The following is a 142,270-nucleotide window of genomic DNA, read 5'->3' as shown; positions in this document are numbered from 1 at the left end:
TTCCTGGAAAATAACAAAGTGGGTGCAGTTACCACCTGGCCCGCAGAGAAGCTGTTTAACAGTAATATCTATGTGTTTTCACAGTGCAACGCATTCTCTAAGGAGAAGAGAAGCGAAGCAGGGAGACGGGCCACCAGGACCCCGAGTGCATGTTGCTCTGAATCACCCAGATAACCAGTTGGTAGTGGCCACGGCCACGGCCAAGGCAGATCAGGACGACAGCTGTCGACTCCCCCACACACGGAGTCAGCTAGGCCGGGGCTCACTTGCAGAATGGAAGGAAGGGTGCCACGCTTTAGGGCTCGTTTACAGACAGCGTTGGAGAGGGGTGCCTGCTCTGGGGAATGTAAATATGTACTAAAGAGTTAGGACTCCGAGCACCGCGAACTGACATGACTAACCAGTTACTTGTCCAAGGAAATCGAGTAACGTGGAGTGTGGCCATATAGTCAGACACGATGTGTAAGGTAGTAAGCAGAAGATTCTTGCCAATGGCCTTTGCAGAGAGAGACAGAAAATGTTATATTCTGTGTCTCTGAAGTAGGGCATCTTCACCGTTTGTATCATCTCTTGATAAACTGAACTTTTTGCACACTATCGTGTTTGAGCATACATGTTACTCAGAGTCGTTCTCTGGCCCGCGGCTCTCCCCACCTAAGTCGTCGGTATGCTTTTAGAACCCACTGTCCTTGCCCCGGGGAGCTCTTACCACAGCTTCTAATCGAACATTTATGTGTGTGGTTCTCTATTAAATTTGGTTTCCTCCCACAGACTGAGTTACCTACTTTTTTTCTTCATTCACCACCAAAGAGCAAATACCTGGCTCAATGCTCGGAGTAGTTGGCACCCAACATACTTTTTTTTTTTAACTTTAGAGAGAGGAAGGGGGAGAGAGAGAGAGACATTGATGTGAGAGAGAAACACTGGTTGGTTGCCTCTCACTCACACCCAGACTGGGGATAGAACCCACAACCTTGTTTGGCGTATGGGACAATGCTCCACCCAACTGAGCCACACTGGCCAGGGCTACATATTTTTTAATAGTAATACTTCCTTTTTTCTGCATCCTGTCATTTTGTCATTTAGTTGCAGGTTGGGTACAGAAGGTAATGCACAAAATGAAAATTAGCGCTCTTTCTAATCTACTAAAAATGATCTGACAGCTGCAATGATATCTTAGCCTCACAAGAACCTCTACAGAAGAGAGTGAGGCCCTTACTAGATACACAGCTCTGTCTGTACTTATGTCTCCACAGCACCGTGTGACCTCACAGGTGGCATGTGTGTTGTCTTGGTCCCAGAAGAATGAGTGATCTGATTTTGGTGATCACTACATTCCCTCTAGAGGATTCTAATCACTGGGGTCACCCAAGTAGATAAGAATCCCAAGGGTCTTAATAATTTTTCAAATTATTAAGGTTAAAAACCCTTCACCCTAAACATAATAATTGCCTCATTTTTTATTTTTTTTTTAGAGTCTATCTAGTCTGAGTAGAAAGGTCATGTTTTAATGGGATGTCCATGACCACAGTTGTGGTTGGGCATCAATGTCGATGACACGTGGACAGCAGTATTTCTATTCCTATTGTTTTCTTTTAAATTTAATAAATTATCTTTTTCCCTCAGTTTTCCCCTCAGGCATCTGCAGTAAAACACAAATTTGCTGCTGAGTCGGTTCCCAGAGCAACGTTCTAATACGATTTTCTATTAGCTGTATAAACACTGAAAATCCTAAAGGCTCCAACTTTTTCTATCACTGGAATTCATTCAAGCCAACATAAAACAAAGTTAATTTTCAACTTCAGCTAAATACAAGGGGAAAGTAGTTCACAATATCCAGGGAAAGTATCAGATTCTAGTCTCCATTGATTTGTCATTATTTTAAACCATATCTAGTCTGGGAGCCTGAATCCCTAGCTGAGTGCCCAATACGCTTCCATCGTCCACTTCAGTAATAAGCGAGAATGGCAAATATCTAAGTTACTAATTTCATAAAGCAATTAGAAAAGACAGCCGTGTGTGAGGAAGAGTTAGAGAGTGGAGAAGCTTTGACTTGTCTTTAAAGAGAATTGTTAACCATAAACAGGATTACAAAAATGTTAGGAGTCCGATTTCCTGGGGCTAGGCTTGGAGGTGGCCTGGGGGCGTCAGGGTGAAAGTTAAGAGGAACCATGCATTTCAACCTACTCATAACTGAGATCTCAATCCGTCCAGACTCATCCCCAACCTCATTGGAGGCTCTGATCACATACACCCCGGCGTCACCCTGAGTGACCCGGTACAGGGTGAATGTTCCATTCTTTGAACATATAGTAACTCCATTGGCCAGACCGACTCTTTTCAGGACAATCACTGCAGGCGGATGACTAAAGGTTTTACATGTGATCGTGACATTGTCCCCTTCATTAACATGCCTAGATGGATGTATTGATACTGTTGTGTTGCGAGGAGGTACTGCAAAGACAGAAAACATAAGGTAAAGGCCAGCAGTCTTGAAAATTTGGGCCAGGTGAGTGAAAGTTGGCCTGTTTGCTAACCTAGGTTCACATTCCCTTTAATTGGCAAGCAGTTGCTAACTCTGACAGCCAAGGGCCCGGGGCTCTTAAGAGGGTTTGCATTTGTTCGAAGCCCCTTCCCTCCAAGCTTGGCTTCCAGTCCACAGCTGGAGCTCGTTAGCACACAAAGGCCCGGAGGACTGATGGGGAAAGGCTGGCAAATTCTTTCACCAGTAAGACCAACAGGTCTTACTGTTGGGTGTTCACAGAGGGGTTAGAAGATTAAGGGGCCCCTGAAGTTTCTCTGCTGAGACCAGTGCCCTCTTGCCCCCTCTCTCCTTCAGAATAGGGCAGAATGGGCAAGGGGCTGGGATGTCTAAGGAGGCAGTTCTATAGCTAGAGGTTCATATACATTGTTCTGCATCCGGATGGCCACTCCCTATTATTATCCTGAAAAGAGTTGATCCAGAAAATGCGCAGTTACTCAATGTTCAGAGAATCGACTTCTCTTCCTTTAGGAAGGAAATGGATCTTTTCCCATCTATCAATCTTCTTTCGCTTTCTCGTAGTCCCCAGGGAAAGGTTTCAAAAATATGTTGAAACACTCAGGAGCTACAAGACCTCAGAGACCAATGATGAATTGTTAACTTTGAGAAAAGCAGATGGGAGCTCTGCGCTCACCAAGGATTCCTGTCAGCCCCTGGCCCCACTCCATAGGCTGGAGCAGCTGTGCATTACTATTTTAGGAAATATTAAGAAATAAGCACAATCAGCACGGAACTCAGCTCTGTTTTTTGCCAACTCATTCATCTCACCCTAGAAATCCTTTACAGTCCACCAAAATTCTCCTGACCTATCATTAAAAAGTTTGAAAACCAGAAACAAAAACAAAAGTCTAACCTTTTACATCAAGTGTGATGCTTCGGGACTGCAAGCCAAGCTCGTGTTTAGATTCACATTCGTACACGCCTGCGTCCTCTAACTGGGCCCTCTGGATGGTGTATTCGCCTTCTATGGACTTGAGCACGGTGTCTCCCGTCTCGGCTTTTTTCTTCAGGATGATCCAGGTTTGGGGAACGTTTTCGCATGTACAGGAGATAGTCACAGTGTCTCCTTCCTTGACACTCTCCGAAGGAGAAGCTGTAAGTTGTATGTCTTTTGGAGCCACTGGAAAGAGAATTTGAGAGGCACCTCTGATTGGGTGAAATATAAACCAGTTCCTCATTAACATAACAGCAACAGGAGCTATCAAGGAGCCATTTGTGGTTACTGTTTACACTGAATGTTTAGAGGGGCGAGTAAAGATATCAAGCATTGACTGGCTGGTTGTAAATGATCACGTTTTTAATAAGAGAAGACATTTCTCATGCTTCTCGCATGTCCCTTAATATAATCCTTTACCCAGCCTAGCCAAAAGATGGGTGCTTAATAAACAGCTTTAGAATTCCAATGTGAAAAAGAGCCTTCAACACCAAAAACGAAAGTATGGAGGGAAAACTCCAAAATGCCAACCTGTCAACTAGGAATTGTTTTGTTCTCAGTTTTGGCTCTCCATCCTGGAGAGAGGCTCTGGATCTGATAGCTTAATCCGCTCTAGTGTCTTTATGCCACCAAACCAAACCAGAGGACACAGTCACTGCGACTGTTAGCCTCAGCATTTACAAAAGGTTTAAGTGCCCCTTAGGCTTCTAAGCAAATACTAGCAGGCACCTTGCAAGATTACCACTGAGCGTCCAATTCAGCCAGAGAGGGTGGCTTTAAGCCTAAGTATTTTTTAAATACACATATACGTCTTCTTATTCTTGTTTCAAAACCATAATCATTGCCTCATAAGTGTAACTGGTATTCCTGGCGTGATCCTGGAGCTAGCTGTCCACTTGAGGTTTAAAGAGTTTTAGGATAAGAGACTTGGCATGGTTCATGAGAAAGTACTATTCCAGGCACTTTCCTTGCATAGGAAACATCCCAAGCTTGCTCTTCAAAACCCTCAGTGCATTTGTTTAGTAAAAATTTTGTTTTCAAAGAGGACTTTGGTTCATCTTGTTTGGGACTCTCTGCACTTCCTGGACTTCCATGTCTATTTCCTTTTCAAATAGATTTTCAATTTCTTGCTCTTTCTCTTCTCCTTTCACCCCTATGATGCAAACATTGGTACACTTGAACTTGTCCCAGAAGCTCCTTATGCTCATATTTTTGGATTCTTACCAGTTACTTACCTATCAGGGAGCTCCCATAAGGCTGTCAGCTGATTTTCAACAGAAACTTTTTAGGCCAGGAGGGATTGGCACAAAATATTCAAAGCGATGGGAAAAGCAAGGACCTACAACCAATACTACTCTACCCAGCAAAGCTACCATTTAGAATCGAAGAACAGAAAAAGAGCTTCCCAGATAAGAAAAAGCTTATCACCACAGAATGAAACCTCACCATCTGCAACAACATGCATGGACCTACAGGGTACTGTGCTGAGTGAAATAAATCAGACAGAGAAAGACAAATACCAGATTATTTCACTTATATGTGGAGTCTAAAAAATAAAAATAAATAAATAAATGAACAAGCAGAACAGAAACAGACTCATAGATACAGAGAATATTTTGACAGTTGCCAGATGGGAGAGGGGTGGGGGATAGGTGAAAAAGGTGAAGGGATTTAGAAGTACAAATTTGTAGTTACAGAATAGTCATGGGGCTGTAAAGTACAGCAGGGGGATATAGTCAATAATATTATAACTATATATGTCAGATGGGTACTAAATTTATCAGGCTGATCACTTTATAAGTTATATAAATGTCTATTCATGGGGTTATACACCTGAAACTGATATTGTGCATCAACTCTAATTTAAAAATAAAAAAATTTCTTTGAAGAGGACTTTGTTCAAAACCAGTGACACAACCAAAATAATACTAGCAATAACTCATTAATCACGCACTGCTCACCTTGGATAATTAATTCAACTTCTGTTTTGCTTATCGCAGTCTGGCTGCTCCCTTCACATACATAAATACCAGAATCTTCCCTTCTTGTAGAAGTTAAGGTGATAGTTGTATTCTCAGAAAAAAACTGTAGATGCCCATTCTCAAGTTGCCTGCTCCACCGGAACTTCGGAGCTGGGAGGCTGTCGCTAGAGCACGTCATAGTCACAGAACGACCTTCCTCCAGGATGGAGGAGGGGCTGACCAGGATGGTTATATTCATGGGGGCAGCTGAAAAGGTAGGAACAGTTGTTAGCTTGACCCCTTATGCCCTGAGTTCCAAGGAGTTTTAAAAATGTTGCCAAACTGGGCTGTGCAATCAATGGATTAGAACAGTTTATAAACCTTGATAACTTTACCAAAGAGGGTTTCAGTCCCCCTTTACTTTAGCAGATACAGAATTGTAGACAGAAAAAATGGACACATAATGGGTATTTTCTAATGGAAATAAGTTCTGTAGGAACTCCTGCTACCAAACAGTGGATGATCAACGATAACATATATCGACATTTATGGTACATTAAACATGACCACAAATTATGTTTGTGGAATTTCAAACATAATTTCATAGACTACCTTTTCACAGGAATTTCCTGTGAAAAGGTAGAGTCTATCCTTCCACCCCTTGAATCCAGGCTTCCCTGTAACTTACTTTGACCAAAGTAACATGGAAGAAGTAAGATTGTAGGACTTCCAAGCCCAAGGATTATCACTCTGTTGAAACACTGCACTCTGGTGACTAAACCTAGGCTGCCTTTCTTGAGAGTGAGACAGCGCATGGAGCAAGGGAGGCCCGGACATCCCAGGGAAGGCCCCAGACATGTAAGTGAGGCCATCTGGGGCCAACCCCCCCCCACACACTGACCTGCCAACTGACGGCATGAGTGAGTTCATCTCCTACCATACTGAGCAGGCAACTGCTCATACGGCCCTTCCAAAACTGCCAACTCATAGTTATAGGCTAATAAAGAGTTATTAAGTGTTAGGGTTGGGTTGTTATAATAATCATTATTTTCCATTTCTTTTAGTTTTGTTTTGTTTTTTTCACAGAAGTTTTAACTCTTAACCTCGTGCTAACTATTGCCTGGCAAACATGATTAAAGAAATCCCTATTAAACTGTGGATACGTCGCACTTACTGTTAACATAGAGCTCCTGTGTACTCTGCCGTTCTTTGGGTCCAAATTCCTGTTCATCAATATATAACTTAGCCTGACAAACAAGAGCTTTGCCAGTATCTTCAGTGGTGGGGATGAAGGTCACTTCCAAACTCCCGGTCTCTAGGGATTTCTTAGACTCCAAAAAGCTTTTACTCTTCATGATATGCTCCCCCTTCAGGAGTTGGATCTCCAGCTGGTCGAGAGGGTACACGTCAGGAACTGTGCAGCTTGCTGTGACCGGGCTCCCACTCACCAGTACACCACTCATCTCAATCTCTGGGTCCCTGGGGAACGCTGCAGACATCAAGCAAAAATGATGCTCATAGGTGACGTTCAATGGAAAAACAGAACTAATCTCTATTAAAATCAAAGATCTCCAAAGAGTTTCAAATCCCTTGGGATAGAGTGACCACCAATATATAAATAATGACATTAAGTGTAAATATTTGTGATATTAAATATATATAATGCTGGAATGAACAACAGTAAATGAGGCAGTTGAGTAATAAATATACTTATTTTTTTCTTATTAGTGATGCAGTCCTGCTGAGAGCCATAGGTTGACTCTTCCGAGGACCCGTGAGCTTCCACCATCTTATTTGGTAACTCTATGTTTTAAATGTTTCAAATATTTACCATGATATATTGAATATTTACTACATGCTAGTCCCTTACTGTATCTCAGTCTTTAAAACAGCCTGATGAAATGGGTGTTATTTAACTTTCTTACAGCTAGGAAAACCCATAGAGCACTTACTTTATAGCTAGGAAAATGTACAAGTCTTAGAGAGGCTAAGAGACTTTCACTAGGCACCAGCCGTGTCCAGGAAGTCGCTGAGTTGAGGCCAGATGTGTATTTCTCTGACCTCAGAGCTCAAACTTGGCCTCACAGAGCCGCGCAGGCTCTCGGTATCGGTGAAGACCCACAGGGCAGCTCTCAACTTAGACCCTTCAGTGTCCAGTGGCCAAGTTTAGGCAGCAAGGTTTAAATCTTTCTCAGACAATAGTTGCAGTTAAGAAAAAAAGCTAAGAGATTTCAGTTCTAAATAGTATTTATACTACATCTATGCAACTCAATAAACACTAGACTAAAATAGTTACCCAGAGTAAGAGCAATGCTACAATGTTTCCCTGTAAGTAAATGTTGAAGTGATACATCCTCAACTGTTTCCACATGGCAGTGAGGCGCTGCTGGCTCTCATTGCCGTTGGAAATGCGCCCACATCCGCAGACCCTGGACTCTGGGTAATTTGATAACACAATAAAACTCACCCTTCTTTTGAGAGATTCAGATCCCTTTACAGACAGACTCTAACTCCTTTCTAACAAATCCCGAGGGGGACACAAGTTTGGGTGGGTTGTCTGGTGGAAAACCTCTACAGTATGTTCCCTTGAACTCAGCTGAATTAGACAAGGCAGAGCAACCCTCCCAACGAACTCACGCTGTGGTTACTTTGCATACTGTATCCCTCATTCGTTAAACTCGGGAGCTCCAGCAGTGTCAAATTCATGAGATCGGAGGTTGTGAAGGGCTCTCAGGCGACAAGCACAGCAGGAAAAAGCGCAGGGTGTGTGCGTAGTTCAGCCACTGTCCCCATCTGGTGCCACCCCTGCTTCTGCCTGTCCCTGCCCGCGCCCTTGGCTGTGCCCTCTGCCCTCTCGACCCCCCTGCCTGCATTCCCGGCTTCCTCCTGCTCCCTGCTGCCTCACTTTCCCCATCCCGCCCATCAGCTTTCCAAATACGCCTTCCAAACGGGAGGCTCGGGGCTCCCCCCAGTTCTCACGTTGGGCAGCCCTCATCCCCCCGCAGGGACCTGAATGGCACTGACCCCCACTCCTTGCTCACGCTCACCTCAGACACACCGGACACAGAGAGGATGGGAAGCGGCGAGCACATGGCGCGTTCCCGTGCCTGAGGCAGACGAGACAGAAGGACTGCCCATGCTGTGCACGTACGTAACGTGTACTTAAGATTTAGGCCGATGAGGCTGCAGCGGAAGTTCTGGGTCGGAGAGTCGGGAACCATTCCCGGTGCTAACTTCCCTTTCTAAACCCACGGATCTCATTGTCCACCACGGACTCGTGTTACATTTCTCCCAAGGGACTGAAAACAACAGCAAACGGTTCTGCCGCCACTTACAGTAGAGCTCCACCTTTATTCTCTTCTCCAGCTTCTTACGTCCACAGGTCACAGTGCACAGGTAAGAATGTTCGTTCTCGAAACCCACAGGGCTCAGCGTCAGTGTGGACGTGGCCCCCTCGCTGCTCACCGTCCCGCTCAGAGGGCTGTCGATCTGGGTTCGCCACGAGAAAGACGGGGCCTCGCAGCCGGCGGCAGCGCACCTCAGCACCACCGAGTCCCCGACCCGCGCAGCCACCTGGGGCCCCGGCGAGATCTCAACACTGAACGGCTTTTCTGGGGAGGAAAAAACAAGACAAAAGGAAGGTAGGATTGTTCTCCTCTCACCACATTCCGATGTATGGTCTTTGTGGTTTTGTTTTTTTCTGGTTTCCTTTAAGCGAACATCTGTGCCAAGAAAAAGTCAGTCCTTTGCACATTGGGGCCATCAGGAATGAGACCATGTCCCGTGAGAATGAGCCCACGGCGCTCCATTGGTTCCTTCCCTGAGCACAATGAATGTGGGTAAAAATGTGTCAAGACCCCCAGAGGGGCCTGTTTCTCGAGGGGCCTGTTTCATAGCAATAGTTCAGTTTCTGTGCAAACCCCTGCGACGCTGGACAACAGCTCACACTGTGTGAGAGGTGCCAGCGTCTTCAGTGCCGTGTAAGCCATTACATGGATTGTCTCATGTAGTCCTTGCAGCAACCTCAGAAACCCTCGCTGTTGATCCCACCACAAACACCACCACCTTCTCAGAGAAATTGAGGCTCGGAAATGCTGAAGGACTTTATCCAACTTACAAGTGGCAAAATTAAGGCTTGAAACCAGGCCAGCTTCAAGATCCCAGCTTTCAGCTGCTTGGACAACTCAATCCAGTCACCCTTGTGTGGAGATAACACAAGGCCTAAGAGAGGCACTGAAAAAAGCTACAAAGCTACAAAAATATGCTTTCTAATTGGATACAGTGCCCATAATGGGCCACCGCTCAGAGCTTCTGTCCCAACAGTATAAAGCTATACCACTGAAAGTCACACGGAAAGCAGAGTCAAAGGCTAAGCATTTAAGTGGCATATGAGCCACCTCTAAACTTAGTTTGATGCAAAATAAAAATAGAGTTAATTCAGGGGCTGGAAACTGGGATGGGAGGGCAAACTCCCAAGACTCCAATATCCAGGAAAGCTCTTGGCTGCCAGTGTTATCATTCCCACTGGGCACCCATGCTGCCGTCTGGGGAGAAAGGGAATTTGAAATCTCCATCCTGTTTCCCCGAAGAAACTGGAAGTGTTGGGCAACTCCCAAAGTGACAGATGATACTCCACAGAAAACCACTAGAACAGTCCTTGTGAAGAGCAGGCTGGGGGTGGAAGAGAGAAACCTCAACACATAAATAATCCAGATCCACCACACTATGCAGGGTTCTCGTCTGTGCCAGAAGTTCTTTTTCTTAGTGTTGTTGGTCTAGTTGTGACACTAGTACCTTCCAAAGAAGGTTCTCCTCGGATTACCTCAACAGACCCACAGGCTCTGAGATCCTGAAAGGGACAGGCCCTTCAGAACAAGCCCAGAGTTTCTGAATTCCTCACGCTGCTGTGAGGAGGGGGGCTTTACCACTGAGCCGCTTCCTGCCTGTGAGCACGTCTCAGGTCTGGTACCCCGTGAATCTGTGTCTCCTGCGGGAGAACCTATCAGGTCACTGCAAGGTCCATGGAGAGTTCAGTTCTCCCTTCAGGGCTCGGGCTGCTAGAATCCCGCGATGCACAGAACCGCCCTTCCTCACCCAGCTGGTCTCCCTCTCCCTGAAACGGAAAGCCGCTTCTTACGGGGTGGTTTTCTGGGACGAGCTGTGTGTGCTCTTGTCTGTGTCATCTCTTTCCTCGTCTCCAGATAATGCTAACTGAACACCCAGCTGAGTTCACCTCCTGATGAGGAGATTGACTTTTGTTTTTCTAACCATCCAAGTTTAAACCTCACGTGTGAAAAACGTGAGCCGCCCACATTTACAATGTTCTCATCCTGCGTTTCCTGAGCACCTACTGTGTGGCAGGCACTCAGCTATTACAAGTGTGAGTAAGACGAGTCCGTAACTGAGCTGAAGTATGTGGCGACGAGATGGGTCATCAGTAGGACCCAAGGACGTAATTCAGGCATCGAAGCCACTTCGCAGTGCTCAGGTCCCAACGACAGCATCTCCCCCTCACTTTGTCACATTCTACTTACCTTGGACAATTAATTCCACCTCCTTTTTGTCTTCCCCAGCCCGATTCACTCCTGAACACACATAGGTTCCAGAATCTTCCATCCTCATGGCAACCAGCGTGAGCGTTGAGTTTCCAGAAAGGTGCTGCAGCTCCCCACTATCTAATTTCTTGCTCCAGAAAATTTGTGGGGCCGGCAGGCCTTCACTGGTACACGTCATTGTCACGGAGCCGCCCTCTCGCAGCCTCGTGGAGGGACTCACAGAGGTGGCGATGTTCCTGGGGGGGACTGGAAGGACAGGGCACAGTGTCAGCAAGTGCTAACCCTCTTCTGACCCAGCAGGGGTCACGTGTTTCTCTCACAGGCTGTATGTCTCTGCGCCCATAAACTTGACACACTTACTGTGTCAGGCTAATATAAGGAATCATGGAGCCCCAGAAATTAGTCAGTCTGGCTTCTGACTCATTTGTTTGGGTTAATTTTTTTGTTGTTGTTGGTTGGAGTTTTCAGATAGCCATAGATACGCAGAAATTAAGAAAGACCCTTAATACGATTCAGTTTCCCAGGTAGGGTCGGAGTCCCATCTCAGCACCCTGGCCAGGTGGTCATCTAAGTCGCCTTTAACACTCCTCGCATGAGGCATTCCACCACCTTACAAAACAGCCCATTTGATTTTGGGAACAGCTCTAAGTATTAGAACATTTCCCCCTCATTGAGCTGAAACCTTCCCCTTCGTAACTATTACACGTTGGTCGTAGCTCAGTCCTCTGCTGTTACAGAATCAGTCAGACCCTTTTCCTACATCACCGTCTTTCAGGTACTTAATGACAGCTCCCTTTTCTAAGTTCCGTATTCTCTAGGAAAATATCCCATCCCGACTGCTCAAGATATTGATAAAAGCCTTTCCACCTCTTCTCTTTCAAACATGCTGTAGTTGGCAACACTTCTTTTCAGTGTGGTGCCCAGAGCAGAATGCAGTACTTTATTTAGTCCAGCACAGCAAGGCGACTCCTACACCATCCGGGGACTATGAGACTGCCTCAAACCCCCGGCGTCTCCGGGAGTGTGGGGCACCCAAAGCTCATCTGACTCCCCCACCCAGTGCTCACACGTACACACACAGAAACAGCACTCACCTCGTAAGGGCTCTATACCGTGATATTTCGGGGCATGGTATAGGAGTTTACAAACACAATTAAAAATTGTACCATTTGAACCCATTTCCTACGACCCATCGGGTGGTATTTTTACTTCCCCTTGGTCGACTGGGAAATAGAGAAGTTAAGCAACCCAGGTTCACACGGTTAATGGAGCCAGAACCCACACTCAAGTCTTGTTAACCCACACCCAGTGCTCTTTTCTTCAAAGCACGTTGTCGATAAATATGTTCTCAGTGAATAAAAATGGAGTAAAACAAGGTTCTTCTTGACTTGAGCTGCTGAGGGTACTGCCTTACACCCACAACTAAACTCCCACAGAGACCAGGCCACGTCACAGCGCACTTACTGTCCACTTGCAGCTCCTTTGTGGTATCCCTTTCTCGGAGCTCTGCATCGATTTCATCAATGTGTAACGCCGCTCGGCAAACAAGAGCTTTCCCAATATCCTCCCGGGTCGGAGTGAAGGTCGCTTCCAAACGCATGGTTTCCGGGGACTTGTTCTCCGGAAGCTCCCGAAACTCCTGATTTCTCAAGAGATGTTTGTCTTTCAGCAAATCAATCACCAGCCTGTCGAATGGGTAAACATCAGGGACCAGACAGGTGGCTGTGACCGGCCGTCCAACCTGCAGAGGGCCACTGAGATGAATCTCCGGGTCCTTGGGGAAAGCTGCAAAGGTCAATGAACACACATGAGTGGGCTCCTCGCTCGTGTTGTGTCAGGTCCCCTAGGGATTTAATGCCATGCCAACGAATCTAAAGTTTCCATTAGTGTGGCCTCATTTAAATTGCCTTTCATGATCAGATAGGTTCACAAATGAGAATCAGTCACCTGTTGGCCAGCTCTTCAGTTCTGATGCTGCAGGTACTAAGGCTTGCATGGTATTGGAGTAAAAGAAGGGAGAAGAAATTAATGTTTACTAAATATTTATATGTGCCTATCACTGTGCCATTCATTTAACATAAATAATTTTTTTTTAATGTTTTTATTGACTTAGAGAGAAAGGGAGAGGGAGAGAGAGGGGGAAACATCCATACGAGAGAAACATCAGTTGGCTGCCTCCTGCAATTCCCCCTACCCGGCAACCTGGGCATGTGCCCTGACTGGGAATCCAACTGGCAACCTCCTAGTGCACTGGTCGATGCCCAACCAACTGAGCCACACCGGCCAGGGCAACATAAATGATTTTATTTTACCCTCACAATAACCCTAAGAGATAGAGACCACACTTCACAGATACAAAAACACAGACTTGGTGCATTTGCATAACTAACCCGAAGTCACACCACTAGTAAATGTGGAGTCTGGGACTTAAACTCAGGATTTCTGTTATTCTGCATAGTCGCTGCAGAGTTATATTATGTCATATCACATTCTCTCATTTTAGTCAGGGCAGACATGTTCCCATTCTACAGATAAGGAACTGGAAGCTCAGCATGCCATTGCAAAGAACAGCGACTGGGGGAGATGTGCCAAGAAACGAAGAGAGCTGCATTAAATGATTGGCTTCTGGAAAGGGCGCCTCTCACAGGGACTAAGCCACCCGAAATGGATGCCTGTACAATCTTTAAAGTCTGGAAGGCAGATCTGCCCCCCAAAACGCCTAACTCAGGGTCCTAACCAGTACTGCATGTGAACCCCTCAGGGCCAAGGGCAGGCACCGTCTCAGTCAGCTTCGGCCTTGTTGCAAAGGGCTTCCTTTCCACTATAGACCTTCACGATGCTGACCCCTCAGCCGTTTCGAGAACCTGTCACAAGAATACAAAGGTCTCGACTCTAAAGACTCTTAAAACCAAGTGTGGAATGAAGGCAGGACTGTTTGACATAATGAGAGACAGACACACTTAAAGAAAAACTCCAGGCAAGATAATGAAAGCCAGAAGGCCTTCCTTTCCCTTCTTTAAATCCTCAGCAATTCAGGACCAGTGAACAAAGGCAAAAGGACTAGAAATCTTTGAAAGAAACACAGACTTTTTCATCAACAATCTCTGTCCCTCTGATTCTGTAAGAACTGTGCCTGTGACCCACAGAGTGTGTTGTCAGGTAACAGAAGAACTGGCTACTTTTCCCTGTATTTACATAAGGGGGCCTTTCAGGAGGCTCAGGAGGCTGCGCACACAGAAACAGTGCCTGCACGGCCCCCCGGTAAATGGAAAGCAGCAGCCGCCAGGCACCGTGTCCTGGGAAGAATCAGCCACACATGGGACTTGGTGAAGAGCCAGTTCGAGTTTCCGCACAGAGCTGAGCTCCACCAGGGCAGAAGGGAAGCAGTGTAATTATAGAGCAATCAAATGAGGCCTTCGTGAAGAGGCAGCGAAGCACTGCAGTGTGTGGGGGTGTGTGTGTGTGTGTGTGTGTGTGTGTGTGTGTGTGTGTGTGTGTGTCTTTTAAAGGGCTCCTCAGTAAGCAAGGCCAGTGATTTATTCTGGATTAGTTTTTCACGTCTCCTGCTAACTCTGCCGGATTGAGAATAGACTGGGCTGTATCTTGGTGGAATGCTAAACGAGGGGCTTTCATTCACACTCACAAGGCAAATCCAATTCATTATGCAAATGCCCTGGAGGCTGAGCAGCTGAGCATTAAGGATTAATGACACCAAAAAACAACAACACGAACTCAAACTGATCTATACCAGCATCCAATGAGCAGCGGACATACCAGTGTTTTTCTGTGTCCAAGGGGAAACTCTTATGCAGAAGCCTGTGACTAAATTATGGATCTCTGCCTAAACCAATTCTGAGCACCCCATTGCATAAGACTGAAGAAACGGAAACTCCCCGAAGGACGGGATTCAGAAATCATGTAGACGCCTGGCCCAGTGAACATGTAAGGATCTAATCCAATAGGAAGTTTTAGAAAATAAAGCAAAAAGAACCTTAGAGATGTTCATTTCATGGCTCCAAAAGCAAAGCAGGAGCCAGTGAGTCTCACCCACCCACGGTCCCCACGTCTGTGGCTGAGTTGGGAATGGAAGTCAGGGTTTGGGTCCCGGCTGGTGCTGGACTCAGCTGTCTAACTCTCTGGGGGCAGTAAGCCCTCTAGCCAAGAACCTAGACGTGGACAGTGTTTTTTTTCTTTTTAAAATGCCCCTTTTAGAAGCTTATTGGAAAGCAGACCCTTGGAGATCCTGCCAAGTACTCACAGTAGACGTGCACCTCGATGCTCCTCTCCACCTTCCTGGTCTCGCACACGGCCGTGCACAGGTAGGAGTGCTCGTTCCTGAAGCTGACAGGGTCCATGGTCAGCGTGGACGTGGGGCCCTCGGTCCTCACCTTCCCGTTCAGAGGACTGTCCATCTGGGTTCTCCAGGAGAAGGAGGGCGATGCGCAGCCTGTCGTGCTGCAGGTCAGCGAGACCGAGGCACCGATGGGAGCCATCACCGGGGACTTGGGCGAGATCTCGACTTTAAAAGCTTGAGCTGTGAAGGCAGAGAGAGAAAAGCAAACTGACACGGGTTTGTGCAGCGCTCTTCCCTCCTCACTTCCACCTTTGTCTGCAGTGTGACCTGGCCCATCTCTCTCCTAAACTGCTCCCACTCACTACAAGGCAGCCAAAGAGCATGGGAGTCGCTGCCAGAGAAGGTGTCAAAATGACCTTCACGCAGCGACTCTGGGGCCCAGCCCCAAAGGCCATCCATCTATCAGACTCGGTTTGTTGTTTGCTGAGTTTGATCTCATATCAGGCACAGGAAACAAAAGAGATAGACCTCACCAGAGACAGAATCCAAATGCTCATTTGACATTGGGGAAAAAGTATCCAAAGAACATGAGGCTGCCGTTCCAGCTGTGATAATGTCATGATGCATAGCAACACCAAGAGCACATAGGAAGTCGCGTTAAATTAAGTCCCTTCCCTGTGCAGGAATCCTAGCACCTCCCTTCTCTAACCACCTCTGCAACACTGACCGGACCACAGCGGGGCTAAGACGGACCACAAGCGTTTGCAATGGGTCAGGAGTTAAACTTACAAGCCACAAGCACCATCCATAGTAGACTCGAGGCCCCGAAGATCCCCACCATCTTCCTAGGCACGTGAAGCTGCTGTCGGGATGAGAAAGTGGCTCCCAGCCCTGCCTCCCGTCCCAGCCAAAAGTCCTGGGAAGAACCTTCGGCTCCTGCAGCAGCGAGGCTCAGTGGGGAGGGAAACAGAAAGTCTGCTCTTTATAAAGGGTCCTGCAGCAGAGGCGGAGGGAAATCCCTTCAAGGGGAAACCCGGAGCCCAGCCAGAAAAAAAAGTGTCACTGACAGCCAAGTCCAGGGTTAACCCCTTCAGCTGATAGCGGCTGAAAACACTCTCTCTGCCCTAGAAAAGGGATGCTGCCAAGGCTGCACAATCCAGGCTTGCCCTGATTCTCGCTCCAAAAGGCTGTCTTTGCAAGAAAGACAGAAGGTCGTGCTCACTGCAGAATGAGACTTTCTGAATCCAGGGGGAAGGGGTGGGGGGAGAGAGAATAGTAAATTGTACTCCAGTTTTTGAAGCAAATAATCACCACGTCGTGTGAACGAATTCTTCCCCGTGGAGAAGCCGTATCTGCGGTTCTAAAACAGACTAAAGCCCCTCTTACAAGACAAAGGAAAAAGGTCTGTCTTTTTGATGAGTTCATTTTTTAAAAGGAAGGTAGCATACCTTCTTGGTTTTATATTTTTTATTCATAGAAATTGGTGTGTTTTTCTTACCACAGACATCAGCTTTCTGAAATGCTGTTCTTGAGTGGAAAGTAAAGGAATGCCGTCAAAACAACAGAAAACTTTTTTTTCTCTTTTATTTCAGAAAGTCATGGACTCTTTGGTTCCGTTGCTGGGTAACTGGACATCTTTTCAGACCCAAATGCGAATGTATGGAATTCGCCTGAAGTGGTGGATTCCCAGGACTGTGAGATTGTGGCACAAACACAGCTAAACCATGAAAAATAACTTGTTTTTGTCACACAGGATGATGATTTTTGCGGTCTCCCTCCTCCCCCACCCCGGCCAGCGCAGTGACGTTCGTAAGGCCGTGTGAAAGGCTCTCAGCCCTGCGCCCACATAGCTCCTCTGCAAAACACTTGCCCATCAGAAAGAAATAGGAACAGCCACATCCTTGGGCTGCACACGTGCAGGCCTGCCTTCCCCTTGGGGCCGTCGTCGGTTCCGTTTGCAGCTGGGACCAGTTCTCCTTCATTATTGCCTCCACCTCGGCCTTGCCGGCAGCAAATGCGTGACTTTGCACTTAGCAGATACAAAAAAAAAAAAAGTGCATAATTTTTACAACTGTTTGCAATCGAGTGATCAGGTGAAATCTCTTTAGATACGTCCGTAAAGTCCTGTATAACTGGCACGGAACAGCATTAAGGTGCAGCCATATCAGGTTCACCTTAAACGAGCACTTTCCGGTTGTATTTTTTCAGCAATGGAACCAGTCGTCCAGTGACTTCATCAACTCCCAGTCACTGGAAGTGGTCGCGCAGCGTCGGGTGACAGCTCCTGACAGTGTGATCGAGGTCAAGCTTTGTCCTAAGCATCTTCTGGTGCTTCTCTGGCTGGACCCAGATGCTTCAGGGACACTCTCTCAGCCCGTTCAATAACCACTGAGCCTGTGGCAGCCCCCGCTCTCCCACAGCTTCCTCGCACCCAGTCAGTTCTTCACGGGCCCTCCTCAAGCAGAGTTTCCTAACGCTTTGCCTTGAGAGACCCAACACATCTGAGGGAAGCCACATTCCCAGTAGTAACAGTGGCTCATTAGGATGGTGATTCTCACCCAGGTGAGGGGAGGAACCATTCTTTTTTGGAGGGGATATCAGATGGGGTAGGGAAAGTGACAGGCCTGGAGTGGATTCTACCGTGTCAGTTCTTCCCTCTCCCTTCCACTGGCTCCACATAACCGAAGTCTTGTGCTGGGCATAACTAACGCGGGTGCCCGGGTATGCAGGTCAGGGCTGGGTCAGCTACCGAGATGGATTTAGCCCCTGGTTCTGTCACCCTGAGCCTGTGCCTAACCCTCAAGATCCTAAAATGGCTGCTCCATCTCCAGCAGTTGCGTCTGTGTTCCAGGCAGGAAAACGAAGGGACCGTGAAGGGCAAGAGACAAAGCCGGTGGAGTTTATCCCCTTTTAAAGAGCTTTCCAAGAAGTTCCAGGATGTGACTTCCACTTGTATCCCACTGAAAAGGTAGGAGATTGAATATTCTGTTCAGTATGCAACTGAATACGTCGTCGCCCAAGTGAATCGGGGTTCTGTGCATGAGAATGCAGTGGTGACAGAGCAAACAGCACCCCTGCTTTCACGGGCTTTGCCTCCTAGTAAAATGTAACTAAATAAACAAACAAACAGGAAGAGCAAACAGACCCGCCGAGGAAGGTGGCGCGGAGGGGGCGGGAAGCAGAGCAGACGCGGGCGGAGGCACAGCGGCGGGAACGGAGCGCGGCGAGTTTTTATCAGAACTGCACCTCTCCCCCTTTCTCAGTCTGTCTTTTTTAAAAAACGTTAAGGGCCTGAGAGTATGGCGTGTAACACACACCTTAGCAAGTCGCACGCCCGAAAACCTCGCCGGCCCTGCTCCAACCAGGCTTAGCCCCGGCAGGCAGCCCCGTGCGCTGTTGGACTCACCGAAGCTGTGAGTTTGCCGGTGAGGACGATGGCGGAAAAGGGCACAGGAGGCGGGGGGAGCCTGGCACGTGGTGGGCAGGGCCAGTAAGAGTCCAGGCCTGTTAAGTGTGGCTTGCAGGGGGGCGAGTGAACTGGCAAAAAAAATTAAGGAGAGGTCGGTCTGAAAGTAGGAATCTTGATATCAAGATTCCGGTTAGAGTATGACAGGTGATGACAAGGCTCAGAGACTGACTAGGAGAGGGGATGATGGCGGCTGGGTAGAGACCCTGATTGCTACAAACGAGGAGGTGCAGGAAATCCGAGGCTAGGCCCACGAGGGAGTCCAAGGAACAAAGAGTAAGGACAGGAGCGGTGAGGGGAAGGGACCGAGGCAGGCGTCAAAATCATGAATGGAGGAGGTGGGGTCACCAGGAGGTAAGGAGGTTGAAGAAGGTGGCTCGGGCGGCAGTAGAGAGGAGAAGTGTTTCGGAATTGGCCACAAGAAGAAGGGGGCTCGGCGGCATGTGGGGGTCACCATTGGACAGGGCTCCAGCTTTCAAAGCAGGCCAGGCTCCCACGGGAACAGCAAGGGGAAGGGAAGGCTTGGTGAAGGTGGAGCCCATCGGAGATTTTGTAGATGACCCATCTTAAATTCCATTATTTGGACACTCATAATAAGGGATTTACAGAGAGGTGTTGCCAGTGAGTCCAGAAGTGTGGACTCATCAGGGGCAGAAGGAAAGATGGACTTCACCCCAAGGTCTCTCAGAGGAGGGTCTGGGGTTAGAACTAATTAGCACCACCCTCTGAGTCCACCTCACATGCCACCTGTAGTGGTGAGTCGATGACGGGCAGGAGCTCACTGAACTTGGGGAGAGCAGAATGGAGGGAGGTGGCCTTAACAGAAATAATAGGAGCTCAGTAGCTTCCCCAAAATCCCACGGGGAAATCATTACTCTCTGTTGACCTTGCTCCAAAGAGATACTCGGGTAGACTTCTGAGGATACAAACAAGTACCGGTGATACGAGCAACGTGCCCTAGAAGCCAGAATGCCCCGTTGATCTCGCCGCCCCACCCAGGGCACACGTCACGTGCCCAGAGGTTAAGTGGATTTTTGAGAGGTGCCAGAAGGATGTCTCACATTTGTAAAGTGCTTTATAATTTTTCTTTTAATTCTTAAAATATTTTGTCTCACGTGAGTCTCCTAACAGTCGCAAGGACTCTACAGGGCGAGTATTTTTGCCTCCGTGAGATGGAGGAAGCCGAGGGTCCAGGAGGTTCACTGCCCGCGAGGTAACGGCGAGGCGATAGGAGAACTGGGGCCAGAAGTGAAACTTCCTAATTCCGTGTTCAGTGTTCTCTCCGTCCTCGCACTGCCTGCCCAGGCCCTGCTGCTTTTCCTGTACCTGGGCTGTCCGGGAAAGCCTTCGAGATAATGTGGGCATCACCCTTTCCATGGCGGTGATATCAGGGACGGGCTGTTATATCTCCCCATGTCACAAACACCAGCTGTCTGTTTCCAAACCACACTCACCGCCCACTGCCTTGCTCAGCAACTCTGTCTGCACTAAGCAATGTTGCGAAGTAAACCTACTGATTTCCAAAACCCCCCACTCTCCATCTCCGTGTGTTTGTGTTGGCTCAGAACACAAGCCCTGGAAATTCCAAGACTTCCATAGAAAAAAAAAGGCAGAAAAGCTCGCTTGTGCATTTGCCATATCACAGCTAAAATAAGACTTCAGGAGCATATCCTGTTTTGGAAGACCTTGCGCCAGGATAAATAAGGTGAATACTGAGGGATGGAAGTGTTCAAACGGGAAATTATAACTCAGAGATTGCACTGTCCATGTGGAGATGAAAAATGTTTTATAAAAAAGTTCTAGGCAGGCTCTTAAGGTACCCGAGTCCCTCTGAGCGCGTCCAACCCTGTCAGATATACACACAACAGGCGGTGACAGCGGGACCACCGCGAGCAGCGGCAGGACTGACAAATGAGCCACCTTTCCTCTCCTCGCTGATGACACAGGCACATCTGCCTGGGGTGACACACATTCAAAATACAGTTATTTTCGAGTAGTTCCACCGAATGTCAGCAGAGGAGAGGAATATGTGACATTTTGAGGGAAAGGACATGAAAATAATTCTCAAAGACAAGGCATGCAGAGAGGGAGGCAGGCAATGGTAAGTTTACGGCATGTGGCACTTGATTTAGTGCAGAAAAGGAGAGGGGCCTCCAATGTGTTTCAAACAGGAGCCCTGGCCAAGTAGCTGGGTGGGTTAGAGGGTCACCCCAATACGCCAAGGTTGAGGGTTCGATCCCTGGTCAGGGCGCATGCAAGAAGCAAACAATGATGCATCAGTAAGTGGAGCAACAAACCCGTGCACCTCTCTCCCTCCCCCGAATCAACACCTCGCAGTCACAACGCGTCCTTTCTCTGTGGCACTATGCCTGCCGCCTTACTCGTCCCACGTCGGCCCTGGGGACAGGCCCGTTCACCAGCGTAAACAGTGAGGACGGTGGGCTTGGTGCTCCTGCGGTGTGTGGTTGGAGGCAGAGCTCTTCTTTTTTTAACGTCTTCAGGCAAGAGGCTTTGCCTCTCTCCATCTTGGTTTCCTCATCTATAAAATGGGGGTAAAAAGAATAAATACCCTTCTACTAGGATTGTTTCAGGGTTACTGGAGATCATGCGCGTTAATAACGCATTTCATGGTAAACAGAAAACATTCGGTTAAATACCAGCCAGTCCAGAGGGAGAGGAAGGGGAAGGGAGACTACATCTGAACTCTGGTTTGTGATCTTTCCCTATTGGATTCTGCTGAAAACTGATGGTCTACCGCCCAAAAGGCACCAGTTCTTTCAGGCCAAGTATGAGAAATAGACTTTCTTCAGGTTGAGCCGAGAAGAGAGAAAGAAAAGGGAAACTGAGTGGCTGTGTGTATTTACCCCATTCTCTAGGTTCTATGTTCCTGGTGCATGTGCATGCCTGTGTGTGAGCGTGTGCGCACGTGTGCATGTGTGCGTGTGTGTGCGTCTGGTGATTGTCAGTGGAGAGCAGAATCTTCTGGACTCTGAAACAGAAGGTCATGGGATCCACGGAGAGACTGACCACTGTTCTAGACAGTGGTTCTCCAAGCGCACTCCCTAGACCAGCAGCTCCCACATCGCTTAGGAACTTGTTACAAATACAGATTGTCCAGACCACACCCCAGATCTACTGAATGGGCAACTCTGGGGGTGGAGCCACGCAGTCTGTGTGATTCTGATGCTGCTACGGGGCGGAACCACTCTTCCCTTCCCAGGGAAGTCCCTTTCCTTCCTCACCATCCGACAGAGGGACCAAGGGCACAGTCTCCCGGCCTAGCCTGCTCCTGAGCACACAGCTCCATATGTGTCCACAGCTTTGTTCTTGAGAAGATTAAATCATGGAAAAAAGTTTCAAGATGAAAGAAAACAGTATTTTATGTTCCGATTCAAGAAAAAATTAGAGAAAGGATCATCAGAGGCATCATTTGAAATTCCCGCTGTAGTTTGCTATTTCCTCTACGTTTAATGGCTCAGTAACTGACGAAGTAGACAAGGCTTGGCACTGCCTAGTCCAGCTGAAGCCTAGAGGAGCCATCGTGCTCCCAAGGACACGGCTGCTTTCAGGGAGCAGTCATAGCCTAGGCCTGGGGCCTGAAGTGAGCTCACCGCTTTTCCAGGGGACTCGTGCGCTACGCTGCTTTTATTATTGACTTTTTTTAGGGGGGGGAGAGGGGGAGAAAGAGAGAAACGTCAGTTTGCTGTTTTGCTTGTTTATGCGTTCATTGTTTGATTCTTGTATGTGCCCTGACCAGGGACTGAACCCACAAAGTTGGTGTATCAGGAGGTTGCTCTAACTAACTGAGCTACCTGGCCAGGGCCCTCAGTTACATTTTAAAAATTAAAATGTCATGCAATTGAGAGAACCTAAGAGAATTTTTCTTCTGAAATTCTAATCTGGCCCGTTACTCAACCCAGGTTCCTAGTGCTTCTTTACGGGCCCTGTAAGATGTTTGCTCAAGTGACTGTGACCTGTCATTGTTTATAGGAGCTGGTTGTCCAAAAGTCATGGAGGAAACTGTCCTAAAAGTCATAGGGTTTGGTGGTAGGTGGCTGGGTTAAACACCAGTGGGGGAGGAGAGCAGAATCTCTTAGGTAAAGACTCATAGTATTTAAAATGCCCCACCAAACACACACCTGCATCCCAGGAGCCTCTAAGAGAAGTCACCTCCGCCCTCTCCCCAAGTTCAGAGTCAGCCATTGGTCCTGATGGGGGAAGTTTCCACTGTGAATTACAGAACACGGTCTTCCCTGTAAAAGAATTCTTTGATCTAGCGTCAAAGTTCAAGGCCCTGTAAAAGAGAAGTGTCGTGTAAGAATGTCTGGAATGGCCGTATCGGGCTTCCCTGGGGACTGAGAACCTCCAGCTGATAAGAGAGGCATGGCAGGGTGGCCACTGGGGCAGCCGTGGGACAGCGTCCAGGAATACAGGGGTCCCGTGCGGAACGACATGAAAACAAGCAAAGCCACGCGTGCATAGTGACCAAGCAAATCGCAAAATACCGTTTGTCTACCACCAGGTTTTTATCAAGTGAATGGATCGCAGGGAAAATGCTGACTCTGTGCGGTGGCTGGAAGCAAGGGGTTACACGTGTACATGGCAACGTGTGGATCTTGAGTCCATGGTCTCGGGTAAAAGAAAACTGTAAAACAGATAGTAACACAAAACAGGATGCTGTTTGTGTAAATTCCAAGTCCACAAACTCTGCAATCTGAAAGACCGCGTGCACGCAGAAAGACACGCTGGAAACGCAGGAATGGCTCCCCCGGGGAGGCTGTCGGCGTGGGGGTGGGAAACTAAAAACAAAAGTGGGGTCTTGCTTTGAGCAGCGACGATAACAGGCCACAAACCGAGGGCGTCCTTGACTCAGTCGTCTGCATCTGACGTCCAGAAAGAGGACAAAAATTACAGATGTGACCTTTGTTTAGAAGATCACTGTCACCTCCCATGCAAACCCCCCTCTTCCCTTCGGCTCCCCACTAAGGATGCCCCTTCCTCTGGGCCTCCCCTCACCCACTGTGGCGGTTCTTCCATTGGACGCCATGGGAAAACACATCTCTCTAGCGTGTGCCTATCCCAGGTCTCACTCACTCTAACGCTACTTGTCATTTCTAGGCAGAAAGAAATGCTTAAAAGGAAGGCTCTCTCCCCTGTATGGGGGAATTTAAGGCTGAAACAAATGGAGGAACCATTTGGGAGCATCCAGATCATAAATACTCAAGATCCTCAGAGATCTGTGCCCACAGATTGAAAATTTCAATGAGATCTCACGTAATTAAAGAGAGAATGTCACAGGCGGCCGATCACCCTCTCCTCTCTTCAGAAGCTGGCTCGATGTAGAAGTTTTTGGGTCAAGATGGTCTCCCTGCCATTCTCACGCAAACTTACTCACGGATCTCTCAGGGAACGTGTGTGTTCATCTAGTAAGGACTTTGCAATTTTGTGAGTGGGGAGAGAAAGGAGAAAGGAGGTAGAGCTGAAAGGCCTGAATAAGTAAGATTGGGGGTAACACATAAAAGACCCACTAAGGTAGCACACAGCTCGCTGCGCGTGTCGGCCAGAGTCGCCCGGTAAACTCCCTCCCGCCAGGCACCCTCCCGCGGCTGGTCCTCTGGTTGCCCCACCACCCGAGCAAGTGGAGAAGGAACAGTGAGCGGCTCCCTTTTGTGCGTTAACAAAGGGCAGGTGTTTGCAGGTGTGCTGCGGAGGAGGCCGCCGACGCTCCTTCTGCTGGGGACTGTGTTTAACTTGTCACCTTGTCATCTTTCCTTTGTGTCTCTCATGTTCCCCCCCGTAACATCTTCACCTTGATTCACGGGCTCCTTTGTTCCGTGAGATGTTAGGGGTCACCAGGCTTTCATAGCCGTTGTCAAGACACTGTCGTTTCGTCAGGAAGATCAGTCGCTGCACCTGTCCCCTTCCACCTGGCAACTTCTCAGTGCAGCTTGCGGAGCATTCAACACACTCTTCTTGGTCTTTGCTCAACTTTTGTCCCTCAGCCTCCCAGATAGTGTAAGGCAATGAAGGAGCAGAGTGTTCTGCCTGCCCTCAAGAGGTTTATCTTAGAAGGTACCTTCCAAAACTAGTTTACAATAAGAGCAGTAACAAATAAGAGTATTAACAAGTATTAACACCTGTTCTCTCCCCCTCCCTCTCTCTCCCTCTCTCTCCCTCTCTTTCCCCTTGATTTAGGATCCTCTGTAAGATCCAGATAGTGAATTGTCAGTTGCTCAGAAAATCATTTCAAGGCTGCGTTATTTCTGTGTTAAGTGGTTGAATTTAATTTTAGTCATTTGTGGGAGTTTAACTTCCATTATTATGTCCAAATAAAAGTAACAGCCAGCCTGTGTTGTTCGTCTGGGTTTCTTCCACGTGGCTGCGTGTTACCGGGCACTGGAAGATTCATCTCAGAGACACAGGGAACTGTGCTGGCCTGGCTGGGAGCTGCCAGGTGCTCTAACCGATGACGAGCCAGGATTAGGAACTGAAGGCACAGGAAGGAATTTTTCCTTTTAATTTCTAAGGAAGTGCTGCTGCAATTTATTGACCCAAAGGAAGAATTGGGTGGATGAGTGATATTCCAGAGTAATGAGAGCAAGTGTCGGCCATGGGATAGCCTTTTCTTGTTGTCTTCTGGGACAGCTGAGAAAAGCAGCTTTCCTTGGATACAGTTCCACTCTGGTGCCCGGGCCAGAAACATGCAGCTCTTTACAGACTCTGTGATTCAGGCATAATCTCAATCGTCCCTTTCCCTTCAGCGAGACTCGTCAGAAAGGAAGAAATCTATTCCAAAGTAATCTGGAAAGCCTAGGCCATATATAACAAACTCACTCATTTCTTTATCATTAATCATTTTCTTTATGTTACTTTAGTAATTTCTTACAAGAAAATCCAAAATCTATATATTGAATGTGCTAACAGCTGACGTGATAGCAAATGCGTGGGTCACTAGCTTCCCCCCCCCCGCCCAGCCTGATGTCACCCCCCCCCCCACGTGACGGGGAAGCAGATGGGGCCCAGATGCTGATCTGAGAACTGGGAGAAGGCCCCGTAGAAGACAGTGATGTTTCAGTTTGTGGAGACAACGAGGGTGGAGCATCAATCGAGAGAGTGGATGTGAAACAGCACAGAGGTGGTTTTAACACCCAGAAACTCGGAACAGGGTAACCAGGAACTTTTGAAGCTCGTGAGCATTGTCATTGAGTTAGATAATTAACTTAGAAATCAATGAAAGCAAGATCTCTGGAAAACTCCCCAAGTGATTGGAAACTAAAGAACACACTTCTGTGTAGCCTAATGGGTCAAAGAAGGAATTCATGAGGAAATCAGAATGAGTTCCTCACTTCTTTGGTAAGCCCAAAGATGAAAATGCGTGGGCCATTTGGTGAAACAGGATTTCCTATGAATGTTGTTACTGTTGGCCTGCTTATCATTGTAACAGCAACGTGCTCACTCTTTGGCTGTGCTGCTTTAAGAACTAGACCATGTTGGTTTAATAATACTATCACGTGTGTTCACCAAATACGTTTTCTCCGCCTGAGGAGTTAGGTATCCAGGTCCCCACTACAAAGACCATGGCGCCGTGAGTCAGAGGTCATGGCCCTTGACCTGGGTCATCCCATTAGAAAATTACAGAGACTCTGTGGAACTCATATCTTCCCAACCGCAGCGTTAAAATACCACACAGTATTCACCAGGGACAATAAACATAACAGACGCTCTAACCAAATGGGGAACAGACACTCTGAAGTGAGTTAGAACTAGAAGAGGAAATGGCCCCTTAGTCCTTAAAGAGGTGTGGAGGGCCTGAGGAAGTCATCGGGGAGGCAGTCAGCTTTCCTTACACCTCAGCAGGAGAGAAACTGAAGACAACTGCAGCGAGGCAGCTGGTCCCCGAGTCCTCGGCCCGTGGGAACCAAGCAGGGCACGGTGCACCCTGACGCTGTCACCAGTCCCCGTGAAACTGTCTTTCAGAGCAAACATGTCGGGGTCTTTTCCTCTCCTCCACGTGGAGTTCACTCAGAAAGCCCAAAATGAAACCAGATGCTGAGCCAGAGCAATGGCCTTTCTTAGCGGGGGAAGCCGGCGGACCCCCCACCCAGACTTTGTTCTCTGGTTTATCAAGAGTCCCCAGAAACCTGCGGCTTTTCTAGACGTGGAAGAGCAAGCTGTGTGCCGTGGAGAAAAGGCTCGGGGGTGGACTGTTTGGAGGATGCCCAGAGCATCTGCCAGCCGCCACCTCTTAGTGCTGGCGAAAGGCAAGACTCAGAAGGGTGAGGGGGCCGTTGACGGCCTCCCTCCCCCACCCCATGCTCAGAACCCGCTGGCTGGAAAAGCCCCACTTCCCCTTCTCATCACTGGCCAGCTCTGTCCTGCTTCCTCCTTGCTCCAGCTGCAAGGCCGTTTCCAGTCATTTACACCTCAGAGCAGAAACCAGAAGCTGTGGTTCTGGGGCACTTTGTTCAGAGGAGAAACTCCGGCACCTCGTGCAGGCAGCTCCGGGAGAGAAACTGGGGACCCCCCCAACCCGTGGCGTCCAAGCTGAGGCCCAGGGCTGCAGGGGACAGGAGTGGGCAGTGCCCTCCTCACCTGCCCGCCGTCCGCTCCTGGTCGCACCATGTACCAGCGGAGGATTTTGAGGAAGGAAATGTGGCCAGCTCACCAGTGAGGAAAAATAACCAGATCCCATTAGGGGCAGGTGGGCTGGCTCAGCAGCCACAAAGAGGAAGCCTAATCTTTTCCCACCAAAGCCTGCAGCTCTGCCGTGTGAGGCCAGGAGTAATTAAACCAGAGTGAGGGAAGCGCCAACAGGAATCATGAGATTTTATGATTAAATAGCACAGTTCAGTCTTAGGCCTTTCAGCAGAAGGTAAGACTTGAGAATTACAATGCTCTTAGCTTTTTCCCCTTTAGCCATAAAAGGAAGTTATTCACATTATGGATTTCTCCAGAGGGAAGGGCAATAGGGTGGGGTGGGGTGAGGGCTGCTCACTTTGTTTCACCACGAGTGCGCCGTGGCCTGGAACTGTACCCTGTCCACCTCCGTGAACTCAGTGTTTGGCACATCAAGGACCACAGGTAACACAAAGGCTTTAGCTTGCTGGTCAGCTACAGTCTACCGGTGGTCGTCACGGAGCTCTGTACTCAGGATTGCAAGGCTCAGAGTCAGAGTTCTGTGATCCATCAAGGCTGCCTTCCCGGGGTGTGCTGTGATTCATTAGCGCTGTCTCCCAGGGGTATGAATGGGGGAGGGAGAGGGTACAGACACCCACGTGTCTTTCCCATGCCCTTGGTTATAGTGTTTAGTAAATGATGACGATGAACTTGCCCATATTAGATGAGGTGAAGGAGATGTTGCCAGTGGAAGAATCTATTCTGTGAGGTCCAGAGGACTTCCTCGTGGAAATAAAGCACCATTTGGGGGAGTCTGTGCACATGTAGGTGTTGGGGAATATAGGAAATCTCTGTACCTTCCCCTCAATTATATTGTAAACCTCAAGCTTCTCTTTTAAAAAATAGTTTTTTTAAAAAAATCTTTTGGCCATGTTATCTCAGTGTCTGTCCACTTCCACCAAAACAACAAACAAGCAAAGAAAACCTCAGAGAGGAAAGCAAGCCTCTTTTCAGGAGTGGGTCAGGGGACCCCGCCTGTGCGTGAGCTGCCTGGTTGTTTGTTCAGTCACCAGGGGGTGTGGCTGAGCAGCCAGAGCGGGCGCTGGACCCCAAAATGACAACCACCTGCGGAGACTTTATCCATAGCTGTCTTCTTGGGTCATAAATCCTCAATAGAACCATCGTTTCATAATGCATGTTTAGTGGCGTGAAACTTGGGCATCTCGAAATTGCATCACTGGTTGCCTTCTGCTTCAGTCAGTCACACGAGTTGGCGGACCCAGGCCTGATGCCTGAGACTGCTGAGGCACTTCACATGGGCCGACCAAAAAAATGTCTAAAAATAACTAGTCTGGCCACAGACCTCAGACCAACCACGTTCAGGTTAGCTGGGCCCTTGGGTCACATCTTGAATGGCAGAGAGGTTTCCTGAACAAGAGTGATTTTCCTCTACCTTCACTCCAATTACAAGGTGAACTCGCAGGGCTCCATTTAATTTATGTGCCCTAACAAAAGGAAGATTGATTGTACCCCGGTGAAGAGGGGGTTCAGGAAGAGGGAAAGATAAACGGGCATTCATTCGTCGGCCCAGAGGAGACCTCCAAACGTTTGTGTCTAGCTCACGGGACAGGCCTGTCCCCATCCTCCGCCAGCCGCGCTCCAGGGCTCCCGGAGGCGACAGTGACCAACAGTGTCTGCGTGCACAGGGCATGGAGCACCGTGCAGCAGCCGTCAGACGGCCTCATTAACCAGACACACAGCTCCCTTTAAAACACCAACGTTTTGGGAACTACTCACACTGCCATGGGGCCCTGACTGAATGCTGGAAAAGTCTGAGCTTGGAGAGGGAGAGAAGATAGGCAGGAAGGACAGATAACGGGGGTGAGGGGCTTGTCGGGAAAGACTTCATAGAAAGGAGAACCCTCGAGCTGAAACCTGCAAGATGGGGAGCTATTCTTCGGGGATTCTGGAAGGAGGAACAGCCTGCGCGAGGATCATGGGGGAGGAACAATGGGCATACGAGGCGCACGTCCCCCCAGCATCATTCTCCTGCTCATGACCTGGGCCAGCGACACCGTGGCCTGCTCCGTCTCAGCTCTTTCCTGCCCTGCTCTCTCGGAATTTAACGTCATAGCCCTGAAATAGCAAGAAGACGGGACTCTCCTGAACTCAGGACCAGGCTGAGACACATTGGGAACCCAAGGAGGCCAATTATTTGCGTCCCCTACAATCATGTTTTCTACCTATTTGCTCGCGATTTGTTTAGCGAAGGGGCTGGGTGCTCATCGCCACTCAGCACAGAGCCCTGCGCCCCGAGAGCCCACCTGCTCCCTAAGGCGGCCTCGTGACCACCTGCTGTTGCTGGAGTCCTGGGAGGTCTCAGCCCTGCTCCCACCGATGCGTCTCCTCCTGAGAGGACATTGGTCTCAAGGGGATCCCCAACGGGCTTTCAGCGAGCACCCTGTAGGCCAGCTCCCGGGCGCCCAGCTGGCTTGCCTGCACCTCCCCTGGGCTACCTCTGCTTAAACCAGTCGTGGCAGAGTGGGTGGGAGAGCAGCGTCCACATGACCTGGTGACCAGAAAGCGGGGCGAGGCCTGGAGGAAAGAAGTGGACGCAGCACTGGGTCCCTGCGATGCCCCTTCCCCCAGGGGTTCCCCCACCCCTTTAATTCGGGCACATGCGGCACCTTCTAGCCTGAGGAGGCTGAATCATGTGCTGCAATTAAACACCTTTCACAGGACCAGAGGTGAACCTCCTGCCAGGGAACGTGCCGCACAAACAGCTTCTCCACGAGTTTAACCTTCCTCACAAATACTTCTGTCGCAAAGAGTACAGAGGAAGTGACAGGATGTCCAAGTGAAATATGCAGCAGTGGCAAGAAATGCGCTCGTGAGGCCGCCCCCAGGTCCTGACACCACAGTCTGTGTTCTCCCCTCACCCCCCTGCCCTCCACTCATCCCGGCCCGGCCGTTTTGATTTTCTTACCCTGCCTGTCCTTTGTCGCATCCCTAAGGACAGTTAATGGGCAGAAGGGAATGTGAGCCGCGCGGTCATCTGGTAAGAACAGTGTGCCTGGCACAAAGTTGGCAGCTAAGAACTTTTTTTTACGGAGCCAAGATCGAAGACGACGAGGCAGCCACCGAGCAGCGACGGCAGGTTCAGCCAGCACAGTCCTGCATTCCTCCCCGGGTGTGGTCGCCGTTGCTTCTCGCATTGCTTTTCTGTATGGGAAGGAGTTTATATCCCCGCAGTGACTGAGGGTCCGAGAGTGTTAGGACCACGTTTTAGGACTTCTTGGACCGTGGGCAGGGTTGTGCCCTTCGCCAGGCTGACACGCAGTTGATAACTGTTGGAGAAAAGAATGGGTGATCCGCTTCACCTTAACCCAGTCTCCCCCAGGCCCTACTCCCCTAACTAGCCCGCAGGACTCGAGGGCTTGAATGACGCCCTCTCTGTCGGCATAGCTACTGGAGGACCAACAGCACGCGTGCGCGGAGCGGCAAACGCAAGAAGGAAGCCCCTGAGCGCAGGAGAGGTGGTGTACAAACGGCGCCCACTTGCACTGACGTCGAAGACAGACGTCAGGCAAGCTGCACTCCGTTGTTGTTCCTTAAAGAATGTGTAAGGGCAGGAAGGTGGCAAGATGGAAGTGAGGCCAAGAGGCAGGGGGACAGCCCAGGACGCCCAGGGGCCCAGCTCCAAGCCGAGGAACTCCTGCGGTGCTCTCATTACGCAACCGCTCATTAGTGGCACAGTCTCTGTTGGATTTTTGGATAAATAAATATTTACATGACGGGAACTGTATCCGACTATTATTTATAAGAGATAATAATAAGCTGACTAATACCATCTTTATCGAGGACATTGAAAACTTCCTCAGCCAGGAAGATGATGCTTCACAGGCTAAGTTTAACCAACGGTGTGCCAGTTTTTGTTTTTTGAAAGAATTAAATAATAATAATAATAATAACAAGCTTCAAAATAACTTGCCCCAAAATTAAAGATTCAAGGATCAAGACTTTTAAGACTTAAATCTAAGAAAACTTGAACACAAGTATAGGAAAGCCCTCGCTAACACCCAGGGCAGACTTAGTGGTAACCAGATTGCCATCTCTTCTCTTGGGAACAAACAGAAATCCTATGGTTGTTTTCTTTCCTGTCGGCTTTTAACATTTTTTCTGGCTGTTCAAATAACACACATTTATTTGTAAAATATATGCAAGCATAAAGGAGCAGAAATAAAATTATTCATTAACATCGTGGTGTATCTTATAATTTTTTTTCCGAATTCCTTACATAACTGTGGTTATGTAGTTAGAGTACGTAAATTTAGAGTCTTGATGTTTTCCTACTTACTGTCTTTGTGAATAAATTTTCAGCCTAGTTCTGATTGTTCTCTTGTAACACATTCATGGAAAAATAAAAGGGTGTGAACATATAAATAATTTATATATATTCAGCCAAATTGCTTTCTAGAAATTTATACCAATTTACCCATCAACATTGATGACAGTGCCCATTCTATTTCATTCTAATTAGCACTGGATTTTTTAAAAATTATTTCCTGCTAATCTGAAAAAAATGTAGTTTCCTTTTTGTTTTAATTTGCATTTATTTGAGTAGTAGTGAGATTGCTAATTGCTAATATTTGCAACTAGTTACATTTTTCTTATGTGAATGAAAAGTTCATGTCCTTTGCCCGTTTACCGTTCAAGGTCTTACTGGTTTTATTATCATTTTGTGTGAGTTCTTAATATGTTAAGATTATAAACGTACCTATCACATTTTTTACAAACACCACAGTTTCTTGATTCTAAGTTGCCTCTGATGGAAAGACACATCAGCACTTTAATAGCAGCTTTTAAGGAGAGAAAAATAGTAGTCATAAGATGTTGATTATAAGACATCTTGATTTCAGAGATGTTAAAATATTAAAATTTGGAGAATGTTAAAATGTAGTGTTGGCTCTGAATTAATACAGCATGAATGTATTGAGGGTTCTTAGAAAATGACCCTATCACCTGATGAGTATTGCTACTGGAAGGAGTGACCCGACCCACTATCTGAAAGAGTAGCCAGTTTGCCCTGGCCAGTGTGGCTCAACTGGTCGGGCATCGTCCCAGGAACCAGAAGGTTGTTGGTCCAACTCCAGGTCAGGGCACATGCCCGGGTTGCAGGCTCAGTCCCTGGTAGGGGACGTGCAGGAGGCAGCCGACTGATGATTCTCATCAGTGTTGCTCTCTCTCTCTCCCTCTCTCTTTGTCTCTCTCTAAAAATCAATAAAAATATTTTTAAAAATAGAAGTGTAGCCAGTTTGATGAAATACATGGATTTTAATATAGGGCATTAAAATGTTGAATTGGTGGCAGTTACCTGGACGTGGGTCATGAATTACTCCAAGCCATTTAGTTAGTAAGCAATGCCCGATGCTGTAGGAACTGACGGCCAGGACGCTGCAGCGAACGCTGACGTCAGGGAACCTGCATCTCCCTAGAGCTACCCCTGTATATCTATATGTGCGTGTCTGTCTGCTGGCTCTCCAGCTGGAGTGTGTGTGCGTGTGGGCGTCTGTGCTGATCACGATCCATTGGTGTGGAGTGTTGCACTGTGACAAAAGCTGCCACCACGGGGCCGCGTTTCCAGAACCCTCTCATCTTCGCTATCCAACAAGCTTCACGGAAAGCCCTAGAAAATATGGTGGCTTTGAAATAGGAGGCCTGTTGATGTGGAGTTATGTATGTGGAACTGCTATGATGGCACCCCCTAGATTGGGCTTCTCTTGTCAGGTGGAAGAAGGTGGTCCTGTCATTACCCTTCCTTAAGATTCAGGACCTGGGGCCATTCGCCAACCCCCACATGAAAGTAACTATAGCTGTCGTTGGTTGAATGTGTATTAGTGTGGAAAACCTCTGCGAACAAAAAGTAGTCCAGGCAGAACCGAGAGATTGGCTCCACTGCACTCCCTCAGTCGTTCTCACGCCTGAGAACGACTAACTTATCTGAGCCCCAATCCCCGCCTTCATAAGGCAGCATATCATAGTGCCCGTCTCATAGTGTTGTGTGGGGGTAAATGGGACAAGACTTGGCAGAGAGTCAGCACATCATGATTATTAGTGTTATTATTCTGATTTTCTTTGGGGTAGAAGCCCCTTCTGACCTCTCACCTCTGGTTTGAGATGTCAATCTGACTTGGAAGGATACTTGCCAACCAGTAGTACCTGGTTTCTCTCGGTAGGATCATCGATGTTAGAATTTGAACTGAAATGAAACAAGCTATATAGTAAAGAAACCCAGTGGCAGCCTGTTGCCGGGAAAGACAGTGGCATCCACAGGGGTCCCGGTGCAGTCAGGGTCCACGGAGCCCCTGGGACGGCCACACCACAGAAGCTCAGGGGCCAACACTGGCTCCGGGGAGCCCGGGGTCCCACCCAGATGGGAGCTGTCAGCAGGGGAGCTATAAATAAGGGTGGAATCTCCTCTCCCATTGGGTTAGATTCAAGATATGCAAGGGCAGCTAGAATTAAGGCATCTTTGCCAAAAAGAAATCAAGAGAAACAATGGACATTGAAATTTTCTCTTGAAGTATGTTTCCTTTGGGGACTTTTTTATCTTTGGCTTATTACCTGTAAATGTCTCAATTCACAGAAAGGACTAGTAACAGAAAAAAAGATATAACAATATTTCCCAGTGTCCCCACAGCTATTTACAGAAGAGACGGTGAGATCAGATAAGAGAATTAACTTTTTAAATTCAATTTACTTAAAATATTTCCTTCCTGGATCATGGACTCATAAAGCTTGTAGCCAAGGGGGTCCTTGAAAGCAAGCAGATACCAACTTCTATTTTATATTTTTTATTCTATTTTATTTACAAATGAAGAAACCTAAGCCCAGAAAGGAAGTAGAAGCTAGGTCCCCTGACTCTAGATCTAGCGACTAGGCTTTCTTAAGAGTTTTATAATCACCCCAAAGCCCTTCAATGACCTTCATGCTGCCCAAAGTCTTCATTGCAGGACACTGATTATCACTGCCTTTATAATTATTCAAAGTGTGTGTGTATCCCTATATTTCAAAGGGATAAAACAACAGATTTTAGCTGCTTAGGGCTGGGACCCCACACATCCACCTGTTCTTGTTGGAGCCCTGGCATTTCTCAAGCAGGATTTGTGTTTTGGTGAAACAGAGAGACGTAGCGGCCCTGGAGGGGCTAATGCCCAGGGAGATTGCCTTTGAAGGCACCTAGGAGGCCCTACGTGGCAAAGCCAGAGAAGTCGTGCTGTTACATTTCTTCACTCAATAATTCAACAAGTACAGGTGCCATGTGCTGTGTAGGAACCAGAAACAAGGCTCTGCCCCAAAGGCAGGTGACAGGTGAGAGCCGGTGACGCGTCTGAGAAGCACAGTCCCTCGCTTGGCTTTGAGGAATCGGGGGGCGGGGGGCCACGGTGATGGGGCTGAGGGCCTGAGCTTCGCAGGATGAGTAATAGGTGCCCAAGTTAGGAAGGGCGTTCCTGCGAGGAACCCGTAAATCCTGAGTGTTGTTCGTCAGAAATGGTGACTCTTGGCTAAATTCTGGAGCCTGAGTAAGAATCGGTGGATAAGATAAGAAAGAGCAGCCCTGGGAGAGGAAGCAGACAAACCCTCAGGGCAGGTTTGATAAGCCGCCGAGGCGTGAACGGAGGCGGGCGGGGCGCCCCGTCCTGAGTCCAGCCGGCAGCACTGCGTCACCGGCTGGAGCTGCCGTGACGGCAGAACCTCGGGAAAGGCCTCCCCGAGGAGCTGGGTGCTCAGACCTAAAGAGTGAGCAGGAGACTGTTCCAATCTTGTTTGTTTATTTTGATCTTTAGATGCCTTATATATGGGACATCATATGGTATCTGTCTTTTTCTGACTTATTTCACTTAGCGTAAAACCCTCTAGGTCCATCCGTGACGTCACAGCTGGTAGGCTTTCATTCCTTTTTATGTCTGCGTAGTATTCCATGGTGTAAATGTCCCACAGCTTTTTTATCCACTCTTCTACTGGTGGGCACGTGGGCTGCTTCCAGACCTTGGCTTTTGTAAACAAATAATACTGCAGTAAACATAGGGGTGCCCCTACAACCCCCTGTCCTACAGAAGTCTCTGTCTGCATCTTGACTACATATAAAATGAGGGCTTGCTATTTGCCACACAATGTAAAAAAAAAAGGTTGAAATGCATGATGTCATTTGAGCCTAACAACTATCGTGTAAGGCGGTTACTGTCTCTAAGGAAGAAACCTGGGCTCGGGGCAGTTCTGTGAGATCCCAGGGTTAGAGGCTGCTTGTACACCCAATTCGTGTCACAGGGCCTGATGCTTAGTGGGTGTTCAACACAGGCAGATACTGAACACGTTAATTCTAAACACTGACGTAAGTGCTTGCCAAGTTCTACATGGTAACATTCACGGCTTTGGGGCCCGGCGCCATATTAATATTCACAAGTTCTCTAGAAGCTTAGAAATAAAGCTGACTGAGAAATGTACCCATGAATCTCATAAATAGCTGGTGGGAGACTCCATTTTCAGGAAGCAGCAATGAAGAGGGCTCCCTAAATTGTCGACAGCCACACCCCAACCCCACACTCCTCCTGGGTTTCCATCCTGCCCCAGGGGCTGGGACTTCTCCCCTGAAGCATTGGCTCCCTGAGTTTCTGGTAGACCCTCCAGCTTTCCACCAGTGTTTTGTTTTCAGTTGCAGTTTCTCCATGGCTACCTTCTATCAGGGTTTCAGAACAGCAGCCAAGAACCGGTTTCCCGGACTCATTTGTGCTCAGCCCCTGTGAGGTTCACCCATGTCCTCGCCTAGGACAGTAGCTTGCTTTCTGTCACTGTTTTGTAAAACTCCACTGCCGACAGACATTTGGGTTCTTAGGTGATTAGGAGTAAATCTACTGTGAACATTCTGGTACACCTGAGGTGGACATGTTTCCCATGGGTACAGACCTACAAGTGGGATTGTTGGAGTACGGAGGTGGCTTTGGAATCTTGAGATGGTTGAAGAAAGTGGTGGGAAGGGAGAGAAAAGTGGCCTTTGATTGACATCACTTGTGTTACTGGACCTTCTGAGAGAGTATTTACAGCTGCAGTTGGCCAACTCGAATAGGTCAAGTCTCCAGGAGCTGGTGGGTCAAGTCAGAGCGACCTTGAACTACATCACTAATATAGTGCACATGGGCCAATGAGAATTACTTATGTGATTTATTGGAGCCTCTCAGAAGTGCCGAAGTTCCAGATATTGTGGTCACTAGAAGTTCTTGGAAAGCTCCAGGCCCAGAAAAGCAGCAAAACCAGCCACAGCTGACCTCAGGACCAGCTGCATTGAATGATGGCCCTGGAACCGACCGATCAGTGGAGGCCACAGCCCTGAAAGGACACACCTGGAAACTGCCGAGTATTATAATGAGATCTTCCCCTGGGGCCTCCCCCGAGAGAAAACCAGTAGGACGGAGGACCCAGCGCCCTCCCTCCCCAGAGCAGCCTGAGCCTTTGTCTTTCCCCCGCCCCCAGGCCTTGACCATTGGCTTCCTCAGTCCCAAGCTCATAGGGCCCTTCCTTTGCCTCTACAACTTGTTTCCTAAGCCCATTTCTTCTAGGAATTACTTTTTCTATCTCTGTGATTTACCAAATAAATGTTCTCTTATAAAAAAATAAAAAATTCTTGGAAACACAAGAATGCTCTAATCAGACTCAAATAGAAGACCGTTGATACAACACAGAGCCACCTAAGGACCCAGGTAATCACTGCGGCCCACCTTCTCCAGGTAGCATAGGGCGCTCTCCTCCAGCTCTGTCTTTCCCAGCGGCCACCGTGGGCTTTGGGACTTCCACTTGGAAGTCATCAGTGAGAATGAAAATATTTTTACTTATGACTTCAGCCACAGCACCCACCTCCAAATAAAATGTCCCTTCTCTCTCCTAGGGTTTTTCCTAGGTTTGAGTTAAAGCCTTTGTGCTGGGAATAAATCCGGTGCCAAGTCCACGGTAATAATTAAATTATGCTTGTCCTCTGGGGAAGCTGAAGTCCGATCAACTTCCTCCACATGGTAGATCTGTTTTTTCTTTCCCGTGAATGCTTCCCTGCCCTCCCCTGCTCTCCCCCAAATCACCATGCACAAATGATTTGTGTTCCCCTCTCTGTCCTGGTCTCCTCGTGCAAGTGACTTTATTTTCTGCGAGACCCTTTGATACCCCAGATCTCCAACTGTCTTCTCACATCCCATTGGCATTGGATCAGTTGCACAAAGGTTATCTTGGGGTTTTGTCTAGACTTCAAAAAAAGCATCCTGGGAATAGTTCCAGGCTTTTTGATTAACTGGGCAGGTCTGGAAATTAAGCCTGCTTTGGCCGCCCCTCGCCTGAATTACGGCATTCCTCGCTGGCTGTGTGCATCAGGGCGTGCTGCTGAGCGTTTCTGCTAATACCGGATGTCGGAGCCTGGATTCTCATAAAAGTGTTCATTTCTCTTTCATATGTAAGCCTTTATTTAGATTTTTTCAATAAATGAGGGAGTCAATGTTAGACCTCAGCTGAAAACAGTTCTCCCAAGTCCTTACTCTAGAGTGTGGCCCACAAACGTCTTCCTTCTGGTGGCCTTCACCCCATTGGTCTAACTGAACTTGGTTTCAAAGGAACTTGAATCAGAGCAGGCTCTTTATCTCTGTTGTTGAAAGTATTACAGATGTCCCCTTTTGCCCCCATGGGCCTCCTCCACCCACCCCACCCCCAGACCTAGGCAGGCTTTGTTCATACGCTGGAATCTACATGCACAGTTCAGAGAGCTATGACGACTGTCATTTTTATCCAGATTGCTCAGTCGTGTGTGGCTACATGAGAGACGCCAACAAATTGAGAGTAGCCAACATGTTGATGACCGAGCCAGGTCAGCTCTGCTTCCAGGAGGCGGGGCCGGGAGTGGCTGCTTGCTAAGTGGTCTTTTGCACACCTTGCCACGGAAAGCAAGGAAAGGGAGGAACCAACATTCATTGAGCGCCACGTGCCACACACTCTGCAAACTTTTTACATGGCGAACTGAAAACTTGCGATTGCAGGAGGGACGTGAAGCACCCCTTGACATCAAGAGTAGGGAATTCCTCAGCCTGAGGATGTCATGGGTTTTACAGGCCCTTGTCCGGTCGGAGGGAGATTTCTTTCGGGATGACTGGGTTTAAAAGACTTTTCTGTCTTGAGTAATTATTGGTTCAACCCATGAATGTATTTTCTCCCTCGGTGCTGCTTGCACTTTAGCTTTGCCCCCCCCCGTCTCATTAAGTATTTAAAGCAGCGTATTAATAATTTACTGATCTGCTTCTGTGCTGCTCTCTAGCCACTACCCTTGGGGGTGGGATTGCTCTTGGGTAGCTGCTCCGTCCTCACGTTGGCTCTTGCCCTGCTTGGGCCCTCTGCTTTTCCCACCTTTCCAGCAGTGCCTTGGCAGTACTCTTGTTGGGCTCCCGATTTTATGCCTACTAATGCTTGCTGATCCCTCCCACATATCACTTCAGCTCCTAGTCAGTTCTGGACGTGTTCCACTCCAGCTGGTACACCCCTTCTGGTTTTCCTGTCTTGCGTAACCCACCCTGGAGCAGCTGCCGTGGACATAATAGACCGAGGCACATAGGATTGCCCACGCCTACTACACCTCTGTGAACCAAACGGGTCACACTGACCAAACGTCATGACCAGGATGACCTCCCACATCATTAGTTCTTTCCCGCCTTCTACACCGTGCATGCCACACCTCCATCGGAGGGTGCAGTCCGTCCCTCTGCCACCCGGAGTCCGGGCTGACCCCTGACTGCTTCAACCATAAACCGTGGTGGAGAGGGCATGGCGTCAGGGTTAGGCTTGGCCTCAGTGAGCACTGGAGTTTCCACTTCCTGCCGCCTGGTGCCCTGAGCTGCCGTGTCAGAAGTCGGAGCTACTTTGCTAGAAAGGAAGACTGCTCGAAGGGGCACAGATGTGACTAAGAAGGCGCCTTGGACACTCAGCCCAGTTGAGCCTTCATGTGGCTCCCACCTCAGCAGCTCTGTGACTGACACAGCAGGAGGGACCCCAAGCAAAGTCTGCCCAGACGAGCTAACTCAACCCAGCAAATTAGAAGAGAGAACAATAAATTATTGGCTTAAGCCACTAAGTACTGGTGTGATTGGTTACACAGAGATAGATACTGGGACAGGCGAGTCCCCAGGGTTCCTGATAAAGCAAGAATCCAAACCAAGTATTCCCGGGGAGAACACGGCAGCTCCAGGTTTCCCTTTCCACACACAGCTCAGCCATTCTCTAGTTGTTTGATCCGTAATTTTAGTAACAGATGCAAATTATCGCTGTTAAACCTGAGTCTTATGTGTGTATGTCTCTATAAACCTTCAGGTGTGTTTGTGAGTTTACTATAGAAACACACACAACTCACAAAGGCTATTGGCACAGCACCGAGTCAGGCTTGCAGATTGATGGTGGGGAATCCCGGTGGAGATCACCAAATTTCACATACCAGTGATTCACTGGGCAGCAAGGGTCCATCGTCTGGTGCATGTTCCTACTCTTCTTCCACAAGAGGACCCTAACGGAAGCCATCCTACAGCCACTAAAAATGCAACAGGATCGTTTGCTCTCCGGCTTCCTAGAGAAAACATTGTGTGTGAGCACTTGCTGTCAGGCTTCCAGGAGAAATTCGTCTTCTGCCAGAACTAAGGGGCCATTCCAGCCCCTACAGAGTAGAAATGCTATCAAGCTTCCTAGGCTCACAGCGTGGCTTCTGAACGGCAACCCCGCGTCCCCTTTAAAGTCTCTGACGCAGCAAACTCTCTGATTTCAGTCGCCGGGCCTTTGATTTGCTCTCTGTGTCCGAAAATAGGGAAGAGATGTAAGAAAAAGAGCAGCCAAAACTATACGAGGCATCGACACACCCTGGGCACTTCTCCGCGTGCCTGCGGCTCGCCTCCCGGCCCAGCGGTGTGGGTGCTGCTCCGCCCCGGCTCTCAGCGGGTGCCACCACGTCCACCCGGCTGCCTACTCCCTAATCCAGGCGGCATCCCGACGCCTCTCTGCCCTTCACGCTCCGAGCCCGCTCCGTTACCGAGCCCCGTCCTGTCCGCCTCTAAACCCCCCGGATCGCACTCTCCCACGGGCACAGTTAGACACCATTTTATTGTACGTGAATTATATCTCAATAAAGCCATTATCTAAAAAATTAAAAATATGTCTGGAATCTAGACTCGCCTCCTCCCCGGAGCTCTGTGGGCCCAGATGTCCTGCCCGCTTTGAGGGGATACCGGCCGCCTCACAGTGGCAGAGGAAACGTTCTCTCCTGCGCCCTGGAAAAAGGCCAGGCGCGCCCTCCACCCGCTGAAAGGACACGGGGACCGTTTTATGAGCTCCAGGGCACAAAGCCATTTCCTAAAAGGAGCGGTCTAAAGCCTAGCCCTGTCCTCCAGGAGCCGTTGCCTGCGTGTGACCATGTGGCAGACCCCGTGCGGGACACTGAGTATATAGAAACAGATACGACATCGTCACTCGCAAGGTTCCTTCAGCTCCTCTTGACTGGTTCTACATGCATGGTCTTAAAAATAACAAATCTGCTTTTTCAGTAGCACATGGTTCTTCTTTAACTTCCAGAAATGACCCTGTTTCTTCTCGTCTGCCTGGGAAGATCCACCTTGGGATCGCCCCTTCCCAGGGACAGCTTCTCGCAGGGCAGAGCCTCTTCCCGCCCTTCTCGGCGGCCCGCCCGCTCACCGCACTTAGACGGCCCCCGACGGCCCCTCCGCCGCTCAGCCTCTCGGTGTCAGGAGCAAGGATCTCAAAAGAGCAGCTCCGTTCTGCGCTGAGGCTGTTTCCGTCCCACCCGGGTGCCCTCCTCTCCTGAGCCCGCTGCCCGGCTCTGCGCCTACATGGCCCGGCCGCCCGCGCTCACCGCCTGCTCTCCCTGCCTCTCCTCTCCCCCGGCGCTGCTCCCACAGGCAGGCGGGAGCCCCCGTCAGCCACTCTTCCCCTTTGATGTCTCACCCGCGCCCATGGCTTCAACCCCTCCCCCTAGGGGGACCCCAGGTCTCCATCTCCAACCACAGCCGCAGTCCTGACTCTCAGCTGTGCAATCACTTGTCTCTTGCCCACACCCGGCCCCCGGCTGACTGAGGGTGTGCCGACCGGGGAGATGGGTGGGCAGCGAGTGGTGGTCAGTAAAGCTGGCCCGCCTGCGTTAAGGTGGCGGCATCGGGCGAGTGCAGTGTTCCAGGGGACAGGTGAAGGGGCTCAGGACTCGGGAGTGGGCGAATTTGCTTTGAGCTGGTGGGATCTTACTCGTCGGCACTGGCGTCCGGTGGTTTCTTGTTAGTCATGTGGCTTCTCATATGATCCGCTGGCTTTGGCCGGCAGGCAGCCGGTTTAGCTCAGTCAGCAGCCAGCACCTTCCTATTTTCAGATTGATTCTCTGCGAGAACCGTGGGGCAGAACCTTCGGGCTGGTACTTCTGAGGCCACCGGGGCTGGGAGAACTCAGTCCAGGGGTCAGCTGGACCTTCACATTTCCAGAGAAGGCAGGAGGAGGCACCTCCCGTAGCCTAGGGCAGTTTTAGGAAGAACTTTCCCTCCCTCGTCTGACACATGCTCCTAGAGTGATTCAAATGATAAATCCCTTTCTCTGGGTTCATCAATACCAAACTCAGGAACTGGTTGAATCGCTTCATCACGCCCCTGGTGTGGCAGAAAGGACCGTGTGGAGCGTGGGAGGCGGGCGGGAGGGCCAGAAATGGACTCAGCCCCAGGTGCCTCCTCACCGAGGCTGGGCATGGAGCCCACGCTCTCTCCAAGGTCCCTTCCTGTCTGAAACTCCGCGTCCAGGACACCACGCACGTTAAAAAAGATGGGCCTCCGCCGGAGAGCGGGGAGCCTGCTGTCACCGGACGTTTCTCCAAGTGGCAGTGGGGCTGAGGATCCCCACCCCACTCCCAGAGTTCTCCTAAGCAAGCCGGGCAGGCGGCTTCTGTGAAACACCAGCCCGTGGCTACCCCGGGGCGCCTGACGATAGGCGCCCACTCGCGCCTGGATCCAAGTGCCCCGAACTCGAATAGCGTCTCCAGGCAGCGAAGGCGGCTGCTGGCTGCCCAGGGCGAGGCCATTCTGTACAGGTGACCTGAGGACGCCCAGGGTGCTGAGTCTGAGGAGGGGTTTCACCTCCGGCTCTGCACAGCCCACACCTGAGCTGGCCCCGCCGCGCCCCGGGCCTCGGCCCTCACACCTGTGGAACGGCTGCTCCGAGGCTGCTCTGCGGCTGTGAAGTCCCCGGACACTGCCCCGGGCTTACTGCGTGGGTTGTCTTCCTCCCAGGACTCCTCCTCAGCCCACCTCAGTTTCCATCTCGAGTTTATTTTATTAACTTTCCTTGGCTTTTATTTAAACGCTGCTTTCACCCCCCCGTCTGATATGTTTCACAATAAGCTGCGAAACGTCACACACACAAAACGCAGGCACATCCAGGTGAAAAAAAACTGTCAGGTCGTCCTGGGGAGAAACGTCCTCTACTCTGAGGTTCGTGGACAAGATCTGAGATCTCTCACCGTCCCTCAGAAACTTCCCCTGGCCCATAACAACCGCAGTTTTAAATTTCCCTAAGTGCTGACAGTTATTCCCTGGCTCATTCTGGAAAAGCGCCCCAAGGCTCCCAGCCTGGAAGCTGGCTGTCCTGTCTTGCCCCAGCTCCCTCAAGTTCCTGCACCCACCCAGCGCTGACCTCGAGCCTGCCCCAAACAACTGCTCTTCCCTCTGCCGACCTCCTAACTGCCAGGGGGACCGTCACCATCTCACCATCGTGACGAAATGACAAGAGCCTCGGGTCCTTCCTTCCCTCCCCCGTCAGCATTTTTGCACCTAATAGAGCCACGTGCTGTGCAGCTCACCGACCCCGGTTTACAGAGGAGGAACCAAAGGACAGGAAGACGGATGATTTGCTCGGTGCCAAGAGGGCAGCGGCCAAGGTCAGTGTGAGAGCTGAGCCCTCCGCCTTCTCGGGGTGCGTGGGTGTGCGCCCACGCAGATGGCCGCAGCGCCCCAGGATTAAATCACAGTCGCATTCAAGGCGTGAGGTTGAGGGAGACAGTCGGGGCCGGGTGCGAGGAGGCGGGGCCCACATGTACAAGCACAGGGCCTGAGGGAGCCTGCCGTCAATCCCACGATGCCCTGACAGTGTCCCCGAGCTCTGCTTCTCTCCCCTGTGACGGAAGGCAGTGCCCGGCCCGGCTCCGGGCAGGAGTGTGTCTGGCGCTGCCGAGAGCAGAGCTGTGCCGTAGCCGTTGTCTCCTCCGTTTACAGTGGTCACGCTGCGTGGGCGGGTCGTTTATGCGTTCCCACTGAAACCTGTCCGACTGGCACACCGGAGCTCGGCTCGCTGCATTTCCCAGAACCCGGGCTGCGTTCTGTAAACACTGGAAGCTTGAGAAACGCCTCCTGCTAAACAAAAGATAAACAGTAAGGAAAGGCCGGCTGCCAGGCCGTAGCTCCCAGAATTCTCAAGGGAGCGGCAGTGTTTATCCCACGGGGGTTTTGTTGTTTTTAGCCAGCATTCCTTCAGCTGCAACTTTAAGAGCCCAATCCCGAAGATCCTCATTAAATAGGATGTTGGGGATCCAAAAGGCCGCTGCCCCTCGGGTTTAAGTGAGCTGACCTGGTGGGTTGAGGAGCCAAAATCAGGAGCCTCGAGTCCATGAAGGGTCAGCTGGCTTCAAACAGAGTGAGAAGACCCCCCGTCTGGTCCCACATGTGACCCACGTGTGAACTCTGGCCAGGCCAAGAGAAGCAGGGTCACATACAGCGTGTGACCCATGTGATAGACAAGGCACTGTCCTGGGTGTCGCTGACATGAGTCTAAACAAGGGGTTCCTGCCCCCCACCCACCGTGGCCCCAAAGCACAGTTGTTGCTCAATAAATACTTGTTGAGACACTGAGTGGACACAGTCCCACATATTTAAACAAAGCTCTTGTCATAAATTATGTCACAGTTCTGTTTTTATGGTAGGACTCTCCCCCAGGCTGCAGAGATTTCTGCATCCTATGAGCTCCTTATAAATTCCCCCTCTGAGATCCCACAGGAGCCCCCACCGTTGCTGTGAAGACAGGAAGTGCTCCAGCTGCTGAAGGGGCCCTGGGGTCCCCCTCCCGGGAGGCTCTGTTGCAACAGTCCTCTCCGAGGGTGCAGTTGTTGGACTGAGGGTCCCCACAGGTGGCAAAAGGAACCATGGCCACCCCGAGATGATGCTCGTCTACAGAGAATACACATTTATAAGCAGCAGGACCCCACTCTGGCCTCACAATGCCAAATACCAGTGCCCATAGCCACCAAGAGGAGAGTCCCAGGAGCAGGGACCAGCAACACCATGTCCCGGTGCAAAGGACACGCCTGCTCCCTTCCTCTGAAACCTGCAGACTCATGTTCACCAGTGTCACATCTGTTCATAAACACACCTGAACTAGTCCCCTCTCCTCGGGGACACAGTCTCAGGCCTCAGGAAGGCTAGTCTTTCTCCTTCCCGACCCTAGTAACACAGATTGGGCTTTCGAGGGCCCTGAGCCAGGAGCAACCCGTTTTGCTCCCGGGACACTGTCCTCTCTGAGTGGCAGCCGAGTCTTGGCTATTTCCTGGGTGACAAGACAGAGACATCCACCCAGGAATCTGCTGTGTAAGCTGAATGCAGCTTGTGAGACATGGAAACTGTCAGCGGTGTCAGACACTGCAGAGAGGCAAAGTCATGTGGGGCCCGAAAACCACTCCCAGCAGATCTGACAAATCGGTGGTCGTGGGTGACCTTAGTGGGAATAGTTTCAGGGAACAAGAAAAGCAAAGAAAAAAATAAGACGGGTCGTAGTGAAACAGACAGTGAATGGTAGGGAGAGAGAAGGGCAAGAAGCCCTCAGGGAGACGTACCATTGAAGGGTGGTTTATAGTTGAAGATGGTTAGGGCAAGGGGTCTGGGGTCATTGCCTGTTTCCATGAATCTGCATATTAGCTCTGCCAGCTGTGTGACGTTGCTCACGTAACTGAACCTCTCTGATCCTCAGTGTTCTCTAAAGAGGATAAGCCGGAATGAGCCAGGCAATGGGTTGAGGGAATAAAGTTCTTGGCTGGAGTAACGGCAAGGATGTGAGTGGTCGGCCCCCACTGGTCTTGTGCAGGGAACAGAGGGGGCAGGAGGACTGGAGAGATGGGGTGGGGTAAGGAGCCTGAGATTGAGCCAGGGAGGGAGAGGAGACAGAGCCTGAGCTTTCTGGGCCTGATATTGAAAAATTGTAAACAAAGAGAGAACTTATTTGGCCCATTTTCTAAAAGACCACTGTTTTCAGTCGGACACCTACCCAGCAATTCTGCTCCTAGGTATGTGCCCAAAAGAAATGAAAACGTGTGTTCACAAAAGACTCACCGAGGACTGTGTGCAGCAGTTTTGTTTATTGTAGCCCCGAACGTGAAACAGTTGCACCGGCAGAGATACTGTGAACACGAGGAGTTACTGACCGGGACAGCGCGGTGCGCCCGTGGCCCGCAGTCTAGAGCCCGCACGGCTGGTCTGGGGAAGCCGAGCCCAGCGGTTTCCTCTGAGCTGGTGGGCAGCCCGGAGACTCGGCAAAAGTAAACGCAGGACTTAAATTTTAGGTGAAAACAAAACAAACTAGGCCAGCGTTGACTTGCAGCTGGTTGCAGCTGGGCGTTAACCGGGCAGGACACCGACACCCGCGGCTTCCTTGAGATGCACCCAGGTTAGGATGGGCCGACCGTGTATCTGACACGCGGGCTCCCCGGCGGCTTGCGAGGCGATGTCTCGGGTGGGAAATGCTGGCGGAGTTCGGGCGCCTCCGTCAGGTCCTGCATCGCACCAGGATCCTCCGTGTAGGCGGGGGCGCGGGGCGATGGAAGCCTGTCGCTTGTCCTGATGCCGCGGAGTGGGGGTGTCACTGGCAGCGTCCCCGCAGCCGCGCCCGCGTCCCCCGCGTCCCCTGCGTCCCCTGCTGCCGGCCCGTCGCCCCGACTGTCCCGAGGCGCTCGCGTTGCCCCCCATCTGCGCGCCCCTCCCGCGCCTCCGTGGAAACTGCACCCGAGTTTGTTCCACGTCCCTGGGAAGGGGTGGTGAGCACGCGCCGAGCTCGGGCTCTGTCCACGGGGGCCGCTGGCGCGCGGCAGGGAGCGCGGGGGGCCCCGCACAGCGCCCCGCGTCCCGCCCCCTCGCCACGGCCCCCGGAGGGGGGGCTGTTAATACCCGCGGCTCCCCGGGGGCCTCTGCGGCAGCCGAGGGCCCGTAACCAGCCCGAGTAGGAAGGAGGAGGTTTGGGCCCAGACCCTCCTCCCCAGGCCCCAGACCCTCCTCCCCAGACCCCAGACCCTCCTCCCCGGGCCCCAGACCCTCCTCCCCAGACCCCAGACCCTCCCCAGGCCCCAGACCCTCCTCCCCGGGCCCCAGACCCTCCTCCCCAGACCCCAGACCCTCCCCAGGCCCCAGACCCTCCTCCCCGGGCCCCAGACCCTCCTCCCCAGGCCCCAGACCCTCCCCAGGCCCCAGACCCTCCACAGGCCCCAGACCCTCCTCCCCGGGCCCCAGACCCTCCTCCCCAGACCCCAGACCCTCCCCAGGCCCCAGACCCTCCTCCCCGGGCCCCAGACCCTCCTCCCCAGGCCCCGGTCCCTCCCCAGACCCCAGACCCTCCCCAGGCCCCAGACCCTCCTCCCCAGGCCCCAGACCCTCCCCAGGCCCCAGACCCTCCACAGGCCCCAGACCCTCCTCCCCAGGCCCCAGACCCTCCTCCCCAGGCCCCGGTCCCTCCCCAGGCCCCAGACCCTCCCCAGGCCCCAGACCCTCCTCCCCGGGCCCCAGACCCTCCTCCCCAGGCCCCGGTCCCTCCCCAGACCCCAGACCCTCCCCAGGCCCCAGACCCTCCTCCCCAGGCCCCAGACCCTCCCCAGGCCCCAGACCCTCCACAGGCCCCAGACCCTCCTCCCCGGGCCCCAGACCCTCCTCCCCAGGCCCCAGACCCTCCCCAGGCCCCAGACCCTCCACAGGCCCCAGACCCTCCTCCCCGGGCCCCAGACCCTCCTCCCCAGGCCCCGGTCCCTCCTAACTTAGATTTTAAAAACACTTTGTTCTCTTGAATACCTGTCTTCACTCACAGGTCTCTAATAACCAGTTGGGCTTCTTCTTGGGGGATTGTCTGGACTTTGGGTGGCATCTGGGGTAAAGGTGTGGCTCCGTTTCCTTGATTCCTGTCTAAGGCCCAGCCTCTAAACTGGATTGCCTGTTACATTTTAAATGTATAATTTATAGTGTTTATCCAGCCTTCACGGGTGATACCGAATCCCAGCCGGCCTTTATAAAGAAGGGAACCAAGAGACTTGCAGTGATAGTGACTCAGGTTGGCAGAAAGCGAAGATGATTGACAGACGGACAACTATTGTCTTACAGGCATCCACCTGGGGGAGGTGGGAGGAATTCTGGTTGATGAAGAAAAAAATCATCATTTATTCTCTTTTTTAGCCCGGGCGGGGGAGTACACATTGATGTGAGAGAGAACACTGATCTGGGAATTGAACCGCCAACCTTTCGGTGCCCCGGGTGCTCCAACCACCTGAGCCACACCAGCCAGGGCTCACTTATTCTTAACGTTGCACAAGTACTTTCTGACCACCCAAGGACAAGTCAGTGCACTTTCAAAATTCTGTTCTTACTCCCCCAAGCCCATTCCAGCTCTGTTACTGCTTGAGTATCCTGATGGGGGGCAGGCCAGGCGACTTTTCCCCATGGGTGCAGCACGGACGTCCTGGGGCTCCGCCACTTCACCAAAACAAAGGACTGGCCCCCCTCTTATCAGACTCGGGCATGTTACTCTTCTCCTGAGTTGGCAAGTCTTTAGAGTAAACCTCTCTCGGCCAAACTTTCCATGCTTATAAAGCCTTTCTCTTTGAAAGAAAAATCCACCACCCAAAAAAAGTATCTGGCTTTAGCTTCCCATAAAAATCAGCTTGAAAAAATGCAGGAAAGGTGTGCCCAGCCGGCAACTAGCCCATCACTGGTCGTTTCACTGGTTCAGCTATCTCCCTTCCCCCCAAGCCTGTTTATGTGTAGATAGGGCCTAAGCCTAGGTCCTTTCAGACTTACAGTAAAGCTTGTGTCCCTAAGTATTCCCAATAGCAGAACAGTTAGGACATGGTCAGCTGGCCTGAATTTGATCCTTGGAATCCCCCTGAAGTGCTTGCTTTCCCTGGGGCAGAATTTCCCTGAAAGAAAAAACAGCCCAAGAGATGAAGTCAAACTTTATTTTTGGAATATCTGTATTGGTAAGGGCAGAGAGCCATTAATCACAGAAAACATGTCTCAGGGTTGGATTTTCCTAAGCACAACTGCATGGGACTTGTAAACGTAGAACACAGAAACCCAGCCCGCCATGGGCCGTCGGATGAGGGGTTCTACGGCTTCGAGGCTTCGAGTGAGACGCTTTATGTGGTTGTGAAGTGACCGACTCTAAAAAGCATATTCTGTCCACCCAGTGATTTCCCCCTGTCCTGGGCAGGCGACCCTGGATGTGTCCCAGGCAGACAGGACGTGGGGGCCCGCACCACCTGAACTACGTCAGTGGCTGCTCACCGCCCCTCCCGGCAGGCGGGGACGCCCCAGACAGCGGTCCGCATCTGTACACACCGCGTGGAGCTAGGACCACAACCGGCTTCCCTTGCAGACGGTGTGCCGGGGAAGGTCTCGCTTTCTGGTAAAATATAGGTCTATAGTATAAATGTCTATTTGCAAAAAAACAAACACACAAAAAACCCAGAAAGATATATATTCAAAAGCTAACAGTGGTCAGCACTAACCAGTGGCTCACACCACAAGGCTGCTGTGCTGATGGTGAGAGTGTGGATGATTCTCCTTCCTCTTGCACTTTATTATCTGCTTTCTGAATTTTCCTAATAGGGCCTTTTAAAAGCTCTTTTAGGGAAGATATACGTGAACACACTCTTCCTCTTTCGTGCCGGCATTTCCGTGCTTTTTCTGTCACGTCTCCCTCAACTCCCTGCAAGTCCAACACTCACCGTCGTTCCTGCGGCTTCTGTCAGCGGCGAGTGGGAGGACTCAGACTCAGAAAACGCACTGACAACGCGGTATCCGAGGGTAACCGGGATCAGCTGGAGGCCACAGGGAGAACACAAAACTCTCATTTGCTTTTTCTCCTAGAAGAGTTTTGAAAGGCCCGTCACGGTTTATATGACAATCTGGATGTACATGGAATCGTAGTCACAGCATCTGTTAGCATCAGGGGTCTGAAACAGAGCTTGTCTTCTCTGGTTAATTCACAAACTAAAACCTCATAATCTGGACTGATAAGGCCTATCAGAGGCCTTTCAGTGGGAATGAGGGGAAGTTTAGGCATCTAACAGGCATAGGTCCTATCCAAGCGAATGTCCGAGGGCTCACACATTTTTTGAATTCTGGAACGGAGCGTTTCTGGCGGCAGAACTTGACCAGGCTTCGACTCTGATAGTGTGAGAGCCGAGGAAGGGCGGTGCTCAGGACAGAGGAATGTGCCCTTCACTTGCCCTTGACTGCTCCTTGCCCCGACACAGGCCCCCTCGGGTCAGCTGCCAGCTGCAGGAGGGATGGACGCAGGGGGCACTGTCGGGAGGAAGGAGACAAGCACATAACCACGCAGCCACTGGGCAGTGTCCAAGGCACTGAAAACTTTTAAAACAGAGAGCTTTTTAAAACAGATTCCTGGGCCTGCTCCAGAGATTGCGTTACAGGGCCCAAGAATCTGCATTTCTAGCACATTCCCAGGTGGTGTTGACGCTGCTGGTCTGGGGACGGCACTTGGAGAATGAGCTGGCCGGCAGCACCGTCTCCAGCACTCACTGGAGGGAGACGCGACGTATACAAGGGAGGGAGCGAGTCCTCCGGGCTCGGTCAGCCCCTCTGTGAAATGGGGTGATAGCAGCCTGCCCCCAGGGCTCGTGAGTACTAACGACAGACACCATCCAAGGCTCTCGGCGATAAATGTCAGCTGTGAGTTTTAATGTTTATACTGTTGTGACATTTTATCTAACCTTCCTGATTTAACGTTGAGGAAACTGAGGCCCCAGGAGAGTGAGCGAGTGTCCCGTAGTCCCAGAGCCAGTGGCAGGTGAGTGAAGCTGGGCATGGACCCTGGGTTTCGGGGCTCCCTCATGACACCGGTGCCCGGGACACCCTGCAGAGGCTGAACGTTTCCCGAGGGTCCCAGACCGGTGGCCTTTATGTAGGAAATAAGTACCAAAACGGGCTCCAAGGGCACGAGCAACTCCCAGGCTGACTGACAGCCTGTGGGCCTCTGCCAGCCTCAGAGGGAACATAATGTCCCCCCCTCAGGACAGGAAGCCAGGGTCACGCTGGATGAAGAAACTGTCACAGCCCCCATCACCAAGGGGCTGGCATGGCCCCTGCTTCCAGAGGAGACGGGTCTGGTGGACGTTCGGCATCCCTGGGACCACGGGGACGCCTCAGGAGGGCAATGCGGTCACAGTCCTGGCGACTCCCGGGGTGGCTACCTTTGGCCTGCAGAGGAAGGGAGGGCGCCTTAACTTTGGCTTCAATAAAATGCACAGTTATGCATTTTTTAGAATAACAGGAGGAATCTCCCCCCGCCCCCCAGCCAATAGAGCGGGACGTGCTTTTCAACCGAGCTGCTGAGAGGGCGGTGAGCGCCAGCCTCTTGTTAGCACCGCGTCTAACCTGGGCGTCAAGGAGCAAGGTGCCCCCGAGCCTGCCAGCAGCTCTCTGCCCTGGGAAACGGGCACTTCAGGGAGAAGCAGATCCTTCGGGCGTCTTCTTCAAGGCGGGTCTGAAAGGAGTTCTTTGCCCACGTGGTGTGTTCTCGGGACGTCTGGCCCCTTCGGCCCGCTGTGAAGGCTGCACCTGCCGTTGCAGCAGGCCAGAGCATGGTCACAGCGCCCGGCTCTGGGGCCGCCGCCCGGGAGGGCCTCGGGACAGCGGCCGGCGCGGACGCCTTTAGCTGTCAGCCCGGGGGTCCTCGCTCCGCGCTGAGGCTCAGAAGGCAGCTTCATCGCTCGCCCTGGGACCTCGAATTCTAACTAAGGAACCAAAGGGTATTTTTTTCTTTACCGAAGCTCAGGAGGAAATAGCGGCACGTCTTTGGTCCCTCCGGGTTTACTCCCAGGTTTCTAAAGAACTTCAGCAGCAGACTACGTGGCCGCATCTGAACGCAGACGGTGGCCCTCAGAGCGGAGCTTGGGCGGCTCGGCCCGCCGGCGCTGGGCCGCAGAGCAGCCATTCGGGACATAAAAGCCCACGACGGGCAGATCCGCCGTCGCAGGCGGGCTGCGGGGCCATCACGGCTGCGCTGAGTCCTGTGTGCATCCACCGTGCTTCAGAGCCTGGGCGCTGGGCAGGGCTGGAGTGCCACCTAGCTTCCCTCCTGAGGGATACTCGTCCTTCACTGGACATTCTCGATGCCCGAGGAAACCAGACTGGATTCAACAACGTGCTGGTTTACGAGGCAGGACCGGCCGAAGCGGCAGGATCTCCCTTTGTGTTTGCGCCGAGACCGTGACCACAGAGGCGGACCCGGGCGCCAGGCAAGATCCTCCAGTTCAGGCCCAGCACCCTGCCCGGCCGTCCCCATGCCAGCCCCGCCTCCCCTATGAATGCAAAGTCGGGCAAAGTTTAAAAGTAAGACCTGAAATGGTAGACCTCCTAGGAGAAAGCCTAGGGGGAAAGCTCCTTGACGCTGATCTTGGCAATGATTTTTTTTGGACTTGAAACCAAAAGTTCAGGCAACGAAAAGAATAATAGGTGGGATTACATTAAACTAAAAAGCTGCTGCACAGCAAAGAAAACAATCAACAAAATTAAAAGGCAACCTATGGAATGAAAACAAAATACTGGCAAGCCAAATATCTCAGAAAGGGCTAATATCCAAAACAATTCTTATTGAGAATGACTTGACGTACAATCTGAAGAGTTTAAGGCCATCGGACGAAGAGGAGGCCACTCCGGATGAGCCCCGCGACCAGGGCCTGGGCCTGACAACTGACAAGCCGTCTCCGCAAAGGGAGTTGTTAAGGCCGTGAACGTGGACTCCCTAGGGCAGCGATTTTCAGCCCCTTTCATCTCGTGGCACATAAACTATTTACTAAAATTCTGCAGCACGCCAAAAAATATGGTATATTTCTTGCCAATCTGACCAAAAAATAGGTATAATTTTGATTTTAGAAAACAACAATAATAGTAATTACCTACCCTTTTTGCTCCGCAGTGACTTTTTTTTAAAAATCAGGTGCCTATGCTTATATATAAGGGTTTCTGGTTCCAAGAATTAGCCAATCAGATGCAGCCTTAATAGGCAACGTGACCACTAAATGCAGCTCTGTTGTGAGGCTGTATATTTATGGACTCACACTGGACGCTGTTGCTGTGCTGGCTGTTGCCTTTTTTTTTTTTTATTTGACGTCTAAGGGAAGAGAGGTCAGTGCCCCTGACTAAATAGCCACGTGTCGCATGTTTTAAAAATCCCTGTGGCGCCCGGGTTGAAAATCGCTGCCCTAGGGGGAGAATGCAGGGAGAGAGAGGGTCTGAGACCGAGGATCTCTGCGGGGAGGTTGAGGCAGGCCCACCAAAGGCTCTGGGTGCCTGGGACCGTGAGATGGGCGACGCCATAGAGCCTGATGGCAGGAAATCCGAGACAGGAGAGGGTTTTATAAAGAAAGTCGTCGCCACGTCTGATGCTGCTGAGACATCCCATGGCAGGGGTGAGTTCGCGCCACTCAGCCACTTGATTCTGGGAACCCCTCACCGACCCTCCCACCCAGTCCCCAGATGCCTGAAAGTCTGCATTTAAGTCTTCATTCCTTCTTTTTTATGACATCCAAAGTCCCATGAGTGAAAGGGCAGATTGAGTCATTGCTGCCCCACGGAGGGAATATGTTTTGGATCATTTCTGGATCCCGGAGACTTGTGCGGAAGGGGGGAGAGAGAGACGGGCGTGGGGTGGTGAGGGAAGAGCGGGCCTGTCCAAGTGGAGGAGAGGGGATGGAGAAGTGCCGGGAGGCACCAAGCACGGGCTCTTTCGCACTTTTGCCGGGGCTGGCTCACTGCACTGAGTCACTGCTGTTGCAAAATGGTGTTCTGGCTGACATTTGATTTCATAAACGAATATGAATCTCCCTCACATGCCTCAGGGCATAAGCAAATGGCCTCTTCATATATGATACGTCATTGATAATGAAGTTGTGACACTCTCTCTTTACAGCGTTTATGTCACCATCCTTCCCGAGGATGTATTAGGGACATGCCAGGGACAAAACTCCTATGAACATCTAAACACCACATGACAGCGATTTTCAACCATGTGCTGCAAGAATTTTTAAAACATGCAACACCTGACTATTTAGTCAGGGGCACTGACCTCTTCTCCCTTAGATGGTCAAATTTTAAAAAAAGAGAACAGCCAGCACAATAGCTGTCCAGTGTAAATGAATCAAAATTGTACTTATTTTTGTCAGATCAGCAAAAAACATATTTTTGGTGTGCCGCAGAATTTCTGTAATTACTTTATGATTATGCCATGAGATGAAGAAGGTTGAAAATCGCTGCCACGTGATGCTACCATTTGACTAATGGAGATGTGGTGGACCAGACAGACACACCAGGTGACTGGCATCTTTAGGCCAACCCACAGCCAACTAGACCAACCCACACCCAACTACACCAACCCACACCCAACTACACCAACCCACACTCAAACTAGACCAACCCACACCCAACTACACCAACCCACACTCAAACTAGACCACCCCACACCCAACTACACCAACCCACACTCAAACTAGACCAACCCACACCCAACTACACCAACCCACATCCAACTACACCAACCCACACTCAACTACACCAACCCACACTCAAACTAGACCAACCCACGCTCAAACTAGACCAACCCACACCCAACTACACCAACCCACACTCAAACTACACCAACCCACACCCAACTACACCAACCCACACTCAAACTACACCAACCCACACCCAACTACACCAACCCACACCCAACTACACCAACCCACACTCAAACTAGACCACCCCACACCCAACTACACCAACCCACACTCAAACTAGACCAACCCACACCCAACTACACCAACCCACATCCAACTACACCAACCCACACTCAACTACACCAACCCACACTCAAACTAGACCAACCCACGCTCAAACTAGACCAACCCACACCCAACTACACCAACCCACACCCAACTACACCAACCCACGCTCAAACTAGACCAACCCACACCCAACTACACCAACCCACAGCCCTCAGGAGGGTCCATTTGTCAGAGAGAGGGCCCTTCCTAGTTGGGTGCTGGTGAACTTGGTCTCTGGTTGGCACTTAAGTTGGACCCATTGGTTGTCCACTTCTTTACAGCCTCTTCATTATCCTTCTTTGATCTTTCACAGATCCTAAGGGGAGAGCAAAACTGATAAATCATTCACCTTTAATGTCAAATGTTTCCATAGTAAATGAGTTTCAGTGGCCTGAGTGGGGGGTAAAAAATACCATTCATCAAAGTACTTAATTCTTTAGAAACCCTGCTTCCACAAGGCGTGTTCAAAGAGGAAAACAAAGGAAGTCGGCATCCCCCCCATGACTTGTGGTTAGAAAAACAATGATGTTATGTAACAAATGTTCCTGAACAATAGAAAATTCTACTCAGATGGATGAACTGGCAGGTTAGTGAACGAGAGAAAAGCCACCCGGTGTGCGGATTCCCGGAGGGCTGTTCCAGGTGCACCTCCAGTGGCTGCCATTCCTTCCAGGCTCAGAGCACGCGGGACCCTGGGGCGGGTGGGTCAGGAAGGCAGGAAAAGCCACCAGCGGTACAAACAAAGAGACCTTGGCCCCTGGGTAAGGGGGCGATGATGTCCCCCGCGTTTGTCCTTGTCAGTCTAATAGGAAATCACAGCCAGCTATTCTCAAATCCCTTATCTGAGGGTGAAATTTCCCTGACTGTGCAAAACAGGCGGCTGATGGTCTCCCCAAGGAGGTATTTTGAAAAGCAAGCATTTCCTCTCTTCGGAACAACCCCCTTCGGAGAAGGTTAGCGTTCCTGGAGAGGCTCCAAGTTGTCCAGAGAGACGCGTCGCTGGAGGCTAAACAGCAGCAATAGGAGAAAAGTCAACAAGAAAACCAACCAAACCACCACAAAAATACTTCTCATTTGGAGCCTCAAGGACTGCAGAGAGGGGGTGGCAGGGGCCGAGGGCCATCAGTTCTGGGCCTTGGGGCTGCAGTAAGTCAGAGCGAGAACTGGGATTAGCCCCCGGGTGCCGTGCCAGGCAGGGGGGCTCTCCTTTTTAAAGGAATCGGTGGCATTTCCTACGTGAGCCCTAGCTTGCTCCTAGGTTGCCCGAATGGTGTTCCACAGCAGACGTGTGCTCTCACTTACCGTCTTTACAGAGAGAAAGGACTGAGAGGTCCTCGGATAAATGAGATGGGGGGGGGGGGGACACCAGCATTCGCTGAGTGCCTCCCGTGTGCCAGGCGTCTTACTTCCAGATCTTGTTACTTCTCACATCGAACCTCCTTCAGTCCCAATTTACAGAGGACACTGACTCAGAAATGTCAATAACTTGCGCAGGATTCCCCAGATTAGAATAACATTTCAGTGACCCTAATTGATATATTTCTATGCAGAATTATAGGAACAGTGGGTTACGTCCGGAGCCCCCTGCAATCATGAGTTTTCATCCGTTCTCTGTTTTGCCAGACATTGTCCACAAGTGGCAATAACTGAGAAATCGGCTAAGAATTTGGTCAACTTATTAAAACTGCCCATTTTTCTCCTAAACAATGAAAATTAAAAAAACTATAAAAGCAACTCCCTGGAACCAGCAAGCCCTTTCTACTGGCTCAAGTTCAAAACCCCACGGCCACCTTTAGTCTCATTCCAGCGCGCGAGGCCCTTCGCCCAGTGGCGGGAGACTTGTCCAGAGAGATGTTGTTTCAGAGGCTGAACTCTGCACTCTCAGCAGTCTAGCCCGAGAGTCGGGGACAGGCTGTTTTCCACAGGAGTCCCCGGGGCCTCTCCATCCAAACAAACATGAGGCCCAGCCTCCCCTCCCCCGTCTTGTCTCAGAGTCAGGGGTCCCGAGAACCACAGATGTCAGCAGCCCTCCCCCCACCCCCCACCAACCTCCACCCCCCATCTTTCTTCACAGGATTTTCTCTTCGCTTCAAACCCCTGATTTACTTAAGAGGCAAAACCTTAATTAGGCCCCACTTGTCTTCAGCATCTTTTTTCTCCTGCTAACCAGAGGCAAACACGGGCGGGCGGATGTGGCGCAGGCAGTGAGGAGCGGGCCCGGGGGGGGGGTGAGGCCTCTGTACCTTTGAGGGTCCCGCTTCACTCGCCGTTTGATTCTGCCGTTCAGCCACACCGAGAGGACCCCGTACCCTTCTGCTTCCACAGTTTTCCGTGCACGTTGGAGTCTCAGACCAACACGTGGTGTTACAGACGCAGTCCTTCACACCCCGGCGGGCGCCCAGGCCGGGGCAGAGCCGCCCCAAACATCAGTCGTGTGTTTCGGGAGATAAAACGTATTTCTACAGGTCACCTCTGAGTGTAACCCCTGGACCGACAGGCAGGTCGTAGGGATCAGAAATTCCCCCATAAGAAAGCCCAAGACGGAACGCCGGTCCGGCGCGGTGCACCCAGAGGAAGCCGCCCGCCGGTGCTGCGGGGTTCGTCACTGCACCGCGGCGGCCCGCAGGTCCAGGCTGAGGGCGGAGTTGCCCTGGAGGGTGCAGACCCTGTCGCCGGGACGGCACCTGGACCCGCCGGCCCTCCTCAGCCCCCCAGCGCCGCCTGTTACCGAGGACTCGCGTTAGGGTCCCTGAAACGCCCCTTCCTTGGAAAGGCCTGTCCTGACGCCCACACTCGTCTCGCTTTCCCGTTTATAAATGCTCACAGCGCTCCCCGCGGCTGTGTCACGGACCCCAGCTGTGACGAAAGAACTGTGTGTCACTCCTTCAGGTTCCTCGCCCCCACTGGACCCGAGTCCCCAGAAGGCCGGGACTTCAACCGCCTGGTTCACGCAGGGAGGTGGTCGTCTTGCTGACGGCGGCAGGAACCCAGCATGTAATAGCTGTGCGTCCCCTCACCTCGGGGAGAGTGTCAAGGAGAACCTGTAAAACGCGACCCCCTTAGAAGCAAAGCACTTCAGACTAACGGTGTCTGGGGCCGGGCTGCGGGTTCCAATGTCGCCTCTTCGCAGGTGGAGCCCGGACTGCCTCTGACAACCCCCATGAGGTGAGGGCGGCAAGGCGGGTCTATTTTTAGCTGCAGCAATTACACTCCTCTCTGCTGTCGGATTTTCATCTCTGCAAATGAGCCCCCTTGTTCTGACATCTTTCCGAGGGAAGAGACACAGGTTTCTCCTGCGAAGTACGACGGGGCCTTTGAGACAAAGCATTGTCCTTTCATCCCCCCCCCCTCGGAGGTTCGAGAGCCTCTGGGGGCTGCTTGTTGCCGTTTCTGTGACGATACCACAGACACCAGCCTGGGTGGGGACTCAGTCCAGAGAGAACAGAGTGGCAATGTGACCGTTTAGTCAGGGACAGGATGTTCCACAGTATTCATTAATAAGAACCCGACGCCGTGTAATTACAGGGGTTTTTTTTTTTTACTATATTTGTAAATATAGTCGTGTCCTATAAAAATGAGCTAAAGGCCTCTCCCAAGCGAATGTGGTTTATATAACATCCCGCAGATGCTGGGGTCCTTCAAAGCTGGGCTCTGAGACCATCGCCCCTGAACACGCCCGGGCCGGGCCGGCCCCGCCACCCAGCTGCCGATCCCGCCCAAGGCCGGCCAGATGCCAGGCAGGTGTGTGGAGCATGGGCACTGCTGACTGCGGATCGGGGTTCAGCTGAGACCTGCAGAGCCGTCCACAGGGCCCGTCCAGCCTGCTGACGCACAGCCCCGGGAGCTAACGGATGAGTGTTGCTTTAAGCCACTGCCGCGGGGTAGTTTCCTAAGCAGCCAGAGCTGACATATGCCCAACCCCACGCTCTGCGTTGAGCTGTTGGTGAATATTTTATAAGCTTAGTTGGCATATTTTTTATTTATTTTGTAAATGCAGTTTACTTCCAGTCTTCCTTTGCCTTGGTCTCTGGGGTGCAGGGTGGGTAACTTTCGCATGATGCTTGGGCTGATGCTGGCCATGACGATGAAGATGACTTAGGAAGTCGGAGTCACTCCTGGGACGCTGGGAAAGCCGGTGGCATCACTCCCAGTGCTGGGGAACTGAGGAGTTTCAAAATCTTAGTTCAAGGAAATTGGGACGTACTGTGTCTGGCGATGTTAGTCCTGTCGTTGGTCTCTAGCAAACCCCAACTAGCGCGACGCTAAGCTCTCCTGTGGGTAACGCGGTGTTTCCATCCCTCTCGCTGTGTCGAAACACTAGAAGCCAGACCGCCACTGTGTTCTGTCATTATTGGACCTGCCTGGGGCTCTGTCTCACGAGGAAAACTCATCCGGAGATTCTCACCTAAGGCGGCTTTTACGTGGAAGCCGCCCAGAGCCTGTCTCCCACCCAAACAGTGTCCTCTGGAGTCTGCTCAACTCCCACCAAACTTTTCAAAAGCGTCGTGCTTGTAAGAGTTAGTACGTGAATAAGTTAGTATGTAAGGTCCTAATATTTAGCCTGAGACATTTTTTAAAAATATGCTTTTAGCCCAGCCGGGCATGGCTCAGCGGTTGAGCATCGACCTAGGATCCAGGTGATCAGGGTTCGATTCCCAGGCAGGGTACATGCCCGGGTTGCGGGCTGCAGCCGATCAATGACTCTCTCATCATTGATGTTTCCATCTCTCTCTCTCTCCCTCTCCTTTCCTCTCTCTGAAATCAATAAAGATATATAATATTTTTTTTTAATTTAAAAATATATATATATATATGCTTTTATTGATTTTAGAGAGAGAAGAAGGGGGAAGGAGAGAGAAGCATCGATGGGTTGCCTCCTGTACACACCCCTATCAGGGGCGGAACCGGAAACCTGGGCAGGTGCCCTGACTGGGAATTGAACTGGCAACCTCCTAATGCACCAGATGACGCCCCGCCAATGGAGCCACGCCAGCCAGGGCATAGCCTGGGAAATTCTAAGGACCAGATCGTTCTTTAAGCCCGAAGTCCATTAGAATGCTTGGGAATGGGTTGGGGGCAAAAATGAGACAGAGCAGCAGAAATGGGGCTAAGTCACCAAGAAGGTGGCATATCTATGTCCCTGTGCCCAAGGAGGGACATCCCTGGTCCCCGAGGCTGGCTTCTCTATTGGCTGGGTGGGTAAGGTTTTTGCCAAACACGTTTTTTTCTGATGAATCATTTGCATTGTTATATATGAGCCCAGAACAAGGGAGATATTGTCAGCTCCAAGCAGAAGAAATATTGCGTAACCCTAGAAATCCTCTCTGAAGCATCTCAGTGTCGCTCTGATAAAACTCTCCACCTAACGGAGACGTCCTGTCCTGGGCTCAGCCTCCACACCCGACTTGATTCCTCATGTTAGGAGAGTCACAGCTCCTGAGACAGCTCATCCTATTTCAAGCACCTATAATTGAGACAAAGTTCTTTCTCATATGAAGCTGAAACCCATCTCCCACCCACAGAGCCCAATTTTGCTTCGAGAAGCTCGCCTCACAGGTTCTCCCCTCCCCTGCAGTTGGGCGCAGTGTTTACAAGCTGGGGCTCTGGGGTCAGTGGCCTTGGCTTCACCGGTCAGCTCGTCCCCCCGCAGCCACGTAAGCTTGGCCACGTCCATTCCGCACAGAACCAGCTGGGGGCTGGAAAGGTCAAAGACCAAGGGCTCTCGCGGCAGGTCCCCGAATGGGCAGCCGGGGCCGCAGCTGGGAGCGCGCAGCCCTGGGTGGACAGCTCGCGGCTGCCTTGGCGTGAGAGCGCAGCCTCGACTAACCTGCACTGGTGACGCGGTGACTCCAACGCTCCCAGCCCCTGCCCAGAAAGGCGTTTTCAGACACCATCGCTGGGTGGAAATTGAAAGGGAATCGGTCCTGCGAAGTTAATTACTGGTAAATATAACCTAGAGGGGGTCTTCCCCCCGGCACCGGGGCCAGCGGGAGATGGTTTTCAGTGTTAGAAACTTTGTGAGACGTGAGGTGCATGAAAGGCTATGTTTATACGTGTGGCAGATATTTTACAGAAATAGCGGGAGAAATCGTTTGCAGCATCCACAGTGAGAAACAAGAAGAAAGGCCTCATTAAAAGAGGACTTTGCCCTGGCCGGTTTTGCTCAGTGGTTAGAGCATCGGCCCGAGGACCATAATGGGTCTCGGGTTCGATTCCCGGCCCAGGTCGGGGTGCATGTGGGAGGCAACCAATGGATGTGTCTCTCTCACATTGATCTCTCCCTCCCTCCCTTCCTCCCTTTCACTCTCTCTAAAAATCAATGGAAAATATCCTTCGGTGAGAATTAACAAAACAAAAAAAAAGACTTTTTATAGGGATTTAGAAAAGGGCCCCGCCGCCCCCCCCAAAGGAAAATCCTCGGTCCTGTAGTTGTTGCATCCTGTTCCCCAAACGCATCATGCCTGCAGCAAGGAAGTCACACCTGTGTCTTTGGAATGCAGGCACATGGACCCTATTTTATTACCTAAAGTGGAAGTAATTTTGGAAACCAAAAGTAAATAAAGCCAGAAGGAAGAGCGTGCTTTCACCCCGGGCACCCAGGAGCACGGTGTTGCCTGTCACCGTGACCAGGACGCGAGAAGACCAGAGACCGAGGACAACTCAGAGCAATCGTCGTCTTCACTTTAATTGTTTGAAGGGAGGAAAATGGGAACAGGTGGAACCGTAGTAAGAGAGAAATGGCACATGCACTAAGGGGGGCAGGTTAATAAAACGGCTGCTGACCTATTATTGGTGTCAGACATGTTTGCTTTGCTTTGTTTTACTAAAGACACGTCCAAGTTCCCTGCAACTCCCATAATCCAAACGCACACGCGTCCTACTCTCCTGGCTCACAGTGTCCAGAGGGAGACAAAACAGTTACCCGGTTAGTTCATCAAAGCTGCCCGGCCCCAGACTGGACGGAGCGAGCAGCCGGGCGGCTGAGAGTTCACGGTCAGCTCCTCGTTCCCATGCTATCCAGTGATTTCGCACGACTGCGCATCTCCAGTATTCCTCAGTAAGTTTAATAAAACCCAAGGTGAAAATGACAGGCCTCCGGTCGCACATTTCAGAACGTCCCCGTTTGAACCGGTCCACTGCGTGTGTAGCTGCAGTTACACCACCTTCAACAGACACGATTTTAACGTTCATGTCCTGGTGAAGCACACGGACTTCACGAGAAACAGCTGCCTGCTGACGCGCGGCTCCTCCAACCCCCAAGAGAGCACAGGCGGCTTTGCGAACCTTGTTGCCGACCCACCTTGACTGCGGCTCCGTGTGCAAGGTCGAGCCTCAGCTGGGCGTTTTCCCATCAACTGCGTCAAGGCAAGAAGGGCTCTGGGAACCCAGGGGCGTCTCTGTGTCTCTTTTCAAATAACTGAAGGCAGCTTCCCCTGGCCTCCAGAAGAAGCAAAACGTCCTAGTCCCGGGGGCATCGCGTCAGCAGGCCGCGTGCCCGGTCAGCGCTAGCATCCAGGAGCATGCAGCAGCAGCCGATGTGAGCTGCCAGTCAAGGTACTGCTGGGGCTCAGTCACATCAGGCGCACTGAGATATTTTTAAATGGAAAAGACGAAACAGAAGAACTTGCTCTCCTTAGCAACCGTTTATAGTGCAGAGTTCAAAGCTGCAGTCGCACCCGTATGGCAGGTAAACGGGTTCAGAATGAGAGGGTTGCCACAGGTGTGCATGCTGTGGAAAGGGGAAACTGGTACCCGGGCCAGGTGGGCCTCCTGCGCCGTGGCAATTGCACCGCTGGCCGGGAGTGCCGACTGCACAATGAAAACTTTAACACTCGGTACCATTCATCAGTCTTAGAAGTGCAGAGAGGACTGTAAAATGATGTATCTGGGTGGTGGTGGTTTCTCACTGGCTAAGATTCTGTCATTCAGGAATGATTTTGTTTTATAAAAACCCTTTAAGAATAAAGGGCTGGAGGTCTTCAGGCAGCGCCTAAGGGGGGGGGGGCACACCTGCGGGTCAGTCCTTCAGACGCAGGTACAAAGGTGCTTTCTAAGCACCTGGGAAGCGCCCACACCTCCTCCGGCTCCTGCGCAGCCGGCGCGTCCTCTCTGTCACCAGACGATGGGCGGCGAAGGGTAACAGTCGCCCCAGCGAAGGGTAACAGTCGCCCCTGCGAAAGGTAACAGTCGCCCCAGCGAAGGGTAACAGTCGCCCCAGCGAAGGGTAACAGTCGCCCCAGCGAACGGTAACAGTCGCCCCAGCGAAGGGTAATAGTCGCCCCTGCAAAGGGTAACAGTCGCCCCGGCGAAGGGTAACAGTCGCCCCGGCTATTTCTCCAAAACTGGAAACAAAGTAACTGGCTCTTCTGAAACGTCAGTTTGCAAGTTCTCGAAGCGCCCGGCGTTTTGACTTTGGGATTTCTCTAAAACCACAGAAACAAGGGGCGAAAGCCAGGTGGCTGCCCAAAATGACCCCGTTTAGGGGGAGACCTTGGTTTGCGCTCCCCCGCCCCCCTTGACGGGGTGGAAGGCGAAATCCTCGCACCGATTTCCCGGGCTCAGCGCGGCCGCCTGTGGTCGGGGGACCCCTTCCAAGGGCGGGAGGCGCCGGGGGCGCGGGGCCGGGGCTCGGCCGCCCTGGGCGCGGCGGGGTCACCAGTGCTGGCCGGCGGCGCGGGTGCCCAGCTGCGCCTGGGACACGGCGGGCACGGCGGTGGCGGCGGCGGCGGCGGCGGCCGCGTCCCCGACGCCGGGCAGGACGGAGCGCACGGAGCGGCGGAACTCCTCGTTGCGCCAGGTGTAGAGCAGCGGGTTGAGCGCGGACAGCGCGCAGCACAGCAGCCAGCTGGCCGCCTGCACGCCCCAGGGCACGGGCAGCGCCAGGCCGCTGGCCAGGCTGACCCAGGCGAGCGGCTGCGTGGCCAGCAGGAAGACGCAGCAGAGCAGCAGCACCGACAGGCCGCTGAGCCGCCGCTGCGCGCGCCGGGGCTGCAGCGCGGGCGCGGGGGCGCCGGGGCCGGGCGCGCGCGGGGCGGCGGGGAAGGCGGCGGCGGCGGCCGCGCAGCCGGGCAGCTGGTGCAGCAGGTGGAAGTTGAGGACGCTGACCCGCTTCACGCTGACGCGCACGCGGCGCACGATGCCCACGTAGCAGTGCAGCAGCAGCGCCGTCTGCGCCAGCAGCGCCGCGGCCGCCAGCAGCGCGGGGTAGTGGAGGCGCGGGGCCCCCGGCGCGGGGCGCGGCGCCCAGGGCGGCAGCAGCAGCACGAGCGCCAGCGCCAGCGCCCAGGACAGCGCCAGCATGCCGGCCGTGCGGCGCCGCCGGAACAGCGCCTGGTAGGTGGCGGGCGCGCGCGTGATCAGCAGGTAGCGGTTCAGCGCCACGAGGCAGTGGGACAGCAGGGACACGGTGAGGCCCAGGCCCAGCAGCGCGCCCCGCAGCCGGCGGTAGCGGCCGCCCGCGCCGTCCCAGCCGCCGGGGGGCCCCGCCGCGCCCGCGGGCAGCAGCCCCAGCACCGCCTCCTGCGGCATCCAGAGCGCGCAGACGCTGAGGTCGGCCGCGCAGCCGTTGACGATGAAGGCGTTGCTGGTGGTCTGCAGCTTGCGGAAGGAGGACACGAGGTAGATGACCATGCCGTTGGCCAGCGTGCCCCCGATGGCCAGGCCGGAGTAGAGCAGGGACACGGGGATGCGCCGGCCCGCCCACGGCTCCTCGTCCTCGCAGAGCGGCAGCGGCGACCCCCCGGCGGCGGGCGTGGCGGCGGCGGACGAGTTGGTCATCCTGGCGGCGCTCGCGCCCGGGCCGCCCTGGGGCTCCCCTGGGGCTCCCCTGGGGCTACCCTGGGCCCCCCGCGCCGCGGCCCATCCCGGCGCCCGCCCGGAGCGCAAAGACGTCGCTCAGCTCTGTCACCCGCACAAAAGGCTGGGGCAGGAGCGCGGGCTGCGGGCGGGGCGGCTCCGGGGGACGGGGGTGGCAGCTGACAGGTACCTGCTCGGGGACGTCGCCCGCGCGCCCGGGAGATGCCTCCGCGAGCTGCAGGCGCCAGGGAAGCCCGGGGACGGAGCAGCGCCCCGAACGGCCCCCGTGTCCCCCAAACACCCTCACTCACGCGCACCGGGCAGCGCCGCCAGGGGAGCCCCGGGTCTGCAGGAGCGAGGAGACCCCAGCGGGGGAAGGAGCGAGGGGCCCGGCTTTGGGGCTGGTCCTTCGCGGGCGGCTGCGGAGCGAGAGACGCCGGGAGCCGCCGCCCCGGGTCAGCACCTGCGTCCCGGGACCAACGGGGCGGACGCCCGGGGAGCGGAGCCGGAGCCGGAGCCGGAGCCGGAGCCCGCCGCGCGCACCGCCGGGCGGACCCGCAGCTGCGGCCTCGGGGCGGCGCAGAAGCTGAGCTGGGACGGGGCCCCCACCCTGCGCTCAGGAGCAACAGGGGCGCCGGCGGGGCGGACCCCCGGGGAGCGCCCCCTGCTCAGCCGCGCGTCACCGGGGAGAAGGCAGGCTCCGCGCGGGGCATGAATTATTCACCAGCTTCTGACTGTGAACGGAATAAAAATATCCTGCCTGGAAAGTCCTGTAATGAACAAGTTTCTCTCTTCCTCCCAGTCACCCCGCTTTTCACCCTGGTTCATCCATCCCATCAGTGCTGGAATAAAATTCAGCATATCGCCCCCCAGGTCCTTCATCCAGGACCCACGCATTGCGGGGTCAGGGTTTCCCAGGGGGAATATACCCCCCGACCCAGGATCAGGAGAATTACCTTATATTCTAATGGAAATTTATTTTTTCGTCGGCTCGTTGGGACCGGGTGAGCATCCACAGAAAATCCCCAAGCCGCCATTTAAATCAGGATTTTTATTCTTGTTTCTCATGGCCAAGCTCCTCTCACAGTCTGGCCCGTGTGTCAGCAACAAAAGGGTTAGAGGGTGAAAGTGCACCAGTCAGAAGGTGAGACGTGGGAGTCGGGGGAAGCAAGGGACCCCAATACTCCACAGAGCGGGCACCCACGATGCCCCCTCAGAACCTTTTGTCCCGCGGTTCACCCCGGAGGCCTGCAGTCTGACGCTGACCCCTGCACCAGCAGTGGACGACTCGTCCCATGTGGGAAATAAATTTTGCATAAAAGTCACCCCCCCAATAAGTCATTTTTCTCTGGGAGAATCATTTATTTGAAAATGTAACTATGGCTCTGTTGGCCTGGCTTTATGGGAAAACACTGGGCAGGGTGTCAGGACACCTGGGCTCTAAGCTGGGCATCCACCAACCCGCCTGGCCTGGGCCACGGTCACCCTGTCAAATAATAAGTTTCCACTCAGCATCACTTGGAAACGTGTTAGAAACGTTTTGGGCCCACTGAGTCAGAATTTCTGGCCGTGGGGCCCAACGCCCCGTGTTTTCACGAGCCCTCCAGGTGACTCCGACGCCCTTGTCTATGAGGCTGACACAGCGTCACTCCTGCCACATCCACACCCCGGCTCAAGGAGACGGACAAAGAATGAGCAGGTCGGGGAGTGAGCTCTGTAGTAAGAATATGACCTGAAATCTTCACGTATCACTTCTGTCCTCGCCTCGAGGGCCACGACTTCTGTCACACGGCTGCTCCTGGCTGCAAGAGGAGCTGGGGCCAGTCTAGCCGAGTGCCCACGTGCCCGGCTCAAACTCAGAAAGGGCAGGAGAAAGGGGAGAGAGGGCATTGGGCAGTGGAAGCGGGGCGGGGGGGGGGGCACCAGGTTTATGTGGGTTTAAACCTGAAAGTTTAAAGCAAGGTTGTTATCACGTGGGCCCTATAAGCACAGTGCCTGGAGCACGTCAGCTCTTCAAGACCGCTTGAAAATGTTACCGAAAAAAATGACTTGTTCTGAGATGCATAAAGGAAACGGGGGGGTGGGGGGGAAGAGCAAAAAAGAGAATCCGTGGGCATGGACAACAGTGGTGATGGGGGGGTAGAGGTCAAAGAGGGCACAGGGGGTAGATGGTGTTGGAAAAAATAAAGTAGAAACTTCAAAATCAACCGCAACTCAATTCACTGTTATGGAAGTTACTCCAAGGCGGGATCAGGATACATTGTAACATGTTTGATGTTTGGCGTGTGTGCCGGGGACTCCGAAGGAGCTGAGGTCTGCAGAAGTCTCAGAACAGTCCAGGGGACCTCTGCTCACAGCCTCCCCTGCCCGCCCCTCCCTCCTCCACCTCCGCCCCAGCCCCTCCGGGGACTTGCCGTTCTTGCCCGTGCCCGCCTCTCCCCTCCCTCCCATCCGGGCACTTCCGCTTGGTCAGTGCCTGCTGCTCATTCCCTTGGCTGCCCCTCCACCCCCCGCCCGCCCCCTTTGCCGGCTAAGTCTTCATCTTCCAGATCTGAGCTCAGCCGTCACCTCCTGCAGGAAGCCTTCCTTTCTTGAGCCCCGAGAGGGGCCGTCCCACCCGTGGGCCCCCGGAACACCTGAGCATACCCCCAGGCGGCCAGCCTCCTGGGCGTGGTTCCCCCTCCCACGTGGCCGGGCTAGTCCAGGGCAAGGCTCTCCTTTCGGTCAGAGTACCTGGCACATTGTGAATACTCAGGTACAGCCCGCGTCAGTCATCCCACAGAGCACAGTGATTACTGATTTTTCTAACGTGTTCTAGAAGCTTCACGTGACCACGCGCTCAGGCTTCGTGACACTAGATTATTTTTAAACAGAGCTTTTGTTGGCAAACCCCCCTCGATACAGTTCCACACCCGCCCTGACGGGAGCCAATTCCGACTCGCCCAGGACAGGGTTTCACAATCCACCACCACGTGGTGCCACAACTGCCTCCCACGCTCCGGGAAACCAGAGGGAACGTGGCAGCTGTGGCCCGTCAACCGCGCGTCCCCCGGGCCTGCGGCCCAGCCGCAGAGCAGACCCTGAGCACAGCCCGCGACTGTCTGCAGCCCTTCCACGCCCCAGCCCCGCTCCCGCAGCTCTTGGTCTGCTGGAGGGAAGACAACCAGAAGAGCTTCTCGAGGGAGCCCTGGCTTGGGGCCGTCCAGGGCCAGGCTTGGAGTGGTGCGGGCGCTTGCGGGGCGTGCGGCCCAAGCAGGCTCGCCGAGAGCTTTCGGACTGGCTTCAGGCCCTGGCTGGGAAGCTCAGTTGGGCAGAGCATCGTCCCAATAGGTCAGGATCGTGGGTTCGATCCCCAGGCAGGGCACATGCAAGACTCAACTGATGAATTCATGAATAAGTGGAACAGCAAATCGGCATTTCTCTCCCTTCCTCTCTCTAAAATTAATAAATAACCTTTGAAAAGAAATGACTTCCGAGAAGCAGGGAGCTGGAAACCACCTGTAGTCTGTTCCGTCCCGAAGCCCTTCACCTGGAGCGGGTGAGATCCAGTAATGAGGGCGCCGGCTCCGTTCCTGCCCCATCACGCCTGAGGGTCCCCAGCCTCCCCTCCGTGACCGCAGCTCACCAGGCCGTGCCCGCCCGGGAGCACACCGCGACTGTGGTTCTCAACCAGGGGGCGCCCGAACTACTTATTTTGCAGAAAAAACATTGAAACCCAAAGACTGTCGCTGATTTACCCAACGTCACACACATAGTGACGGACCTGTGCCTCGAACTAGGTTGTCCCGTGACACCCAATACAGGTGGCCCCACTGACGTCCCCTTCATAACAAGAGCATGACCACACGTCCTCGTTCCAGCCTGATGAAGTTAAAAAACCTCTACATTTGTCTTTCTGGAGTTAATTGAACTGTAATCTTCCTATCGCCTGCCTCTGAAACCACCTGGCCTGCAGGGCTACTGTCTGGGCCCAGGAACCTGCATTTTGACAGTTTTCTACACTCGTGCTTGAGAGTCACGAGTGGAGGGTGACCTCCTTCCCTCCTGAGTGTTCATCTGCGAGGTTGCCAAGGCATTTCTTTTCTGAACTACATTTTCAACTTTTCCAGGAAAAGCAATTTGAACTCAAATTGCTTTGGCTTGGTCTCTGTCCAGAAGGGACTTTTTTTCTTCCAGTAAGTGGTTTAATATAGGTTTGTTTGTTTTTTTAATCTGCTTTAAAAATATTTCTGTCTGATATAGGAACTTGATGGAGATAGCTTCATTTTTTTAAGTGTTTAGGAGGTATTTTCAGTCATTTCAATGAGATGAAATCACTTTAAAAGAGGGCTTTGTGTGTGTGCATTCATGTGTGTGTGGGTGCATGTGTGCGCGCATGGGTGCATGCGTGGGTGGGCACGTGTGTGCGTGCACGTGTGTGCGTGCACTCACACGTGTTCGTGTGCACGTGTGTGTGCACGTGTGTGTTTTTTCACATGTTACTGATGGGGAAAAAAGATCGTACACCCTTAGGGACTTGGCCACAATTATCATCCTTAATTAGCGTTCAGCTGAGGTGACAGGCTCACAAACGGGGGGAAATGGAAGAAACCGTGTAACTTGAAGACTGAATGAGAATCACTGGGGACCCAATAAGAGAAACCGGAGCTGCTGCCTTGCGCCGACCTCCTCGGGCAGGACAACCGCGGGTGGTTAGAAAACCATGATGTTCTTTGCCTCTTGGGTCCACCCTGAAGTTCAGCAAGTAGGGATCCCACTGGGGCGGGGACCACCCACGGCTCCCCTGTCTGAAGGCGGAGTCTCCTGACTCCTGGCCAGGCGAACACATGAGGGTTTTAATCACCAAGGACACTGGTATTTATCCCCCCGATTCCTGCTGCCTTCGAACCTCTCAGCACAGGCCGCCCCTGCGGGAAGACGCTCTGACCACACTCCTGCCTCAGGTTTATCTCGTTTCCCAGGGAAATTGAGTCACCGGCTGGACGGTCATTGTTTCGGGTCTGTGTTCCTCAGAAGACCGTGAACTTGACGGTTTTAACTTCCTATCTGTAGGCCCTCAGCACCCTCCCAGACTTTGTTGGGTGAGTATCAATCCACCATCCACCTTCCAATCTCCGTGGGTCCGCACACGCTGTTGGATTCCTCTCTCGCTGTGCCCATTCCTCGTAGGCCAGCCCCCCCCCCCCCCCCCCGGCAGCAGCCTGAGGGCTTCCCCAGGTCCCCTCGCTGTCCTGCCCCAGCCACACGCCGGCCGGGACCAGGTTCCACTCAGGCCTCCAGACCTCACGGCTAAGGGCCTTCCTCAAAAGACGAAACCTGCGCAGCACTTAATTTCTGAAATACTCAGAGAAAGTGGGAAAAAATAAATAAAAGTGAAGTGAAACATAAAGGGGCCAACCCGTGCCCGAGTCCAGGGACCTGGGGCACAGCATAAAGGCACGAGACTACAGTTAAGGATGTCACCGCTGAGCAGGGAGGACAGTGACACTTCACCAAACTCAGAGTCGAAGAGACTTCTGTCGGGTGGGAAGTAGGCCGAGCCCTGGAAGGACTGATGGTCCGGGGCCTGTGGGACACGTGAGCAGCTTCCACGTGCCTCCCAGGAGGGGAGGGGCCTGTTTTCACCCGGCCGGCCCGCCGCTGGGAACACTGAGCACTTTTGTGCAAGAACAAAAGACACAGCCTTTCAGATGTTCAGACGAGTCTTCGTGTAAGTAGAGAACGTGCCTCAGAAAGAACATCTGGACGCTCATCCGCCACCACGGCTGCTCCAGGTGAGCGGGTTTCCGGGGAAGGACAGGCTGAACCTCACACAGCTCTGATTTTTGTAAGAACTGTGATGCTTTCACAAATAAAAGCAACATATGAGCTAAAAGTAAAATTTGCTTCTAATAGAATATTTTCCTCAAGCAGATTCTAATGGTAAGTCGGGTATACTCATGCCCAGAGTCTGAGCCCAATAAAACCAATCGGGCAGGTTGCTATGGAAACTCCAAACCTGAACTCTCTGCCTTTTGGCCGACACATCTTGTCAATACCACATAACAGGTTTTTTTAATTTTTTAAAATATATGTTTATCGATTTCAGAGAGAGAGAGACAGAAACATCAATGATAAGAGAGTCATGGATCGGCTGCCTCCTGCAGGCTCCCGGCTGGGGATGGAGCCCGCAACCCAGGCCTGTGCCCTGACCGGAAATCGAACCCCGATCTCCTGGATCCTAGGCTGACTCGGCTCAATCGCTGAGCCACGCCCGGCCAGGCAACAGGGTTTTTTTTTTTAATTTCAAGAATTTAATTTTTTTCCAAGTCCCAGTGTACGGATTCTTGGCTTTTTAAAGATTTTGCACGCTAGCCGAGAATCAGCAAGAGATTATTCACATGTATAGACTTGTCCCTGAGCCTCCCTGCCTCAAACGTGCTCTATTTTCAAAGCAACGAAACTGTTTGACCCAACTTTTTCTAGGCCTGGCAACGTGTGCGCCAACCCGAAGCTTTCAAATGCTGAGCAGCGTCTTGCTTGAGGCGTTTCTGGTATTTTATTTTTTAAATTATTATTATTGTTCGTTAACCCTCACCTGAGAATATTTATCCCATTGCCTTTTTTTTTTTTTTTAAGAGAGAGAGAGACATCAATTGGTTGCCTCCTGCATGTGACCGGACCAGGGCTGGGAGTCCAACCTGCAACCCAGGTACATGCCCTTGACCGGGAATTGAACCCGTGACCCTTCAGTGCAAGGACTGACGCTGAGCCACCCTGGCCAGGCTCTGGGGTTTTATTTGGGTGGGTATACTTCCACAGCAACCAGGCCATATTTAACAGACGATAATTGGCTATGTGAAACACAGCAAAAAGGTGAGGAAACTGGCTATGGCCTTGGCTCTGTGTTTAAATCTGGGCTGTCCCACTCACCAGCCGTGTGGCCTTGGCCAAGGCCCTTCGCTTCTGCACATCTGAGGGCAGGGCTATAGAGTAAGGTGGCTAACAGGTTTTACTTAAAGATCCAGGGCACTTAGCACATTGTCCAGCTCACAGAAATCATTCAAAAAAAAAAAAAAAGTGTATTCCTAACATTCCCCCAGGCTCACAGCATTTGCAGGTTGGCAGACGCGGGGCTGGAAACCTGAGATAATTCGAGCTGACCAGGGCCTTGCTCATAGGTCTTTTCCTGAGAAACCTGGCCTTGCTCACAGGTCTTTTCCTGAGAAACCTGCTGCCTGGGGATCCGACTCTCCCAGGCTGATCCAGAGCAGCTCGACCTTGGGGTCCAGCCAGACGGGGGGCCGTGACCTCTGTGGAGGCTGTGACTTCTGTGACCTCCTTTGCATGGGCAGCCCTGTTGCTTGTTTTAAACTTATTCTTTTGTTTTACTTTTTTCTGTTCTCTATTTTAGATTATCCTGACTCATTGCTTTAAATCTTCCATTCCTAACTGGTATTATTTCATTGTATTTTATTCTTTTGATTCGCCTCCTACCTTATTTTAAGCAGTGTATCACTTTCCAGTATGTATTTTGTTTTAATAGTGGGTATACTTAGTTTTTTAAGTGTATCCTTTCAAAGCCTCAGCGGTGCCTTTGTTTTTGTCACAGTTGTTACTTTTTAGTTTTCATTTTTCAGTACTTTTTCCTTGTGTATTTTTGAAATTGCCATTTCTAAAAACAGTATTAACCTATATTATTTTTTCCACTCGCTGAATAATGGGTTAACTGTTAGGAGCAACGTGGTAAGACGAGGTCATGTGTTAAAGCAAAGACGACTGAGTTTTCCTCCTGTTTGCCCTGAAAGGGTTGGGATATTGGAGATTCGGGCGGCGGCACATCTACTATGACCAGCGGAGTGTAGAGGAAGGGAAGCTGCTCCGCTTCTGAGCTGATCCGTTTAAACAAGAGAGAAACCAGCGCTCCGGCCCGTGGGGAGCACGAGACCCGGACGGTGGCGCTCCCGCCTCCTGATCGCTCCTCCTCCCTCCTCTCAAAGCCGGGGCTCTGGGCCCGCTTCCTAAGGTAAAACTGCACGTTCATGTCAATGGGTTTTAGTTCCTACAAAATCAGTTGGCTGAGATCCAGAGTGTACCAAAAAAACAACAAAGACGGGTGGCCTTGGAGAGGCCCCGGGGAACTCGCCTGGCGAAAGCTGCTCGCTGATACCAAGCTCCCCCAATGACAATTTGGCTCAGCTGCACGGGGCCCAAGCAAACGGCGAGGTTTATGCAGAGCACCTGCTGTCCTCCAGGGAGCTGGGATCCTGGGTCACGCAAGGCGGAGGGAGCTCACGGGACCGGCCCCCCATAAAAAAGGGGGGCATAGGGGTGAAGGGATTAAAAAGTACTAACTGGTAGATACAAACTAGTCGCGGGCATGTAAGGTACAGCATAGGGAGTGCACTCGATACTGTAACAACTGTGTGCGGCCAGGTGGGTGCTGGGGTTATGCGGGGGGTACTTTGTAACCTACATGAATGTGTATCCGCTGCCCATACACCTGAAGCTAATACAAACAAGTGCTGAATGCAAACGATAATCAAAAAATAAAAGCAAAACCAAGATACATCTGATAAACTGTTACCCCTCAACCTGAAGTTGAACGTAAGTGCAAACATCGCAGTGGGACGCATGCCTACATCACTACCTTGTCCTGTTTGTTGTCCAGCTTTTTAAAAACCATTGGTCAACTTGCTCTGGACCCGAGGGGAGAAAGCAGTGATGCAACTCTCCGCGGTCCCGGTGGCTTCGGTTAAAGCGGGACGTGGCGAGTGGGAAGGTCAGTCAGCTTATGTTTGTTTGTCGCTTCACAACCAGCTCCAATCACTGGGTTTTGCATGAAAAGTAGACTTTCAATATAAGTTTCTACTTGCACTCACCAAAAAAAACCTTTAAAATTCTCTAGAAAAGCTATTTTCTCCTTGATATGATTATCATAATTCAATCCATAGAGAAGGAACGGGGTGGGAATATATTAACATTTCAATTCAGCTCAAAATAACTTAATACCATTATTTTCCACTTTCCTGCTGACGGGTGCCTCAGCCCCGACGCAACCCACCTGTAAATAAAGGGCTTTTCTCCCGTACTGTAAATTGCATCTTGCTGTAGTTGGAAATCTCCCTAATTAATCTCTGGGGAGACAGGCCATCAAGACCCAGTTCTTGCTCTGCCGAGTGCTGCAGGGACCGCAAGGCTCTCCCAGCGTCATGAGGGCACTTGGGGAAAGAGCACGTTCTTCTCTGACACGAAACACCAGAGGCCTGCTCAGTGTATGGGCCAACCATTGACTTGAAAAGAGACTTTTACTATATTGATGGTTTCGTACGTCACCGAGGAAACATACGAGAGAGAACACTTTTGAAAATACATCTGTGGAGCTTACTGTTGGCCAGTTCATGTTCCTGCTGTTTGAATCCAGCTGAATATATGTGTTGCCTCACCTCTCCAGGTGTGTTGACATCTAAGGGTAACCAAGGAAACTCAGTGGCCCATAGGTGGGAAATTTGTTGGTACTAGTTCATTTTTTTTTTTTTCCCCCCAGTAAGAACTAAATCTGTCAAAAAAGACGTTCTGCCCTTCTAGACAGGTTCGTGAATTCACAGGGAATCTCCTCTAAGATGTCCGATGACAACCTCGGTCCCCGGCTGTCCCAGGCAGTGAGCAAGGACAGCTGAGTGGTAGGTTCCCAGCTCAAGGAGTGAGGCGACCTTCCCGCCCACAGCTTTTCCCAGGGGTCCTGAAAAAATTTAAGAGACAAAAGAGGAGGGAAGAGCCTCAGAGACATCACAACCCAGAGAGATCCAGTTGAATACGTAAAATAGCTCCAATGTTTCTTCCTCCCAAGCTGATTTCTTGTGTATCATTCACCGTCATAAATGACCAAGCAGAACCCAAAACACTGACCACCATCAGTGTTTTATTATTAGAACAGAAAAGTACGGAGAGAAAAACAGCAAGAAACCAACATTATCTGATGTCTGTGACATTCAGTCAGATGTCTTAGTGGTCCTTGTCCTGTATTTTTAGGAAGTGACCGTGGCCTGGACAGTCAATAAAAGACAAACTGAAAATCCAGGATGGAGACCTCGAGAAACTCGATGGAAAGAACCAACCAGACTGGATTGGATCAAACATAAAATCATAAAGAGATTTCAGCGCATTAGTGACTCAAAATCCAAATTAGAAAAGCCAGGGAAAATGTGAATTGCAGAAAACGTTTATTATTAGCAGTGTATTCTTATACACTTTAAAATAGAACAAAATATCTTTCGGAAGGTAAACTATTCATAACAAAATACATGTCAAACAATTTTTATTATTGCAGTAGAATTCCTTTGCTATATACTCTATATTATGTACAAACTCTTCTTGGTTTGTCTATATATGCACATGTGTACAAATAATCTTAAGACACACATGTAGATACATATGACAAGTATACACCAAGTATACACACAAGTATGGAAAATGTACAGTAGTCAACTTTACAATCATTTTAATAGCTGCACACAAATTAGTGTTCACAGAACTCAAACATCAATGTGGTTCCCTTTCCCCATTCAGACATCCTCTGAATCACTTTTCACTGATTATTTTAAAAAAATACTATCGGCCTATATGATTCACCAATTTTTATTTTTATTTTTACAATAAACTCATAATAAAATATGTCACTATTTCGGCTTTAGAAAAGGTGTGTACAATTAAATTCCACAATTTGTGATCCCTAAAAACATACAATTCATTTTTGTTTTATCAACTTAGTGCAATTATTTGGTGCTGTCCTGCTTGAAGGTTAAGCTAACCTACCTGAGCCACACATTCATTCAAATGCCTGTTTAAAAAAGTAAAATATAGCAAGATGCTTTGCTGAGCGTTCGTAACAGTCTCGAGGTTCCCGTCCTAATAAATACATTATAAATAACTCGGTGAGAGAGAGGAAAACACTTCATAGGAACCCAGCAAGCAACACAGGGAGTCGGGACCGAAGGCTCCCAACGCCCCATAGAAGCGAAGCCCCGAGGGCCCCGGAGGCCGAGCGGAAGCCCGCCCCTGGCGCAGGGCTGTGGGTCCCGAGGCCCCGCGCCCGCCCAGCTCCCCGACAGGCCGGGGGCCGCGGGACCCGAATCCCTCAAGCGCAGAGCTGCCTCACAGCAGCCTTTCCAGGTCTCGTCGTGGGTCTAAACCTGGTGCCCGGCCGTGTGCGACGACGGGCGAGCGCGGCCTCGTGCGGAACGCAGACTATCCTAAGGGCTCGGAGCTCTCGGGCAGCAGGGAAGAGAAGCACTGGGCATGTCGAGTCCTCTCCCGGAGGAAAGCCGTGCTTTCCAGGAACCACCCGGTGAATCCTGACCTCCCGCCGGGCGCTAGATTTTGCTGAAGCCCCCAAGGGTGCAAAGCTAACCGGCTCAGCAACAAAGCAAAGGAAAAGCACGGCCTAAATGAAGCCAGAGAGGAGGATTCTACTCGAGATAAACCCGGAGGAGCTCCCGACGGCGGCCCGGCTTCCCCGAAAGGATGCACCGCCCCGCGGGACACAGAAGTCATTCTAAAAGCTCGCCCCCTGCCGCTGCTTCGCGGAGAGGAGTCGCCTACTCATCGTAGTAAAAACCATACGAAACAAGTTCAAAATACAAATTATTTTTGGTAGCAAAGAGCAAGAAAATCTAAGTCAAAATATAGTCTAGCTTTTCCATAATCGTATATATTTATAAATTTATGAAAATAGGCTTTTCGCGTTCACAATACATACATAAGGTAACACTGTACCTGTACACGAAACAACAAGTGCATCCCCGCGGGACATTAAAAAGAACCCTTCGCGGCACCCGGCGCGGCGTCCACGGTCCTGAGCAGCGTTGGTGAGGGCGGTGTCGGCGCAGGGCCCGGCCGGAGCGCCCGGCCGCGGGCGCGGGCTCGGGCTCGGGCTCGGGAGGAGGTGGAGGTATCTTGCGGCGGCGGCTGTGTCCCTCTGCGTTGCGCGGCCAGGTGAAGATTTGCGCCTAAGAGCAGCTTTCACCGAGTGGCAAGGCCTTAGTAATGGACGTACTCAGATTGCAGGGACTGTGCGGGGGAGAGACACAGAGTGAGGTTAAATCCCACCCCGCGGAGCGCCCGGCTCCGCACCAGGCTCCTTCCTCGGGGGGCAGGCCGGGGCTAATGCACAAGTGGTCAGTGAAGTCACCTGGGGGAACTGGGCGCCGCAGGGCGCTGGCTCAGAAGGAGGCGCTCGGCCGGGAAAGGGCCTGCAGGAGAAGCGTCTGTTTTAAAGGGCTCGCTAACTTGCCCTGGCCGGGGCGGCTCCGCTGGTTGGAGTGTCCTCCCCATACACCGAAAGGCTGTGGGTTCAATTCCCGGTCGGGGTACACACCTAGGTTGTGGGTTGGGTCCCCAGGTGGGGTGCGTTCGGGAGGCAACCGATCGATGTTTCTCTCCCCCCCCTTCCTCTCTCTAAGACAATACCAATAAGCACGTCCCCGGGTGAGGGTTAGAGGCTTTCTAACTTATTAACAGCGATGCAAAGTTAAGTATTATTTGAAAATTGGTAGGTAGCACTAAACTCGCCTCCAGGCTTTTATGCAATAGTGTTGAATTTTACTTAAAAATATTAAATGGCACCTGTAACCAAACTAGGGCTTACTTGCATACTTTAAGGATATATGCACTCCTGAATGAAACGCAGCGCGTATCCAACAAATGTGAACGCTCCTACAGCAGCGGACTCAGCAGCCATTTAAATAAATTCCCCGAGGACGGGTGAACTTAATAAAACAGCCTGCAACTCCTTTCCACTGCACGCTTTGAACTCCGACCTTAGGCCCCCAAAGAGTGCAGCAGCCCCGAGAGACAGTCCCAAGTTGCAAAAAAGGCAAACGCCAGTTCCTCCCTTATCGCCGGAGATGCTAACACATGAAAGGAACAGGTCGGGATATGTAACCGGAGCGCGGACAGTAAAAATAAACCCAGAAAAGACAGAAAACATGCCTACTAGTTATTTTTGAGCAGCAATCAGCAATTCGAAAGAAGAAACACAAAATCAGTTTAAACATTACCAAAATCCCTTGCACAATTCTTCCAACCAAACACCTTAGAACAACATTTACTCGACTGGCTACCAAACGCCCCTTCTCCTCCCCCAGTAATTATTTTATGAATAGGCCTTATCGTTTCTGAGGCTTGTCTCTGTTGTTGACAGCACAGGGGTCAGTAAAAAAGGAATCTGCCCATTTTGCAAATAATTTACTAAATGATTCAAACTATCTTTGTTCAGCTTTGAAATCCGAGTTGTATATCCTAATGCATCTTAAATACTAAAAAGAAGGGGGGGACCAGCAATGACAGTGAAAATGAAGGAAGTGAGACCCAAGGCATAACTATTATTTTACAAGGTGGCCCTTATTTATACAGTCAAGAGATTTTAATTAAATAGAATATTTGATTTCATGTGGTCAGTAAAGTCAATAGGGTTATAGTGAGTTAATAACCAGATCAAATTTATCATGAATATATGGTATTTTTATGGTACACACACCATAAAATTAAGAATATAGCAATATTCAACCTGGAAAATAAGAGTAAAATTACCTTACACGTGCAGCCCCCAAAATTTTTATGTCAAAATATAAGAAATCTTGTTCTCTGAAAGCAGTTAGATTTGACATAAAACAAAGTGTTAGGTAAGGAGATCAAGACAATTTGTTCTTTTCTGGAAATTCACTACTAATCTGTTTTGGCAGATGTAGGTAGTGACTTTAAAAATTCAGCTCTTCTGGGGGAGTTTCTTTTTTAAACAGCCTAGTTACCTAATCAGGGGAGAAAAACATCTAATAATTGTAGATACAAATACTGACTGATCGTTAATAAATAAAATTATAAGATGGCTTTCAAAAACAGAAAATCATAAGGAATGATGCGAGATTAAGGTCTTTGCCAGCAAAGGAATGAAGCATCTTCAACGTTCAAATACCTTGAGCCAAAAGATCCTGTGACCGGAACGTTAGCCTCCTACTAGGTCAAAATCCTGACTCAAAATCACATGTGCTTTTGCCACACTCACTGGTGTGTTTTTTCCCCTATATTTCCCCATTTTTCCAAATCCCTTAAGGAAGAAAAACAGTTCGCTCATTACCCTTGGTATGAGTTCTAACAAGAGGCAAAAAACACCTAAAAAGTGTTTTGTTTTAATGACACAGATAAGTAAAGGGGGGAAAGCACATGTTTGACAATAAGGCATCTTATTTTATATTTAACTCCAGTGTTTTAAGTTTTAATGAGCAAAGGGGGGGAAATGAACGCTGGGGGAAACAGTGGATCTGCAGCTGCCTTAGAATCGGCCTTGTGTCCCGTGTTCGGACTGATGCTTCCCCAGGTCTGGCGATACCTGAAAGCATCTGCCTTTCCTAAACAGTAACACTTCCCCTGACCCTGGCGGAGGCACAGCTGAAGGTTTGTTGGAAACAGTAACACGAAAGGCTCCTGATAAAAATCAGCCAGAAACAGGTGCAGGCGTTTTTCTAATGTTCTCTAGGCATTTCCGAGACCCCCAAGGACCAGCCGATTTGGGTTAACTAAAATGCTATCTAAAATATCTAAAATATCCTTTCACCTCCCTTACATAACTTTTAATAGATTCTCTTTTTTTCTGGGGAATTTAATCTGTGCTTTTCAACAGAGTTCAGTTGTTAGGTGACAGGTTGTTGACGCCCAGCTTAACTCCGCCAACGATTACATGAGTGTTCTCAGTTCACCTGAGCACCAAAATTATGTTTACATTTCTCAAACGAAACCTATTTTATTTTAGTAAAGCCACATTTGTAGGAAAACTAAACCCTTGGATGACTGCATATTAGAGCTAATGCTGAAATCTTGCTTTTCCTTAGGGTTTCAGAGGCCCACGAGGAAAACAGGCTCCCACCTTCTCTCTTTGCTTAATGTCCACAGACCTCGATATTTTACCCAACTTTTAGTTCAGTCAACATTTATTAGGCACCTACTAGGCTTGGGAAGCTGAGAAAACAGCGAGGCCTCTGCGAAGTGGAAAAGCCGGGGGGAAGGGAATGGGGACAGGGTCCCAGGAGAGGGAAGGGCATCTGCCTGGAGGGGTCGAAAATGCTTCCCCAGAAACAACTGTTGAGCCAGGGCAGGGGCTGAAAGACCAGGCGGAGAGAGAGCCGAGTGCGGGGGAGGCGCAGGCCCCGCACAGGTGATTAAAATGCGGGGGGAGGAGAGCGGAGGCGGAGATGAAGTCGGGGAGCTGACGGAGGCACCGGGACCGACCTGGGCTCGCGGGGTCAGGCGAGGACGGCGCAGACGCATCCAACTCAGGGGTAAGTCTCAAAAATAAAACATCGAATATTCAAGGCAGATACCGCAAGTAATTCCAACCTGATGAAACACTTCCCCCCACCCACGCCATAATCACGCAGACGCCTCCGGGTGTCAGGGAGGGAACGGCGCTTCACAGCAAGTGGGGCGATGCCAACGGAGGCCCCCCTTGCTGGGCAGCAGCGACCTCGGGGCCACCGAGGGGGCCGCAGAAATGAAAACAACAGGGCCCGCTGCCCCTCGGCCACCAGGCGCCTTAGCGTCTGCTCCCGTTTTCTGTGTGAAGCCCTTAGTGAGGGACCAAGGACGGCTTCGTTTCTCTGGGGGCTGAACTGCGGCAGAGAAGGAGGGAGAAGGCGCAGCTTTCATATCAGACTCCCTCGGGCGCCCGTCACCGCAGCCCTGGGAGCTTCTGGGTCCTTCCCAACGGTACTGGGAGGGGGTGGCCTGGGACTTCCTGGGCCACCTAAGGATTAGAAACACGCTGAGGGATTCATCCCTGGTTCTTCGGGGTCCCGTGTGTCGCATCCTCAGAAGCATTAGAAAGGAGGAGCATATTATTTAGACACGAAACACAAGTGAGCAAAGCTGCACCGGACCGACAGGAAAAAAACTCAGCCTCCTACTTTATGCCTCAAAAAATGGGGATTTCCGTCTTCATTTAGACTTTCTGCCAGCGAGCCAGCAGGGGTAGGACATGGAGCCTCTCCTCTCCAAAAAGAAGGGTTTTTAAGGCAAAAATAAAGGAGGGAGAGTCGGTTATATGAGACTGGCTGCTGCCTCCTCGGGGGTCAGAGAAAGAAAAATGCTGTGGTGCTGGGAGCTCTACTCAGAAATGCTCTTTCTGTACAAGAAAAATGACAAATTTAAGAGGGAGGAGAGGGACCGAGCAGCTGCCGCCCACACAGGCTGTGACTTTAAATTTAATTATTGGAAAATTATTCGGGCCATAAGGAGAGATGAGGAGGGGAAGAAACATAAGAAAATATGGACTGAAACCCAAATTAGGTTATATAATCATGGGGGGGGGGGTGAGGGAATCAACCGTTATCTAAAGAACTGCCCCCCCCCCAGGAAAAAGGGAAAACAGGGACCCAGGAAAAGTGGGGTGCTATTCCTGTCCAGCTAGCCAGGCTCCTGGTATCCAGCCGAGCGTGGGCTGCTCACAACCTCCAGCCGAGAGCCCTGCGAGGTGCTTGTGTGTCTGTGCGTCTGTGTGTCCGTGTCTGACGCTTTCTCTAAAGAGAGAAAGAGCTACACCCGGGCCTAAGAAAGGGGTAACGCGCAGTTACCAGGACTTGGGATTTACTGAGGCTCGTAAGGTGGTGGGATCCCAGTCGGACGGAGGGCGGGGAGCTGGCAGCTGCCCGGGGCCCTGCTCTGCACAGGCATCTGGAATGATGTTTACAAACGTCCTTGGGAACGAAACCAGACGGGGGAGTTCTAGGTGCCAGCAGGACTGACTGTGTGGACAGAGGAGGCCTGAGGTAGGGGTGAGCGTGGTCGACTTCAGGCAGCACACGCACACGCACACGCATGGGCACGCACCTGCACGCTGCATCTTGTTAGAAAAGTGGTTTCTAATCTGCCATCTAAGGAAGTGGGTCCCACTAACTGTCACCCACGGGGCTGCCACTCCGCTGAGTGGGCGAGAGGCACGCGGCCCCCAGCGCGGCCTCCCCACCAGCCCCTCCCTGGGTTTCGAGAAGGAAACGTTAGAAGAACAGTGGGCGGAGGGTGACCCAGAGGCGTGCTGGGCCCCGCGGGGGGTCCGTGTGGCCGCAGACGTCGCCGGCAGTTCCCTGACCTGTGCGAGCTCTCTCTCCCTGCCCTGTCCTTGTTCTCGAAAACCAGAACTCACGTCCCCAGAGCCCTCAGCTCCCTCTGAGGCCGTCAGAACACGTGATTAAAGTGACTCACAGCAGGGTGAACCCACAGATTTCACCCCAGCAGGGATCACCGGTGATTAAAAAGGAGCTTGGTAACCCGAATAAAGAGCTCGTGGGTACAGTGTGTTTGGGGAGCTTTCGTCCTGTCGCTGGGGAAACGAGAGCCCCTCCCACCCGTCTTCCTGATATTCTGCTTCCCCCCCCTGCACCCCAGGGACCCCCATGAGCCTTCCTATGCTCACCTTCCACTGGCCAATAAATTAATTCTGGGTCAGTTCCCTGAGCAGGTGACACCTTCAAGGACCCCATGGCCAGTTCCGAGGTTTGTTCACGACTCCACAGTTCGCCCGTAATACGCGGCGTGGAGGAGGCCAGGATCCCCGAGGCCACCGCCGCCCAGCAAACCTGTCTGTCCTGTGAACCAGCTCCTGGCTTCACAGCAGATCCGTCGGGTGACTTAAAACCCAACCGAGAGCTAACCGAGGTCAACAGCCTCCGTGATGGGGGGATCAGGGCTAAAAAGCAGTGGGGGAGGAGAGAAAGAAGGAAGAGCCCCGGTGGAAACTGGGCGTTTACTGGAGGGGGGGCCGGGGGACGGGCCCAGGCAGGCCCCGCGCAGAGGGAGGGGCGGTCAGAAGGCCTCCTTGGCGCTGTTGAATTTCTTGGGTGGCGGCCTGGGCGAGGGGGGCGAGGCACAGAAGCTGTGGTCGGGGTTCTGAGGGCCAGGAGGTGGTGTCTGCGGACTTACGGGGATGGAGCGGCTGAGGAACCTGGCCGAGGAGGAGGTCAGGCCGGCGTAGGGGGGCCGGGGGCCGGGGGCGCCGGGGGCGGTGGCCAGCTCCTCAGTCTTGGCGCCCTGGGGGCCCGGCTGGCTGCTCGGGGTGCTCCCGCTGCTGCTGGGGTTCCGGCTGTGCTGGTTGTTGTTGAGCTCGGGGTAATTCCTGGAAGACGCCTGGGAGCTGCCGTTCAGGAGGTTGATGAAGGGGGTGGCCCCGAACCCCGCCTTGGAGGGGGAGGTCTTTCTGTTGTCTGGGTCGTCGGTGGCAGCGTTCAGGTTCCCCAGAGAGCTGGCTAACCGGGAGTTTATGGAGAAGCTGGATGGGAAACACAGGGGAGGGGGGAGAGCAGACGACGCTGGACACCAGGGCTCGTGTCCACAACACACAATGACAACGTTGGGGGAATGTGACGGAGACAGTGCTGAGCGACGCACAGGGGACAGAGTGGCTTTCTTGTCCCGCTGGGCGATATTACAATACGTGGTCTTGAGTGAGACCCGCGAACTCCTCCGTCCAAAGCTGCTGAGACCCAAGCAGCTGCCTAAACACCGAGACCCGAGATCGAGGTGCTGCCGGTCCTGAGGCAGGACGTAAGTGACACATACACGCAGCGTGAAAACCTAAGATTAACTCAGACGTATCTGATCGCCTGACGACACGGACCCTGCCCACCTTGGGAGAAACGACAACCCAACGTGTCCTTAGCACGTACAACTCCACTGTTTTCAAGTCAGCCGACCTACAGAAAGGGACGCCGCATACCATGGCCTCCAGGGCCTTGTCCCCCCACTCACGACGGGCGGGAGCCCCAGCGTCCCAGAGCCTTTCGTGGTTCCTCCCCTGACCTGGGCCCTCCTCTGACCCACTTCAGCCAAACTCACTGCCGCGGACGCCCCTCACCTCCCGCCAGGACCTCGGGCGAGGGTGAGAAAATTTACCTTCTTATACTGGTGCCCGAGGGCAAGGGGCCCCTGTTGATCCTCTTGGCCGTCGCCGAGGGGGACAGAGCCACTTTGGAGATCTTCAGAGATGACGACGACCCTTGTGGGGAGGTAGCCAGTCTGTGGGGGAAAAACGGGCAAAGCGTCACCCGACGGAAGCTGTGTCATCTCGACAGTGAGCAGTCGACTAGGACGAGCTAAACGGGTGAGCACTAAAGAGGTCCCGGCAGGTCCCGGCAACGGTGACCGCGGCAGGGGACAGTGGGCCTGTGCCAGGTGCCCTTCTGAGAGCCTCACAGATGTTCACTCGGCTCAGCCACGAGGCAGCGAGGCCTCAGCCCAGGGGCCAGACTCCGAGCAGATGTTCGGTAAATGTTGGCTGAGTGAACAAAAAGGGGGGAACTGGACTCAAATCCGACAGCCGGGCCCCAGCCCAGTTCAACAGCAGCTCCGCCGTGTCCTGGACAAACCCTCCTGCTCTCCCATCTGCGGCAGGAAGGCACATTCACAAGGAGACTGTCCTTCACCGCCCTCCCTCCCAACGGCAGCCCCGCCTTGACCCTAAGACAAGAATTCCAGGGTGTCGGGGCCCCTCAGGACTGCCCCCGCCAACCAACCTAAACCTGGGCTCCCCGTAAGAAGTAAGTGCACCACGGTTGGGGTCAAACTCTCTCCTGCTCTCGCCAAGCCCCCCACGGGTGGCTGGACACGACCAGGGAGCGTGCAGGGGACATTTCCCCAGAGAAAAATACTAGTGTGTCCTCTCCGACTGGAGGGTAGGGAAGGAAAAGCAACTAGGACATATGGGAAAGCAACGAATGCGTGCCTAAATAGTAAGGAGGGATAATGGAAATGTTATCAGCCGAAGGCAAAATCTAGCAGGAGACTGAAAGGGCTGTGACAGCCAATGTCATTTATCAGTGACCCCCACGTGCAGGGAAACAGGTGGCGGTGGCAGCCACCCAGCCCGGGGGCAGCTCAGGAACACAGAACCCCTTTTCCTGGGAGCATGAAAAATAAAACCCACTGGAACAGAAAGGAAGGAATTTAAAAAGGGAAACAGGCCCAGCCAGTGTGGCTCAGTGGTTGAGTGTCGGCCTATGAACCAGGAGGTGTCCGGTCGGGGCACATGCCCGGGCTGCTGGTTCGATCCCCAGTTGGGGGTGAGCAGGAGGCGGCCAGACTACGTTTCTGTCCCCCCTTCTCCCTTCCTCTCTCTGAAATCAGTAACATATTTAAAAACTAGAAAGCGAAACGCTGTGCGCGGCTCATTCTTGGCCTGAGGGCCGGGGTGCGTGTAAAAGGAAGCGTTGTCTACGAGCTACAAGAAACAGAACTGCGGTCACCGTACCTGAAAGGCTGGGACACTGGCCTCGGGTGCCCTGTAATATTGTCCAACCTACAAAAATCAGAAACAAGCGCTCAGGCGTCGCCAGGCTCCCACATTCCAGCCAAGACCAAGGGAGCTGCGTTTGGGGTCCGAGCAGTAAGAGTATTAACTTGGCCAAAGGGAGACCCTTGCACACGAGTATCAGTATCCGTTCGCTTCATAAAACCAACCCCGGCGCCAGCAGGACGTCTGCTGCGGTCATTTTGTTTCCTTCTGAACTCCATTCGTAGCAAATTGCTTTTTAATCAGAAGGCGGTACTGCATCCACTCAGGGTATAAAGCATTGGACGATTGTACCGCGACGTCGTTAAGAAAAACTCAGCTCCAAAAATAGGAGAAAATTTCTGAGACTAAAAGGAGAAAAAAAAACAAAAATCCTACCGGAGCAAGGCTTCTAAAATGTGCGGTGAAATTCTCTCATTTATTTTCCCTGTTTATTTGCCAAGTTAGGTTCCAACTTATCCTGTCCTTACAACGTCTTAAGAATCAAATGTTTGAAATGAATGTTAATATAAAGCCATTTCTTAAGTTTCAAGGGGAAAAATGGCAAATAAAAGAAATTTAATCTTGAGCCCTGGCCGGGTGGCTCAGGAGGCTGGAGTGTCGTCCAGGAGCATCGTCCAGGACACCGAAAGGCGGCGGGTTCGATCCCCGCTCAGCACATAAGCCGAGGCTGTGGGTGGGATGCCCGGCCGGGGTGCATAAGGGAGGCAACCGATCAGTATTTCTCACGTTGTTTTTGTTTCTCTCTTCCTCTCTCTCTTCAAATCAATAAAAAACATCCTCCGGTAAGGATTAATAAAAAAAGGAATCTCGAGAGCCCTCCACTGCCTCAGACAACCTGCATAAGGAGACAGACACCAGCTCCCCGCTAACTCCCTCCACCGGGGGGCGACGGGGCCTCTCCACCCCCGCGGCCCAGGTGTGGGGAATGACACGCACCTGGCAGAACACTCTTCCTGCCGCGTGTCTCTCACTCAGAAGTCAGAGAACCCGGCCGGTGTGGCTCAGAGGTTGAGCACTGACCCATGGACCAGGAGGTCACAGGTTCGGCTCCCGGTCAGGGCACAGGCCCGGGTTGTGGGCTGGATCCCCAGTCGGGGGCGGGCAGGAGGCAGCCGATCCATGACTCTCCCTCTCCCTTCCTCTCTCTGAAACTTTGTTTAAAAAAGTCAGAGAAAAGTAGTCCTTTCCCATCATGTCCCTCTGTGGACTTGCTACCCGAACATCACAATCAGGAATATTGATGATATTCAGATGTTTGCACCTACGTGGATCCTGAAGCCCTTTTTTCATCTAATGTGAACTATCAGCAGGTTTCACATGTTGCAGTCAGGGGGCAAGTCCTGTCAACTGACTCTGCTGCGTAGGTTCAGGCAAAATCAAGACGGTTTATAGCATCGCAGGCACGGTAAGAACTGCTTATTCAGTTCTCAAAAGCAGAAGGTCAGGCTCGGGAGGGAGGGACAGCCGGGCGCCGTGTGCAGTGCTGCTCTGCACGCCCAAGGTTCACACACAAGCCTCGGTGCCCCTGTGAGGTCTGCCCAGGAAGCCCCCGTGGGAGGAGCGTGGAACAGGGTCCCGGGGACAACTGATCGCTCCGCAGTTTAAGGCGGGATTTTCAAGCCTGAGATGCAGAAGTTGCCTTCACTAAGCTTCTAAAATTTATCGCCCCCTCCCCATGGTGCTAAAATAAGAAACACCACAAAATAGTAATAAACCAAAAAGACGAGAGGGGAACCAGTACTTGTACAGTAATATTCAAAAGAGAGGGTTACGCGTTCTGTCCGCACACAGAATCACAACATGGATTTAAATGTTTCAGATCACTCTACCTAAATGCACAGGGCGGAGAGGAGCGCGGCTGTCGCTGGCTCTTTAAGGCACGGAGTTTGTCTCCCTGGGTTACGCTGCTTTTTATCTCCAATTCTTCATCGTCTTCTAAATTGTTCTGGGGAAAAAGTGCGTGTTCCACAGAAACGTCATTAGGAGCGGTTTGGCTTTAGGTAGCTTTCTTGCTAGATGACAGGTGATCTCTGTACATAGGCATATTTTATATAGATTATCTTAAGTCACTTTAACACACTAGGAATTCAGCACTGTTGACACAGAGGGGATACAGTCAATGACACTGTTACAGACGAGGTGTTGTAGAATCGTATACCCGAAACTAATATAATTTTATTCACTAATGTCACCCCAAAAATGCAATGTAAAAACTTTAAAAAGGCGCTGTAATAACGAGGTATGGTGTCAGGTGGGTGATCATGTCATCAGTTACATAAACGTCTAATCACTAGGTTGCACACCTGAAGCTAATATACTGCACGTCAACTGTAATTAAAGTATTTTTAATTTTTTTAAGAAGATGCTCGACTATTCACCAATGAAATGTACTGGTCCGATTCCAAATCAAAGACACATGGGTATGGATGTGGTAGGACTTAAAAAGAGCTATTAGCTGCAACGAGAACCACCACCAAAGAGACTCTCCTGCAGACAAAACCAGGCTTTGGAATCTAGCCTAGACACAGACTGGACCACGGATATTTCCAGCAACTTCCAGGGCCCATCAGAGCAAATTCCATAACTTGTTTATAAAACAAACAACTTAGAATATCTACAGTCAATTATTCGCATCATTTTAATGCTAGTAAAAGCATTCAAGACCTTCCCAAAAGGAGTTAAAGCTTACTAGAGGGGGAAGGTGGATCTCCTGCCGAAATAAGTCTGTCTTTCCGTCTGAAAACTACGTAAGTCCCGCCCGGTCTTTCCCCAGGCCAGCTGGCGCTGGGTTCTCACGCCCCGGGGGGAGTGGGGGAGAACTGCGCCCCTTCATCGAGCAACAAGGAACTGCTCACGGAGTCAAGACTATTGCCCGAGCTCCCGAACGCCTCGCGACGGAGCTATGATTTAAAATCAGATTTCTCGTCCTCGGGTGCAGGGTCTCATCTAAAAGCGATGCCACGGCACACTCACCCCGCACCAGTAACGACTGCAGTCTGCCCGGGTCCTCGCCTGACACAAATCGAAAGGCTCGCGTTTGCTAAGGTCCCTTCCAGCCCGACAGCTCCCCTCTCTCTTTACAGCTCAAACTCTCGTCCGATGAGGGGACCCACAAAGAACTTCCCTCGTCACGCGCCAGGCCTTTCTGACGGCCATTCCCGGGCTGAAATACCTCCTGTTCCCTGCCACCTGTGTTGGGGTGCAGGGGTACACCTGGGGCTCCAGAGGCGTGTCCTGGGCAAGCCCACCCCTCACCACTGCAGCCATGAATTGAAAAAAGACACACAGCTGGTAGGACAGAGGCAGAAATGACAGTGAAAGCTTCCTAGAGGAGGCAGCCCGAGCTGAGTATTGACTGTAATAAGGAAAGCCGGCCAAGGTCACGGCCAAGGTCACAGGAAGGGTCCTGCCGGCCAGGACCGCCAGCTCAGCGTCCCACGGCCACGTGACTATTCACAGATGACGGTCTCACAGAGAACAAACAACAGAGCAAAGCACGAAGATGCATTTTATTCCTGCAGTCTTGCTGTCCACACAGACAAGATGAAAGCCGAAATATAACCAAGGCATGGTGCCCGGAGATTTCGGCTGGATGAAGTAACTGCTGACCACGTTACTAAAACGGGGAGTGAGCGACTCTGGGGAGGCAGCGGTGTGGGCCTCGAAAAAGACCCCTTAGCTAAAACGCAGCACCTGGGGACAAAGAGGGACGAGCCGTCGTAGGGAAATGACAGGAAAGGAGAGCCTGAAATAGAAATGAGTAAAAACAGAAGTGGAAGGATTGGAAGAGAGAGATGAATGGAGCTTTTAGCAGGGTCGTCTCTAGAATTCTTTCCAGCTCTCCGATGCGCATCTATGAGACGTGAACGTCGAGGAAAGGCGACAGTGTCATTTTCATAAGTTGCTTCTGATCGACCAAAAGTTTGGATTTGGCAGAGCCCCCAAGGCCGTCTCCTCTCCCTCCTCACTGCCACTGCCCAGGCCTCTGTCCCCTGGCCCACACCCTCATCACCAGCTCCCTGCTGCACAGACGCCTCCTTCCACACCACTGCCCGGGTGACTTCCCCAGTGACTCTGCACCGTCACCCCGACCAACGGCCTCTGCGGCGCCCCTGTGCACCGTCACCCCCGCCCAACAGCCTCGCTGGACCCAGCGGCAGCGGAGAGAAACGTGCTGAAAAACGGGCCTCGGAGACCTGAGGCTTTCAATGACCCACTCCTGGTGTGAATTATTTCAACTGTCCCATTAAAATCTCTTCTCAACATCTATTTCCATTTTCAAATAAAGAGTCTGCCTCTTTAATTTCCTTTTTGCAGCTATTCTCCGAGCGGGAGCAGCCTCCTCTGACTGTGCCTTACGTAACCGAGCACCTCCCGTCACAGAGCTCAGCTCTCCACTCGGGCGCCTGCTCTCGAGGGGGCGGCTCCGCACCTAAGGGCCTGGTCCTCTCGGCCCCGCGGGGAAGGATCAGGGCGACGTTCCGTGTGCCTAGACGCAGGACGGGCGTCTCGGGGGGACACGGACACCTCCCTGGGGAAAACTCACCTCTCCAAATCGCTCCACGTTTTGTATTTTACATAAGCTTCCGCCGATAGACATGTCATCCAAGCTGGAAAGAATTGTATTGATACTCCCGTCACTGGATGGCCTGCTTTTCAGTTTGGATCGGAAAATGTCCCCTTGGACCCATAACGATGCTTGTTTTCTGTAAAAAGGAGAGAAGACAACCTTTAGAGTAAATGACCATCATCTCAGAAGTACGATGTCTTATCAACACAGAAAGTCAAGTCGGCGGCCTTGGTACAGATGTTTCTGGTTTTTGAACTGAGAACACGTGGTCCACGGTGCAGCTGCTTCTGCGTGGAGCTGACTGACCTCTTCTCCCCCACTTCCCGAGTCCGGCCTAATCCTAGCTCCAGGTCATCCTAACTCCCTACCTTCATCAGCCTTCCACTCTGGACCCAACCCTGTCCCAGTGTCCACCCAAGGCCACCACTGGGCATTTCACACAGAAGCCGGCCCACTTTCTAGCTCACACCTACTGTTGTGTGGCTTGACCACCAACCTGCCCATATGTCTCCTAGTGCATCCCCCCGGCAGCTGCGGAAACAGAGGTAGTTCCTGGATTAAAGAATTGGGCTAATGAAACGATATCAAGGGAGGACAGACCAGAAGGCAGTACCCACGTCTCAGCAGGTGGAAGGAGTCAGATGTTCAAGGAGAGCTACTCGTACTTGGTACAGATGGAAGATTTAATAGGAAGACGGTTAGAAAGAATTTATAGAATTTCAAGAACTTCTTGAAACACACAAGAAAATGTAGCTAGAAGGGAAAGAAGTGATTTAGGAAATTCCCGGAAGATTCAACCAGCTGAATCTAATTTAGATGTAGCACCCCTCAATCTGAGCCCCACGGGTCACTGCCATCAAGCCGAAACACACACTTCACAACTAAACCTAACGCATTATTTCACCCCTAACCCTTTCCCACAGGAAAGGAAACAAAAACCAGTCCATCTTCTACAGTAACTGGCATGAGTCTTTCACGATGAATTTCTGATGCCACCATTGCCGAAAATTCTTCCATATTCTTTATTCTTCACACCCGAAGCCATATTGGGATTTTATTCTTGCTTAGCCCATAGATTCCATGCCAACGGACTGTCAAGTGGATCCAATGATACAAGAGTAAATGTCAGGAAGCAATTCCCAATTTTTTAATAATTGAGTATTTCCGCAAAAATGTGAGAGTCAGACACAGTTCCAACTCAAACCTACGCCATGCGCTGGTTAATTCTAATAAACCACAAGATTGTCAGGTATTGTTTTAAATTCTTTTGTTTCTTATAGTTCAGATTTTAACTTTTGCTGTATTAGGAATAGCAAATTCTTAAATCTTTTAAATAGATTATTCTAAAAAACTGAACGCACTTTCCTTGACCTAACGCATATATTTAAAAATAAAAACATTATAAAAGGAAACAGGAGGGACCAATTATAATTAAAAACTCAAGCTATTACTGTTAAGACATTTCCAACCATTTTTCCATCTCTTGAACAGGTTTTCTTCATCTTATTTTTGGTAATTTCCTGAAATAAAAAGCACTAGTTGAAACTATTAATTTCCGATGTCACTCAATTCAATTGTGAAATTTACCAAATGCTCTAAGCACCACACTGGACGTCACATTAGGTCGACACATACAGAGAAGAGTGAGCTCAGAGCCTTGTCCCATCGTGTGGGTGGTGGGCCACCAGCCTCACCTGGGAGCTTATTAGAAACACGGACTCTCAGGCCCCACCCAACCTACTGACTCAGAAACTGCATCTAATTCAGATGCTGACAAATACCCAATGGATCGAGCGGACGCTGATGAAAACAAGGGCAAAATTTCTGATCACGGATTTAGAAATAAAAAAGTTTAACCGAAAAAACGGTTACTTCCTTAAAGGGAATTTCACTCAAAATGGAAGCTCTACTCTGCGAAGACACAGCTCCGTGCAGGGTCCGAATGGAGGCCTGATGTGTGTTCTCCCCGTCTCGGCAGGAAACTTAAAAATCAAGACAGTAGCCCTGGCGGGTGCGGCTCGGTTGGTTGGGCGTCGTCCGGCGCTCCAGCGGGTTGCTGGTTCGATTCCCGGTCAGGGCACGTGCCCGGGGGTTGTGGGCTCGATCCCCAGCAGGGGGCGGGTAGGAGGCAGCCGATGGACGTTTTGCTCTCACATCGATGTTTTTCTCTCTCCCTCTCCCTTTCCTCTCTCTCTAAAAATCAATAAACTATTCTTTAAAAAAAAACAAAAAACTATCAATAGAGAACTTCCCTTAAAAAATAATAAAGACATAGGCCCTGTAAGTAAAACATCTCTGTGAATTGCAAGTCCCCTTGGGACCCACTCCCGGTCCCGTTCTAGTGGATGAAAGTTTGAACGGATCATGCTCCGGATCCAGGTCAGCACACAAGCAAAAGAGAAGAGTGCCAGGGCCAGTGGGACAAGTAAGACTGTGGCCAGATCACACACAGAGGAGACAGGGACAGGCGGGCAGAAGTGGCTCTGTGGCTCCTTCCCAGCCTCCCCGATCCAAGGGCGATAAACGGTCCAAGAAGCCCGGAGCCGTCCCATCCACAAGGCTCCATCGGGGGCACGGACTTCTCTCATGATGCAGCCATTTCGTCACCACGGGCTGATACCACCTGGGGAAACTGAGGCACGGGTGACCAGGAACCCAGATGGAACTCGATCGTGGGGACGACAGACTTACTCTTCCAGGAAGTGCTGCTGGGGCCCTATGATGGAGCCGGGCCGGCATATTCTGATCCAGGAGATGATCTCCGCGTGCGTGAACCTGTAGTGCTTCATGACGTAGCAGGCGATCAGCGTCCCAGTCCTGCCCAGACCAGCTGCGAGAGAGGGGACAGACCGGACATGCATGACACCGCACATGCAGACACATCCTGCTTAAAAATTCTGTTCACGCTGTTTTATCAGACGGGGTGGGGAGGCCTAGTTTCACCTGAAGCACCTTTTTGCCCCGATCTCACACCAACCTGCGGAGACAACTCAAATTTAATTATGGCTTCATCGGGGCTCTTCTACTAATATGAGAGTTAAGGGAAATTCGTCTTTGTTTGTGCAGAGGTCTGACAAGACCCAGGTGATCACGTTGACAGGACACAGTACAGCCTGGAGCAGGACCAGGGCCCAGATAGCGCCTGGAGCCCCTCAGCTGGCCTTTGTGGGGACCACAGTGCCTCCCAGGCTCCCCTCCCTGTGCGGGGACAGGGGGCCGCCGAGTTCCCTCTCAGGCTGCTTGTCACACTCACAACCCCCTGCCCCCAAAAAGGTGGTGCAGGAAATGTTCAAATTTCTGTGAAACTCAGGTTGCTTTGCGTTTCAAAAGGAGCCTATAATTTAATCTATAAAAAGAAGGCACTTTGCGCTCTTACCACGACTGAACAGAATAGGGGCGTCTCGCTGAGTTTCTGTAGAAACTTGAACAGGTTTGTTAAAGCATCCAGAACGAAAGGGCTCCCCGGCACCGCGAGGCGAGGGCGGGAAGGCGTCTATCTACACCAAGTTCAAGGCCGACCCCTCGCAGGCCCCGGCGTTCCCCGAAATCCCTGCAGAGCCTCGACAGCCGCACATCGGAACACCAGTGTGGCCGTTTTTCAAATGACGGTTTGGGCCAGAAAATTTCGAGAAGTCACCGTCTCTCTCTTATCAACCAGAAGGCAAACTGGAGGCACCGACTCGTCATAAAACGTCCCACCTTCCCCGGAAACGCGCCTCCGGTTTGTCCCCACAGAGCACTTCACGCGAGGCTCGGGCCCAGCCGCCAAAGCTCGTCCACGCAGAAGGTCCTCGCTGCCGCCTCCCTGTCGCTCAGTCGCCATGCTCGAGGCCGCGCTCGTTCCCAGAAAACTAAGCCGACTTAATTAGGGCAGATGTCACAATAACGAACGGGCCTACAGCAGATAACGCCGCCGTGGAAAGCCGCAGAGCCGTAATTAAACCGAAGGGGTAATCCTCATAAAAGGCTCGTGCGGGTGTGTCCAAGTGGGAGACACGAAACGCTCTCGAGATTTCGCCGCAGGTGGGGGTGGCCTTCCCACACAGGACGGGCCTCGTGCCCAAGCTGCCGGCTTTAGGACGTCGGTCAAGGCGGCGGAGTGAGCACGCGGTGGTCGCCGCCTCCCACGACCACAGCAAAATGACAGCTGAGGCGCAGAACCACCACCGAGAACCACCTGCAGACCAGCTGCACAGCCGTCCTGTAGCTGAGACGTGAGACTAGAATGCACTAAACGTACCAAAACTGCAACAAATTATTTTAACGCTAAAAAAAAGGCTCTGGTTTTAAATAAAGGTGTAAGGAACAACTCTGCACTATAAAATAAACACAGGATGTCCCTCCAAAAATGTATCCACTACTAAAAGCTGATAGCTCAACTGATGTTTCTTTTACGATTTAACCCATTAAGTTTAATAATTATTCAAAGTGTGTATACATTTTTGGGGAACCCTCTGTACGTATTCCTTAAAATGCCAACGTCACAGATCAAGGATGCGCTACAGAGAACACCTGTAACGAGACCGTGGAACACGAGAAAGCTGATTTCCACACTGTTTGTTAGGCTATCGAGAGAGAGGCTGGTTCTAATGGAAGCTTCGCATTTCTCCTCCCCTGGACGTGTCAATACGGGACAGGACACACAGACAGAATACGTGACGCGATACCCACAAAACCAACCGCCTCAGAAATCAGGCCAAACTCATCCCGGGAAAAACACTGATTTTTCAGGACACAAAAACCGACTTTGAAAGAGAGCACGTGAGCATCTCCTCCTGAACACCAGTGGCTGCTTGTTGCAGAATCTGCTCTCGGGTTCCACGGATACTTGAAATATGTGAAATTGTGAAATGCAGCCTTTTTCTTGGCAATCTTTTATTATTATTTTATTTGAAAGAGCAACAGAGAAGGAGGGAGAGAAACATCAATCTGTTGTCCCACTTGCTGACGCCGTCCCTGGTTGCTTCTTGCACGAGCCCTAAGAGATCAAACCCCCGGCCCTGACCTATCGGGACTGCGCTCTACCCGGCCGAGCTCCCGGCCAGGGCAATCTTTACCAAAAGGAGCCGGCCTGGCGGAGTCAGGTCAAATGGGCCACACCTGGGGCGCGCCCGCCCCGGCCCACACCCCCACCCCCCACCCCCACGTGACCCACTCCCACGGGAAGCAGCGGCCCCCGGGAGAGACAGAAGGACGCCTTCCTCAGAGGTAGGGAGACCCGCCGCAGGGGCCCCTTCTGGCTAAGGAACGGGGAGGGGGTAGTGTCCGCGTGGACGAGCATGACCCCAGGGTCCCCATCGAAATCGGGCCACGTGCCGCTGGTCTCCATCTCCCCGCCCCGGCAGGGCGCAGCTTCCCACGGCGCTCACGTGTTCAGCCGGTACCTCCACCCACTCGCATCGAAACACAGAAACAGGGGCCTACAGAGTGGTGTTTTAATTACTGTCAGAACCGACGCGGAGCTCGTCGGAATCAGGCAGTTACAGCAGCAGCAGGCACAGCACCTACCAGACAATCAGCCTAACGCCCGGCAGACGCGGCACAGCACCACCCAGTGGCCCCGAGAAGGTGCGCGTGGGGAGCTAGGGGCTCACCCCCGGCGGGCCAGGGGATTCCTCCTCTCACTGCAATCAGAGACCCCAATAAAATACCTCCACCGTGCTGGACAGTCTACAGTGGCATTTGAGGCTCAGAGCAAATAAATATGTTCTTTCCTGTTTGCTGAGCAGCTGAGAAAAGGCTGCCGGAGAAAATGCGGCACGGATGCTCCACGCCAAGTTCGGGACATACTGAAAAAGCACTCGTTTATCTGAAACTGAAATTTAACGGGGCGGCCTGCACTTTTATTTTGTTAAATCTGGCAACCTTATGCCTCCTGTAATCGGAAGGACCCCTGCCCTGAAGTACCCACCCCCGGAGACCAGAGATTCGTGTCCATAACCAAGTCTTGCAGACCTTGCAAAGAGCTAGTTAGTGACCAGTAGGCTTGCCACCCCCCGGCCATGGGCAGGGAAGACACTCTGGTCCATGATGCAAAAGACTAGCAGGGAAAGGGAGGGGCAGAGGGTGCAATGGGCCCGGACAGCTGGTCATGAAATAGAGCATTAACTATCAGATGGGCGGAGGAGATGGCTGCTTCTAGAAGGGAAAGAGAAGGGGAACCAACCACCCCTTGCCTCTTGACCAGTGTACCCACTTAAAGGTGCCCTGTGGGCCTGTAGACACTGTCCCTCCCCCTCATGAGGGGCCTGGGGGGAGGGAGGGGACCTGGGGGAGGCCCCCCCCCACCTGTCATCCACATCTCAGCCACACTATTCCAGGAAGGGATTATTTCAATAGGTTTGTGTTCCACTTTTTTGAAACAAAAAATATATATGAATTTTTTTTTTTTTTGCTACGACACTAGGTGGCTCTGTTGGACGGACTTGCTGGCCTCGGGCTCCTCCCCTTTCTGAGCCGGGCCCGCACACACCTTTGCAGTGCACGGCGATCGCCCCCTCCGTGTTCTCGCAGATGTTCAGGAACCTGCGCACGATGTTGTCGCTGGGTGTGCTGCCGTCGATGAAGAACAGGTCGTAGTGCTCGAAGCCCGCGTCCGTGAAGCGCTTGGCCTCGTAGATCTTCTTGTTCAGCCTCACGATGGCCGTCACGTTGTGCTTCTTGAAGTAAGGGAAATAGGCTTCGGGGGCATGGAGAGGGTAACCTGGTGGGGGGTGGGGGTAGAAGAGCTTCGGTCAGCCCAGCGCGGGACCGGGGACACCCACACCCGCAGTCATCTCCCCAGGGTCCTGTTTGTCTCCTAAGCCTCATTCGCCAGCCTCCCCGCAACCCCCCAGCCTGTGACTCCCCAGCGTAATTCCAATCAGTGCCTTTTGAGTTGGTTCTTCTGCCCCCACGGCCCCACGGTACACCTGGCCGAGGTCACCCCGCGGACGCAGGCAGAGTTTAAATGCCTGGCCCGACTACCCCACAGCCCAGACACATACACAATCTCCGCTTTTGAGCAAACAGGTAATAGAGCCTGTTTACCATCTTCTAGGTAGAAGCGGTGACTTATACACAGGCATTTAGAGAAAAGCAAATGCTTTTCAACTTGGGAAAACCAAGTCTGTGTTCCTAGTTGGTTTATTGGCCCAAATTATTGTTCTTTTGAGAAAAGGACATTGGATGGTTAACCAAATATGGCAATAGAACACTGAAATAATTAACAATAATAATAATTGTATCTAACGTTTACTGAGCACTTGCTATGCACCAGGCACTAAACGAAGTGCTTTGGGGGGATTATCTCAATCTTGCAATGACCCAATTGCTGATGCTGGAAAAGGGAACATGCACACCCCTGGTAAGAGAGGGAGGTGGCGTGTGAACCCTGGAGTTGAATTCCAGGGCCTGGGCTTGGGGCTCATTTCAGGTCAGATCCAAGTTGCTGCTAACTGTTGGGTCTCTAAAAAGGGGTCATCTAAGAGCTGCACTTCCTAGAGTTGGTAAGCAGGTCGCTTAAAAATCCTCTAACGTGTTTCAAATGAGTGATAACCAAAAACAATACCCTACGACCTTGGAACAGCTGTTTGTGGGTGTTACCCACGCCCCGGGCACTGGGTTTAGCGCCGCAGGCTTGGCTGCCGGAGCCTTCGCCCCGCCCTTCTCCGTCCGGCCGCCAGGTGGTGCCCTGGCATCAGGAAACTGGCGAACAGCCGCTCCACCGACCAGGCCCCCCAGTCCAGAACGGCTGGGCGAATTCAGGAATCTTCTTACGGTCTGACCAGCTTGCTCTCGGGTTCCCCTGGGGCGGCTGGGGCAGGGGAAGTGAGCATCCTTCCGGAGACGACCTAACGATCGCTGGTTATGAAGCAGCGACCATGCCCCCACCTACTAAAGCATGATACCGAACACTCGGATTACTCCTATATCCCGCCTTTAAACTCTGAACACCCTTTGGAGAACCTCACCAAAGGAAAGGCTTACCTGAGGAAATTAAGAAATTAAAAGTGAGCTGAAACACATTTTTGGGCGGTAAAGAAAAACCTACCGTTTTCAATTTTGCTTTTTGGATGTGGTCCACTAAATGCTAAGAATTTTCCCGGAACGATCCAGTTGAAATCACCATTTTCAACTCGCTGGCAAGAATTTTGTGAGGGGAAAAAAAAGAAGAAAAATATTTTATAATTCTTGTACGACTTAGGAAACTTTACAGATAAAGCTGCTTTCACGCTGTGAGTACTAGACTGACCGGAGGCAGGAGCAAGGGACAGACCCTTGTCCAACCCTCAAGGTTATACCACCACCTAGAGTCAGCCAAAGTCCCCTGCTGTGGCCGCAAACCCGACAGCTCCAAGGCTCAGGCAAGGGAAGTAAGGGCGGGGGCTCCTCAGCTCTGGCTCATGAGCCCTCTCGCAGGGAAGCCGACTTGAGTGTGGCCCACCTCCTGATCGGATTTTCATACGAAATGTCTCTGCATTTGAAATTTGCCATGTTAAGTGTCGTCTCTAGATACTACACCACCAAACGAAACACACCTGTGGGCTGCCGTGGATCCCCCAGGTGCCAGCCTTTGGTCTACACCAGCTAAGGGATCTTGGGAAAGGCCTGAAGACCAGGGCAGGGGCCAAGCATCCCCCCACGGCCCCACCCTCTCCTCACTTTCCTCTCCTTCCCCATTTGCCTCTGAACCTACGGACCACTGGGGCAGGGCTGGGGGCACTGGAGATGGTGCAGGAGACCGAGACACATTTGTGCGATGCCGACCCCACCGCCAGTCACAGCGCGGGGGCCCCCACGTCGCTCACGGCACCGGTGCTGCGGGCAGGAAAGGGCGTCTTCTCCCTACCGGGCCAGGGCCGCCATGCAGAAGGCCCTCTCCTCACCAGACGGAGCAGACCTTGGCAGGGGGAATCAAATACCATCTGAACTCCACGGTAGGAGCCTGTATTTGTTCCATAAACTGGAGTAAGGCCAACAAGGAAACCTCGGGACCTCTAATTACTTATACTGCCCATTCCCATGATAATCCAAACTTATTGGTACAGTTTTCACGTTTCAAATGCAGATCTCTCTCTACAGTTACAAACGAAACTTCACACGACGCCTCCTGGATGTCTGAACTGCAGTAATCTCACCGTGATACACATGATATCTCCACAATGCCCTAAGGAAAGTCTCCAAGAACTCTACGAGTCTTAGGAGCACACACGCCAAGTCAAATCTCAAACCGTAGATTCTACATCAACTTTAAAGAATCTAATATACAACTCCTTAGGATAAACATTTTCTTGCTTAAATAAAAGTCTCCAACTAACGGTCCAATGTCCCTCTCTAGTAAGTGTTAAACGAAAAACAGTACTTAAACATTCAAAAATAAGGGTATGCGCTGATCCTCAAAAGGCTAAAACGAACTCTTTCATGGACAGCGGAAGCAAACGGGTTTCTGTGTCCACTGTTTCTGTACCCTTGGCCACTAAGCAGGTCTGGACGAATATATTGAGCCACGTCTGTCTGTCTGGATCATAGACACCCTTTGGTTAAACAGTAACTCTTCAGAATCAGTCATACGGACACGGCAATGGACTCACTGAGATACATCCGCTCGTAGAACCCACAGATTATGTTTGCAAATCTGCCTACCCCAAAAGATAAACATGAATAGTATCAGTAGCCCGCATAGGGCGATGGAGGAAACAGAGAGATTTGGGTCTTGGATCCAAGTGTGGAAAAAAAAATAAGAAAGTTAACTGACTACTCATTTAAGCTTCCAAAATAAATGTGCCTTCTTTCATGGTGAATTATACAAATGTCAATATTCATCAATAATGCAATATTTAAGGTAACACAATTTGGGTTTCCTAACTAAACATACAAACACACTTCAGAAAAACCTGGCTCAGACAGGAACTGGAGGTACTTTCCAACCCGACCGCGTTTTGCAAACAAACAGCTCAGCAAGGATGAGACTACAGGCTGAGCTCACTTCTCTCAGTCTAAAGCCTACCACCTGCCAGCACTCTGGGGAAAAACCACAGATGTTCATACTATGAGAAAACACCAGGATCACAAAAGTCTGAATTCTTAAAACTGATGTAGTGAGGTGTTCCTGCCTCTACTATAGGATTCTCGGTCTACAAGACCCACCGGGAAGAGCTGACCCTCCTGGTGCGATGGAAACACCTCTGGGCTTGAATTTTTACAACTTCTAAACACCACACCCGTGCCCCGAGGCCCGCCGCTGCTGTGAGGGCCACAGATACATTTTTCAGCCCAAACGCTGAAAAACATTCGGCCTTTATACCGTTGTAATTGACAGGGAGAGAGAGAAGCTGGGCCTTGAGGTTGACAGCCACAGGACTGGTGCCTGGAGGAGCCGGTGTCTTTTCTAAGACAACATGGGTAACAGTTTTTAAACCACTCTGCTGTACACCTGAAGCCAATACAAATTACACTGAACGTCAGCTGTAATCGAAAATATTTAAGTGAATAAGATAAAATAACCTCCTGGGGGGAAAAGTGCCTTCTCTGTGTCTCCCTAACTTCTAGACAATGAGCGAGTGTTGGCAGCAGAGCCGCATTTCATAAGCGCACACGTGCCCTAAGGACTGGCACTTAAAGCAGAGTAACTATTTCAGTTATTTGGTTTAAATTCAGTTGCCACGCCGTTTGGCTTTTAATAATATGCGCGAGGTTCGTAGTTTGGGTTTGCTTTGGACAGTCAGTGCGGAGGAGGGGGGAGGAGGGGAGGGCTGCCCCACCTCTGCCGGCCACAGGCCACAGCTGGGCGGGGACAGGGAGGGGCTGCCCCAGCCCAGACGGGCGCCCCTGCCGATGCCACCCCAGGGGGCGGGAATCCCAAGCACCTCTGCCGGGGCCACTCCGGGGCTCGAGACGTGAAGATGTGCGGCCATCAGCACACGCATGGTGGCTGAGGCTTGGAAACAGGCGACCCCCACGCCCCCACCCCGCGTATGGAGAGAGTATTTAACCAGACACCCAGGGCCCAGAGAGCAGTGGCGTCGCAGGTGGGCACGGAAGAGACAAGACGGGAAAGGAGACTGGGAAGGTGGCCCGGGACGGGAGGAGGCGGAACCGTGGGAGGTGAGGGGGGAGTGAGTTTCTAGAATTAAGAGTGTCCAGGGTTGTGCCAGGAGGAAGACCGGGCACAACCCTTTGGTGTTGCAAGTCTTGGACTAGCAACAGCGGTTTGGGGACGGTCGCAAAGATGAATGCCAGACCACAGTCCGCTGGCTGCGCCAAGAAGGTTCTCGGTAAGGGGTCTGGAGGTAAAAGAAGGGACAGCGGCCAAACGACACTTGAAGGGGAAGAAGAGACCGTGGGGAATTTCCTAGGACGAGACAGACCCCGACCCTTTGTAGATCTAACCAACATGACACTGACGTGTTGTTGGCTGTAGGGTGTCACGCTTGTGGAAACGCTGGGCCCCTCCTGTCAGCAGCTGTGGCGACTGGGAAGGAATCTGCTTCCTTCGACGTGTGCGGCCCTTAAGTGGTGTCATCAACGCTACGGGCCAGCTCCAGGGAAGCGCTTCCGACAGTTCCCTGAAGAGTGGGGTCACCTGGGAGACACCCCTCCTCTGTTCCTCCCGCGGGTGAGGGCCAGCCCGTTCCTGCGCTCTGGAGGCGGCCTGACGCCAGGCCTAGGGCAGAAACTCCCATTTTTCTAATTCCGTCATCGATGGACAAGGGGGCAGACCAAGCAGCCTCCAGATGACACCCCAGTTGGCTAGAATGCCTGACGCGACGCCAACCGGGGAACATCACGCCTCAGGTGGTCAGCCACAAGGACCCCCGCTGGTGACCTCAGGTGACGTTCTGAGGGGCAGCCTAGCCAGCCTCGTAGTTCTCAAGCCGCGTGCGAAGGGCCACGCCGTGGCGTCTACGCCACCTGGTCCGTCCGCGACTCTCACTGCAGTGGAGGCACCCTCAACCTGCCCACATATTAAGCTAAACTGGCAGCGCGGGCAAGCCTGGCCGAAGACGACTGTATCTCGCGATGCGTGCTGCAAATAACTGGTTTAGGGAGAAAAAGAAAACCCAGCCAAGTCACAACAGCTTGATGTTCTGAGAAGCAGCTCATACGGACAAAAGGACTAGAAAGCATTTTTTTCCTCAATAAAGGAATGAATGTGGGGGGTGGGAGAGAAGAGCGGACAGACAAGAGCTCCAGGAAACAAGTCAACGTAATTTCTCTGCTTTTGAAGTAGGTTCTACGTGAACTTCAAGTTCCACCTGATCTCCCCGAAGGGTATTGAGGCAGCTCCTCGAAATCGCGGGGGCCCAGCTCTGATGGGTCACCTGGAGGCCGCCGAGATGAGGCAACACCTACGCTGCCCGGGAGCTGTTCCTCTGCATTTCTCTCCCTCCCCATCTAGGAGCAGGGCACTGTCCCGACGGGACAACTCTCCTCCACGCTCGGAGTTCATCCGTGTACAGCAACATCATCTGGGATGGCAACATCAACAAGGCGAGCCTTCTGGTCAACAGCAGGAAGCCCCGTTTGGTTCGGTTCGGTTCGGTTCGGTTTGGGGGAGAACCAGAATCTTCACTGGTTTTCCCTGGGGCCAAAGGGCCATTTTCATGTTTTAAGTGAGTTGACCAATGGTTAGATTTCAAAGGGCCAGCTGCTCTCAGTTCTCAGGTGTCCTGAGAATCCCTTGCGAAAGCTGTTGGGAAAGTGCGAATGTTCAGACAGATTCTTCGAGGAAGCTTCTGGACACCATCATCTAGAAAGTACTCAGCCGACCTTCAGAGCAGAGCGACCAGAATGACACATCTGATCAGTGCAAATGCTAAGAACGCGCAGTGCCACAGCCCCTGGGCAGAGGACCGAGACCTTACTTGGGAAAAGACACCTTTCTTTATCAATAACTGACACAATGGGCATCTGTGAGTCACAGGAACATAAAGCTGAGTCTTCCCCGGGGCCTTCTACCCCAGACGTGGCCTTGACCGGCTACCACCCCTCACGGCCCCACCCTCAGGCAGCCTTGCCTGAACCCCACATGGCTGAGCAGGGCGACCCTATTCAAACGCCCTGTGCTGGTGCCCGGAAAGAAGTTCAGCCAACTCTCTGAACTAAGCCAATTCAGCCACATTTCCAACAAGATGCAAGCCGTCAAAAATATTACCAGGCACAAGTCCAGTTTTTCTCTCAACAGAACCTGAATTTTAAACTAAAAGTAACTTACAATTTCACAACCACACGATACCATTATTTTTCTTATAATGGTGGAAAGTAATTGTCGATACAGATTTGGTGGAATATACAGAGATACAGCATTTTCTGTAACCAAAATGATGGCTCCCGGTCAAAGCAGAAAAGGCACTGACAGCTATAGAAAAATCCAGGATGACTTCATTCACCAGCCTTTCCATCTGCAACGCCTGCCTGTTAGCAGGGAGTGGGGAGGGGACCATTTAATCAACACGTGATTATATCCTACACAGAATGGAAATGTACCCACCTCATAGTGTTCGTATTCATCCACGTCGAACGTCTCGAAGTCGAAAAATCCATGCTGTAACCCCTAAAAGCAGAATCCGGTTAGTTTTTCCCCCGCGGATTGACCAAGGCGTCTGCCAGTCCTGGGATTCCCGCTCGCAAGCGATGCTCAGCGACGGAAGGACAGAGCCTGGGACCTTGGCTTCGTGAAGCCCACGCAGAGGTCCGCTTCCAGCCTTAGTCGTGTCCCTCTGAGTCCGTCAGAAAAACGTGAAAACGTGTCCCACAAAACGTCTCCCGAGGTCATTTACATTAGTTTTGTGTAAAATTATTTATGTCTACAAAATGCATCGTACTAGCAAATTGATAGTTAAAACATGTCCCAAAAGTTCTCACAAATCTTTTAGATTAACCTCGTTTCATACACGGGTGGGCAAAAGCAGGTTAAATTACCAGCCATCGTTCCCTAAAAGGTAAATCATCGGTAAGGATATGTAATAATAACAACAATAGGGAGAAGACAAAGTAATACAAATAAATACTACCAAAAAATTAATAAATAAATGACAGTGCAAGAACAGACTCCGTGTTTCTTGGACTCACAACTGTAAGCCTACGTTTGCCCACCCCTGTCTAAATAAACATCCTACTCTGACTTTCAGTGTCACCTGAGGGCCCCACGCCCCGGCTGACCGCGCACCCCGATGTGACACTAGAAAGGACTCCGGCGATGTGGGGACGGGAGTCAGAGCCGGCCCCGCTCACACCACCTCCCGCGGCCCTGACAGCGACTAACCCCTGGGGCTGCTCTCAGCTGGAGAAATGAGGTAATAACCCCCCACCTAGTTCCTCCTCCGATTGGAAAGCAGAGGGGGGCAGCGGCTGGGAAACTGCCCGTCGCTCCCACCCCAGATCCAGCCGGAGAGCGAGGCTGACGTCACGGGCTCCGCAGAGGCGGAAGGGAGACGTCTGCCCAGAACACACACAGCTCAGTGGGAAAGGGGGACCCCTTCCACCGTGAGGAGCTGCGGAGAGACCCCAGGGGCCTCCGTGACATGCCCTAGTCTCTATTTTACAGACCAATCGCCGTTCGAGGCGCGGCGAGCCTCCCGCCAACAGCCGCCCCCTCCTCCCGACAGCGCACGGGGACAGGGACACCACCCCCTTTTCACGTTTGCAGAGGGCGGTGTCGACCTCAGCAAGGAGAGCTGCAGTTACCTTTCTGATTCCCTGCAAACAGTCGAGGATGGTGAGATTGTAAGTGCAGTTTCCAAAGGAAGCATCCCTGCGGACACACAGAAAAGCTCGCCATTAAAAACAGGGTCAGCAGTGAAACGGTGAAGCACCGGCGTCAGCTGGACTCGCGCTCCGTCGGCTTCCCAGCCGCCGAGGTCGCCGCCCGCGACCGTCAGAGGCTACCAGTCGGCCACTCGCTCCCCGGCCGGGCCCAGGCAGCTCGGAAACGGCCTTGGCCAGTGGGCAGAGCCCATAAGCAAGCCGATGGGAGGCCTGAGCTCGGGGGCAGACTCTCCACTCAGATCCCGGCCCTGCGGGGACCGGGAGCAAGCTGCGTTCCCTCTGAGAGTCTCGGTTTCCTCGCCTGTGAAGCGAAGGTGCCGAGAGAAGCTCCCAGTCACAGGATCGTGGGCAGGTTACACTTAGGAAACAAAGTCCTTCGGACGGTGCCTAGCGCACAGGAGGCCCTTAAACACGATGACCACTACTACGGCGATCAACAGTCACCAACAGCACCGGACTGTCCCGTTAAGTAAGACACGCGTCGTCCTGAGGAGCAAGCACCGTGGATGTGGTGAACGCAACTGTAAGACTGTAAGGGGGCCTGGCCGTGGGGCTCCGCTGGTTGGGCACCCTCCCCTGCACCCAGAGGTCACCGGTTCGATCCCCGGTCAGGGCACATGCCGGGGTTGTGGGCTTGATCCCCAGTCGGGGGGGTGCAGGAGGCACCGATCAATGACTCTCTCATCATTGATGTTTCTACCTCCCTCTCTCTGAAAACATTTTAAATCAATAAAAACATAGTTTTTAAATGTAAGGGAAGGACAACGGATGCAGGTCAACAGAACACAGCAGCTGTTTTCATGGTTCAAATGGCACCCTCCCATCCCTCCCTTCCAGCCCCCCCAAAAAATGCAAGGAAGGCAGCCAGCTCCTGAAGGACCTCCCACCACGAGAGCTGCTAACGCACCGGCAGGTTCTCTCTAGAGGGGCGGGAACCTCCTGCACCCAAAATTGAGGGCTTCATCCTTTCTGTAAGTTTTTAGAGCAACTTAGCAGACCTGCTTGAGGCAACATAAGACTAAGGTATCAAGTTCAGGTCAGTTAAGCAAGAACTGGCACCAGAGCTTTAAAGTAGCCGTGCTCCAAGGTGTCCAAGGCGAGAAACTTGACCTCGAGGCTCTGTCTCGCTGCCCAGCCCCCACTGCTGGCCCAAAGGGGGAAGGGACCGGGCTGTCGGGCACCTGCGACGACAAAGTCCATCCAAGGGCAGCAGGGGGAGGGGCCAGCGTGGCTCCACGGGGAGAAAATGACCTCGAGGAGCTTTAACATTTAATTAATATAAAACTGAGTTTTATGTCACATGCATCCAAGGTAACCTGAACTGACGGTTGCTAAGCCATGAATTAAGATGCAACTGCAGCCCTGGCCGGGTGGCTCCAGTGGCTGGAGCGTGGTCCCGTACACCGAAGGGTTGCGGGTTCGATTCCCGGTCAGGGCACATACCTGCTTCTCAGATCGAGCAAAAGGCTATACGCTGATCGCTGCTCATCTAAGAAAGGGAGATACGTGAAACTCATTTCTAAGTCACGGTTTAATAGGTCCCATGAAGCCAGCAGAAGAGAATCAGTCTCGAACCAGCAATAACAGAAAAACGGACCAAGGGCTGAGCTGCAGGCCTTTCTGTCAACACCTGAGTGGCGCCCATTTAATCACACTAACTTCACTATGAAGATAAACGTAACAGTTGAGAGCTTCACAGAACAGGCACCCTCCACAGAACGATGACTTTCATTCTGGTCAGCGACTGCAGTCTCCTTCCAAACCGCCTTCACCCACTGGGGCTGGCTCCTGGGAATGTACCAAGAAGACTACAAAAAAAAAAAAGTTGGCACTGGCCCCTCTACAGACAGTTTAGTGACACTAATCTGGGACCATAAAAATAGGAATGAAAAAACGGGCAGCCTGAGCCAACGTTCACAGCTCAAACCTTTGAAGCAACGGATGGGGTAGGAGTCACTCACCTCCTTACATGTGTGTAGTGGGTCCCAGAGACCCCAACAGTTGTCCCTGTTAACAGAACCTCAATACAGAGAAATCGGACAGAGTCTGCTTCTCGGGGGGGTCCACGTTGGCCAATGCGCCCCGTCCCCGTTGAGAATGGACTCAACAGTTTGGACTAGATAGGCCACCTGTCAGCACTTATCTTTGACCGTCAGGAAACTGGCACTCCGCTCGCTGTCCAAAACCCACGCAGACTCCCCCCCCTCACACCAAGCCTCCAATGCAAAGGTTTAGGAAAGACTCATGGGGGAGAACATCTGTAATACTTTCAGCAGTAAAGATCAATTTTAAAAAATACCAGCAGTGATGTATGCACAGTGATGTTTACTGCAGTGTTATTTATACCATAATAAACTGCAAACCAAAAAACAAACAAACAAAAAAACGATCCATGGGGGCATGACCCCGAAGATCAACACAGAGAAGCAGAGGGGCAGCCGGCCTGCACGAACAAGAGCCGAGAAAAATAAATTTGGCTTCGACATTTTTGATACTCCAGAGAAAAACGTGCTAAGGAGAACTTTCTTCCCCTCTGAAGTACAAAGTTAATTGCTAAATAAACTGACAAAAATCACACTTACATAAACAGGTCGACTTCATAATGACATCTAACATCTACCGGCACATGTTTACTTCAATTTGGAAGGGAGGAGGCAGCCCGATGCCAGGTGCCCAGCGGCTGACCCCTGCGAGCCTTTGTTGGAGACCTGCAAGTCCCCACTTGCCCAGAGGGCCGGAGTCAGCGCCCCAGAGGCTTCCCACGGAGAGTCAGCCACACTAGGACTCAGCTCGGCAACGGAGACGTCACTAGGGGTCACCCCCAAACACAACAAACCCGCCCTAACACAAGTGCGGGTGCATTTCCCTGACGGGCCCGTAAAGGACGGTCTGCGGGAGGTCTGCTGAGGGTTTTCTCCCAGAGAGAAAACTTGCATATTGCTCTCCGGGAAGATAAAACACTTGATCGCTGAGTTTTATTATTATTAGTTCCCTACGGTAGATCGTATAGAGCAGTATAGTTCTCAACTCTGGCGGCATATTGAAATCATGAAGGAAGTTTCTAGAAAACCCAACACCCAGGCTTCACTCCAGACCAGTTCTATCAGAATCTCTGGGACTGGAACCCAGGCATAAACATTTTTTAAAGCTTCCCAGACTTTTAAACTCCAAGCATGGGAACCAACAGAACTTTGGGAAACCTTGACCTATGAATTCTGAACCTTCTCCAAGCTAAAATTAAACAAACAACACCCAGGAAGAGTGTCTCCACATCGCAAGCCCCCCCCCAAAAACCAACCACTAAACTAACAGTTGGTAACAGGACATCCAACATCCAACCAGCTCCATTCCACTGGATGTCGATGGGACCCCTACCTCAACCTCGCCTCTTTTTTAATTTGCGTCATCTTGAAATAATTTTTAGCTACGTTAACAAAAAGCTGTAATTTTTTTTTTAAAAATTAAGATAAATCCAAACAGAAAAACTCAACCAGGTCACCCTTTCTGTTATAGTAACGCACCAACACTGCAAACGTCATGTTCTGTGTGTCCTACCTGACCTGCCTCTATAAAGACGACCTGGGCCGTACAGATGGAAAGTCACAGCACCCGGAATCAGCACCGGGTCTGTTCTTCAGTTTCCATCCTAATGTGAAAAGCGTGCGCGGGGCTCACCCTTCCATCTCCTCCAACCCCTGGTTGCAGGGCATTCCCGTAGCACTTACCTCCTAACTCTAATAAGGTGCTATAATCATCCACCTGCCTGCACACCTCCAAGCCGGACCCTGAGTCCCCGGAGCAGGCACCCTGCTGTCCTAGGCACCTCTGCGTCCGCAAGACCATCACAGTGACTGGCACAGAGGAAGCAGTGAATGAACGCACGCACGGGGTATCCTTTCCCTGGCACGCAAATGAGAGCCCGACCAGCCCCCAAGAGGAGGGTCAGCCACACGGTGGAGAATGAGCCGTGCAAACCAGTAGCCACCACCCGAGGTCTCGTCTGCTCTGACGGCGTGTGCAGCCCATGGACTGGGGCACGGACAGGACGTGATGGGGAACTCGAGGCGAAGGACCTGCGAGCTCTCTGGAAAAACAAGGACGGCTTTGCAGCAGAGACTGCTCAGATAAATGCTCCTTAAGTGAGGAGACCTTGGGGAGCAGCAGTATCTAAATTCACAGTAGCCCTAAAAACCCCTTCGTTAGGGCGCAGCCGTTGTGGCTCAGTGGACTGAGCGTATGTCGTCCGGGGCACCGAGAGGTCGCCGGGTCTGACCCCCAGCCAGGGCTCACGCCTGGGTTTCGGGCTCAGTTCCCAGGAGGGGGTGTGCAGGAGGCAGATGGTTGATGTTTCTCTCTTTCCCTCTCTCTAAAAAAATCAACATCAACATAAAACAACTCTGCAGAAAGGAAATAATAAAAACGGCCATCTCGTTTCACTCCATACATCATGACGGTCACAGTCCTAAAACAGACCACGGTAACCCGGCTCCACAGCAGCGAGCGGCCAGCAAGCGCCGCGGCCCACGTCCCACCAGCAGCCGCTGTACCTGAACGGAAGGTAGGGGGGGCTGGAGCCAGAGAGGAGGGCGCGGTAGGCTTCTTCCGGCGTCTTCTTCAAATAGATGACCTGCGGCAGACAAACAGCATCGTTCAGAAAGAACTCCGCCCAAGAGTGACACACCACCAAGTGACCCACCGCATTCGCATCTCACCTCTTCTCCTCGAGGGACAACCGTCATGGGGATACCGTTGCTCTTTAGACAGCAACCAAGCTGCCCAAATTTCCTTTTCAGCCTTTGGCTTAAGGACGGGTAAGAGTTTAGGGACAGAGGCAGACCCAGGGCTGTGTCCAAGGCTCAAGGGCAGATGCCACGGGGGATGGATGAGGGGTTCCCTTCTGGGAGCAGAACAATTCTACGTCCATGATGGTACCATGGGCCTCCCTGATCTTCACAGAAGATCCACCTTGAGCTAATTCGGTGCCTGGTGAAAGCTGAAAGGTTTCTATCAGGGTGAGCACAATACCCATGGGAGGGCTACTGGGTTCTCTGCCTGCTTTGGGGAAAGTCCGTGTTGCTCTCTAAATGCTGAGTAAAATCACCTCGGGAACAATGACACTGCTTCCCTTTCACTCCAGGCCATCCTTCCGCAGGAGGGAGGCGACTGCCCACGTGGACACGGCCGACCACGCTCCCCCGGGCTCTGCTCTCCTCTTACCTGCATGACTGAGCACGCATGACCCATGCTCTCCCACGGTAAGATGAGCCTTTGTTTTTATTTTTATCCCGGCGCTCAATTATTAATAAGTGCAAAGTGAAACCCCGCTGAGGCCGTCTAAATTCCAGGAAGACTCCCGGGGCAGGTGAGTGCAGTGACCTTCTACAACCTGAGGATGGGGACACGGCAGGTGTCCCAATGAATGTGGGTGTTGCTGAGCGCACGCACACCGGGGTCGTTAACGTACCAGGTTCCATGTTTCTGAGAGAAAATGTGTCATGGTTCTTAGGCCAGACCGTCTATCTGTCAGTGGCACCTGGGGTCCAGGGCCAAGTGCCTGGGTTCAAGTCCCGCCTCTTCCTTTCACTTACTGAGCTGTATGATGTCAATTCTCTGCTCCCGCCTCCGTACCGGTGGAGACGATAACTCTACTTGCCTCTTAGGGCTGATGGTTGGGGAGATTCAGTGAGCTCGTGGTATAGGCAAAGTGCTCAGGCTTGTGTCTAACACATAGCTCTTCTATAGCAAGGGACCACAGAAAGGAGATAAACTCTGGTCCCCAAATATTTTTTCCCTCCTTTTACCCCATGTCTATGCGAATCCAGACCCACGACTGTTGGCATTTCTGATGCCTTGGCCCTAACGACAGGCTGTGTATACAAACATCCCAACGTGAGGTTGTCAACATCCCCATGATTGCTACAGACCAAAACCACAATGCACGGGCCATCCTTTAGCTCGGCCTTCTCACATTAAAGTACAGACGTGAACCCGACTCTCTGGAGCCTCAGCATCAACAACCACAAAACCAAGGGACTGGCCCATTTGATCAAATCCATTGTCAACATCCCAGAAGATCCCCGAGGAGCCCACATCTCTCTGCAACACAGTCGGTGTAACCAGAAGAGAGCTGATGCTACGCCCCTGTTTCCTCATGTGAACTTCTCATAAACAAAAGCACACGGTGACCAGGCTGGGTCTGTTTTTCGGGGAGGGAAGCAATGACCAGTTGCCTGCAGAGAATAAACCACAGAAGCCGGTGAACGAACATCTATAAGAACCACTGGGAGGTGGGAAACTGGGCAAAGACTTAAAACATAAAACTTTCATTCTAAGTCTCTTCCTTGGTTCCCAAGACTTTGGTTCTCAGACTTCTTAAACGTCAGGGCACTTGACTGATAGGCCGCCTTTTCCTGGAGCCAGCCTTAAGTCTTCATTGTCATACACAAGCACAAACAAAATGTTTAATTTTATTATTTTTAGCCACACTTTTCTTCTTAATCATTTCCTCCCATTATAACCGGCGACTGAGAAAACAATGTCAACTTTAAAACTTTTAAAAAAAAAAAGGGAAAAAGGCAACAATTTCTCAAATGCACGACTGATTCTACTTTTGTTCTAATTGCTACGGAAATTTAAAAAATAGTCGGTGTTCAATCATCATGAATCAGAGAGGTAAGTCCGATGACACACCAGAAATGCAACTGAATGTTGAAAACAGCCTACGTTTTATTCGGTCTATTTTAAACCACTTGTTCTAAACAGTCTAATTAATTACAACACAACAGGAACGAATGGGTCCTGCCTCCAACAGTCTTTAACACATCGTACAAGGCCAGTCATTCTTCCTGTTCTTAGGCTTGAGACGGTTATAAGCCACAGACTGCCGGGCCTGCAGCAGGGAAGACAATGCATCTGCTTAATACCTAGGAGGCGACACTAATTATAGCCTAAGGCGGACCTGATGCCAGGGATCTGTCCCCGGGGCTTGTTTCTACCTAAAAAAACAACATAACAGTCCTCTGGCCTCCCTACAAAAACAAGGTCTGCATGTCTCTGGACCTATTTGTTCGTCCATTTATTAAAGACATGGAGGCATGGAACAGACTGACATATCTCTGGGGGTGGGGAGGGAGACAGGAAGAAATTAACCAAAGAACTTACATGCATATATGCATAACCCATGGACACAGACAACTTACATGCATATATGCATAACCCATGGACACAGACAACTTACATGCATATGTGCATAACCCATGGACACAGACAATAGTGCGGTGAAGGCCTGGGAGGGGCAGTGGCTGGGGGATGGGGCTAAGGGGGGGGGAGTTGGGGGACATCTGTAATACTGTCAACAATAAAATAAAATTAAAAAAAAAAAAAAACAAGGTCTGGAAATGATGGGTTTTGGTTGAGGTGACGTTGGCTCTGATATACTCTCGTGTGATACCTCTTTCTGTATTGAGACTCGATGTACAGTGGACTTTATCCTATGTATTGGAGAATTAGAATAAATACTCTCTCCACCTCTCTCATGGGTTTGGTTAGAGGGAAGCCGGCGGGAGCTCTCTGATGGGCCATGTAGGAGAACTGCAGACATTAGCCACGGATGTGTCCCTTCTAAGTCGATGGGAACCAGGATTTGCATAATCAGCCTGGAACTGACAGCTACTGCCAGGACCAATGCACCGGCTTGCCGGGGATATCTCAGTAACACTGGGCTTTTCCTGGCTGGAGAGAGCTCGTGTTCAACACAGACACTGCTGAGCTGGGTGCATCTCCCTGAACCAGCCCAGCCCTTTCCTAAGCAAACCAGGGACACAAGGAGCCTATGTTCTCAGCACAGAGTCTGAAGGGACCCTATAGAGGGAACAAGAAGAAATGCTGGGTCCCAAGAAAACCTGAGTCCCTGGTCTCACAGAAACTGAATCTAAGGCTGTTGTGTTACAATGCACAGGTAAACACAGCCCTGTCTAGGTAAACACAGGTAAACACAGCCCTGTACAGGTAAACACAGGTAAACACAGCCCTGTACAGGTAAACACAGCTCTGTGTACCATCTACCACTCATCGTCAGAAGGTAGGCTCCGTATAAAACACAAAAACAGACTCACTCCAGAATATCATCCTCTCAAACGTCATGGTTTCATGCTAAAAACTCCTCGTGCTGAGTTCTGCTGCTCACTGCCGGTTATAGTATGAGTTTTATTGCATGAAAACTTTCAGATTAAGAAAGAAAAATGGGGGGGGGGGAGAGAAGAGCCTGTCCTTTTAAACCAAGGACTGAATCTGATCAAGCTCAGAAGGCAAAGGACAGTAACTTCATTCGTCGTGGTGGGGCTGGAGATGGCAGAGCCACTGCAACAGGCCAAGAGTCAGTGCGCCAGTCCTCTTAATACCTAAGACCACCCACAGAAAGCCCTTAACTTGCAGACTGACTCTATCCCAAAAGCTTATTTGTAAAGGCTAATATTTAGATCTCCGGAAATAATTTCCCAAAGATAAAAGCTTATAGTTGTTATTACTTTCCTAGGCTAGGCCAAAAATGATCCTATGGTTCATATTATCATAAAAATCATGTATTTAACAAAAAACGTATCAGAAAACACTTCAAAAGCTAAAATAAAGTAATTAAGCATGTGTGTTTTCTTTTTCAATCATCTTATCTCAAGGGGGTCGAGGAAGGATGGGAGAGGGTAAACGGGGTGCAATATATACACCTGAAACCTGTGTGATCTTATTAACCAGTGTCGCCCCAATAAATTTAATTTTAGAAAAAAAACATGAGGAAATCAACGAACATGCTGATAACACCTCTAAAGTGAACCCCGAGTTATCTCAGATGTTTGGCTTGATATTTCTATCTCAACCCACTTCAAAATGCATTGCTTTCCCCAATAGTTGGCATTATGTTTGGAACTGATTGCAAATCTGAGGCCTTGTGGGCAGGACAATTGTCAGAGGAGAAAGACTGTCTTGATGTGACCAGAGAGAAAAAACTGGGAGGAACAGAGACGGAGAGAAAAGTCAAAATCTCTCTGGAGTTAGGCAGGCTGGAGCCCAGCCCAGGGGGAGAGCAGTGAGACCAAGGGGTAGCTGGCTTCCCCAGGACCAATGGCCACTCACAGCAGCCTAAGGTGTCCTGGGACGGGGGCAGGGGGTGGACCAGACAATCCATTGTATTCATTGTAGTAACTGGAGCACGTACCTGAGGGACCAAAAAAACACAAAAAACAGCGTCCTGTTCTCTTTCAAACTGAAGGAGTTTGTAGGTGAGATGTTATCCAAACTTCTAAGACAGAAGCCACACAGCATGGGAATGAAATCTCAGATCTGGAATCTCCTAGTAACGTGTAGGTGGCTATTCTTTGAGTCAACTCAAGAACAGGACACCGACAATGAACATAAAACAAGGAACTGGTTGTTCTCGTGTATTTACAAAGAGCGTTGCCTGGAGGGAGCAGGAGCAGGAGCTGTGCATGGGTCGGGGGTGGCAGGGAGGACGCTGCAGCGATTCTGCGTCAGCCCCAACGGCTCGCTATGAGCCGCGTGACGGAATGGCCCTTGGGGAATGCAGTGGAATTAATCATTCTTCAATGTCTATACATTTTTTTTAAATGTTTTTATTGATTTCAGAGAGAGGAAGGGAGAGGGAGAGAGAGAAACATCAATGATGAGAGAGTCATTGATCGGTTGCCTCCTGCACGCCCCCTACTGGGGATCAAGCTCAAAACCTGGGCTTGTGCCCTGACTGGGAATCGAACCCTGACCTCCTGGTTCATGGGCTGATGTCCAACCACTGAGCCACGCCGGCTGGGCAATGTCTATACATTTCTAAAGCAGTAACCGTGTTCCCTAAATACTTTCGTTCACTGATGTCACACACAGAACTGAAACAAGGGGGGACGTGACTTAAAAGCAGCCAACAGAGGTACTGCACACAGAGCCGATATATGTGTAATAGACGGGCAGTCGGCCCCCTTCCCCGTGGCTGCTGGGAATCTCCTCCCCTTCCGATCCCTGCGTGGGACAGACCTCACGACTGCCAGCGGAGGAGTACCTCCCCTCCAGTCAGTATGTCAGTAGAGCAAATGGGCACACGCTTTTTCACATGGACAGTAAATGTCTTTTCAAGGCCACTAATAAGACTCAGAAAATATGTGAGTAAGCTGCTCTAAACATATGTAGCATCAGCACTTAAATATATGGTACTGAATGCAGTGTGTGTGTGTGTGTGTGTAAATCTCGGAGTTCCATAGAGCACAGAGGAAGCTTGTTATCAGGATGCCAAAGAGAACCACCAAAAAAAAGTCCTGAAAAGATGTATTCAGTCAAACACGAGAAGCAGCCCTTCGGCAAATGGAAAGCAAACGGCCGATTTTCCCAGCCCCCAGCCGGACTGAAGAGAAGACAGCCCCGCTCTCCCCATCTGCAGAAGACCAATAAAACTTTCCAATTCACAGAGTTTCACCTCAAAACTGCTGTATGATTTTAGGGAGCCTGACCTGTTTCAAAGCCACCCAAAAGTACAAGCCGACAAGGGTAAGAGCCCGCTGGCCCCTTTGCAGCCACTGTCACGAAAGAGGCGCCTGCCTGTCAAGCCATAAAGGAAGGAACTGGGCCGGAAGCCGCCAGGCCGCCCGCGCCCCCTCCCTTCCTCCCGGCCACACGCGGCGCCCGCGGGCACGGCGTCCGCTGCATCACCATCCTAACAGACGGTCAAGGCAAACGCCTGGTTATTCTGAACCAGTGTTCCTCTTGGTAAATTTACCTGTAATTTTAAACGACGCCTGTTTAGCCTATAGTTCTGTGGTGGCAATTTGAAGCAGCCCGGCCCTGCAGTGTACAGACGAACTGTGAGTGCGAGACTAAGGAACTCTGGACTTAATTTTTTAAAGCGAAGCCGCTGCACTTAATGTAACTGCTCCTCCAACTTAGTATTTCCCACCCTCCAGTCATCGTGGCCTGACCCAAACTCCCCTTGACCTCCTGATCTCTTCATCACAGCTCTGTGGGCTGAAAGGTGGTCCGTAAGCGTGTGGCAAGAACCTGATTCATCCAGGCTTATAATTTTTTAAAACCATCTTCTTCAAACTGCTGTGAGAGTGTCTGGGATGTTATGACGACGCAAGCATCCTAACTCTGAAACTGCACTGAGTGTCGTCCCAGAAGGGAAACACCATATTGAATTTATTGGGTGGCACTGGTTAATAAAATGATACAGGTTTCAGGGGTACGATTCTATAATCCATCATCTGTATATTGTATTGTGTGTTCACCCCCAAGTCAAGTCTCCTCCCGTCACCATATATCCCCCCTTTACTCCCTTCTACACCCCCCCACACACACATATCCCCTTGCCCTCTGGCAATCACTTGTCTGTGTCTATGAGTTTTTCTTTTTACTCTTTGCTTAATCCCTCCCCCTTTCTCCCCCAGTCCCCAAGCCCCTCCCCTCAGACAGTTGTCAGTCTGTTCTCTGTATCCATGAGTCTGTCTCCACTGTGTTTGTTAGTTTATCTCGGTCATCAGATTCCACATATAAGTGAAATCTCATGGTACTTGTCTTTCCCTGACTGGCTTATTTCAAAGCCCGCCATCTCCAAGAGCACAATGTCACAGCTTAGGGACACAGAGACGCTCCTGAGGGGGACTTCCCTGCAGCGTGCCTGCCATCTGTGACCTCGGCTGGCCACGACCACTCGGGCAGCCCTGGCTGTGGGGCCCCCCACCCAGAAGGGCCTGTGGATTTCCTACTGAGCACGACGTCCTCCACTTTCCTCCTTGATACTCACGACGGCTCTGAGACAAAACAGAAGGCTCTTCCCCACGAAGGGGGCCCGAAACGAACAGAAACACCCGAGCTTCTGTGACAGACTCCAACTCACCGCCCAGCAGGAAACCACAAGCACAGCCCGGGCCCTGCAGGTGCACGTCTGCCACGAGATGTCACTGTCAGAAGCAAGGTCTGGTCGCTGCACATTATGAACGTGCCTAATTCTGCTGCGCCGCGCACTTTAAAATGGTCAGGACGCATCAGAAGAAAACAGTGTAACTATGGTGATGAGTGTTAACTAGACTTTGTACCCAGTTCGTTTTCAGGGTTTTCCTCTGACGTTACCTTCCTTCCTTCTTTCTTACTTTGTCATTCCATTATTCATTTATTCAAGAGATATTATGAAGCACCTACTATGTGCCGGGCACTGTTCTAAGCTGGTGTGCAGATACTGAAATAGTTCCCTAGTTCCACAGCCGGCAGCAACCCACCCCTCCCGTGCTGGCCACACCCCATCTCTTTCCTGGGACACCACCCCCCCCCCGGACTTCCCTATGACTCAGAGCCGCAGGAACACTCACTGTGGGCAGCTCCCAGTCGGTCAATGCCTGGGCCTAACCCCTTGTTAAATATTTTATCACCTCCTCGACACGGCAATGAGTGAATGACAAGGTCCCTGCCCTCCATAAACAAATAAATACATAAATGAATCAAATAACTGCAAACACAGTGTGGCAGAGAAAATAAAGCAGTAAAGGGCCAGAGGCTGACTGGAGGTGGGGAAGCAGGGAAAAGCCTGAAAGTCTCTCTGAGGAAGTAATACTAGGAGGAACCAGAACGCAAAGGTCTGAGGTGAAAACGCTCCGGACAGAGAACAGAAATACCAAGGCCTTCTGCCGGGAGCCAGCCTGGGATTTCCATGGTCAGAAGGCCAGCGTGATAGGAGCATCCTTTAAAAAAAAAAAACGCTTTAAAAAATAAATTTTTAATTGATTTCTGAAGAGAAGGAAAGGGGGGGAGAGAGAGGAGAGAGAAAAACCTTGACTGGCTGCCTCCTGCACGCCCCCTGCCAGGGATCAAGCCCGAAACCCAGGCCTGTGCCCTGACCAGGAATCAAATCAAACCAGAGACCTTTCGGTGCCCAGGACGATGCCCACCCAACTGAGCCACACGGGCCAGGGCGGATGGGAGCATCCTGAGCGAGGCGATCACAGAGGTGGACAAGTGGGACGGGGGAGATCTTAATGGCTGTGGTAAGGAGGCTGAGTTTACGCCAGGAGCAGTGAGCGTCATTAGACCCACCTGAAACAGGCCAATGACATAATTTACATTTTTAAAGGATTACTCTGACAGCTGTGTGGCAACTGGGTTAAAGGGAAGAAGGTAAAACGGACACAACGTCCGAAGCTGTGGTGTCGTCCGGGTGACCAGTGGCAACGGCCTGGGCCAGCTGATGGCAACAGAGACGGGCGAGCCGTGTGTTTCGGAGGCAGAGCTGCCCAGGCTCACGGACGAGTATGCCGTGGAAACAGGAAAGGAGAGAAATCAGAAAGACAAGTGCCCTTTGATTCAGCAAGTCGCGATGGCAGTCCATTTATTCACTAAAAAGGCGAGGACCGGGGAAATGAGAGGTTTGTGGAGAAAAGGCTAAAACAAACACACCCACGATCGGTTTCCGACGAGCGGTCACGAGCAAGGTGGCACCCACGGCTCCCACCCTCGCCCGGACCCTCCCGCCAGCAGCCTGCTCCCCTCGGGTCTGCTCTTAAAATAACAGCAATCGCCTGGCTGGCGCTGCAAACAATCCCAGTCTCCTCGGAATTAGGAGGAAACTTGGAGGTCACTATATCCAGCCCTCTCGTTTTACAGATAAGGAAACCACATAAAGTATGGACAGATAGCGCGGCTCACCCGGCGGCCCAGAGCCCTGGAGTGAGCGCGCGACTTTCTGGTTCACGGTCACCACTCCGTGCTCTGCGGCAGGCTGTGTACAGAGGGTGAGGGACAGGAGTGCCACAGGAGACGGCCCAGGGCTTCACGGCCGCCCGGTCAGGGGGCAGAGCTGGCATCTCCGTCTCGGAAACAAGGCCTGGGCTGCGGCTGCTTGTCACCTTGTCACTGGGCTCAGCCCGTACCTACAGCAGGTAACGGTCTTTCCAACAACCCCGCCAGGCTTTCCCCTATGGCTGTGGTTCCATGTGGCGGTGGGATGTCTAGCAGCCAGGGGCTCCCTCCATCAAGGTCTTCAGAAGGCCCTAACCCTCCCCACAAGGATGACAGGAAATGACAGCTCTGTCCCCGGCCTTTCACACAGCATTCTCCTAACTGGATGTCACACTTGTCCCTAAAGAGCTATTCTAGGTTGCAAATGCATTTCAGCCCTGATGGCTTCTGTCTCCCAAGATTTTTGCCCCAGCCCAGCATATATAAAAAATTCTAAAAGCGGTCACATCCAAACTCCATAGCATGCATGCACTCGTGGAACTCACGTCTACCTTTCAGTGCTCACAGAGAACAAAATTTGTAATCAAAATGATTTGGGGAAAGTTGTGATATATGCAGGATTTCTGATTGGTTTGCCTACTTGACAGATGAATCAATGGATTGGTAAAATCATTATCATCCTTCCCACAATCCAGGATTTCCTGTTATCACCCCAGAAAGGAACATTTTAACAGTCCTTTAAAATCTTCATAGACAGATAGATATTCTCCTGGAAATATCCGCTGGGGTATTCTTTTTTTTTTTCCAACACCTGCACAACCGTGGCATCCTAGCTACACGCTGGGGCTCCATTCTACCGTTAGCTACAGAAAATAAAGCCCGAGAGGGAACAGTCCCTCAGCACCAGGTCCCCACTCTCCACTCCAGACCAGCCCCCAGGCTGCTGAGAGTCTCCACCATGTCCCCAGTGCCACGGAAAGAGGGACCCGGGTCCCATGCGACAGCGTCCACATCCCATCCCAGAAAACCGTCGCGACCGAAGTACTTACGGCATAGGCGCCTATCAAAAACGCTGCGTTCGCTCGCTTGCGTTGGTCAAAGCAGGTGTAATGCACTATCTTCTTTCTTGATAAACTGTATGACTAGAGAGAGGAAAGAGAGTTAGCGTGACCACAGAGACAACGTTGAGAGACACCAGACACACGTCCTCTCCCAGCTCTCCCAAGATGGGTCACAGCGGGTGACCTTAAACCACGTGGATTTCTCTGGCATGTGGACCTAAGTGGGGGCGCGGAGGGTTCCTAGCTCGGACCTTCTGCAGCTCGATCACCACGTCAGAATTGACATTTGAACAAATACGTTTCTCTCCAAGAAAGGAGACTGATCCGTCGGAAATAACTGAGTTATTAATTAGCATCTTTATGAGCAGAAACCATTTCTGAAGATTTATCCTTGCTCTTCCACATAAAGTCATTTTTTTTCATTTCCTACACACCGCGCCCACGCCCAGAAGGGCTGCCTGTGGTCTTCACAGTATACAGTTTGTCTTGATGTGTGTCCACTAGTCCACTTTCCTCTTTAAAATGTTTCAATGCCTACAGTAACTAGAGCACCACATTAATGTTTCCTTGCTAAAATGTCCCCTAAAGTGCCCCTCTTCATTACCTGAAAATAGTAAATAGAAAAAGATGAACCATCGAAAGGATTATATGAGCAAACATCTCAATACAACAGCCGTACATTAAATTTAGGGATTCAAACAGGTATTGAGCACCTGCTGTATGCCAGGCAATGGGCTACATGCTCGAGCGTTCGACTAAACCCAAAGCAACGTGGTGTGTCCGCACATGCCGAGCAGGAAAGGAACCACACAGCAGAAAGATCTGTCAAAGCGAAATCAAATTCTTAATCGGAACTCCAGTAAACAGAAAACAGTGAGCTCAATAAAGCCCTCTCAATGTCCTCGTATTTCCAAAGTTATAAGCATCCTGACAAGCGGTTTTTATAGTAGACACCCAAGTGCAATATTTACCTATAAATTCCCACTGGTGGTCAAGCAGCCGGGCGCCTTACGCGTGGACCGCAGAGCCCCGAATACCTGTTTTTAGAGCCCCCCTGACGTGCGGAGCTCAGCTGCCTACCGTCCTTCACCCCGTTACCTCCTATAAGGAAAAGAGACCCGCCCAACTCAGAAGTCTATTCTAAGATGGACCCGGGACACCCTGGCCCTCACAGGGGGCCACAGGGAACGGGCCGAGAAACCCTCCCCAGCCCGCAGGCGCTTCTTTGACAACCAAGCGTCGCCTGTTCTGAGCCCAGCACTGCTCTCTGCAGCTGAGCCCCGAGAAGCCAGTGCCCGCCTCAGAGCGAAGTCCTCCCAGGCAGGCTCGCTAAGATGCCCCACGAAATAAAGACGGTCCAAGCGCGTTTGACTCAGTGCAGCTCGGTCGGGTTAACACACTGAGGCCAATACACTGAGACTGCAGGGTCACTGTCGACGGTGCGGACACGGGCCTCCTGCTTCTCAATCGGAAATCTGTCTGCTGGACATTTCCCTTCTTTGCTTTATTATTTGTTTGTATGTTTTTGCCACTTTATGTCTGACTTACAGAAAGGGGGTCAAGGTTCTTAAGACCTAAGCACCTTCTAGGGTCTCTGGATCGCAGCCCCTGGAGACTGCCTTCCGCCTAAACGCGAGTCAGACCCAACACAAGGCCTCAGCAATTCCGCTCCCAGATGCCCACTGCTGGCCTTTCCCGGTCCCCCAAACACCCGTGGGGAGCAAACCTCCACAGTCGGTCCTGAAGTCTGGATGATGCTCTTCCCCACCGAGAATCCAGGAATCGTAACAAACTCCCGCTATCGCTGCATAAGGTGGAACTGAATTTATTTTACAAATCCACTCACCGAAGGGCAAACTCATACTGCTGTTCACTCTTCATCCACGGTCTCTTTTTGTTTGTTTCTGAAGTTTTTTGCATTTGCTTGTTTTTAAGTTTTCTCTTATTGTGTGGCTCAGTGGCTGAGCGCCGTCCCATGAACCAGGAGGTCAGGGTTCGATTCCCGGTCAGGACACACGCCCTGGTTGTGGGTTCGATCCCCAGTCGGGGGCGTGCGGGAGGCAGCCGATCGACGGTTCTCTCTCATCATTGATGTTTCTCTCTCTCTCCCTCCCCTCTCCCTTCCTCTCTCTGAAATCAATAAAAACATATTTTTTAAAAATTTAAAGTATAAAAATACAGAGACTTCTCAGACGAAAACCATGAAGCTGGAGGACAGTTTTCTGAAAACAACCTTCTTTTTACTGTATACCTATAAGATTTTTTAAAGTAAATATAATACAAATTAAAAGTCTAAGAACTTCAGAATTTTCTAAACTTTAGCAGCTTTCAGAAATTACGTCAGATTTAAAAATAATTCTATAATTCTTCACAAAAATCTACCTAGAAATTTTAACTACTTTAAAATATCTCCCATTGGAAGCTGCCTCTAGGAGGAAACGTGACTTTTTTTAACAATTGCCCCCACACACATTTACAACATGTTTTTCCGTGATGAGAACTTTTTAGACTTACTCTCTTAGCAACTTTCAAACATACAATTCGGTGTTATTAACCATAGTCACCACACTGACCTTACAGTAACTGACTCTTTTTTAGAGTTTTCTATCCAATTCTAAGGAACAGTTTTAAACCTCCTCGCACTTACCTCGCTTAGATGTTTTTGGAATTCAAGTGTTTTTCTCAGTTAAGTCCCAAAAGCACTACAGTCAAGAAATGACCTGCTCCCGGCTCAGACACAGAGAGAAAGACCAATCCCTACTTGGGGAACAAACGCTAACTCCAGGTGAATGGTAGCGGGGGAATCTCGTGTATTGCCTGGTCTCCCTCCGGGCCTCCCTCCCCGGTCGCCCTGCCCCAGGCTTCCACCAGCAACACCGTTCAGCAGGGGACGTACTGGAATGAAAACTTCCAGGCCTGACAAAACATCCTGCCAGCTGTCTAGCTGCTGCTTTATGTGGGTTGATGCACACAAGCTGGTTAATGTTTCCTCCTTTCAAATATTAAACACGTCCCTCTCTTTAAAAAAACAACAACAATCTACCTTATTACATAACAAACCACCCTCGGAGAAGCAACGCCGTCCACGGGTAACGGAAGTACCTTCGGAGGAACAGCTGTCTCATCCCTGGAGATATTTCACGAAGAACTTTACCCTGAGGGCAAAGAAGGGCCCAGTCCGCAGACAAGGTTTCTCTAGTTTATGAACGAGTCCAGCAGATATTTTCTCAGGTTCTGCCCTAATCCCAGGGAACTCCAGGCCTCTAAGCTGGACAGCGGCTTCCTCCTCGTTGGGCCTGTCTCCCCTGTGGGCTGGGATGCTGACCAGGCCTTTAGGGGACCACCCGCAAACCTACCCCATCGCCTCTGGCTTTCAGGGAGCCACGTGCTCTCGGGGAAGATATCTTTGCTTCTCACTCAGGTCCGCCGCGACATTATCAGCCAGCGCTACGTCTGGGAGAAGGGCGCATGAACGTGTGACTGGTCCCGGCCCTGGAAATGTTCTACCGGGAGCCTGAAACTCTGTCCCTCTGGACGAGTAGCCTCAAAAGACATGAAATTCTCTGAAAAACTGCAAATCATGCCATGTGCCTTCCTAAGAGCATGTGATAAAAAAACAAACACAGTTCCCCAGATTGCTCAGAAAACTTTACTGCAACCTGTAAATCCTTGCACAATAGCACCTTAGGAACAAGTTCCTGTAATGAGTCGGTGACTAAGCCCACTGAAATTCACATTATTCCTCAGGTTCCAAATCCAGAGGCTCTCCAGGGCCGGGAATCTCTGCTGGTCAGGTGGCAAACTGGACGAGCCTGCCCGACCCGCAGCAGACCGAGCTCCACCCTGCTGCTCCCGAGGAGGAGTCCGGGCTCTGAAGTGGGCGCTGCAGTATTTAGAAGAAGCCAGACACCCAGGATTTGATGGAAATTTTTACAAATCACCGACATTGCCCTGGCTGGGTGGCTCACCCCATACACGTTGCCCTGGCCGGGTGGCTCACCCCATTGATTGGAGCATCACCCCATACACCAAAGGGTGGTGGGCTCGATTCCCGACGAGGGCACAGACCTAGATTGCGGGCTCAATCCAGTTGGGGCACGTACAGGAGGCAACTGATGGATGTTTCTCATATCAATCTTCTCTCTCTCCTCCCCCTCCTCTAGAAAATCAATCAATCAATTGCTGATGTTGACCATGAATTCAAAAATTTTAAACAGCATTCACACCCCCCAAAACAGGTCTGCTGAACATGGGTGCTGGGACACTGTGGCTGATAAAATCCCGTTGGTTCCATCAGCAAGGATCGAGCCGCAGGTGGGTGTGAAGCACAGGCTGAGCAATGTGGTGACAAGGGGAGCGGGACCTCAGTCTCTAGCCTCTGAGCGCCCACAGTCTGATGAATATTGGATACTCAACAAGGGGGAATACTGGCCAAGGCTCATCACCAACAGAAGAGAACAGCTACCTGGGGATGCGTTCACAGCCAGCAAGGGCCAATGGAATGATCTTAATTATAGGTACAATCGCTGTTAAACAAGGTAAAAAAAAATAGTACATAAAAGGTGGGACTTAGTATTGACTATCTTTCAATTAACATACTCAAACCTACAGAAATTTCCAGCCCTGTGTTGCTTACCTGGGAGTCAGAGTTTTGGCCCTCTCGGGTAGACCATGACAGATGTATGACACAGCATGTAAACACTTAATGGCGCTTGTAAACCGAAGTACTACAATGGCTATGACAGAACATACATAAAGATGAAAGTACTGGCCCGGGACAGGCGTTTCCTATCTCAGAAAGGAAAGCTATGCAGAAGGTCCCCTCCCAGAGGGATCACCCCGGTGAAAAACAAGCGACGGCGACTCTGGGAGGGAGCGAGAAAATCGACGACATGCCGCCCAATCACAATGGCCCGGGCTGTCCCTTGGACAACGGTGACATGCACAAGCCATGCTTAGGTGAGGAGATTACAGACCGTCACTGAGCCGTTCAAAACCAAGAGGTGAGGAGACAATGAAGCTCGAAGCCAAAACACAAGTAAAGAGCTCATGGCTCCTTTCTCGAGAAACCGACGTCTAAGCAGCCCCCGGAAAGGCCGTTTGCCATGCTGAAAAGTAACACCGTCACGTCGTGTGTCATTACACTGTGAGTCAGCCTGGTTGAGCTGCAGGAAGACATTAGCACAGCCTGGATGATATGCTCTTTAATAAAAAAAACACAGCCCCTGCGCCTCCCTACACAAGCGAGCTCTGCCGGTGACAGCGGTCGGATTAAGTGGATTTGCAGCCCAGGGACCCGGTGGCCAAGGCCTCATTCTCTGACAGGTGACTAGGCCAGCCCAGCCACGGCCACAGCCATCAGCGTCTCCATAGCAATAGCGGTCAGCTCAGTGCAGAAGCCATCAAATGAGCAGGTCCTCCTGTGAGCAGCCATGACCGCTACATGGTTTACCTCCAACTTTCCCAGGAAAGGGATATTCTTGAAAATTTTCTTTGGCTGTACACAAAACAAAATATGGTTTATGTTTTCACTCATAGCTCCAATGAAACAGGTCGAATGGGTTCCTTAAGGAGGCGTCTCTGGGTGGCCCATTTCGTTTCAGAACCGTTTGATTAACGCCGAAGTCAAAATGTCAGAGAAAAATTGGCTCGTGAGGATCCTCTGAGCAGGCTGAAGCTACGGTCCACGGCACTTGGGGATCCTCCATAAAAGGGGTTCTTCTTTTTTTTTAATGTTTTTCATTGATTTCAGAGAAAGGAAATGAGAGGGACAGAGAGATGGAAACATCGATGAGAGAGAAACATCATCTATCGGCTGCCTCCTGCGCGCCCCCATTGGGGATGGAGCTCGCAACCCGGGCACGTGCCCCGACTGGGAATCGAACCATGTGACCTCCTGGTTCATGGGTCAGTGCTCAACCGCTGAGCCACACCAGCCGGACCAAAGGGGCTCTTCTTGCCTGGGGATTTCTGAGTGGCTGGCCACTAGGGTCCCAGGCCTTGCAGACTCCGTGGGAGCTCCCTCCCATGTGAACTAACACTGCCTTGAACCCCTGACACCTCTACAAACCACATAAACTGCCTGCAGAGTGTAGCTCGCTTTTGTTCCCCCAAAGCCCATGAACCTGAAACAGAAGATAACCTCGTGAAGAAATCTCAACATGTTTCTGTGGTTATACTAAGAGGGTGGTCTGATCATTATATCAAAAGAGCTCTTGTGCACAACCTCCGGATGCCTTGGGGGGGGGAGGGCCGGGTTCCCAGGTCGGATTACGGCACCGATTCATCCAGCAACAGGGACATTCCCCGAGCCCCCACCATCCGCAGGGACGGCTGTGCTAATACAATCCTCCGCTTCACCGCGCCCGCCCCCTCCTCACTTTACCCTGAAAGGGCTCCATGGGCTCCTTTGTACACTTAAAATTACGTTTCTGTCAATATGCTTTCAGCCCTTTAAAAACAGTCCTCAAGAGAACCGTAATTGAACTGTTGATTCATCAGACCAGGTATTTTTTTTTAAAATCACTGCCCTAGAATATGTCCCCTTTTTTTCAGTCATACTCTTAGATCCCACCCCACCCCCAGGCTACAGTTTTCTTTTTCTCTAAGGAAAAGTGAAATCAACAGTTAAAACTGTACTGACTACTTTAGAAAAAGCTGGTTGAACCATATCATGTTTATAAAACTTTCAGACGATTGAATCAGGAACAAAGATTTTCTTAAGTGATTAAGTCTGAAGAAGGTATTCTGTTTTTTAAAGTAACACTCCTTTGTGTCCTGTGAGTACGGGGATCTCTTTTACAAGCCCTTGTAGTCTAGCCCGGCACTGTTAACCTTGTCTGTGCCGGGGATCCTTCTCAGAACTTGTTGAAGAGCTGTGAATCCTCTCCGAAGAAATATGTCAATCCACACAAAATCTGACTTATAATTTCAGGAGTAGGTGAATCCCTTGAAATATCACGTTAACACTTGCTGGTCTAGCCCATCGGTCATTGATGACATTTTACATTAAGTAATATACACATTTTTACAAATAGTTCTCACATCAATAAATCTTCCTTCCTCTGACTATCTCCTTCATTTTAACTATTGACCAGAAATGGCACACTATAACTCATTACCACGTAACTCTTGCACTTACACTTTTTAATGCGTAATTTAAAATAAGAAACGGGGTGTTTTGTGGGTAATGGTGGTTTCAATATTTTGGTTTTTTAATCTAAGCAGATGTTCGATGGAGAATTTTCCATTCCTAATCAACGTAATGAAAATGAAGGCCACTGGGAGTAAAATGCCTACACACACACACACACACACACACACACACAGCAATGAATCACCACCTCAGATCATCAACCTGAAAAAATACCTCTTGACATGAAAAACAAGGAACGGGTTTGGAAGAGTACGCGCTGTGAAAAATTACCTATCAACAGGAGGCATGAACTGAAAAGGGAGAGGGAGTCAGAGAAGGTTTATCAGGAGAAATAAAAATTTCCAAAGTAAAAAATAAAATGTGCCTGAAGGAGCTAGGAGAACACCCATGAGAATTCAAATAAGTTGTTCTTGGTTAAAATAACGCCCAATTTTCAGAGAAGCAAAGGAGCATGAGGACCAAGTACGTGCCACCAGGTGGTGTTTAAGATGTCCTCAGAGCCCGGCCGGCGCGCCTCAGTGGCCGAGCGTCGGTCAATCCATGAACCAGGGGGTCACCGGTTCGATTCCTGATCGGGGCACAGGCCCGGGTTGCGGGCTCGATCCCCAGTCGGGGGCGTGCAGGAGGCAGCCCATCCATGACTCTCTCTCATCACTGATGTTTCTATCTCTCTTCCTCTCTCCAAAATCGATAAAAACACAAAATAAAATAAAAAGACGCCGTGAGAGCTATTCTAGTGAGGGAGGAAGGCAAAAGTGAGATGGCAAAGGATTGAGAGCCCGGCGCGGGTCGAGGAAGCAAACGCGCCGAGGGCAGGCTGTGGGGAAGGGTGACAGGGCTTTAAGCCAAGGTCGGCAGGCGTTTCTGGGTGGGGTGACCCTCCGGGAGCCCCCGGTCCAGTGGGAAAGGCAGGCGCAAGCAGGTCGCAACCGTAACCGGGAGTCTGGGGATCCGCGCAGACTGACGGCCGCAGGAAGAAGGGAGGCGCCTGAGTCCAGAGGACAGGGAGAAGCTTCCTGGAAGAGGTGGTGCCTGAGCCAGGTGGCAAAGAACAAGGAGCTGGTAACCCCGAGGGAAGAGCCTTCCAGACCGCCTGTCACCAGCAATGGTGGGAGCGGGGCGGGCGGGGGACCGTGGTCAGTGAGCAGTGAGCGAGCCCACGCAGTCCCCTCGCTGTACTAAAGCTAGAAACGTCAGTCCCCTCGCTGCACTAAAGCTAGCAACGTCATTCCAGGCGTCCAACAGTAACCTGGCCACGGAAATGAGCCAAGGCACGGGCTGAGCTCTATTAAACTTGCATACTGCTGAAGGAAACCTCTGTCGATGAAAACACAACAAAACAAGCCCCCGTATCCACTTACCCACCCTGTTCAGTAGGGAACGCAGCAGAAAAAGTCTGGGCAATCCACCTGCTTGTAATTGCTCTGAGCAGCACACTGAGTCAGGCAGAAATTTTCTTTTCCTAATAATGATTCCTTTCCCTTTGGTCACTCCAGGTAGTGGCTGGGTCCCAAACTGTTCATTATAATTAATACCCAGTTCATTCCAGCTACCTACTAACAGGACTGGTCAAGAAAGCCAAGGAATTCCTAGGCCCAAGGAAGACATGAATCATCCTTCCCTTGTTAATGCATCCATTCAAAGTCCATTTTATATTTTTACAGGAAACCCTTGTTAGGATAGTATGTGCTTCCTTGGTGATTACTAAAATTTTAATTTCCTAAACTAAAAGCAACAGCTTTTTTTCTGAAAAATGAAGACAGGCTGAGTGAAAGGAATTTACACACATCTTTCCAAGTCAGGCAGTACCTTACAAATGAATGAACTCAAAAAGTCGATTGCAAGAGATCTTATGTTATATTGACTTTAAAAATCTCTTTGGCGTCATTCCATGGCCATTTGGCATTTTGAGCTCAATGGCAAAAATCTGTGAGTTCATAAATATATGATATTCTCTCACAGGAAATTCTCCACCATAGATTGTCTTTTATGCCTAAGTTCAATAAAAATCAAAGCAAAAGGTGATCGCTAAGCAACTAATGTGGACAAGGGGAACATTTTACCCAGCAGAAAGAATAAACTACTCGAGCATTCTGATTTAGTGGTTATCGTAAGAGAATGCTGCTCTGGCCAGTGTGGCTCAGTTGGTTAAGCATCGTCCTGTGCACCAGAAGGTCGCCGGTTCAATACCCGGGTAGGGCACGTGCTCCAGGTACAGGTTCAGTCCCCAGTTGGGGTGCGTACTGAGGCAACCGATCGATGTTTCTCTCTCACATCAATGTTTCTCTCTATCTCTTTCCCTTCCTTTCTCTAAAACCTATAAAAAACATATTTTTAAAAAACCTTCTGTATCTTAACTGTATATAAATATCCTAGTATATGCAAGAATGCTGTGTAGCACTTCACCTTCCAAACTGAAACATATTTATGATCCTCATTTAGAAAACTGGAAGAAAAAGATAAATATTTCCTTCTACACGACGAAATGAGTTGGCCAAAACTAGGAATTCAGATGTCCCTTTTCCTCACAGATGCTTAAGAGTTGAAGAGAGAGAAAAAAAAGCCAAGTGTAAAGTCAAAAATAGAGACGAATACTGAATGCATGGCCCAGATTCTGTGGTAACAGGTAAAGTCCATGCTCTGTGACTGCTAGCTCAGCACTCTTACTTGGCTGTTAACTCTCCAGGGACAGCCTCCAAGAAAAACGCAAAACTTTAAATCTCGATCAGACAGAAAAGCGTCTGCTCCAGAGCTCCAGCCAAGCAACCCAGAGCCCTCCCTCCAAGTCTGGAGCAGACCTGAGGCCTTCGGAAAAATCATCCCGGGAGGGAATTTGATCGACTCATTCACGGCAACCTGAAAGGTTTTGTGCTTTCTTTCTTAGGTCACTATTCCAATGACTTCATTCAGCTCATGTGTCAATTCATCCTGAAACATGAAAGAGGCTAACGTGTCCTTCGTGGGGTACCCAGGAGGATCCATTTCAACTTCTGCGGGAACTGCTCACATAAATTTCCAAAGATCAAAATTACCTCACTCACAGCTGTGCACTGCGCTCCCACTGGCCAGATCTCACAGTTCACGTCCTTAATACCAAAAGAGAGACATCAAAATACTCACTTTTAGCTTCTTGTTTAGTTTACAGCAGTATCTGTACACCATCGCCAAGTTCAGAGGTCCAAAATCTGCATAGAAACTGAGATTTTTTTTAAAAATAGTAGTTAGTAAAAATGTAATTTTCAGTAACATTTATGCTCATTTTCCTTAAAGTTGCAATCAAATTTTCAGTTATCTTCAGTGATAGGGTCAGTTCATAACTGATTCATGGGAATCCAGATAGCTAGTGGTTTCACCCTACTAATAATGCCCTCCAGGTACCATAACCAGTCTCTCATCAGGGAACTAATTGGACAGTGCTGAGTTCCACCCCCTTTCCTCTCCCTGCCGGGACCTTCAGTAAAAGGACTGAAAAGTGCAATGAAAGAACCCCAGGAACACAACACGTATGTGGCCTACACTTGCTGGTTTTATTTCTTTATCACCTATTTAGTCGTAAAGCTCATGGACTCTGGGTTCCAATTCCAACTATTCCATGCAAACCTTGCTCTCTGTTCTCAAGGTCTTAAATCCGGTGGCCTGTTTCATTCTCATTGACCTCTCGGTCATGTGTGACACACGGACTCGTATCCCTCTCCCCACCCCCTGACATCTCCAGGACACGGTCACCAGTCTGAAGGTCATCCACAACCCCGAGGAAAAACAGCTCCTAGCCTGACACCCAGCAACCGTCCTTTCCGTCTTCGACTACCTGCCCGACCTCACATCTACAGGTCCTCCCACCACCTGTGTTATCATCATAATTAGCTAATATTAATAACAGGAAGCAAGCAAAGGGGAGGCCAGGCATGGTCACCTGGGCAGCTTCACCAGGGAGCTGCAACTTTACACTCCCCAGGGAGCCGCCGTCCCTTCCCTGCAGATCCCTAGGGGAAGGGGTCAAACAAAGGGGATGGACATGTGCACAATGAAGTCGGGGTGACGTAGGGAAGGTGCCTGCCTATCAGTTTAACCTGGGAAGAAGATAACTGGCTAGAGGGGCAGAGCCACTGCAAGCCGACGCAATCCTGACGTGTTAGCTGGTTAAGCTCCTCGTTACAACCCGAAACAGAGTTCTCCCTGTCTTGTTCCTTTGGTTTCGCTCCTACTCCCTTGCACTCACTTGTGCCACCACCCAAGCTAGCCCACCATGTGGCCCTAGAAGCCACATGGCCTGCGGCCATGCAGATCCCACACACAGTGGACTGCAGCTGGGAACACAAGCGAAGCTAACCAGACGCTGGACCGGACTGGACTTTAAAATGGAGTGAAGACTCTGGGCAATGGCTTTAATTCTAGCTCTGCTGAGGACAAGATGCGACTTCTTCCACGGCGGGATGGAGGGAGATGGGACCTTGGAAACCCAGGGGTTTAACTCTACGGAAGTAAAGCTTTCCACGATACTTCGCTCTCCCGTGGGGGCCTCAGGATATTCTTGTTCCCACAGCACCCCAAAAACTCCACTTCCACCAGTAACAGGTGGGGACACAGAGGGCACCCACCCACAACACCTGGAACTCAGAATGTCTAACGCTCAACCCATCTTCCCTTCCAGTTGGCCCCTCCAGACTGAAGACATTTAGCTTCTCCTGGTGACTCAGGCATGAAACCCCCCAATCCCAGTAGGGCAACAAATCAACATAATTTAATTTTCATACATCAAATAAGCTGCTACCCTATGTTCCCTTCCTTTTCCACTTCTACTTCTGGTCTCATTTGACCAAGAAAGCTGTGGATTTATTACTTTATTATCTCAGAGTTCCCTCCACCTCCCCTCCACACGAATGGACGAACAAACGTCCCTCACCTAGTTGACTCCACATTGGTTTTGTTGAACAAACTCTAATTTAAGTGGGTCCACTCCCAAAGGAATCACTGCTTAAAGCACTGTAGGGCCTTATTTTACGTATCAGAAGTTTCATCTGAACATTTTCAACTCCTCAGCCAAAAGACAAGCTACATTCCAAGTAATGCTCATTCATTCAACAAAATTTACGACCACCGACTCTGAGCAAGGCAGTACCAGTTAACATATTTATATTTTTTTATTGAATTTATTGGGGTGACATTGGTTAATAAAAGTATATAGGTCTCAGGGGCCAGTTAACATATTAATCTAAGAGTGCTGACAATACCAAAAAAATTTAACTGCTTTATAAATAGGATGGAAAATAAGGCATGCCAACTCTTCAGTGTTTGACCCGCCGTGCTGACAGTTTCTGTCCATTCATTCACTCATTCACTCAGGTTATTTACTGACCGCCGTTCCCTTACCCACAAGGGGCTCACCACCCAGTGAGACGACAAGTGAATATATTACTCCATTGCAATAAATGCTAAGTAGCAAGAGCCCCCAATGCACAGATGGTGTGTGTGTGTGTGTGTGTGTGTGTATAAAATGTGGGTGAAATTAATCAGCACAGGCCTCTGGCCTACAGGCACCACCAAATACTTTCCCTATCACTGGAGGATTACCCGTACCCCTCCGGTCAAATGATAAAGCTCCTATACATGGCTGAAACTCAGAATAGTCAAGTTTCAAAAAGGCTGAAATTGCTCAGCAAACACTAATCTAAGATCAAAGTACAGTCTGGGTTTTTGCGCGAGCCCTCACAGTATAATAAACCACAGTCACACTGACGTCGGCCTCTTGGGAAGAGAGACTACACACCGCTCGCACGTCTAAGAAGGACCCCCAGCCCCACATCCATCACAGAGAATCTGATGGAAAAATACAGACCACTCAAAGCAACGGGGTCCAGTCCCAACTGCATCGCTCAGTGTCCCTGGACGGGTGTCTCAGCCTGTCTGGGACTCCACACCCTTATCAATCAAATGAGGCTGCCGGATCAGACAGCTTCTAAAGCTGTTTCCTGGTATTATACTATATTATCTGTGCTATTTATATTATATCGTATCACGTTACCTTTCTGGCCGTTGTATATATTATAGACTATTATAATAAACGCGTACATCATATTGTGGGTGGAAAGGGGGTTATGGAAAGTAACCCCACAGGGTGATCTGACCATAAATCCCTCATTGGGGCAGGTCTTGGCGGAACACATGCCCCAGGCCTGTAACTTCTTTAGTAAAAGGTTTATCTTTGCCTTAAGCAAGCCCTGTCCATTGTTTCTGTGCATCTAGGTTAACATACCTTTGAAATAAGTGAAACCACGCTCAAGAGAGCACAGAACCTTAGCCCTCCTGAACCCAGTCCCGCCCGGCTCTCTCCCGCCCTCACGTATTCTTCCTCACCTTCCACCCTTCTCTGCAGCACTTAAGATCTTGCTTCCCAGCAACTGTCATCAGTTTGGCTCAAATAAATTCTCGTAAAAATTCTCTACAGGTTTGGACGCTTTGTCACCCGGGGCAAGTAGCAGGGCCGCAGAAGGCTTCAGCAGCTGCTTCTGCAAAATGGATCTGGCCTTAAAAGCCAAAGAGCAGAGTAGATGGTATCAAGGAACCTCTGGGCGTCAGAGTCTGTAATTCGGTGACCTCCCTCCTTGGAGCAACTAATGACAACCCCCTTGGAACGCAGATGAATGAAAACAGGGCTTCAGGAATGCACTGGTCAGATTAAATTCACTCCCACACAAGCATTCTCAAACAGTGTAAGTTAACCCCTTGGTCAATGGCGGGGGTGCAAGGCAAGGGCCCATGCAGAGGGTATACACAGGGCGTCCGTAGAAAACACACTGGTGACTGACTCACCCTCCTCGCATCTCGTGGAGCAACTGAGGCTCCGAAAAGGAAAACGATTACGCAAAGCCACAGAGATGATCCCGTTACCTCTCCAAGCTCTGGGAATGACAACCAAAACCCTAAAACTTGCCTGTGAGACGCAGGGTGGTACAGGCCCTACCTCTCTCTCTGGGGCCTCATTTTGCACCATTTCTGCCATTTTTTACTAGTCAACTCCAGCCGAGCAATTTGTCTTAGTTCAGAGCACTTACGAATAATCCAACATCTGAATACGGGATGAATGTCCTTCCACCGCCCGCTGGACTGTGGAGCCCAGAGAGATCGGTCACCTCTGTGCAGGGAAAGGGCAGAAGCTCCAGCCGCACAATGTCCCCCACAGCCTGCACCTTTCTGACTGGCCTGCTCCAGACGTGGCCTGCTCCAGAAGCAACCCCCCAATCTAAGGAGATTGCCCCCAACCATACACCACCCCAACCCCACTTGTCTCAGGAGCCCCTTCGTTCTATCTGAGAATGTTACCAAGCTGAACTCGGCCTAAGCCTTGCCTTTGGTTTGTCCAGGGCTGGAGGCAACGTGCCGTAGGGCATGTGGACCAGAGCTTCCGACTTGAGTGAAAGGCACAGTTTTACCAGCCCACGTTCACAGCTGCCTAGAAGTGACCTCGCTCAATTTTTTGTTTCAGAAAAAACAAAAATGTTCCTAACATCTCAAATTAACTCAGCTGCAGAGAATCAATACATTGACCACGAGGATTAATGAAAATGCTATATTAATTCCATACTCCTCTTAAAACAAAGAGAAACATACAGAATACGAAATCAGTTCTACGAGGAGCCTCCATTTAGAAATCTCAATCTGGAATGTAAGGGAGAATCACAAATAAGCCAAAAACACAAAGTCGTATTGTTTCCTCCAGAGCTGCCGCAAAACCCATGCCCTTTAGCTGTGTTTATAGGAGAGTCTCAGTCTCGCTCGGTCTATTTGGTCTTATTTTGTACCAAAGGCTAATAAAACGTGATGTCTGGTTTCTATGCCCAGAGTATATTGGGCTCATCAGACAGGTTATGGGGAGGAGGCAGCTATTAGCAGCTGGTACACTGACAGTAATGTCCAAAGCTAACCTACAGTAAGCAGCACCCAGAAAACCCTGAACTCATAGTACAGTCGTCCCCCTTAATCCACAGGGGACACATCCCAAGATTCCCAGTGGATGCCTGAAACCGCAGAGAGTACTGAACCCTATATATAGCATACTAGGGTTTTTTTCCTATATGGACATACCCACTGGGCTGGGAATCAAACCTGCAACCCAGGTATACATCCTTGATCAGGAATCGAACCCATGACCCTTCCGTGCATGGGCCGATGCTCTAATCACTGAGCCACACCAACTAGGGCAATAAAATCAATTTTTTAAGTAAATTAAAACTAATGTTCAAAAATACGCTTTTAAAGAAACCATGACTTCCACACTTCAGTGTAGAAAGCCCAGCCGTGAGCCAGAGAGGAACTGAGACCAGCTGTCCCACCCACCTCCCCAGACTTTAAACAAGGAAATATCTAAATATCTAGGCAGGGCATTGTCTATCTTCTGCTTAAAGATCACAAAAGACATAGATCCTCTTTGGCGTTCATTACAGACACCCCCTTTTTAATTTGTCTTCCCAGCCCCAAAATCAAACAGAGCAACAAAAGGCAGCCCCTCCTTCTCATTTACATGCCAGGCCTACTTCAAGGTGTCACTTCCTTCCAACCACCTAAGCCAGGAAACCTTGAATTTACCCTCAATTCCGCCTGCTCCTCTCCCGTCATCCGGTCAACCCATCCTTTCCAGCCCCTCCTCCTCTGGGCCTGTTCCCACTGCTACAGCCTATGGCACCCCACCTGCCGGCCAGGGGGGCGCTGTCCTGCAGCCCAGCTCTGACGGGTCTCTGCCACTCCCAGACCAGCAAAACAGAGACCCAAACCCTTCCCCTCCGCCAGTCCCCAATCACGCGTCCGGCCTGGCCTGAGACCCCGCCGCACGCAGATTCTGCCTCCCGAACAGACTCCTGCTGTTCCAAACGCTGAGATCTCTCTCCTTCCCTCTTCACTCACGCACTCACTCGACTAACGTTTCCCGAGCACCCTCTGTGCCCAGGCACTGTGCCGGGTGTAGGGACACGGTCGTAAGCAAGTCGGGCAGCACTTGTCCGCACGTAGATCATAAAGCAGACTCTCGGCTCCTCCACGCGCTTGCAAAGCTTGTGTCCGGCCGTCGCTGCGCCGTCTCCGCCGGCCCCGCAGTAACAACCTCGTCTTCCTTTCTCGGCTCCTAAACGTACGTTGGCAGCTTCTGTCACTTATTGCTCTGTGCTTGTGTTCCTTCCTTCTTGATGTCTTTGTGTGTCCCCAAAGCGCTGGCACAGTGCTCTGCACCCAAATCTGTCCCATCCTGATGTCAGTGCCTCCTACAGCGGTGGGCAGCCACTTACAGGCCTTAAGTGGCGCTTTTTCATGTCCCGTAAAAATGCGCCACGGTGTTTTTTCTGTTTTGGTTTGGTTCTTTCTTTTTTAATCACAAAGGTGTATGAACCTGTGGTTAAAAGACATTGACTTTTGGCTCTGGGATGTGTTTATGAACTTACGAATGAGAATATCTCATGTCTTAGGAAACTACTTCAAACAAAATGAGCCGCCGGGTGGTGGCTGGGCCCTGTGGTGACTTGGCAAGGGGGGGGTCAGCTCCCCGCTGGGCGCGCCTGCAGCCTATTTGAGCCTCTGTCAGGGTTCCAGATTAAGACTTGCCCTCTTAACGGAGTCCTTAGCGCCTCTGTTAAAATTTGCATTTTCACCCGGTTTATCTCAAGTAAACTGAAAGAACTGATAACGATTTGTCCTTATGAAGATTCCACTGTGAATGCCAAAGAGGCCAGAGCAGCAAGTGCTTAAATAAATCAGGATCCAGGTAGTCACACTTGACTCCAGCGGGTCACAGAATTAAGCGCCAACTGGTGGATGGGCACAGATAGGCCCACTCCACTCCCTCATCCCCTAGACCAGCGGGCAGTACTGCCAGTCACACATGCAGGTACACGTGCACAGGGGCACGCCTAAACTCAGGTGGGTGACACAGAGCGTGGGCAAAAGTGGCCCTGAACGGTACTGGGTTTTCTTGCAAACTTAGGATGGAAGGAAGGAGAAAGGGGGAAGCAAGTATAAACCTACCTCCTTTCAAATCTAAAGAATTGTCTGAGTTTTTTTTAGGAGAATTCTATGCAGAAACTATTCCATCTTAAGTTATAACAGTGAAACAGCAAGAAAATTTCACCGGACAGCCTGCCGAGCAGCTTTCATGGACTTATAAAAACTGGCTTCTTTTGTCTTCATCTGTCCTAGTAATATATAATGATCACTAACTCAACATATTTTCTCTCTTTAATTTTTTTTTTGGCAGTCCACTGCCAGAATAAAAAGTAAAATTACACCACAAAAATTGGAATTGTGAAAAAAAACATGTGAATTACCTCCATGCGTTCCCAGATACGGCCCGGACATAACGTCTGTGCGCACAGTCAGTGCCTCCATTCAAACCAAAGCCATCGCCGCCCCCGCTGGAAGGGCCAGGAACACAGGGAGGGGCAGCATCTGTCTGCACCCACCCCACCCACCACCTCTGCTCAGGACAACTGGGAACTTGCTGGGAGCCTGAGAGCAGGGACTCCAGGGCCCACTGCCTGTGGCTCGAATCCCAGCTCAGCCACTCACCAGCTCAATGACCTTGGGCTCTGCTTAGCCTCAGTCTCCTCATCTGTAAAGTGGTGGCAGTAACAGCACCTAACTCCGAGGGCTGTTCTGAAGACTGACCAAGTTCATGTGTGTAAGACACAGACAACACCGCCTGGCATGAGGCTTTGCACGTTAGCTGTCCTTAGGATTTTTATTTTTAGCACCACGGTGAAATTTGTCTCCGAATTCAACTGAATCTCTTCTTCTGTTTTTATCACAGCAATCTGCAAGTGGTGAGCTCATGAACAGGTGTATGTGGACACATGCTTAGACAGCATTCACCAAATGGCCACATGGTCCATTTGAAATAAAAATTAACAAGCGGAAAGGTTTCTTCTCACCTTTCCTAACCTAACCACTCCATCCCCGTGCCTCGTGGGGATGAAGTAAGTGGTTAGGTTAGGAAAGGATTTGTGGAGTTCTTCTGTATTTCCAAGATGTCCTGCGTTCACATTTAGACTCACACCCATGCTCCCAACTTCGTAAAAAAAATCATTCCTCTATGAATTATTCATCCAAAAGTTCCTGGCGGCATCATATCAGGCTGCTTTAATAAAGAGTAAATGAAAATTGAAAATCTTCAATTATTTAAGTCTGCAGGTTAGCTAACGAGTCCTCAGGAGAGGCGGCTCATCCGACAACATTTGGGGAAATTCTTCGAACCACTTCACAACCTGCTTCATACTCGGTCCCCAGAGTGTGTCCGCCAAGAGCTCCCTCCCACCTCGTCAGTCCTTTCCTTGCAAACACAAAAATCACACCAAAAATGGTCCTCATCTATCAACACTAGAATCAGAGCACCATCGAGCACCATGTTCAGTTGGCTAAATGGAACTTTCTGCTGGATCTAGCGATCCCAGAAGCGACGCAGACCTCAATGACTGGAGCTCGTTCATCTAACCACCTCTGGCTCGTTAGTCACTGCAGAATCAAACATAATGGCACACGCACAGTCCCTACCCTCAGGCTCCCAGAGGTCCCCAAACCCTGAACTCACCAAAAGACAGACACAACAAAGGTTCAAGCTATGATCACAGTCCCAACAACAGAGTGGCACTCCATCAGCACTGCAGGCAGTGACATCATCCAGGTACAGCGGGTCAGGGAACAGGCCACCTCTCACTGGTTCCGCCCAGGAGCAGAGCTGTAATCTGACACTGGGGACTCAGGCTGCAGCGACTCTGAGCCTCAGGAGCAGCAGCAAAAGCTCTTTCATTCCCACTCTGACTCCAGCCACTCAAGAAGCACCCTGCTCTCTGCACCTCTAAGAGACACGTCCCAAAGGCATAGTGTCAAGAATCCCTACGATGTGAAGTGACAATGAAAGTGTGTTTTCCCTCAAATAAAAGATATGCTCCTGAAGGTCAAGGATACTCACTCTTGGGATGCCTGGTGGTACCCACATATCCTTAGGCAGAGCTGCCAAAATCCCGTTTAGTCCTAGGAAGCTAACTAGAGTGACTACGGTTCATTTAATGATGATCGTCTAATTGCACGTTTAGATAAGACAACAAGAAAGTAAAAATAAATGTTTAAGTTGGGATATACTAGACGACTCTAAAACAGCAGCCCTTTCTCTTTTTACTTTTTAAATTTATTTTAGAGAGAGAGGAAGGGGGAGAGAGAGAGACATGGGTTTGTTGTTCCACTTATCCACGCATTCATTGGTTAATTCTTGCATGTGCCCTGACCGGGGATCAAACCCGCAATCTTGGCATATCGGGGTGATGCTCTAACCAACTGAGCTACCCGGCCGGGGCTCAACCAGTTCTTTCAATAAAAGAACATGATCAGTCAATTCAGCCTTATTATCTGTTGCTTTTATTAAGTAGAGATTTATCTCTAATTCAGTTTTTACTCCACTTATTATTGAGGATTAAGATATCTCTTTCCTGCAGACTTATGGTCCTTCGCAGAAAACAGGTCCACACTCTTTACCTTACACTCTCAAGTCCAAATTCCAGAGAAGCAAAGTAACCAAAGACAGTAAACCACACTCCTGTACCACTCCTCAGAGGCAAGGAAAAGAATACTGGGAGGCTTGGAGCACCCAAGGAAAATAACTCCCTAACTTGTCATACGGGTAAAATCTTCTTACTCTCAGAAAAAAAAAAAAAAAAAAGTGAATCCAGCTCAACGCGTCCCCTTCCCAGACAGCAAGCTGCACAAACAGAAACATCCTGATAGCCGACAGCGGCCTTGCGACCTGGCGGCTGGAGCACCTGGGACACGCACACTGCCCTGGACTCTGGCTGATCCGCGAACACCAGGGACAGACTCACAAGCCGTTACAGAGTCCAGCGAGGACAAGGACAGGCCGCCTGTCTCCTCGGTCCTGCTCCGCGAGTGTTAGCAATCCGCAACTGCAGTCTGCCGTGGTGGTGAGAAGAACTCATGTGGATAGAGAGAGGGCCAAAGGACCCCGGTGTTGACAGGTTCAAGCTACGTTCACTTTCAGCCCTGGCCGGGTAGCTCGGCTGGTTAGAGCATCCTCCCGATATGTCAAGGTTGAAGGTTCGAAACCCAGTCAGGACCCACTGCTTAAAAAAGTGGAACAACAAATCCAAGTTTCTCTCCCTCTCCCTCTCTAAAATCAATCAATCAATCAATAAGTTAGGATCACTCTCCCCAAGCAACCCGAGCCTTAAAAAACTGGTACCGTTACTTGCACCACTGGGGAAAAGTGAGTAAAACTGCCCTAAAGGTAGGCAGCGCTTCTTCATCAAAGAGCCAAGCAGGCTAAATAGTTGAGAAAAAAACAAAACAAAATAAAACAGAAACTTACTTTTCATAGACCAGCTCCTCGTCGATGGAGAAATAGTGGATATGAACTGTGCTTTTTGGTCTGTTCCTTAAAGTAGCAAAATATAACCGATCTGAAAGACAAGTCCAAAGGATGGGAGAAAACGTGTGAGAAGCGGGGAAGCGGAGGTGGAGGGGGTGACCACACTCGGAAGATCAAAATAACAAGCGCTACCCATTATTTAAAGACCTTCAGCACGTGGGGTTCTGGCGGAAACCTGATCCCGCCCAGAAAGCGACAGGGACCCAGGGGCACAGCGGTCCCCGAGCACCAGGCGGACCTGGGCGAGGGGCTGGGGGGGGCAGAGAGCCGCGTCGCCCTCGCTCCGAGGCAGCGGGAGCGCACAGCAGCCGGGGGAGCGCCTGGGAGCTGGGGTGCCCGTGGGGCTGGAGATGCAAGTGGGGTTCAGAGATCTGCAGCGGCTGCGGAAGGGGAAGAGAGGCGAGCCTTCCCCTACGGCGCGGGGACCTCGAGAGGAGGAAGGGGGGGAGCCGGCGGGTGTGACCGCGGGGCCGGGGCGTCCTGGGCACCGAGGCCGCTGAGCAAGATCAAGGCGACCTAGAGGACCCCGCGCGGCAGGACCCCGGCCCCCGGGCGCCGGGCAGGAGCCGGGGAAGTCCCAGGACCGGCGGGGAGGCCATGGAGGGAACGAGGGACGCCAGACAGACGGAGAAGCCGGAAGCAGGGGGTCCTGGGGGAGGCGGCGCGGCCAGGGGGGCCGAGCGCGCGCGCGCCGGCGGCGGAACGCGGGGGCCGCGGGGAAGCGCGGGGGCAGCGCTCGGGGCGCAGGGGCGACAGCGAGGAGTTAGGGGCCGGGGGGGCCGGGGGGGCCGGGGGGCGGGGCGGCTGCCGCTCACCTTTCATGAACTCGCAAGCCCCGAGGAGTTCCCCGGACTCCGCTGCCATCTTAAGCGAGATGCGCGCGGGGCAGGGCTGGGTCGCGGGCGGCCGAGGACACCCGCCCCCGGGGGCTGGCCCCCTGCCCCGGAGCCGGGGGGCGCGCGGTCCCGAACACCGAGTCCGACCGCGACAGGCGGCGGGCGCCGAGGGCGGAGGCGGCTCGGGGGTCAGCGCGCCGGGCGCCCCGGGGACATTCCGCGGGGGAGCCGAGCCCGCTCCGCGCGGGGCGCACACGCCGCCGGCTGGGGCCGCGCCGACCGGGACCCGGCTGCCGCCGCCGCCGCCCCGCCGCCGCGCCTGGGAAGCGCAGAGCCGGGCAGAGTCTCCTCCCGGCTCCCAGAGGGGTCATGGAGGAGCCGCCGTCCGGCCCCGATCGCGCCCGTGGTCCTCGCGCGGCCGCGGGCAGGACTCCGGGGCCCGGGCTGGCAGCGCCGCCCGGCTCCTCCCGCGCCGCCTCCTTCCAGCGGCAACTCTTCCTCCGCCTGCGCCCCGCCCCGGGCCCGCCCCAGACCGTCCTCCCGCCCGCCCTCGGCCCTCCGCCCTCGGGCCCCGCGGCCACCCCTTAAAGGGACAGCGGCGCGCGCCCGTCGCCAGGCGGCCCCGGGTCACCTGGAGCCGGTTGCTAGGGCTTTGTTGCCGTCCGCCAATTGCGGGGCGGGAGCGGGGCCCTCGGCCCGCAGCGGCCGGGTGCTGCCTCCAGACCTGAAACTTGTGAATGAAGCGGCGGCGCGGGCGGCGGGAGGCGCAGCGCCCCTGGCGCCCCGCACCCCCGTTCTCCTCGGCTCGCACCCACGGCCGCGCACCCCCGCAGCCGGGCCTGGCCCTCGGCGCCCCGCCGCGCCCCTGGCCCCTCCGCCCTCCACCCCCGCCCCCCGCGGGCGCCTCGCCGTCCGGATCCAACGTGAAAACAGAAGCGCTACCTCCCAGCTCGGGAGGCCGCGTCCCGGCGCCCTGCGCACAGGCTGCACCCGGAGCGAGCGCGTGCTTTGTTCTCACGGGGGAAAACGTTCCCATCCGGGTCCCCGCGTACTCGGATTTAGGCCGCCACTGCGGGCGCAAAAATCATCACAAACGCCCACCTTCCTCTCGCTCCCGTCCCGCGGGGGGCGGGGCGGCGGGGGCGGGGCGAGGCCCCCGGGGGGGAGGGGACCGGACGGGACAAGCGGGGGGACAGGCGGGGGCCGCGGGTCCTCGGGGGAAACCCTCGGAAGCATCTCCTTCCGTCGTCTCCGCAGAGGCGCGCGGGGAGCGGGCGCTGCCCCGGAGGCGCAGTGGTTCTGCGCCACTTGAGCGCCGGGTGTCCCGCGGGCGTGCGTAATGGGAGGACAATCTTGGATATGAAAATGGCGCTCCGGGCGCGCCATCAGCAGAGCATGCGCTCTGAGTGGTGTCTCCAGGAAAGGAAGATGATTGGCACCCGCCTGGGGGTGCGTGGTGGCGCCGTCCCCTCCCCCGGGGCGACAGGGGGCGCGCGCGGCCGGAGCCGGCTCCGGGGCGCGGAGGGAGCGCGGGGGCGGCGAGTCGGGCTCGGGCCCGGGGGAGCTCTGCGGGCCGCGCGGAGGGCGAGGGCTCGGGGAGGGTGGGCGCGTCCCGCCGCGGCGCCCGGGGGAGTCGGGCGGCCCGCGATCGATGCGCGCTGGAGGGTGGAGAGGGAAACCTCCCCAGCAGCCAGTCCCTGCGCTCCAAGGCCGGCTCCTGTCCATCTAAAAGCTGGAAGACTCGCTGCAGGGCTCCGCCCCCCGCCCCCCGGTCCTCGCCGGAGGAGAAACTGTCTCCCAGAGAGTTTTGTAAACTGTACAAGTCCTGAGAGGAGGAGGCGCGGGGCCGGGTCCCCTCCGCGCTGCGCCCCGGGCTCGCGGGCCACGGGCCAGGGCGCGTTCCTCAGACACGCGGCCCACGCTCACGCCGCTGGTTAAACGTCGCCTGGAGGTTATTTCCCCGCGTCTGGATGCCAACAACCGTGTTGGCCAGTTCATGTTATTGGAGCAATTCTGATTGAGAGGTTAGGTGGGAGGGCCAGGTATCCCAGTGCCTCCAGAAACTCACCCCTTTGGTTAAAAGGCTACATTAATTCAGTGATGGAGATCCT

The 142,270-nt window shown here is 51.4% G+C and overlaps 3 protein-coding genes and 1 long non-coding RNA gene across 11 annotated transcripts in view; 1 reads left to right on the top strand and 3 right to left on the bottom strand.

Annotated features, from left to right (window-relative positions):
* The window catches only part of VCAM1 (vascular cell adhesion molecule 1), a 17,147-nt gene extending 902 nt beyond the window's left edge, over positions 1-16,245 (bottom strand). Inside the window, exons 1-10 of one of the 2 annotated variants that reach the window (XM_081121475.1) lie at positions 16,076-16,211; positions 15,251-15,526; positions 12,457-12,777; positions 10,972-11,238; positions 8,773-9,048; positions 6,612-6,926; positions 5,438-5,704; positions 3,396-3,662; positions 2,188-2,454; positions 1-3 (exon numbers count right to left, since the gene is read on the bottom strand). The exon at positions 1-3 is cut by the window's left edge and continues 902 nt beyond it. In XM_081121475.1, coding sequence (XP_080977601.1) covers positions 1-3; positions 2,188-2,454; positions 3,396-3,662; positions 5,438-5,704; positions 6,612-6,926; positions 8,773-9,048; positions 10,972-11,238; positions 12,457-12,777; positions 15,251-15,526; positions 16,076-16,127 — 2,311 coding nt within the window. In that variant the 5' untranslated portion in view covers positions 16,128-16,211. Of the gene's footprint in view, positions 4-2,187; positions 2,455-3,395; positions 3,663-5,437; positions 5,705-6,611; positions 6,927-8,772; positions 9,049-10,971; positions 11,239-12,456; positions 12,778-15,250; positions 15,527-16,075 lie in introns of both variants that reach the window. The other variant, XM_081121476.1, reaches the window with a different exon arrangement.
* Positions 16,246-63,198: 46,953 nt separating this feature from the next.
* On the bottom strand, positions 63,199-64,729 carry GPR88 (G protein-coupled receptor 88; the record flags this gene model as incomplete). Its single annotated transcript, XM_081121455.1, has 1 exon — positions 63,199-64,729. Exon 1 carries the CDS (start codon positions 64,321-64,323, stop codon positions 63,199-63,201), a length of 1,125 nt encoding a protein of 374 aa, XP_080977581.1. The 5' UTR covers positions 64,324-64,729.
* Positions 64,730-69,942: 5,213 nt separating this feature from the next.
* On the top strand, positions 69,943-75,080 carry LOC308548647. The gene is made up of 4 exons (XR_013997643.1): positions 69,943-70,115; positions 72,129-72,346; positions 72,992-73,102; positions 74,353-75,080. It is a non-coding gene; the product is annotated as an uncharacterized lncRNA (long non-coding RNA).
* On the bottom strand, positions 74,527-141,276 carry CDC14A (cell division cycle 14A; the record flags this gene model as incomplete). Of its 7 annotated transcripts, none has more annotated exons than XM_081120476.1 (16): positions 141,261-141,276; positions 139,264-139,354; positions 129,030-129,105; positions 118,742-118,834; positions 108,521-108,600; positions 103,893-103,959; positions 102,697-102,759; positions 97,258-97,345; positions 95,698-95,928; positions 91,917-92,055; positions 89,202-89,361; positions 86,485-86,600; positions 84,611-84,658; positions 83,257-83,379; positions 82,288-82,633; positions 74,527-76,389 (listed from the first exon to the last, which is right to left on the bottom strand). In XM_081120476.1, exons 3-16 carry the CDS (start codon positions 129,069-129,071, stop codon positions 76,360-76,362), a joined length of 1,626 nt encoding a protein of 541 aa, XP_080976602.1. In that variant the 5' UTR covers positions 129,072-129,105; positions 139,264-139,354; positions 141,261-141,276. The 7 variants fall into 7 exon arrangements, with proteins under 7 accessions (XP_080976602.1, XP_080976599.1, XP_080976601.1 ...); XM_081120473.1 differs by lacking the exon at positions 141,261-141,276 and adding an exon at positions 141,102-141,225; XM_081120475.1 differs by lacking the exon at positions 141,261-141,276 and adding an exon at positions 140,139-140,279.
* Between the last annotated feature and the right edge of the window lie 994 nt (positions 141,277-142,270).

The sequence above is a fragment of the Miniopterus schreibersii genome, assembly GCF_964146895.1.
Source record: "Miniopterus schreibersii genome assembly, chromosome: 19".
In the NCBI taxonomy this organism is placed as follows: Eukaryota; Metazoa; Chordata; class Mammalia; order Chiroptera; family Miniopteridae; genus Miniopterus; species Miniopterus schreibersii.
Note: the sequence above shows the minus strand (reverse complement) of the source record. Positions and strands in the feature narration are given on the sequence as shown.